Genomic DNA, 144179 nt, shown 5'->3' with positions numbered 1-144179 from the left:
CCACAAATCTGCCTTCCTCGTTGAAGACAGTTGTTTCTTGGAATTTTCTTTCGCATTCTGCATTGTCTGTAATCGTCTCATCGGCTTCATCAAAGCGATCCAGATCGTTTAGATTTATTGTTGTAGTGGCACTTATAATTTTTTGCTTTGCTGCTCGAGTTATATTTCCGGACACAATGCATCCAAATTTGGTTTTTTGTCCCAAGATTTCATTTACGGTTTTTATTTTCTCCATCATAATCAGGGGAAATAGATCCACACCTATCACCATGTCAATTCTGCTTGGCTCGTTGAATCGTGGATCTGCTATATCCACTCTTTGTTGATATCAATATCAAACTTTTTGCTGGGAAGGGCTCTATGGAGTGTTGGTAAAACCAATGCTTCCGTTGATGCTTTGAAGCTGCTTGGAATTTTTGGTTTGATCGTCAGGTGGACACTATTTTTTTATAATTGAGTAGTCTGGGAGATACCTTCGACCTCTATAGTACTTCTTACTCTGGGAATCCTTAATATTTGTGCTGCTTCCTCTGAAATCAGCGTCTTCTGGGATCCACCGTCAATAAGCGCCCTCAACTCGTTGTAACCTCCAGCTTTGTTTTTCACTAAAACAACAGCTGTAGCCAATAGTGTGTCTTGGCCTTGCTTAAGGCTATTGCTGTTGATACTGCGTTTTGTGTCTTCATGGAGAAGGCTGTTGTGTCTTTTGGAGCATCGTTTGCATGTAATTTCCTTTCTGCAGTCGATAGCATTATGCTTTCCAAAGCATCTAAAGCACATGCTGTTCTTTTGAACGAATTCTTTTCTTTTTTCGATTGATTGTGCTCTGAATTTGAGACACTTTCATATCGTGGCCATCCTTAGAGCAAAAGGCACACGATCTAACTTGCACTTCTCTTGTAGCAAGCTGAGCGGTATTTTTGGTAATGGCATTTACTGAGTTGTATTGTTGCTCAATAAACTCTAGTACATCTTGTAAGGACTGTATAGCTCTTGCCTTTTTTACATGCTGTTCATACAGCTGCAAGGCTTCTGGCGAAAATTTCCGCAGCAGAATTTCAGCTAAAATTACGTCAGCAGAGCTTCCTATCCAAAAACTTCCCTAAATTTTTCTCATCATGGGGCAGCAAGCAGTTCCATTAATTTGTTGAAGTGTTGGGAGAATATTTTTCTGCTATTCTCATAGCGTTTGCAGATAAGCTCCCACGCTGCTGCATAGCTAGCCGCTGATCCTGTTATCAAATGGCTAACCACCATTTGAGCTTCTCCTTTTAAGCAGGCTGTTAAATATCCCAGCTTCCTTGTGTTGCTGAGATCCTTCCTGCTGTCTATTAGTTCAGAGAACAGAAATGTTGGCCATTCCTTCGCATTTCCATTGAACGTTGGAAGGTCCACTTTTGGGAGTTCTGGCACGTCGTAGTTGGAACTTTTGAACTGTTCCAACTTCCTCTGAAGTACCATTTCTAGTGCGGCAACATCAGATTGCAGAATGTCTGCCTCAACTTGATCAAAGGCAGTTCTGTCATACTTGTTTTCAAGCAGTTTCAGTGTGTCCGTCACGTTGGACCAATGACTTTTCATCATTGCCAGCTGCTTGACTTGTTCAATCTCACTTGAACTATCCAGGGTTTCGTATATTAGGCTTATCTGTTGCCTCACCCTGTCCGCTCTTCTGTCCACCAGTTGAACCAGATTATCAACTGGACTGGAGCTCCGAGCTGATGCGGAATCAGATAATTTTGGTCCACTTGGTATATTTATCTCTTCAAGTGTTTCTACCTTTAATTGCGACTCTTTGTAGGCCTTGACAGCATCCATAGTTTTAATAAATATTTTATCATTAAAATATTGATGATCGCCAACTCCCAATTTTACCAGTGCATTGTTGTTAGTAGTAAATTGGTCTACCAATGCTTCTATTGCTGGTATAGATGCCTTGTCCTTGATGGCTTGCAGTATTTTGTTCTGCAGCACTCCTTGGTCTTGCATCAATTTCACAGATCTTTCCGACAACATCTTGGGAAAACAATTACTGTGACTTGTACTTTCTGCTTGTATTCTTTGGCGTGATCCGTTGGAGGATTTTTTGATTGGTCGCCCAGTTGACCTAGCTGTGCCTCGACTCACAGCTGATTGATCAACCAAGGAAAAGCAAGAACACAATGTTTCACCTTATAGTCCTAGTACTTTAAGGCGTGGTCTTTTATTCTTTGTTTCTTACCACTGGTGGGGGAAAACAACAGAATTTTTCGAAGGACCTTGCTCTTTTTACTTTGAAGCGCTGGTTTTTTCTTCTGTGTTTCTTACCACTGGTGGGGGAAAACAACAGAATTTCTCGAAGGACCAAAATGTTCACACTATAAACTAATGCGTACACTTAATGAGTTCAATTCGGATTCAATTTGAATCTAACTGACTCGCTACTGCGAGGGCATCGCCTTTTATTCATTCTTACATATGTAGGCTCTTATCATCTAATTATATAATGCAGCGCTTATAAGACGCTGCAGTCTGCGTTGGTCAATGCAGATAAGATTTATCTTAAATCTATGTTTGTGGCCTATGACCGCGCTAATCACCTCCACTGCAATCGTACTTAACTGTAGTTGCCACTTATGTTGTCCCGTGCCATGTTTATTGCAGCCCATAAGTAGAACATATTTATAGTTTGTCTACTTATCATGTCTAAACACATCTTTAGACACACGGGTTTTCGGAAGAGTCCGCCAGGCAAGACCAGGGAAACCAGGCAGACAGGAAACTCGTCATACCCGTCAATGTCCTCAAGCTCAAGCAGATTTACCCACCACATAAGACTAAAGCAATGCGAGCAACAGCGTCAAAGAAGAGGATACGCAGAACACAAAGACTTTATAAAAACAGAACCGAACACCGACGCGTTAGAGACAATGTCGACACGGTGATAAGCGTACAACATGACAAGCTAAGGTTAATGGAAAAGAAATACCAGCAGCATATAATCGACGTAACAAATAAAGATCTACCCATAAAACAACGTCATTATCCAATATTTCCAGCAAAACAAAAATAGGGAAACGCTGAGCTGGATCGCATACTAGGCCTTCGCGTGATCGAAGAAAGCAACAGCAACTGGAGTTTTACAGTAACGCTACTGCAGAACGGCACCAAGAAACGCCTTTGCCTACTACACGCCCGCAAGGTAATCGTTTAAACCATTAGTGATGTATACCCTTTGCCACACATTGACGGCCGACTACAGGAAACCTATTATATTTCGATTAATTTTTAAGAAGCATTATGGCAAATACCGTTAAAACCAAAAAGTAGAGACATTACGGCATTTACAGTTCCCGGCAGGCCACTCTAAAAAAGACCGTGTAAAGAAATTCGAGTTATCTAAAGGCGAGGTGAAGGTGAACAAAATAGCGACATTAATACGTGAAAACTCGTTCTACATAATCCCCCTAAGAAAAGGGAACATTAATGAAACAAAAGTTCAAACTCGCACCGAGGCTAGCCATCGTATCCTAACCAAATTCCTGGACGATGCAGGAAAAAACTTTTATATGTACATGCCAACTAAAAAGCGCAAGGGGCCTACAGGTTGTTCTCAAAGGGATTGAGGCAACTGTTTCGACCACTGAAATCATAGAAGCGCTCAAGGAAAAGAACTTTAATGCAAAAATGGTCATGAACATACTTAACAAAAATAAGGAACCACAACCAATGTTCAAAATCGAGTTGGAGCCAGAGAGCCAGGTACTAAAAAAAAATGAAGTTCATCCAATCTACAAGTTACAGCTCCTATTGCATCGGCGTATCACAGTAGAAGAGCCACACAAGCGCAACCGCCCAGTGCAGTGCACTAACTGCCAAGAATATGGCCACACTAAGGCTTACTGTACACTGAACTCTATCTGCGTAGTCTGTAGTGAAGCCTACAGCACAGCGAACTGTCATAAGAACAAGGAAGACAGCTCTGTTAAAATGTGCAGCAACTGCGGTGGAAGTCACACAGCGAATTGGCGGGGCTGTGTAGTATACAAGGAACTAAAGAACCGTCTTAACAAACACGGAGAATCAACACGAGCTCAGGCCACACACATCAGTAACACTCCGCCACAATCGGGCCCCTCTTACACGGCACCCCTTCCTACACATCGTACCAATCCTAGCGTTTCCTTCGCTACTGCCTTAAGATCGGGAATTAAAAGCGTGAATCCAATAACACAAAAGTCAACTACTACGCTAGAAGAACAGCAAATAACTACTTCGAACGATCAAACGCAGCATATATCAACTGGCATTGAAACGATGATGATCTCACTCCAGCAAACCCTAAAAGAATTTATGACAGTCATGCAAACCACAATGCAAGAGCTTATGCGAAACCAAAATATGCCGATACAGCTTCTCGTGTCATCAAAATCAACATAATGTCTCCACTTTAAATATCTATGTGGAACGCGAATGGCGTTTCACGGCATAAACTCGAACTTGCCCAGTTCCTATCCGAAAAAAATATTGACGTCATGCTCCTCTCCGAGACACATCTAACAGACAAGCACAACTTCCATGTTCCAGAATACCTATTCTACGCCACTAACCATCCGGACGGAAAAACCAATGGCGGCACTGGCATACTTATCAGAGGTCGCATCAAACACCACCTTCATAATAGAACTGAGACGGACTACCTGCAATCCACTTCCATAAGCATGCAATCTAGCATCGGCCCCGTCACTCTGGCCGCAGTCTACTGCCCACCTCGTTTTGCAGTTTCTGAGGACGAATTCTTGGAATTTTTCAACTCACTCGGTGAGCGATTTATAGCGGCTGGTGACTACAATGCCAAGCACACGCACTGGGGTTCACGCCTTTTAAACCCAAAGGGTAAACAACTTTACAACGCGCTCATTAAGCCTCGAAATAAGCTCGATTATGTCACTCCGGGTAGGCCTACATACTGGCCAGCAGATCCAAATAAGCTCCCGGATCTCATTGACTTCGCAATAATAAAAAAGATCCCTAGAAATAATATTACGGCTGAGTCACTTGCAGAACTATCATCAGATCACTCACCAGTTTTACTTGCTCTCAGGCATCGACCACATACAACTGAGCACACATACAGGCTGACAGGCAACAGGACCAACTGGGCAAGGTACACGAAATATGTTTGTACTCACATGGTACCAACTCAAACAGTGTCTACCCATGAGGATATTGACCGCCTGACCGAATCAATTGAGGAAAATCTTCTTGCTGCAGCCAAGGCCTCTACCCCTCCAGACACACACAAAATGACAAATCATACCAAGACAACTCGCGAAATCGAACAGCTAGTACTTGAAAAACAAAGACTAAGAAGAGAATGGCAGAATCACAGATCCCCAAAGGCTAAGGAACAGCTAAAAATAGCAACACGTAGACTAACCAGGGCACTTAAGCTTGAGGAAGTAAACGCCCAGCATCTATATATCGAACAACTATCGCCCACCAGCAAGAAGAACCCTTTGTGGAAAGCACACAAAAATATTCAGCCACCAGCAGAAACAGTCGTTCCACTGCGAGGCCCCTCAGGAAGCTGGATACGCAGCGAACAAGATAGAGCAAGTGCATTCGCCGATCACCTTCAAGGCGTATTCCAACCAAATACTGCTAGCAACTCATTTGTCCTACCTGTAGCAATTAAAATCCAGCCACCAATAAATCCAATAACATTTAGTCAACGTGAGATAGCATCTATAATAAAAGATCTTGAGTCCAAAAAATCACCTGGACACGACTTGGTGACACCAAAAATGATCATAGAACTCCCACCGTGTGCGGTTCTGACCTTATGCAATCTCTTTAACGCTATTACGAAACTTGGATACTATCCCCAAAGGTGGAAAAAGGCGGTCATAGTGATGATTCCCAAACCAGGCAAAGACAAAACGCAACCCTCATCCTACAGACCAATCAGTCTCCTATCGTGTCTCTCGAAACTGTTTGAAAAGGCATTCTTAAAACACCTAGCTCCCTACTTAAGAATGCGAAACACAATACCATCCCATCAATTTGGTTTTCGCAAAAATCATGGAACGATCGAACAGGTCAATCGCATCACAAACGAAATTCGTACTGCTTTTGAGCACCGGGAATACTGCTCAGCAATATTCTTAGATGTCGCACAAGCATTTGACCGAGTCTGGCTGGAAGGACTAATGTACTGTAACTAATGTAATGTAATGTCAAAAGAGTGTTCTCAATCAGGTGTAACAGTTCGACTTCACACGACCGCGTCATCAATGCTGGAGCTCCCCAAGGAAGTGTGCTGGGCCCCGTTCTTTACACTTTATATACAGCAGACATGCCTATAAACTATCAGCTCACAACCTCTACGTTTGCTGACGATACCGCAATACTCAGCCGATCCAAATGCCCATCTTAAAACAGTGGAGAGATGGTTTGCGGACTGGCTCATTAAGATAAACGAGACCAAAAGCAGACATGTAACATTCACACTGAATAGACAAACCTGCCCACCATGTACCCTAAACAATACACTCATACTCATCCCACAATCAGACGTAGTAACATATCTCGGGGTTCACCTAGATAGACGCTTCACCTGGCGGCGACATATAGAATCTAAAAGGACTCATATGAAGCTTAAAGCAGGCAATCTCCACTGGCTTATTAATTGCAACTCTCCGCTTAGTCTGGAATATAAAGTTCTTCTCTACAATACCGTGCTGAAACCCATTTGGACATACGGCTGTGAATTATGGGGAAACGCGTCCAAAACCAACATTGAAATTATACAGCGAGCTCAGTCAGCGATTCTGCGAACTATCACTGGGGTACCATGGTACCTACGCAGCGAAAGCATCCATAGAGACCTCAACATAAACCTCGTCAACGAGGAAATCCAGATGAGAAAGAGTAAACATCAAGCAAAACTCGCCGCACACGAAAATCCTCTCGCGAAGTCGCTCACGCGTGTATGTAGTCACAGCAGACTAAAGCGCAAAGATTCTCCAGCACAGCTAAGAAATCCTAGGGCCGTCTCTAACTAATACAACTATTTAATATTGTACTTAAACTAATTTATATAATAAGATTTGAATAATTATTGTTAGTCTCATAATAAGAGAAGATACAATAAATAACGCAATAAGTTCAAAAAAAAAAAAAAAATCTAAAGGCGGTCAGGCGTTTAGGACCCTGGAAAAAACATTGCAGCACCACCTTTGGTATGACGCAGGCGATAAACAAATATCCGCCAAACTAAACAAGACACACAGAAATTACATCATAACCGAAATGGAATACTACGCCAAATTTCTTAGCATCACAAAATTCCATGCTTATGTGAAAGGAATTCCTTTTAAAGTAATAATTAAAGGCCTTTGACTTCACCATTGAACACCGCCGAGGGCCCCTAAACGTTGATCCTGATGCACTGTCTAGAGTCCAAATGGCTAAAGTACAAAAAGTTAACACCACCGCGCCAGACATCCACATCGACCTAAATTCTACCTTCTTCCAACTCCCGGAATACCTTGCACTAATACAGGCTGTCGAATCCAACGCCGATAATTGCCTGGATATTCAGAAATTAGAAGGGTATGTTTATAAAGGAATGGGTTGACGCCATCAACACTAAACTATGATTAGAACTATCTTAAAGAGCACATCACGCGGGCACGGGGGTTTACACAAATCCATGGCAAAACTACGACAGTGTTACTATCGGCCCGGGATGTCGATGGATGTACAAAAGACAATTAAGGCATGTGAAATATGCAAGGTCAGCAAACCCACCAACAAGAATAATCGGGCACCCATTGGAGAAAAGCAAGTGACTGAACGAACCGGACAAAGCCGAGAATCAAAGGAGAAATACAATGAACATCGATATCATGACAGAGATCCAGGAGACTGCAAGGCAGTCCAAACAGGTCCGCCTGCAGCTCCAAGAAGAAGCCTCCCAAACGAACTCCACGCTTTCTGCGGAGCTTTACTTCCGACTCCTGAAATTGAAGATGACTGGCGCATCCCGGCAGATGACTCGCAACCTCCGTCCTGTACGCGCAGGGATACGCCAACAGAAGCGAATGACCAAGGAAGACCAGAAGCAGTTGTTCCGATTTCAGGAACTACTAAGTCAGACTCCGGCTGGTACTCGCCCTCAACTCGCTCTCAACCGCCGCTCGATGCGTGCGATACGTATTTGTAGGATCATAAGACTTTGAAGATTTACACATAAAACCAGCCAGACTCTTAATCAGGGCAAGGAGTACAACTATCTCGTTGGGACCCATAACCGAAGTAGTCCAGACAGAGCTCTCTGCCGGTAAGAAGCCCTCAGCCCCCGATAAAGCATTCGTTTAGGAGGAGACCAGCTTGGGAGGCGACTTTACCGACATACTAAAGGAGCCACCTACCGGGAAGAGACCTTCTCAAAAATTAAAGAAGTAAATTCCAGAGTCCTGGACAGGAAAAATAAGGGGCAGGCAAAAGGAAGGAAGATCCACTTTTTTAAACCAACAGACGGAAACCAACAGGGAAGTCTTGAGGGCGCCTTGTGAAGGAAGACTGACAATTCAAAGCAATATACAAGAAGTCTCAAGATGGGCGGTAAGGAGTTCAAACCAAGCCAATATAGCCAATAGGATCAGCGCCGTGGAAGTAATCAACCACAAAGGCGAGATTTTAGGCGTACAGAATACCGTTGACTTCATTGAGATTGGTGAAGACCAACAAGCGGTCAGTGCAATGGCGTCGTGACCATCACCATATATATATATATATATATATAGTGACATATACATAAGTCCCTAAGACTTAAGCACATGCCTACACACTAATACACATACAACATGTACACCCAAATACACCCACACACCCATACACCCAACACAACTCTGGATGTACCCAACAGATACCAGATACCTGATAAGTCACCCACTGGTAGACTAAACATCCGTTGCCTAATTTAAACTATCTATGCTTAAGCCCTCGCATCATCGTTGCGTTCCCACGTTCAAAGCTCGGACTCGCAATCCCGAAAACAGAAGTATTAGATTTCAATAAACAAAATTATAAGATTCTAAGAGCACTTGTATCCAAGAGCGAATGCACTTGAATCCAAGAGAAATGCGAAGACTATTAAAGTCAGCAACTCCAAAGCTTTCTCTCTTCATTTGATCAGAACCCTAAAGTCTAAAGTCCATATTAGAAAAGCTCGAAACCGAGGCTTGAACGTCAATCAAATCAGAGTAATTATCAGAGTTCAGTTTGAGACCTAATTATAATCGGTCGGTGTTCTTCTCAACTAAAAAATATTGTAATCATTCAGTAAAATAAAATTATATTTTTTTACATATGAGTATTGCGATTATTTAATTGGCGCAGTCGGTAGGATCTGTTAAATAAAGAGTCCTTTTAGTACGGTACTGATCCATTGAAGGATACGCTATACAACTAGCTATCCAGGATCGGCGAATTAAAACAGTGATTCTAAAATTATTTTGAGATCCGCAAAAGAATCTACGTGAAAGTAGTATTCAAGAAAAAATCCCGTGTGGTCAGTAACATCTGCAAAACAATTTAAAATCCCGTGTGGTCAGTAACATCTGCAAAACAATTTAAAAACCCGTGTGGTCAGTAACATCTGCAAGACAATTTAAAATCCCGTGCGGTCGGAAACAAAATTAATTAAAATTTTTAATTCCGTAACTTAAAACAAAGAATTTAAATAAACAACGTGTATCCAAATACTTATACAAATACACCATGGCAGTTCCGCAACTTTCGGAAACCCACCTAAATCAATTATTAAATCAAATGAAAGAACTGAACTACTACGATGGCACACCTGGCAAGCTGTCTGTGTTTGTTAACCAGGTCGAGCAGCTACTCAGCTTATACCCTACCCAAGATGCCAGACAAGCACACGTTATCTACGGAGCAGTGAAACGGTTACTAGTGGATGCAGCATTGGAGGTCGTGACCCAAGAAAGAGTAAACACATGGCTGGATACAAAGACGGTCCTGGCGATGGCATTCAAGGATCACAGGCCCTACATACAATTCAAAAGACAACTGGAGGATACATCATACCCCGGAAACATCTGTAAGTTCATCGAGAAGCTCGAATCACAATATTGGATTATGTTTGACAAGTTAGAATTAGAAAGCGACCCTGTAGATAAATCAAATTACACTGAAATGTTAAAAAGAACTGTTAAATCTGTAATAGATCGAAAACTGCCGGATAGAATTTATATGTCATTGGCACGCAAAGATATTGATACTATTTATAAATTAAAACAAGCTTCAATGGAGCTAGGCCTCTATGACGCCAGTCCGGAAAATCAGCGTTTTAATAGATCAGAAGGGAACAGACGCAGGAACAGGGGAAATCATAGTCAAAGCAATAATCAAAGATATTACAATAATAGAAATTACAATCACAGCAATTATTATCCTGGAACGAATCAAAATAACAATACGCAACATCAAAATTCTAATCAACCTACAATAAATCAAAATCAGTACTCCACTCGTCCCATACCGGTTAATCAAAGGGGAAATTATTACACGTTTAGAAGGGAGTTAACACAAGGCCAACAAAACAATCCTCTTAACAATTCCCTTAATTTCCAACCTTCAACTTCAAATAATACTAACGGTCAGATGCCGGTAAAAAGACAACGCGAAAGTCAAAGTGGCCAAAGCAGAATGGATGTAAATTTTCATCAAACTGCCTCGGACACTCAAGTGACACAGGAGGACGTACCAGTCCCCATGTAAAAATAGGTTATCATAACAAAATTTACAAGGGAATGATCGACACAGGTTCATCCATCAATATCATTAGGGAAAATTTTGAAAATTTAGAAGAAAAAGAAGAAGATCTAACAGTGTATACCATTAAAGGGGCAATAAAATTAAAGAAAAGCATAATAATGAAACCCACTTCAGTATGTCCGTCTGTTCAGAAATTCTATATCCACAAATTTTCCGACAATTATGATTTCCTGTTAGGTCGAAAGTATCTAGAAGATACGAAAGCTAAGATAGATTATGATAACGAGACGGTAACTTTAGGTTCAAGAACCTTTAAGTTTGTGTATGGAGAAAAGAAGGGCGAGACCGCATCTAAATGCCTCGACCCACAACAAAAGGATGATTCCACTCCAGTGGAGGAAATCAATCCAAAGATGCAAAAGGTTAAGACCGCACCTAAGTGCCTTAAACCAAAGCATCAACAACAGAAGAAGGAGACCGCATTACAAAAATGCCTCACTTCAAAAGTTGTTAGTGACACAGTGGACAATGATGTAACACATCTCGATCCCATGTCCGTTGACAACGATATAGTCAACTTCGCGATCAACAATGAGTTACGCGAATGTAACGAGTACAGACTCGAACATCTAAATGTAGAGGAAATGGAATGTTTAAAGAAAGTTCTATACGAATATAGAGACATTCAGTACAAGGAAGGCGAAAATTTGACCTTCACCAGTACTATTAAACATGTCATCCAGACTCAGCATGAGGATCCAGTATACCGTAAACCCTATAAATACCCCCAAAGTGTTGACCAAGAAGTCAACAAACAAATCAAAGAAATGATAGAGCAAGGGATCGTTCGCAAATCAAAGTCCCCTTATTGTTCTCCTATTTGGGTGGTCCCCAAGAAGGCAGACGCCTCTGGGAAACAAAAATTTAGGTTGGTAGTTGATTACAGGAATCTAAACGAGATAACTGTTAATGACAAATTCCCCATTCCTCGAATGGATGAGATATTGGATAAATTAGGTAGATGCCAATATTGATCTAGCTAAGGGTTTTCACCAAATCCAGATGGACGAAAATTCTATTGCAAAAACAGCTTTTTCAACTAAGCATGGGCATTACGAATATACACGTATGCCTTTTGGCCTAAAGAATGCTCCAGCTACATTTCAGAGATGTATGAATAATCTTTTGGAAGATTTGATTTACAAAGATTGTTTAGTTTATTTGGACGATATTATTGTTTACTCCACTTCATTGGAGGAACATATTTTATCTCTAAAGAAAGTCTTTGAGAAACTGAGAGACGCCAACTTGAAGTTGCAGCTAGACAAATGTGAATTCATGAAAAAAGAAACTGAATTCCTGGGACATATTGTCACAACAAATGGCATTAAACCAAACCCAAACAAAACCATTGCAATCACAAATTTTCCGTTACCTAAGACACCTAAACAGATAAAATCATTTTTGGGATTATGTGGGTTCTATCGCAAGTTCATTCCTAACTTTGCCAAGATAGTTAAACCCATGACCCTCAAACTTAAGAAAGGTGCTGTAATAGATATTAAATGTAAAGACTACATCGAATCATTTGAAAAACTAAAGATTTTGATAACTTCAGATCCGATATTCGAAGCCTTTTTCTCTAACAACTGACGCGAGTAATGTAGCTATTGGTGCAGTGCTCTCACAGAATCATAAGCCCGTTTGTTATGCCAGCAGAACGCTGAACGAACACGAAATCAACTATGCTACCATTGAAAAAGAATTGTTAGCTATAGTTTGGGCGACAAAATATTTCAGGTCATACTTATTCGGCAGGCCATTTGAAATAATGAGTGATCACAAGCCATTGGTATGGCTGAATAATATCAAAGAGCCAAACATGAAATTACAAAGGTGGAAAATCAAACTTAATGAATTCGATTATAAAATAAAATATCTTCCAGGCAAAGAAAACTATGTCGCGGATGCTCTTTCCCGCACAAAGATAGAAGAAGTCATGGTTGGCGAAGTCGCAAACAGCGCAGACGCAACTATACATAGTGCTAATGAAGATAATTTAAATTATATATCCATAACGGAGAGACCAATCAATTTCTTTTCTAGACAAATAGAGATAGAAAAAGGCGACAATGACACAACAAGTGTAATCCACTACTTTCAAAAACTAAAGATTAAAATAATCTATAAAGAAATGACACTTGAACTCGCCAAAACCCTCATTAAGGAATATGTGTGCACCAAGAAAAGCGCAATTTACTTCCCTAATGATGAGGATTTTCTGATCTTCCAGAGAGCATTTACCGAAATCATAAGCCCTAACAATTTCACAAAACTATTGAGATGTACCACGAAGCTAATTGATATACTAACTTATGCAGAATTTAAGGATTTAATCCTAAAAAGACATAAGGAAGTTTTACACCCAGGTATAGAAAAAACCATTAATTGGTTTAAAGAAAAATACTATTACCCAGATAGTCAAAAGCTAATTCAAAATATTATTAATGAATGTGAAATCTGTAATCTAGCAAAAACAGAACATCGAGACACTAAATTGACATTTGAAACAACACCAGAAATATTTAACACAAGAGAAAAATACGTGATAGATTTTATCTCACGGGTAACCAGATCTTCTTATCTTGTATTGATATTTATTCAAAATTTGCCTCCCTAGTTGAAGTAAAAAGTAGAGATTGGCTAGAAGCGAAAAGAGCCATTACTAAAATATTCAATGATATGGGAAAGCCACAAGAAATTAAAGCAGACAAAGATTCAGCTTTTATGTGCATAGCTTTGCAAAATTGGTTAAGATCCGAAGGCGTACAAATTTCTGTAACAACCAGCAAAAATGGTGTATCCGATATAGAAAGATTTCACAAGACCGTAAACGAAAAGCTAAGAATCATCGGTAGTGAACAAAATATCGAAGATAGGTTTACAAGGTTCGAAACAATCTTATACGTCTATAATCATAAAACTAAACATAATAGTACAAAACGATCTCCGGCAGACATTTTTCTATATGCAGGCAGCCCAGACTTTAACGTACAACAAAACAAAATTGATAAGATCGAATATCTTAATAAGAATAGGCATGATTTTGAAGTTGATATAAAATATAGACAGGCTCCACTCGTGAAGAGTAAAATCACCAATCCATTTAAAAAGACAGGAAGAATTGAACAAGTAGACAGTAAACATTTTGAGGAAACAAACCGCGGCAGGAAATCCGTTCATTATAAATCAAAATTCAAGAAACAAAAAAAGATTAATAAGAGCAAATACGATAATTCCAGACCAGCCAGAGAAGCGCAAAGTACGCAATATATTTCTAATAATGCTTAGTTGCATGTTATCACTTATCACTATGGTCAAATGCAGCAACATCGAAGTAAACCCAATAAGTGCGAAAAATGGATACCTTATATTCCAAACCGGAACGATGGAAATTCCAACCAGCTACGAATACCACTATTTAAGTATAAACATAACAAAGACAATGCTTATGTTCGAAAATCTAGTAACTGATGCAAATGACTATCCCAATGTACCTCAGATACAATATTTAGTCGATAAACTAAAACGGGAAATAAATGGATTAAGAATTATTAACAGAAGTAAAAGAGGTCTCTTGAACGTAGTAGGGAAGGCATATAAATACTTATTTGGTACATTAGATGAAGACGACAGGGAGGAGTTAGAGGAAAAAATTAATAACATGTCAGAAGACTCCGTTAAAACCCATGATCTAAACATGGTTATCGACATAATTAACAGCGGTATAGACATAATTAATAGGCTCAAGGTGGAAAAAGAACAGAACCAACAAATTGCGATACTGATATTCAACCTACAGCAGTTTACAGAATACATAGAAGACATCGAGTTAGGTATGCAATTAACCAGATTAGGGATCTTTAACCCAAAATTACTAAAACATGATTATTTGAAACACATAAATTCGGAGAAAATGCTAAAGATAAAAACATCAACTTGGCTCAAGACAGACACGAACGAAATTTTGATTATATCCCACGTTCCTAGCGAGGTCACTAAAGTTCCGATATTTCAAATAGTTCCGTACCCAGATGAACATAACTATATTCTAACCGAGCAAATATTCGATAAGTTTTATGTATTCAATAACCAAGTATTTCATAAAGATACAGATAAATTAATATTCGACAAATGTATTGTTGGACTTATTAAACAAGAGCAAACTCAATGCAAATACATTAAAACCCAAAGAAATTTCCAAATAAATTATATAGAACCAAATATACTTTTAACATGGAATATTCCTGAAACAGTTGTCAACCAAGATTGTACAAACAACAAAATATTAATATCAGGAAACAACATCATTAAAATTAAAAATTGTATCATGCAAATAGACGAATTCCTAATTTCTAATAATGTAGCAGATTTTACACAAACGATTTATATCACCAACAATGTTACACGCTTAGAACCGATAAATCACTTAGAAACAAAAGAAATGATAAAATTACATGTAAAACACTACAACTTTTTCCAAATTATATACATTACAACTTTTGTCATCATGATAATTAGTTTGACTCTGTATTTAGCATATAAGTTTAAAAATATACCTAAGAAAATTATTGTCAAATATTGTAAACAAAAAGAAGAACATCCGCACCTTGAAACTAATGTCAAGGAAAATATTCAACCAGAAAACAATGTTATGATATATCCAAATTTAACGACCTGAGGACAGGCCAAATTCAATGATTGGGGGAGTGACATATCCATAAGTCCCTAAGACTTAAGCACATGCCTACACACTAATACACATACAACATGTACACCCAAATACACCCACACACCCATACACCCAACACAACTCTGGATGTACCCAACAGATACCAGATACCTGATAAGTCACCCACTGGTAGACTAAACATCCGTTGCCTAATTTAAACAATCTATGCTTAAGCCCTCGCATCATCGTTGCGTTCCCACGTTCAAAGCTCGGACTCGCAATCCCGAAAACAGAAGTATTAGATTTCAATAAACAAAATTATAAGATTCTAAGAGCACTTGTATCCAAGAGCGAATGCACTTGAATCCAAGAGAAATGCGAAGACTATTAAAGTCAGCAACTCCAAAGCTTTCTCTCTTCATTTGATCAGAACCCTAAAGTCTAAAGTCCATATTAGAAAAGCTCGAAACCGAGGCTTGAACGTCAATCAAATCAGAGTAATTATCAGAGTTCAGTTTGAGACCTAATTATAATCGGTCGGTGTTCTTCTCAACTAAAAAATATTGTAATCATTCAGTAAAATAAAATTATATTTTTTTTACATATGAGTATTGCGATTATTTAATTATATGTATAATGCCATTCCATTAGCATGTCTACCAACACCCAGGATTCAACACGTCGAGTTCTCATCGCTTAGGATATTCTTTATACTTTCTTTTTTTTACGAGTGGGCGTTAGAGTGATTCAAATTGCTCCAAATCTCTTTTAGTTGCATCATGAGCTTAACAACATTTGGGTTGAACAGCTGTGGAAAACACCTAAACATGGGACGAAAGAAAGTTGAGTTTCCCGACTATTAGATACTCACCTAGTGGGAGTGTGAAAGTAAAAGTTATACATTCTTTTTCGCATATCGATAGAAATTGGCTAGAAAAATAGTTCAATGAAAAAAATCAAAACAAGAGAGAACGCTATAGTCGAGTTTCCCGACTATCTAATACCTGTTACTCAGCTAGTGGAAGTGCGAAGGAGAAATTTCAACACTGACAGTTTTTGGCGGTTTGTGGGCGTTAGAGTGGGCGTGGCAAAAAGTTTTTTGGCAAATCGAGAATTATTTACAAGACTAACAAAATTGTGAAAAAACATTTAAAAATATTAAAACATTTTTCAAAAGTGTGGTCGTGGGAGCTTTGGGCGGTTTGTGGGAGTTAGAGTGGGCATGGCAAACAATTTTTTTGCAAATCAATAAATTTTTAACAGACTAATAAAAAAATGAAAAAATATAAAAACATTTTTCAAAAGAGTGGGTGTGACAGTTTTGGGTGGTTTGTGGGCCTTAAGTGGGCATGGCAACATGGGCCAGCAAACTTGTCTATGTCTCTGGGGTCTGCATGCTTAATCTCAAGCTTTCTAGCTTTCGTAGTTCCTGAGATCTCGATGTTCATACGTACGGACAGCCGGACTCTACTCTACGAGTAACGGGTATAAAAATGTTCAATAGTGGGGCGTCGAAGTTTTGGGCGTGGAAAAAAGTGTTTTGGCGAATCGATATAGATTTACAAGACTAATGAAAAAGTATCAAAACCTTTTTCAAAAATGTGGTACGATTTGTCGGCGTTACGGTAGGCGTTGCCAACACTTTGTTTAGCATATCAATTGATATGTGGTTACACATTGCAAACATTACTGCCATGTTTAAAAAGAGGTCTTTGCATTTCCGTATTTGTTTTTTTTAATTACCATGTACTCAACCAATTTTAATTCTAAAAGCAAAAAAATATTAATTGGCACAGTTAGTAAGATTCATTGAAGGAACTCGATTGAAAATGGCCAAATTACTCAGATCGTAAGAAGTCCTTCATGAATTAAATGAAATATAATTTTGATATAAAATACAACTAAAACTTTACTGTATCAAATAGTATAGTGTGATAAATAAAAAGCATTACTTAGATGCGAAAGTAATGATTAAACTTATAAGACATTTAATTAGGAAGTCATAAATTCGAAAGTAATATAACGTGTTTGTGTATGGGAAATATAATCTATACAAGCAAGGAATAAGATTGCCTTAAATACAATATTAAAGGATGTGATTGGTGCTGACTGTAATACTTTCAATCGTATCTGCTAAACAATCTTGTACCACTTTCGCAATAGGAACAACTATTAAAGATACATAATATTGTTATAATTGTTATTTTCTTTAACCTGTCTGACGCAATTTCCAATTATGAAAAGCAAATTATTCATTGCAAATTCTGACAGTCTTTTTAAAAAGTTTGATATTTTTTAATGTTTTGTATGAACTAGATAAGTTAACCAACTAAAAAAAATGTCTGCTAAAAATGTTATAAACACGGACAAAGACGGACGGGTATTGAAAGGTCAATTATGTTTAGTCTAGTTAACTATGGTTCTGATTCGATGTATGTAAAGGTTCAAATATTTGATTTATTTAGCTTGATAAGCTGCCTTTAGCTTTTGATATTCCAGAATTCGAGCAATACCATATTCCTGAAAAATAAGTGATATTTTGAATATATAACTTTTTTAAAAACCAGTTTTAGATTTCCTCACCCAATAACCAAACTCAATCGCCGATGTGACATTAATTACGGACCAAAGGCTCCAGAATAGATGAGACAGCATTGTAAAGAACTGAATCTCACCGTCTACTTTTATCAGCTCCTGACCAGTGATATTATAGTTCTCGTCATCGTGATACTTCTTTAAATAGTTTACAATAAAGTCGCGGCGCTGCTGCACAGTTGCGCAGTTGGTTGAGTTATGGTAGAAGTAAGGGAACTGTGGATTGGTGTAGTCGAAAGTCCACTCAATAAAATGATTGGCAAGATCATAACCACGGTAGTTGTAGGCACAATATTCAAAGTCAATGATAATAAGATCCGGCTCATTATCGCCTATGAAGCTGGCATCCAGGGCTGAGTCATTCGTTGTGTCCAGCTCAGTACATGGTGAAGGCGACACGCTATGTGATTTGCTATACGACACGGAAAGTTTTAAGATTCAATTATAATTTGGAATACATTGCTTTGAACGAATGTCATGAATAACCTGTATTTAATTTTGCTTTGGCCAATAATACTATTGCATATGGCCAAAACATATTTTTATAACTCAAACCACGACCGCAGCAAATTTCGGCCATCTAAAATTGTAGGCATGAATATATAGGTCTGGCGAGCAGGAACTTACGACCAATGGGCCAATAACAAGTAGGTACTGGATAGCAACCCACAGCAAAATAACGGGTTATCAGAAGAGCTAAGTAAACGTTCCGCAACGATCGTGGTCTACTTACTTTGTCTCTGTGTCCGATATATTGCTATTTCCATCAAGGCTATCACCCAATGTTTCATCGAAGTTGGATCTGTAAAATAAATAAATGTGTTTATTAAAAAAATTGTTTATCCATTGTCATTTTATGCCAGAAGAAAGACTTTGTCAATTATTTTTTTGATAATGTTAAATTGGGACCTACAAAAAAAATGGTACAATGGCAAGATCATAAATACCTAATAAGTATTAGGAGCATTCGTTAAAGCAACACAAATAATTTTTAATTTACATATAATTCATGTAATTTAACACACCTCAGGCTACTTATAGATTCCCGGGGGGTCCCATCGTTTTGACCAGCTGTCGATTGTCTCATTAGAATGTTGCCTTCTTGCAGATCATTGTGACAGAACACAACTGGATATTCCCCTTCATCGATAATCGACCTAATCCAGGCGATTTCTTGAACGTAGTCAAAAGTCCGCATCAATTGCATTTGCTTCTTCACTACCGACGATTTTGGATTCGTTTGAACACTGCCGCTAACAATGCTCTCTAAACCGGAAACCCAACGCTGCATACAATTCCATATCCAATCGGGTTCTTTAGACATGGGTATATTGAGACTGTGGATCTCACCCATTTTCTCTGCAACTTTCATCAATATTCGTTGCTCTCCTAATTCTGCTGTGGTCAAAGCGCGTGCCTGAAGGAAATAAATCTAAATTTATCTAAATGCAGTTTTAGTTTATTTCAATTTATTGGAATTATATATTTATATATGTATATATTTTATATATATATATATATACTAAAGTATACTATACTATACTCTATATATAAATATATAATATAATATATATAGTCGTATGTAAGTACATTCAGACGTAAAATTTAAACGGTTTTAATATTAATATTTAAAGGAGCACTGAATGTAGTTTGTTTTTAAAATTCTTGTAAAGACACGAATAAAAAAATACAAAATAAATTAAGACTATTTTCAAAAGAGAAAATCTTTTTCAAAGCTATATTATTTTTAAGAATAATAAAACGCAGAAACACTTTTAAGCCCTTTACCCAACATACCGGAATATATTGCTCAATGCGTCCACCCGGAAAGATTCCGTGCAGTTTCGGGCCGAAGTTTCGTTCACTGAGAAGGGCGAATACTACGGACTCGGTAATCATGCTCTCCAGCGCGTGATCGCCATGGGTCTGACCATAAATTCGCAGTAGGACCTGTGGGGGTTTATCAAGGAAGAACTTGTGAAGAGGATTTCAGGTACAACTGTGGATGACCTACCTCACGGGGTTCCTGCTTGAGGGCGTGCAATCGTTTCGAAGAACTGGAGTCGCGACTATCACTATCGCACCGCTGACGTTTGTGTGCTTGTTTGGCGCTTGGTGCTGCTTCAGTGACGTCTTCGTTTTTTATTAATTTCGTCGCCACGAATGTTACACCAACCGCCTTGGCAGCCGAGTCATCGTCGTGAGTGAAAATCATGCTGCTATTGGTCATAGTTTCGGTGGCCGCTATGACATCTTCGCTGACTTTGACATTTGCCTGCTGCTGTTTTTGTTCCTCCAGTTCATCGTAGTCATTTAAATTGGGAAGGCTTACGTAATACAAAAAATTTGACAGACCGCCACTGGAAGAAAAAAGTATTTTTGAAATGTTGTGCTTCAGTAGAGTCTTTAAGTCTCTCCTAATTAATAAAGAGTCTTATTACAATACAATACAATCATTTTTTATGACAAGAAGGCTTACCTTATGCGCTTCACCACCAAATTCTGTGGAGTAACCACTTTCCAGGGTCCAGTTAGATAGTCTCGGCAAATACGCGCGGCCGCAATGCGAATTTCCTCAAGGGTCGCCTGTGTACGATAGAGTGGTGGGTTGTGTTTTTTTAAAACTTGAAAGAGAAAGCGGCCGCAAAGAGAATTCCAATAAAAGAAAAAGAGTGAGAGGCAGAGAAAAACAATTCACCCCGGTACTGGTGGTGTACTAAAAATAACAAAAACATTTCAAGAAAGAAAATGCAAATGCATTTAGAGGGCTAACCAAATTTATATTGATTAAATAGGCAATGACGATGGAAGGTAACACAATTGAAAGTTATTAGTAGTTGAATTTTCGACAAGGAAAATTATCTAATAAGATATATACTATAAAATTATATATATTATATTATTATATTATGGATATATTATTTATAAATGGCCTACATTGCTATTAAAATGCTTTTTACTCAAACAACACTTTTGATTATTATTGTCTGGCTGCTGGCGACGTTTGAGTGCTTTATTATTCCTACGATTTCGCTGTTTCATGCTACGCGTAGTATATAAAAATATTTATGTACTATATAATATAAATCGTATTATATAAATTTAAAACAAGTAGCGAAGGCACACTGGAAGTCTTTTCGTTTAGCTCAAAGCGATAAATAGTTCCCAGCTGGGCGTACGAAAACAAACTGACTCATCGTTACAAAACCCAGACCCAGAGGAAGCCGAAATAGAAATCCCGTACCGCTCCGCTCTCTCGGCAGCTGTAGACGTTTGTGCACTATGAACTAAGGACGCATCCCACACCCACCGTGTGGCCCGGTTTACCTTACTGACGGCTATGTAGAAACCAAACAAATATTGTTCCTACTTCGTTTTTTTACTGATGTTCACTGCGTACAACGGCGAGGAATCAGGGTAACAGGTAAAAATACTGGGAATAGTACTTACAATAACTTTCCTATAATTCTTAGCCATTAGAGAGATACTTAAACTTCTTTAAAGTAGTTGTTGTAATAAGCATTAATTTAATTTTTTTTAAATTATGCCTCTTCAATTGTCCAAAAATACTTTGTCATGCCCACAAACCACACTCACAATTTTGAAATATATTTTTATTAGTTTTGGTTTTATATTTCATAAAATTGATAATAAAACAAGAGAGAACGCTATAGTCGAGTTCCCAGACTATCTGATACCAGTTACTCAGCTAGTAGAAGTGCGAAGGAGAGTCTATGACACTGACAGTTTTTGGCGGTTTGTGGGCGTTAGAGTGGCCGTGGCAAAAAGTGTTTTGGCAAATCAATAGAAATTTACAGGACCAATACAAAAATGAAAAAATATCTAAACATTTTTCAAAAGGTTGGGCGTGGCAGTTTTGGGCGGTTTGTGGGCGTTAGAGTGGGCGTGGCAACATGAATCGACAAACTTGCGCTGCGTCTATGTCTCTGGAGTCTGTATGCCTAATTTAAACTTTCTAGCTTTTGTAGTTCCTGAGATCTCTTTATATGGTCGGAAACGCTTCCTTCTGCCTGTTACATACTTTTCAACGAATCTAGTATACCCTTTTACTCTACGAGTAACGGGTATAATGATATAGAATAAAGAGAATTTAAAGAAAATGTAAGCAATTCAAATTTTTGACGAACGCAGAGACTTAATTTATGGAAGTTTCCAAGCAATCATCGTGAGACGCATCGAACTTTTAAAAGAAAACTTCAACCTCCACCACACACACTCTTATCAAGCCCGTCCAGTTTTTATTGCCATGTTGCCTATTGCTGTTGTTTAGGTTTCTTCAGTTAAGAAACGGAAAGTAATTAAGCATAATAGACTAAGTCGAAAATTAAAAATCAAACAACTTTAGTAATTATTTAGTTACATATATTAGTAAAATTTTGGTAATAATCAGCAAACGACCAAATAACAACTAAATCGCAGTGTATCAAATTTAAATAAAGCTATAAGTATATTTAATATTCAGTGCTGTTATTTACGTTTTTTACATCGTATTAACCGTACTAATCTCATTCCTTATAAAATAGTTATCACGTTTATCAAATTTATTATTGGGCTTTGTGTTAATTGGCCACGCTCTTAACTTAAGTTGTGAGTAACCTGGTTTATTGATTTTATGAGCTTAGTCTCCCAAATCAGCTCAAAGAAGCTGGGTCCGCCAAAATCGAATTTTTGACATTTGAAAGGTGGAATCGTTTGACCATCGTTTGACCATGTTTGACCACCAATTACTTTTTTTTGACCACGTCCAGTTTTGAAGATATGGATTTTCGAAAATTTTCGAAAATTTTCGAACTTCAAAAATTTGACTTTTTTGAACTTTTTTTTTTTTAAATCGCAATAACTTCGTTTGACCACGTTTGACCACCCTTTAGAATTTTGAAAAAACTTTTAGTTTAGAAAATATAAGCACTTAAGCAATTAAGCATTTTTCATACCCCAAAACTAAATATTTTCAAACAAAATCGTTTGACCATCCTTTAAAAATGCTTTTTATCGTTTGACCACCCTTTAAAATTTTTTTATTTCGTTTGCTTACCCTTAAAAAAAAATATTTTCGTTTGCCCAACTCTTAAAACTAAATATTTTCAAAAAAAATCGTTTGACCATCCTTTAAAATTGCATTCTATCGTTTGACCACCCTTCAGAAATTATTTTTTTCGTTTGCTTACCCTTAAAAAAAAATAAAAACGATTTCCCACCTCTTAAAACTAAATATTTTCAAAAAAAAACTTTTGACCATCCTTTAAAATTGCATTCTATCGTTTGACCACCCTTCAAAAATTATTTTTTTCGTTTGCTTACCCTTAAAAAAAAATATTTTCAAACAAAATTCAAATAAATCTCACAATTTTGGCAAAATACTCTCTCTTTCTCTTTCTTACTCCCAAGAACGTAATTGTTTGTTTGTCTGGTTCATGTAAAATTTATTTCAGTAAGCTGTGGCACCAATTCACACGCACACTTGGTACTTGCCGGTACTTGACAATGCATACATACGTACATATTACAAAAACATTATTGTGTATTCTGCTTATTCTTCACTAGTTTCTTATGCTGAGCAACAACAATTTCATTTGCTTAACAGTTACTTCGCTGTCCGACTGAAAAGCTGCATAGCTAAAAATCAGTCGTACGTTTCGTTGCTAGCAAATTGGTTTACATACATACAACCCAGAAAAATTAATAACAATTGTGTTTGCTTTACCATATTGTTATCCAACATAATTTGGGGTTTTCATAAGCATTAAAAATAAGTATTTTCATTTTTTATTAAATTTGATTTTTTCAGTGCAGATAGCAGAACCGAAAACGTGTATGTGTGTTTTATTTATATGCATGTGTTGGTTCTATACAAATACACCTCCGGTCTTTAATCGTTTCTTGGGAGTAAGAAAGAGAAAGAGAGAGTATTTTGCCAAAATTGTGAGATTTATTTGAATTTTGTTTGAAAATATTTTTTTTTAAGGGTAAGCAAACGAAAAAAATAATTTTTGAAGGGTGGTCAAACGATAGAATGCAATTTTAAAGGATGGTCAAAAGTTTTTTTTTGAAAATATTTAGTTTTAAGAGGTGGGAAATCGTTTTTATTTTTTTTTAAGGGTAAGCAAACGAAAAAAATAATTTCTGAAGGGTGGTCAAACGATAGAATGCAATTTTAAAGGATGGTCAAAAGTTTTTTTTTGAAAATATTTAGTTTTAAGAGGTGGGAAATCGTTTTTATTTTTTTTTAAGGGTAAGCAAACGAAAAAAATAATTTCTGAAGGGTGGTCAAACGATAGAATGCAATTTTAAAGGATGGTCAAACGATTTTTTTTGAAAATATTTAGTTTTAAGAGTTGGGCAAACGAAAATATTTTTTTTTAAGGGTAAGCAAACGAAATAAAAAAATTTTAAAGGGTGGTCAAACGATAAAAAGCATTTTTAAAGGATGGTCAAACGATTTTGTTTGAAAATATTTAGTTTTGGGGTATGAAAAATGCTTAATTGCTTAAGTGCTTATATTTTCTAAACTAAAAGTTTTTTCAAAATTCTAAAGGGTGGTCAAACGTGGTCAAACGAAGTTATTGCGATTTAAAAAAAAAAAAGTTCAAAAAAGTCAAATTTTTGAAGTTCGAAAATTTTCGAAAATTTTCGAAAATCCATATCTTCAAAACTGGACGTGGTCAAAAAAAAGTAATTGGTGGTCAAACATGGTCAAACGATGGTCAAACGATTCCACCTTTCAAATTTCAAAAATTCGATTTTGGCGGACCCAGCTTCTTTGAGCTTCCCAAATCTCCTAAAATGTGTAATTATACCCGTTACGCGTAGAGTAAAAGGGTATACTAGATTCGCACTTTTGAAAAATGTTATGATATTTTTTCACATTTTTGTTAGTCTTGAAAATTTCTCTCGATTTGCCACAATCCGCCAAAAACCGTCAGTATTAAAATTTCGCCATCGCACTTATGTACACTAGCTGAGTAACGGGTATAAGATAGTCGGGGAACTCGAATATAGCATATACCCTACTACTTAACTCTATAATCGAGTGTCTCAATTAAATGAAGTGCAAGGGGGATACAGATTAAACTTGAAAAAGAGCTTTACTTCTCGGTAGTTATATTAATTACTTTTTGAAAAAAAAAAACAGATTTGAAACAAATATTTTTGGCAGTATGTACATATATGCATATATACTAAGTAGTGAAAAGCCGAATGCATAAATAATATATGTTTTCAACATAGATATAATCTATATATATTATTGAAAAATTGGCAAAATTTTTTTCCTATTTTGCAGCAAAATTAAAAAAAAAAAACATTTTCCAGTAACATCATAAAGTTGGCATATTTGAATAATTTATATTGGCATATTGGTTTTGACATAGGATTCTTTGGCTGCATCGAAACTTTGGAACTCTGAATGGCTTCTTACTGCCATTGAGAGGTTTACTATATAAAAGCAACAATGTAGTCAAACTATGTATGTATGTATGAATGAATGTATGTATGCATTTCTGAATGTCTGTACGTATGTATGTAATTCAATCTTACAATTTGTAGGCCAGAACAACTTCGAAATGAGCGCCGCACGCAATACAAAAATGGAATATAAAAAGTACTGATAAGTGCAATAAAGGAGAGTGGTAACGGCAATGAACGAAGAAGTGAGCGATCCACGAGGCGATAACAACCATTCTGTGAGATTACAAATCGACATGGAACCGCAAAAACAAAAAAGGAATGCGAAACATTTATTATTAAATAGATTTTGTTGAATTTAAGGCAGGTACTCAAAGACAATATACTTCCTACCTAGACGATGATTCAGTGATAACATGCCAATGAACCATACTTTCTTTAACAGAAGGTAACCAACATCACAACAAATCTTAAGAAACATTTACATATGGACATACATACAAAAATATGTAAGTACGTATTATTTATGTAAGTAGGTTTATCATCTGGCGAGACTAAAATTCATATTTATATTGTAATATATTCATTCATATATTGATAAAGACATTGTAAACATGTTCAAACATTCATATGAAATATGGTAAAAAGTTATCGTAAGTTATCGTAATCATAAAAATCTTTTAAAGAATTTAATCAGCGTTATATGTGTAAGTATAAATGTATGCACATAAGTGCAAGGGTAAAACCTTTCCGATATAAATATACAAACATATAGATGTACAAATGTGGCTACGATCTAAATACGTAAAGGCCTAAACACAACCGCGGCCATTGTACGAAAGTTAAGGGGTATGGGACAAAATTTGCAAAACACAAGCTCGTAAAACCCTAAGAGAAAATTGTTAGGCGATGCCATTGACATGAGCAACGAATTTTCTTTCTTACCTTTTGCAGGTTGGTAGACATTGTCCTTCGCTTTTTTATTTATTTATGGTAATTAACAGTTCCGGAACCAAGGCACCTACAACACACTTCAAAAACAGATGTTGGCCGTGGATTGGACGTCACGTGGTTTTTTATTATAATGCAATATATTAACATTAAGTACATACGCGGTTTCAGTCTCAGGTTTCAACGCGCCTACTCGCGAGAACGCTTCAGATTCGACTACTTAGAAGCACTCGCCCCCTTTGATCGGCGGCGCCATGGAAGAAGTCTCAGTATTGGTGGGAGCAGTAGCAGCGAGAGCAAATTCGAAATCAAACTCTCTTCTACTACTTTATCTGTTATTAAAAAGTACTGCAACACTTTTGATCTGCTCTCGAAATTTTATTTAAAATGTTAAAACAATAATGAATCGATCAGCCAAATAAATGTGAACGGAACTGAAATACTGTCTTTGCTAGGATCTGTTTCAATGTCTTTTCTTTTTTTATTTCTTTTTAACATTTCCCTAGTCTATCAGAACCATTCTTAAAAGTTTGCTCCTGTTAGAATGACTAAGTATTAATAATAATTAATAAATATTTCAATTAAAAAGTTTCAGTCTGGTTAAAGACACATATTTTTCCAATTTATACTTTGCCGCTTAGCAGGAAAGCAAAAATGGCAACTCTCAGGTCTGTTGGAGCCGAGCCAAACCTAGCCAGCCGTAAGTGTTTTCAACGGCCAGTAACATACTTTTCATTACCTGTCACCCTTTTACTCTACGAGTAAATGGTATAAAAACCTTGCTTAGATATGCCCGGATATGCTCGTTCCTCAGAGAAGGATTCTTGGACTTACGTTTGTGGTTTTTCTTCTTGGAACCTTCGGCTACAAAAATATGTATTCCATAAAATATTTTGATGTACAAAATCATAGATATGTGTATAGATATGTGTATATGTATATGTAGTATATACGAACTCAATAACACAACAGATATTAAAATAAAACAAGAGAGAACGTGATAGTCGAGTTCTCCGACTACCTGATACCCGTTACTCAGTTACTTAACATTGACAGTTTTTGACGGCTTGCGGGCGAGTGGACGTGGCAAACAATTTTTTAGCAAATAAATTCACAAGGCTAACAATAAAATGAAAAAATTTCAAAACATTTAAAAGTGTGGTCGTGGCAGTTTTGGGCGGTTTGTGAGCGTGGCAACATGGGTCAACAAACTTGCGCTGCGTCTGTCTCTGGCTTGTATACTATAATTCCTAAGATCTCCACGTTCATACGGACGGACAGGGCCAAATCGAATCACGAATACATACATATGTATACTTTATATGATCAGAAACGATTCCTTCCGCATGTTACTTTTCAACAAATCAAGTGTACTCTTTTTTTTTTATATATATTCTTAATCAGGATCAATAGCCGAGTCGTTCTGGCCATGTCCGTCTGTCCGTAGAAACTTCGAAGTCTTAGGAATTACATAAACTAGAAAGTTGAGATTCAGCATGCAGATACGCAGCGCACACAATTTTGAAAAATATTTTGATATTTTTTACATTTTTGTTTTTGAAAATTTTTCTTGATTTGCCAAAAATATTTTGCCATTAACGCCCACAAACAACCAAAAACTGAAAGATATATGTTGACTTGCACATTGCTGTATGTTTAAGAAAATAAAAAGAATTTTACAAATTTTAAAAACTGCTGACCGGAGCGAAATGCGAATAGTAGCTCTCTTTAATGTTCTGTTTAAAAATTTGTCAACAAAACTGTACTATCTCTAGGAAAGCTTTTATAGCTTTCTTTTTCTATTTCTCTAAAATTTCAAATAATTCAATTAACCCCCACAGGATTTCTAGCAAGAGCTGTTATTTTGGGCGAATACAAATATGCTGAAATTAATAAAAGTTACAGTACGTTTAATTTCTCATTTCATTTATTTTTTTGATAATCTGGAATTTTGTGTTTGCTAAATGTTGGATTGGCTGGCCATTACCTATCTTTGTCTGGATTCTTTTTTATCTATACCGTTATATCAACATTGTAAAGTAAAAAGAATTTCGTCGCAGACTATTTCGTTGGCTAAGACAATTAAATGAAAAGTAACTGGGAATGCAAATAAATAGGTACCTTGAATACAAATAAAAAAGTTACAGTTCGAAAACATTTTAAAAATGATAATTTTAAAAGTGACTTTGAATTAAATAGTTTTTCTTTTTTATTGTTTCTATGTTGTATTCCTTTTTTTTTAGCCGGTTGGCATACATTTCTGGGGTTTTGCTGGCAGTTTTTTGTATATTTTACTGAATTTGTAATTTTACTTGTTCGATATAAATATTAATACTCAAATACTCAAAATTGGGTACGGTTGTAAAATTAAAAATTCTAAAAGATTACGTAATTTATTTTGCCTTTAATGTTTTGATGTTTTCTTAATTAAAGATTTTGTTTGCAATTTGTTTCATTCGCTTCGTATTTTTTTACAATTAAATTTGACGCTTTTTGTTTACAACTTTTATTCTTAAAACATAGAGGGTCTCGCATCTTAATTTTGCTTAACTTGTTCTCTTAATCCTTCGCTTTATATATATATACTTTGCTTTAAAGTTATGATTTTAAGTAAGTTTTTATATGGTAATGGATTTTTTTGTTTTTTTCGTTTGTTGCCGTTATTGTTGGTTGGTAGGTTGTTTGTTAGTAGAGACAGAGAGAATCGGTACGCTATAAAACTACGGTCCCATTGCAGGATTGGAGAATTGCTCCCGCCACCCAAGCAGCCACCCACGTATCACCCGCTCACAAGAGCGGAGGATGGATACGGTGCGGGTTCCTGGCGGTAGAACCGTAATTTGTGTGATTTGCTTTTTTGTTGTGTTAGTAAGTATTTAATAAGTAGATTACTGAGTGTACTGCTCCGCTGGCGAATCCCTTAGGCGGCCACTTCGCTAGCCTCGGCCCCGTTCTGCACCTCATCTTTTGTGCTGGACTCGTCAAGCTTCGCCTTTTTCTCCGGCGTGGCGACAGACTCGTCGGCCTTGGCTGCAGCCTCATCCACCTTCCGCTTTACAGCCTCAATGGCGGGAGCGTCTGTAGGGCCAGAGTAAAAAAGGAATAATAAGAACGTACGTAAGCGTGGAAATTCGTCAGGCATTGATATCTACATACCTGTTGAGTCACCGTTAGTGACCTCCACGGAGCCATTCTCAACAGCAGGTAGAACTGCTTCGCTGCTCTCTTTCTTGGTCTCCTCCCCATCGGCTGCGGAATCCTCCTTTTTATCCTCTTTCTTCTCATCCTTATCGTCAGCGATAGAAGCAGTAGGCTCGGTCGCCTTTTCACCATCGACTACATCGGCGGCCTCGGTCGCGGTGCTGTCAGCGGCCCCGGCTCCGTTTTCCTTGGTTACGCTCTCCTCTTCGGCGGCACCGTTTTCTGTGGTGGTTGTCTTCTCAACTGCTACCTCCTCGGCGACCACTGCATCTTTCTTCACAGCATCGACTTCCTCAGCTGCGACCTTCTCGACGACAGGGGTCTCACTGATGGTTATAATTAAGATAAAAGTCAATATGCAGCTAAATTTTTTACGAAGGAGGGCGAAAATGTGCTTTGTTCTCTGAGTAGTTAATAAACCAAAAAATTATTTAAAAAATAAACTAAGGAATAAATGTATGCACTTATGTACATGCATACTTGGGTTACATATTTAGAATTCAACTAGAATTGCCAAAATTATTTTCTATACTGTCAGTGTTCTTGTATAAAAGAATATTATTTCAGCAGACTACAAAATGCTTGAACATTTCCACTGTAGCGTCGGTAATGTTTCTGTTTTCATCCCCCACTCGCTTTATAAGAGCCACAGGATAAAAATAAAGATCCATTGCTACATCTGCCGTCTCTATGCAAAATAGAAGCAACAACTCGGGCAAGCTGCGCCCCTTAATGAACACCAAAAAGTGCGATAAGCCTGGCGGCACGCTCTTTTTCATATAAATGGCATCAGTGTTCATGTGTTATTTTAGTGCTCTCTACAAAAAGATGAGAACAGGGTAGCATTAAAAAGATGCTTTCAGACGTGCAAAATGAAAAGCGAGACCCGTTTAAACTAAAACGAACAAAGAGAGAAAAAAACCAGTTTTTATGCGACTAATGTCCATATAGTCGTTTCTCTCGCACGCATCGGATACTAGCAATCTGAGGTAAATGGAGTTTGATAGGCGAAGCGTGGCCAAGTAACTAAGCTAAATGACAAAAATAACGGTCAAATCGAATTAAACAGTAACGGCATACAAATACGCACTGGTCTAAGTGCAACCATCTCCTTTCAAAGAAAGCCGGAACAGCCAAAGGATAGAGGCAAAGATTTACCGGTGTTTTTCTCTGTTTTTCTTCCAAGCAGCATCATAAAAAAATCACTAAGAAAAAATATACTAAATGAAATATTTTTCAAGGAGACAGCAAGAGAATATTTTTGCCGATGACAAACCACCAGCTATAAATGTACAAAATTGTACTTTTAATTCCAAGCATCGAGCTTTAAGCTATCAAACGCGTGTGAAGGTCTGGTGAGGAAATAATCCAATGCTAAGGCAACAGCAGAGGTAGCAAAGATAGTTGAAATTAAACAGCATAAAAAAAGAGCGGCAACTTGAACACACACGCGCATACACATACTTATACATTTTTGCGCATTTAACTTGCCGTCCGCACATACAGTCAACGCATTACTCCGACAGGCACACACAAATAATTCGTCGTTGCCGTTTGCCGGCCGGAGAATGAGCGAGAAGGCATCATGACGCCGCGCCAAATTAAACGGCGTCGGTTTTTGCGCGCACACCGCTGTGCCTTGTGCGGGAACGAGATAACTACATTAGTGCCAAAAGCGGTTTGCGTATATAGACACAGAATTCAAACGAAAATTTTTCCAAATCGTTGCGGCGAATAACATTTATATTTGCGAAATTCGGTACAAGACCATTGCTTTAACAAAATCCACAAGCACCCGAAATTAAGGCTAAGTACTCACTTTTTTTGATCAGCCACATCAGCCATTTTGAATTACTGTTGGATTTTACTTTTCGAAGGCGAAGCAAGGAAACAAGTTGTAATTGAGGGATTTGGTATCACCAAGCACGACTCGAATATCAGTAAAAAATGTAAAAGAACTGCTGAACTTTAAAATTTATTGCAAACGCAGTTTCCTCTTTAGTAGCTTTGTTGAGAAAGTCGCTGGGTTGCTGGAGTTTTTGCCGTACGAGTAAGAAAGTCCACACAGTCACAAAGAAAAACGCCGAATGAGAGAGCAAAGAGCGTCGGCCCGGCTTTTAAAGCGGCGCGCTCTAGTGTTGGTAGACGTCGGTACTCTGCTCGCGATAGTTCTGCCGCCGGCTACGTAGTTTCTCTAAAATTTCGAGTGGATAGGTATGACATCGATAGATTTGCATGAAACATTCAGCTGCTTTTGTTGTTGGTATTGCTTCACATTTCATTGTTGCCGCAGACTCTTTTTTATAAAAGCTTTCTGAGCTTTCGATGTGTGCTTTGGCGTTTGCCAACACCGCATGCACTGCGAGCGGATCGATATCAACTAGAGGTGAAAAATTTGATTGTGTCAGTATTATTTTATACGTTTACCACAACATAGATGTCATTTTATTCAATAAATATACACGAAATAGTTATTAGAAAACTATATTTTGCAATAATTTGCTCATAGAGTATTATCTATATACAAATAAATAAAAATAAAATATATTTTATTGTCACGGTCCAGCCCTTTAAAAGGTCTGCCACCTTTTAACTTTTATTTAGCGGCTTTACAAGTATAGTAGTTAAAATATTCAAAAAATTTGTTCCATCCTGTTTTACTCTATAACCTCAGTAATGATTCAACTATGTAAATATGCCCTTTCCAATTCAAGTCATTTATCAGAACCGTTATTCCTGATATGTCATTCGAACTGTTCTAGTTGCAATTACTGCTAAGATATTATATTTTTATTACTAATAAATTTCCTTGGCAATCGCACAGTCGAATGGAACTCAAAAAGTTTTTTGAATATATACATACATACATTGTACATGCACACATATAAAGGGCGGAAATAACAATTTCTCACCCCTCGCAAAAAATTTCCAGGTAGCTACATATACATACATACATATATAGACACATTCTGGATCGGTATACTACGAAAGAGAAATAGAGTGCACTGCTAGGCAGCTGGTAGATTTTTTGCTCTGCTGAAATTTTATAAACATTTATACTATTTTAGACTATTGGCAAGAAAAGAGCAGATGGTCTGATAGAGTTACACCACTGGCCAATAAACTAGGACATATGTAGATTTCGATTGCCGATAGGTACATACCTTGAATACAAATAAAAAATGTTATTTAAATATTATCATTTCAAGAGTGATTTTGAATTAATTCCTGTATAAATATTTTTTCTTACTTGTTTTGCCGGTCGGCAAACATATTTTCTGGGGATAAATAACTAGGACTGAAAAACAATTAACTAGGAGTGAGATAATTGTAAGAACAAGGAATACGTTTGGGACACGTACAAAATGCCATACAGAAGTGGTAGACATAATTTAACCAAGAAATTTTTCTTCATGCCTTTGTACAATTTGAAAAATTAAAGAATAACACATACACATCTGTAACATCTTAAACTGTTTGATCCAACGAATTTATTTTTGAGCATCACTCATGTGCTTGTAAGGGGTGCGTGACATAACAATTAGTGTCATAACGCACGCAGGCCCACGGATGCTACATCGCACTATGGAAAATTTTACCACTTTTTCTGGCCTACATTAATACCGCCAGAAGGAGAAGAGATATTAAGTTTGTGTTTTTTGTATTGGGTTACACTAGTCCATATCTTTAATGGTAACAAAATTTGTGGGCGTAGCGCCGCCTCCAGAACGAAGAAAGACATTTAGTTCATTTTTTGCATTAATTTTCATTAGACCATATCTATGCGTAAAACTGTGGGCGTGGCCTTATATTTATATTATTTATTTTCGTAAAATCTTTCTCTAATTTTGTATGCTTTTTTTAATCTTAGCAAAAACCCAGAGAGAACGCTAGAGTCAAGTTCCCCGACTGTCTGATACCCGTTACTCAGCTAGTGGAAGTGCGAAGGAGAGTCTTCAACACTGACAGTTTTTGACGGTTTGTGGGCGTTAAAGTAGGCGTGGCAAAAAGTTTTTTTTTTTGCAAATCGATAGAAATTTACAAGACCAATACAAAAATGAAAAAATATCAAAACATTTTGCAAAAGTGTGGGCGTGGCAGTTTTTGTCGGTTTGTGGGCGTTAGAGTGGGCGTGGCAACATGAATCGACAAACTGATTCTATGTCTCTGAATTCTGTATGCTTAATCTCAACTTTCTAGCTTTTGTAGTTCCTGAGATCTCGACGTTCAAACGAACGGACAGACAGACGGACATACGGACATGGCCAGATCGACTCGGCTATTGATCCTGATCAAGAATATATATACTTTATATGGTCGGAAACGCTTCCTTCTGCCTGTTACATACTTTGCAACGAATCTAGTATATATGTATACTCTACGAGTAACGGGTATAACAACTGATTTCGTGGTAGTGTTTGTATATTAAATTTTTTTTTCAGAAGTTAACAACAAATGAATGAACAATTCAGCAACCGCCTTGTTTAACTCCCGTTTAGCATGAGATTACTGAATTTGGAAAAGTAGGGTTAAGTCCTAAAAACTATAATTTCTCCCAAAATCGTAAACAGTGTAATTTTAAATTTCAATAATCTGAACAAGAATTAAATAAGCTACAACATGAGGTACATTTCATTGATGGACTCTGCTGGACTCACTTTAAATCTTTATTCAAAGTTAACGCTTTGGTTCCACAGATATTAGAACTTATTTAACGGCAGAAAAACTTAACGTAGCAGATAGTTGTTTTTTGTACACACAACAGCTGTTTTTTACAGCTGATTTCTTTGTTGTGGCGCCATCTATTTGAATTTGTATTATGCAGCACTAAAGATTGGTCAATTATGAATGCGTACACTTTAAATTATTTTAATATTCCGACTTTCAGAAAATGGGCTTTGGCCAGAAAAAGGAGTCAAATTTCCCAAAGTGTATCGCCTATAATATATTAATTACTCGTAGAATAAAACGGCATACTAGATTCGTTGAAATATGTAACAGTTAAAAGCAAACGATTTCGAGTACAGTGTGTGCATGCATATATACCGTGAGCATCGTCTCTGCCGGACTTATCAAAAAATTAGAATTACTTATATTGTAATATTTATACATACTACGGAATTGTTAAATTTACCTTCCTTCTACTAACGGTTTAAGAAGTTAACTATAATTAGAATGTACCACAGCATCGCGCCTACTCTACCAGTGCCTTTATGTGCAAAAAAATATTGTAACATTATTTATATAGTTGAAATGTAAAAAATTAAAATAATTTGCGCATTTTCTATATGCTATATATCCATTCATTAAAAATCATCAATTTCAAGTTCAAGACCTTTTATTTGAAAGAAAAATTTAAAAATACCAAATTTTACCAGAATTCTTAAATTGTAGTACTTAGAGAAAATATATAAATATATAATATAATATAATATAGAATATAAATAATATATAATATAAATATAATATATAAATATATAGCATTAAGCATTTTCATATATTCTGTATAAAATTCTTCGGTCATCAATCAAATCGTACATTTACTAATGTATAAGAAGTATAACGTATGTAAATATCTCTTACTCATGTTTGTATGCTATGTTCAGTGCAACAGCTGTCTTCCCCGGCACACTCTCAACCACCAGCTGCAACCATTTTAGGGCCAGCTGCATTCCTGGCGTTTTTTTTCAACCGTTGGTTGCTTATTGGCGAAAGACCTTTATTATTAACTTTATGATCTTCTCAGTAATATTCTGACTACGCTATTGTGCAAAGGGTCTCTTATCAAGCTATCCCAGCTGTACCGTTATCAATGGATTGCTCTGTTCGCATGCGCAGAGATGAGCTTTTAGGCGAAAAAGCTTGTTCTTACTCGACCTCTGAGCGGTTAAACACGAAATAACGGAGGTCCTTGCTGCTGAGGCTAAAATCGACATTCAGTCAAGTTTGTCGGGCGGCTTAGTCCAGTCGGAGGAAATTACTCGGTGTCTATGGTGTAAATTACACAGCAGGAAAACTGAACACAACGAAAAAGGAAATAATCATCGAAGAAAACGTATGTTAAAGAAGCAGTGTAGGCGGAAGAACTGCAGAATATCTAGGACTAAAAGACGGGACTTATATGTTAGTTAATAAAATTGACAATGAAAACCAAACGAGTGTTCGTTACATTAGGAAAGGGTACACATATTCACGCGCTTCTATACAAACAAACTCAAATAGTATTAAAAAAGCCTTGAGCAACTGAGCCTAACCCACACATGTATGCGCATACCTAGACATAAAACGGATTTTCCTCATGAAAAAGGAAGAGAGGTGTGTTACTTAGTTTGTCAGTGGAACATTCGGCAATGGGAAAATGAAAAGGTAGTCATACGAAGAGAAAGTGGCAGAGGGGAAGCGAGCAGCGAGAGAGCAGAAAAAATTCTCTTATATCGGTTACCGTAATGTCTACTCGGTTGTCGAATGCTGCAAACTAAACATTTTTATAAAAAGATCAATGTATAAATGGTCTTATGCCAAAACAATTTAAATTTGCTATTCAAATAGAAACCACAATTTTCTGTAATCGAAAAAAAATATATTTGTTACATTACTGAGGTGCAAAACGATTATTGGCAACACTTTTTATTTGTTATGTTTATGTTTTTTATTTTGTGAATAAACGGTTCCATTTTATCCAAGCGCAAAAAATGTATTCTTGAATATATTGGCCGATAAATAAACACTTACGTGCTGTTTCATTTGTACAAACACGTATGTATGTACATATGTAATATATTCACCGCTCCCGCTCAAGGACACTTCCGCTGTGCATTTTGCTTGTACACATTAATTTGAGTGGGCGGCAGAGGCGCGATTATGCACCGCTAAGTGTCAAGATTATTTGCTTATACTTTGTCCTTGTATTTGGGCAGTATTAGACTGGCAGTGCTTATATTTTTCTAACAGTTTTTAGGTCCTCGTCACATCATAAGCAAATAAGCCAAGGACATGGTTTCGCTTTATTAATAAAATACAAATACCAAAGACGGTCGCCGAACAACGAATAGCCTCCAAGGAGCTACACAGAAGAGATGGAAGCAAATTTGGAGAACGGTCCGATGACGACCGCCTCGACAAGCAAATCGCACTCCTTGCGTCAGACATCCCGTCGGCGGCAAAACGACAGTGAGGTGGCCGGAGGAGTGGGAATCACCGGTGGCGGAGTCGTCATATTGCCGCAGCACGTGCTCAACGAACTCTACCACAACTACTCCCTCAAACAACGCCGCAGTGGATTGAAGTGGTTTGTCTTTGCCGCCGTGTTGTTTAACATATGGACCATCGGGATTCCCTGGGATCAGGCGGCCCCTACGAGAGGTGAGCTTGGAATAGAGATAAATTGTTTTACGAAATTGTTTTACATTCGTATAGCTCATATCTTATAATATAAGTAAGACAAACTTTTAAAATGATCACAAACGTGTATTAATCAAATCGGCTAAAAAGGTAATTCTTAAAGTCGTAAAACAAGACGATCGCAGTTGGAATCAATTTAATTATTTCAATTATGTTTATACATATATGTACATATGTATATACAGTAGAATCCGGTTATAACGACTCCGCTTATAGCGTCAGAGCGGTTATTGCGACGGAAACTCAATGGCTTGGTTGGTCCCCATACAAAGTTATATGGAAGGACCTCCGGTTAGTACGTCTCTGCTTTTAGCGACAAACCGTTTATACCGACGAGATTTTTCTTAATTCAACCGTAAAATACAGCAAAATAATGCCAACAAATATAAGCATCAAACGACTCTGTTAGAAATGTATGTAAAATCCTGTGACCGACGTCACAAAAATGTTTACAGAGTGTGTGTGCAGTCCTTATGCCTATATTCCATCAGATGTCCCGTTATATTTCTAGTTTATTCTGCTTTTTTCTTATGAAAAACCATGTTATTTAATTAAAAAATTAATTTGTTTTATGTTAAAACATATTACAAACATGGCAACCATAGAATAAACAAAAAAACATTTTTGTTTTCCACCTTTCTATTAGTGCGTCTTCCCGGTATAACGACGTAAAATCGTCGGTCCCTTGAAAGTCGCTATTCTACTGTACATACATATACATATACACTTTGTTGTTATACCCCTTACTAGTAAAGTAATAAAAAGTATGTAACAAGAAAGAAGCGTTTCCGACCATATACCGCAAGTTTGTTTATTGATTTTGTCACGCCCACTCTAACGTCCACAAACAGCGCAAAACTGCCACGCCCACTATTTTAAAAACTTTTTATATTTTAAAAATTGTTTTTAGTCTTGTAAAATTCTATCAAAACGGTTTGCCACAAACCTTCTTTTTAATTTTTGTAAGTTGTGAATTTCTATCGATTTGCCAAAAATCTTTTTGTCATGCCCACAAACCGCCCAAAATTGCAACGCCCACACTTCTGAAATTTTTAAAAAATATTTTACACTTTTTATTAGTCTTGTAAATTTATATCGATGAAAGAAGAAATGTTCTGCCCACTCTAGCGCCCACAAACCGCTCAGAACTGCCACGCCTAAACTTTTAAAAAATGTTTTGATATTTTTTTTTGTAAATATCTTTAGATTTGCCCTAAAAAATTGTAGCCACGTCCAATCTAACGCCTACGAAACGACAAAATCTGTTATGCCTTTTCTGTTATACTATTATACTTTTGAAAAATGTTTTTTTTTTATTTTTCTATAGTCTTGTTACTTTTCTCGATTTACCAAAAATCTTTTTGCCACGCCCACTCAAAAACTCACAAACAGCTAAAAAATGTCAATGTAGAATTTTCTCTATTCTTTGAATAAAAAAAGTTATACCCGTTACCCAAGAAAGGAAAATTATGTTATATCATAGGTAATGAAAGATTCTGATACCCAAGAAAGAATATATGCAAGTTTATTTTTAAAACGGATTAATCCAGGCTATCTAGCCATCTCCATATCTATGGACTACGCATTAAAGATTGTTTTCAAAATAATTTCTTTCTCATATTATTTCCGTATTCTAGTGGTCAACTGTTGTATGCTGGTTGCTTACTTGGCATTGATATCGCTCCTTCAAATTGGACGACGTTCTGATCGACCGGCACTAAGGCGCTTCCACCACATACTCCTGATTATTGTACCACGGGCACTGTGGCTATTAAGCATTGTACATTTTACCGTCTATGTTATTCTGCAACCTAGTTTTTCTCCAAGGTGAGTTAGCTTGTTAAAATGTTTACTGGAGTAGTGTCCTTCATAAAGTATATTTTGTAATTCTTGAAAGACAATAAAGTGTTCATACTTTCAATTTCTTCAACGCTCATATTTAAGGGACCTTCTTGGCTGGGCCATCCTTTTAAACTTCTTGGTCTATGTGACGCTGCCATTACAGCTGATTTTCCTTGGTCTGTCGATTGGATGTATCACATATTTTATTTGTCTTAGTCTGCCTGTTGGTTATTCTCACTGGGACTCGCTGCTCTCGAACCAGTTAGCGGCTAATGCGGTTTTAATAGCCACGGCAGCGCTGATAGGCCTTTTGTACTACTTTATGGGTGAGGCGAAACAGAAACGAGCCTTCCTCGAAGCCAAAAAGAGCCTTGAAGTAAAAATGGTCATAGAGGAACAGTCGGCCGAGCAGGTTAGCATTCTGTTTTACTGACTTTGGTTACGCGATATAATGTTTTTAATTATTAGGAGCGCCTGCTTTTATCTGTGCTGCCCAAGCACGTGGCTATCAAGATGCGAGAAGATTTGGGATCATCCAGTTCCGAGGCTTTTAAAAAAATCTACATGAGTCGGCACGAGAATGTAAGGTACGCTTTATTTCGATTGAGTCTTTATGCTGTAAAATTTAAAAATCATTTTTTGATTTAATACAGAGTTTTCTTAATATATAATAAAAATAATCGCTAATATAAAAAAAAAATAAAATATTTTCCTAATACTCTTTTATCGAAAGTATTTCCTGCTCCCAATATTTACTTACATTATTTAGGCTCCTTTTTTATTTTAAGCAGCATATTTATATTACACTTCATCTGTGAATAAATTCCAAAATACTTTTCCTATTTTTTTGTACAAACAAGCATTCTATATGCGGATATTGTTGGTTTTACCGCCATCTCCTCCACGTATAGTGCCCAAGATTTGGTAAAAATGCTTAACGAGCTCTTTGCACGTTTCGATAGACTTGCCGAGGTAATTTTGTATCCTAAATTTCTCTTTCATTGAATTTTTTCTGTTTTTGTTTGTTTTATTTTACATGATCGTGGTCTTTAAGGTTTATTTCAAAGCCAGGGATTTGCATCAGAGTATCATATTTCAGTGCAAAGTTTTCTATTCTTAAATTGTATTATCAAAACACTTAAGGGATACATTTACATATGTCGCAGCTCACAACGAACGGTCTGTACATTAATTAACAAGAGAGAACTATCAGATTCTTTAAAATTCTCTTGGCAGAACTGGGCAAGTAAATTAGGAAACGGAAAAAAAAGATCACAACATATCTTCTCAGGTAGTTGTCTATACTCTACTACTACTACTTTGATTAAAAAATAAGGTAAATTTTAATTTTCCGCGTTAACCGACTCAGGAAAACTTTTTTTTCTTAAGTTGGTATTTTTTAGGTTTCTCTTGTCTTTTTCAAGTACAAAAAGTGCTTTCGGCGATTTGTGCGATGTCCAATTTTGTTGAGCAAAGAAGTGCTATTTAATTTTGCTTGCGGAAAGATGAATCGGTTTACGCGGGAAGTTTAAATTCAAAATACCTCCATCTCTTTACAGGAAGTTAGGGTAGCGGGAATATGAAATTCGAGGTATTCGACGATAGCATTCGCTCTTGTTCTATATTATACTTGTTATCTGGATTGCTCAAACTGTATAAGTTTGTTTTTAAGAAGTTTTATTTACATTGATGTACCAAAGATTTGTATTAAAATTTGCCCATTTTTGCAATATTGACTTTATTGAAAGTGTTGGTTGTAAATATCAGCTTGTACTAAACTAAATCACAATTACCTTACTCTAGAAATATCAACAATTGCGCATTAAGATTCTTGGTGATTGCTATTATTGCATTAGCGGTGCCCCTGATGAGCGTCCAGATCACGCCGTCATGTGCGTGCACATGGGACTCTCCATGGTGAAGGCCATTAAGTAAGTAGCGGTTGTAGATATTTCTCTGGGGAACAGCTTGAAAAGCGAAAGGTGCCGTCAAATCAACGTTTGTTCAATTATTAATAATGGCACTGAACCACGTACGTTCCGTTTTCTAGTTCCTCTTCCTAGACACACTTTCTGCGACCACTTATCACTCCCTGTGCTTGCAGGTATGTGCAGCAGAAGGCCAACTCACCTGTTGATATGCGAGTGGGCATTCACACTGGAGCCGTGCTTGCCGGCATTCTCGGCCAGCGGCAGTGGCAGTTTGACGTTTACTCAAAGGACGTAGAGTTGGCTAATAAAATGGAATCGAGCGGAAAGGCAGGGTAAGTCCTACATACTTGCAGGCATGTTACTTCCTCAGCTGCATAATTGATAACAGCCATTGATCCGGCTTTCAATCGCCTATTTATTTTTACTTCTTTTTTCTTTTACTTCTTAGTCGCGTTCACATTTCGGACAAAACGCTTGCATTTCTAAACGGCGAGTTCGAAGTAGAACCCGCCTTTGGGGAGAAACGGGAGGAGCTGTTGCGTATTGCTGGATTAAAGACGTATTTTATTACCAAAGTAGTAAGGGCGGTGAGTTTGAAAAATCATAAAATTTTTGAAAGAATTAGGGATTTATGCTGTTAAAAAATTACCACTTAGTCTGTCGTATTGATATTCTAAAGCTTTAAAAATGTTCCCCGTCGATCACAATTTTATAAGGCAAAATTAATTTTACACTCAAATTTAAAATTTCACTATATATACAATTTACCAAAAGTGTGGGGGTGGTCATTGCTGATTTCAAATGTGTGGGAGAGGCAACATCAGTTAACTATCTTGAGCTTCGTCTGTCTCTGGAATCTGCATGCCCAATCTTAACTTTTAAACTTTTATAGTTTATAGCTATAACTATAGTTATAGATCTTGATTATACGGACGGACAGACGGACATAGTCAGATCGGCTCGGCTATTTATCTCTCTAGTATACCCTTTGTTCATTTAAATAAAAAATAAATTTTTTTTTTTAGTTCATTATACCAGAGTCACTAATGAACTAATTATAAAAAATTATTCTTATGTTTTGACAAACCCTACAGATCTACGGAGCATTAGATGTTTGCTTATCAATAACTAAAACTTCCTATCATGTAATGGCTTGTGTCTTGGGAGAATTTTTACTCTGATGATTTTGGGGAGTAAAGCTTTTCAAAAGATGTCACTCCCCTTAATTTTACATTTAAGGTTGTCATCAAGCGATTATTTTTGGGTGCTACTTGATTTTTAATGTCTTCTATTTAATTGTTCTTCTTTTTTCTGATGACTTTCTTACATTCTTTAGGTTTTAGATAGGTTATTTTAATGTTATCAGTTGCTTTTTTACATTTTACTTAAAGGTAAAATTAAATAAAAGGAAAAATATATTCCTAAAGATTACAAAATTTTAATTATTTTGCATAATTATTTCTTTTATTTCTGTGTTAAAGTTGAACAAATAAACTTTTGTTCTTGTTAAATATTAGGTTTCTGTATTGTTAAATATTATTTGATATTGAAAACTCTTTCAACTGCTGTGCAATTCATTTTTATACCCGTTACTCGTAGAGTAAAAGGGTATACTAGATTCGTTGAAAAGTATGTAACAGGCAGAAGGAAACGCTTCCGACCATATAAAGTATATATATTCTTGATCAGGATCAATAGCCGAGTCGATTTGGCCATGTCCGTCTGTCCGTCCGTGTTGTGGCGCAATCTATTTTTAGTATGCAGCACTAAAGATTGGTCGATTATGAATGCGTACATTTAATATTATTCTAAAAATCCGACTTTCAGAAAACGGCTTTTCGCCAGAAAAATTGGGTAAGTTTCCCATAGTGCTTTTGTTTGAACGTAAAGATCTCAGGAACAATAAAATCCAAAACTGCCACGCCCACACTTTTAAAAAATGTTTTGATATTTATTCATTATATTTTTATTCTTTTTTTTGAATTTCTATCAATTTCCAAAAAAAAATGTTGCTACGCCCACTATAACGCCCCCTGGCTGTCCAAAACTGCCACGCCCACAATTTTAAAAATGTTTTTATATTTTTTCATTTTTGTATTAATCTTTTAAATTTCACAATTTTAAAAAAATGTAAATTTATATCGACTTGCAAAAAAAATGTTTGCCACGCTCAATTGTCTTCTACCACAAGCACGCTCACATACACACTATCTCATTTATTAATAAAACAATTGTTTTCGCTCACACAAGCAAGAAAATTGTATTTTTCGATTTTAACGCTCTCAACTTTACGCGAATCGAACGTGAGCAATTTAGGCCGTCACCAAAAAAGTGGCTGCATAGTGCAATACCAACGTGTATGCCCGTTACGCATCTTGTTATCGGATGTCTGTCTGTCCGCCTAAAACGGCCATGCCTCCTACACTTTTAAAAGGTTTTGATATTTGTTCACATTTTCTTATATTTCTTTCGATTTGCCAAATAACTTTTTGTACGCCCACTCCAACGCTCACTCGCACTTCTACTAGATTAGTAGTGGGTATACGATAGCTTGGGAACTCGACTTTAGCGTCCTCTCTTGTTATTTATTTATTGTTTTTCCCAATTTCTATAGATATGCCAGAACAAAGGTCTCGGAGAACTCGACTATATCGTTCATTCTCGTTATCTTTTCGAAAGAGATACAATATGAAGAATGTCCATGAAAATGTTTAATATTAAAGAAAAATAAAAATATAAAATATAATATACAAAAAACATGAGTATTGTTCGTACTTTACAATTTTTCAACAAAAATATAATATATATATAAAAAAAAAATAATATTCAAACTTGAGAAATTTATGTATATATGTAATTTATATTATGCCAATTTTATTCTCAGTACTCGTATTGTAAGAACAAATAAATATAAATAAATAGAGGTAATATTTTGGTCGTTGGTAAAACGGTTAACAGATTTGTTAAAAATTGTGTAACAGGTAGAAGAAAGTGTTTCCTTGATTGGGATTACTAACAGTAGTGCTAGGTGCTAGAAATGCTAGAATGTTGAGATTACCTATGCAGATTCTTGTGACACGTAGTTTGCATTGTACAATTGTTTTAGAACGTTGCCACGCTCACATACCGCCAAAAACTGTAATTTTTTTATTTGGCTTGTCAGTGCCTAATATATCGGCCACTCTAACGCCTACAAACCGCAAAGAAGCTGTTACAACCATAATTTTACGAAGTGTTTTGATTTTTTAAAATTGATTTAAATATCTTTCTAAATAACGGGTATCTGATAGGCGAGGAACTCGACTTTAGCGTTCTCTCTTGTTCTCTTTTCGAAATCCTGACTAATAAAAAATAACAGAGAAAGTTGCTGAGTCAGATTCCATTTGCCTACTATTGGCGTTCACAAAAGGTAAACAAAGGGTACATTTTTGTGAACGGATTGGAAATCTGTGATTAATTGTAGAATTCCATTCATGTTTTTTATGTAACAACGATTTATAAATCAATTGAAGTACTTTGAAATTTATAATAATTAAATGAGTCTCTTTCAGTTTGCATCTCCATGTGCCAAAAAAATAAATGAAACCCAGGATCAAATCTCACACCCCAGTACTAATGAATCGACAAACGATATTATATCAGATGAAGATGACAACGTTGCCACAATGGACCACGAAGAGCTCCTGGCGCAGAATTCTTTATCCAATGGACACCAAATAGTGACTACACTGACTGCAGATGAAGAGGAGCAGGTAAAATTGGAGAACTTTAAACAACGATTGAAAGATGAACTGGTAACTCGCGACGGACATGAGTAAGTAAATATAAAGCTTTGTAATATACTATATAGTTAAATAAATTAATTTGACTGTAATCTCTCAGTCGAAATATGTTTAAGAAACAAAGTATTATTTTTATGTACATCTTTAAAGAAACTAAAAAATTAATTTTTTTCTAGAAACCTAACCAAGGACACTAACATATTTTTGCGCTTTAAAAACCCGCAACTGGAGCAATCGTATGCCGTATATAGAGAACCGTATAGTTCACTTCCGCTTCTTGCCGCTCTTCTGGTGCAGTGCATTGATGTGTTATACTCATACTTGGTTCTGCCGAGATCTACTCTCCACTTTATCAACATAGCAGCGCCGTTGGTACCGATCGCCATGCTGGTAGTGATCAGCCTTGCAGAGAGCTTTAGCGGCATGCTGCCCAAGTTTTTTGTAGACGTGAGCAAGCGCTTCAATGACATAACCTTTGTTCGCGAGCTGGCCGCCATAATTATTGCACTCACAATTGGCTTCAGTAACGTTATCGACATGGTTAGTTTGTGTTTTTGTCAAAAATGATTTTGCATTCAAATATTGGAATGCAAATCCTTTAAAAGTGTCAATATAATTTTACAATACGTGTTACGCAATAAATAAGACGGTTCTAATGTACATATATATATATGTATATATCCTTGATCACCGTTGTCACCGGAGTAAAGTGTTCTGCTTTTCTTCTTTTTATCCACTTCTTTAATGTTTCGTGGTGTAGCACTTTCTTTTAATTGTAGAGTAAGATGGAAATTTTTAACTTGGACCACTATATCAAATTGCAGCCAGTCGAAAACAATATAAAATATCCCATTTATGTACATGGCTTGCAATCTCAAGAAAATTACATTTACTTTCAATACCTTTATAAAGCACCCGTTATGTTTTTGACGTATACGTTGTTACTTACGTATAAGTAAAATAAATTCAAATTTCCAACATAGCATTTTTTAAAAGTTTGGGGGTGACAGTTTTTTTCAGTTTGTGGGCGATAACGTGTCGAACTTGATCACTTGAATGCTTTTTGGGTACTAAAGTTTCTATAATAATGTCGGTAAAATTTGGGTACTTTAGTTGCTGAAATAATGTTGAAATAAACTGACGGACAGAAAAACAGATTGGCTCGTAATCCTAATCAAGAATATTACTCCCCGTATATTTCGTATTTTTATTTGATTTACATATTTGGTAAAATATTAAGAAAGTCCATGAAAATGTTTAACATCAAAGAGTTGTTGCTGGGGCGTGCTGTCGTTCATACATTGATTACCATTTCCTTGACAGTTCTTTTTCGTCACCTTCGTGCGTACCGAGCATATTGTGAGTGAAAGCGAGTTTAATGTAACGGCCAGCCAAGATAGAGATATAAACGTGGAGATGGAGGGGATTATCACAGCCGAGCACTTACTTCCTGCATCGTTTGTGGAACAAATGCGCGACGCTGTGCCCCCGGAACGAGTTCTATATCCGTCCTACTTAAGTAACTTTGGAGTACTTATATTAATTGCGATCGCCGTGATTGCCCAACTTACTCATCTTACAAAGATTTTGCTGCTATTGTCCATTGCAGGTAACTGTAATTAATTCACAGCACTGACGTCTTAATAAAGTACTCTTTTTTTTAAGCTTTGCATTGCTATTTCAATATATTCATCATGCAGGATCTTTATGCTCTAGAGGATGATTTCGAAAATCAACCGTAAGTTAAGTCACGTTTTGATAAAGATGCTTTGTTAAAAAGCTGATAAAAAAAATTTAGTTGTTTTTCTAATAAATTTTGTTCTCATATATTAAACATAATTAGTATTATATCTACGCGATATGCCGCTTCAGGACTTCTGCTAGTGGCTGCTCTGGCGTTAAGCACCTTGGCAAGACACGTAAGTGCAGTATAAAGTTAGGCGCCTGATATAAAAAATAATTGCAACTTATAGATGGACCATGAGGATAGGGTAATTTTCAAATGGAAAACCGAGGTCGCCGAGCAAAAGGAGACCGCAAACGACATGCGCCAGCGAAACGAGGCTTTGGTCTACAATGTCTTACCCGTCCATGTGGCAGAGCACTTCATGAAGAACACAAAACGCTCTCATGATGATCTTTATTCCCAGAGCTATGCTGAGGTGGGCGTATTATTCGCCAGCATGCCAAACTTTTCTGGTAATATTAAACCAATATACCATATATAAACAATTAAACTTCGTGAGTTGGTACCAGTGTACACACAATGCCTAAACTTTTGCACAGCATTTGAACTGAGGCATGTTGGTCGCAACGTAGTTGAGACATATTGTATTACATTAACTTTGTGACTATAAAATGTAATAAATTAAAGATCCTTGGACAAAAAAATATGTTTTGTCACAGGACAAACATTCATTTTCTTAATACATTAAATTTAAAGTCATAATCGGATTAGTTATATTTTCAAATGTTTATTCTACTAATCTCACTAGCTGAGTACCGGATATCTGATGGTCAAGAAAATCGACTACGGGATGCTTCTTGTTTTTGTTTGATTAAACAACTGCGATAACTGCATTTATTATATGAAGACACACTTATTTAAAAACGCATTGTCTGAATCTTATAGCAAATGCTGTGTACACAACCGGCTATTAATGACGAGGAAAATAACTATCGACGTTCATTTTTCAGATTTCTATTCCGAAGAAACAGTAAACAACCAGGGTTTGGAGTGTTTACGTTTTCTCAATGAGGTTATCTCAGATTTTGATGCTGTAAGTAAATGCTTTTATAATATTGCATATATTTATACCCTAGCATAGGGTATATAAGTATCTCTTGATCGGTATCAACAGCCTAGTCAATATAGTCCGTGTGTTTTTACTCAAACCAGTCAGCTTAAAGAAGCTGGGTTTAGAAAAATAGAATTTATAAAATTTTTAAGCTGATACCGTTTGTTCTTGTTTGCCCACCAATTATTTTTTTTGACACGTCCAGTTATAAAGATATAAAATTTTAAAAACTTTCGAAAATCACGAAGTTTACTTTTTTTGAATTTTATTTTAATAGCAATAACACTGTTTTTCCGTGTTTGCCCACCCTTTAGAATTTAGAACAAGAGAGAACGCTATAGTCGAGTTCCCCGACTATCTGATACCCGTTACTCAGCTAGTAGAAGTGCAGGTTTGTGGGCGTTAGAGTGGGCGTGGCAAAAAGTTTTTTGGCAAATCGATAGAAATTTAGACGACTAATACAAAAATGAAAAAATATCTAAACATTTTTCAAAAGTGTGGGCGTGGCAGCTTTGGGCGGTTTGTGGGCGTTAGAGTGGGCGTGGCAAAACGGTTTTTGGCAAATTGATAGAAATTTACAAGACCAATACAAAAATGAAAAAATATCAAAACATTTTTCAAAAGTGTGGGCGTGGCAGTATTGGGCGGTTTGTGGGCGTTACAGTGGGCGTGGCAACATGAATCGACAAACTTGCGCTGCGTCTATGTCTCTGGAGTCTGTATGCCCAATCTAAACTTTCTAGCTTTTGTAGTTCCTGAGATCTCAGCGTTCATACGGACGGACAGACAGACAGACGGACAGACGGACAGACGGACAGACGGACAGACGGACAGACAGACGGACGGACAGACGGACATGGCCAGATCGACTCGACTATTGATCCTGATCAAGAATATATATACTTTATATGGTCGGAAACGCTTCCTTCTGCCTGTTACATACTTTTCAACGAATCTAGTATACCCTTTTACTCTACGAGTAACGGGTATAAAAATGTTATAGTTGGAAAATATAACCTATTAAAGAAAATTCTTTTTCTTTCTTTTTTCCATTTCTATACCCGTTACTCGTAGAGTAAAAGGTATACCCTAGATTCATTGAAATGTATGTAACAGGCAGAAGGAAGCGTTTCCGACCATATATATATTCTATATATATATATATATTCTTGATCAGGATCAATAGCCGCGTCGATTTGGCCATGTCCGTCTGTCCGTCTGTCTGTCCGTATGAACGTCGAGATCTCAGGAACTACAAAAGCTAGAAAGTTGATATTAGGCATACAGACTCCAGGGACATAGACGCAGCGCAAGTTTGTCGAATCATGCTGCCACGCCCACTCTAACGCCCACAAACCGCCCAAAACTGCCACGCCCACACTTTTGAAAAATGTTTTAATATTTTTTCATTTTTGTATGGGTCTTGTAAATTTCTATCGATTTGTTAAAAATCTTTTTGCCACGCCCACTCTAACGCCCACAAACCGCCCAAAGCTGCCACGCCCACTCTTTTGAAAAATATTTTGATATTTTTTTATTTTTGTATTAGTCTTGTAAATTTCTATCGATTTGCCAAAAAACTTTTTGCCACGCCCACTCTAAAGCCCACAAACCGGCAAAAACTGTCAGTGTTGAAGGCTCTCTTTCGCACTTTCACTATCTGTGTAACGGGTATCAGATAGTCGAGGAACTCGACTATAGCGTTCTCTCTTGTTTATATTATATATTTTATTGAACACATTTTAAGAGGTAGACAAAGGAAATTTATAATTTCTTTTAATTTGATAATCATCGAACGACTATATCATATAGATGTACATGTCATAGGAACAATCGGAAAATTAATTTAGATAATAGGAAGGAAATCTTAGTTTCGTGGTTTTTATACCCGTTCCCCGTAGAGTAAAAGGGTATACTAGATTCGTTGAAAAGTATATAACAGGCAGAAGAAAGCGTTTCCGACCATATGAAGTACAGTAGAATCCGGTTATAGCGACTTTCATGGGACCGACGATTTTACGTCGTTAAACCCGGAAGAAGCACTAACGGAAAGGTGGAAAAATATTTATTTTTTGTTTATTTTATGGTTGCCATGTTCGTAATATCTTTTAAAAAACTAGAAATATAACGGGACAACTCATGGAATATAGGCATGAGGTCTGCACACACACGCTGTAAACATTTTTGTGAAGTCGGTAACTGATATTTACATACATTTCTAACAGAGTCGTTTGATGATTAAATTTGTTGGCATTATTTTGCTGTATTTTTTGTTTGGCACGTCGCAATATCCGGTTGAATTATGAAAAATCTCGTCGGTATAAGCGGTTTGTCGCTAAAACCGGAGTCGTACTAACCGGAGGTCCTTTTATATAAATTTGTCGCAATAACATGACTTACGCTATAAGCGGAGTCTTTATACCCGGATTCTACCGAATATACATATATTCTTGATCAGGATCAATAGCCGAGTCGATCTGGTCATGTCCGTCCGTATGAACGCTGAGATCTAAGGAACTACAGAAGCTAGAGAGTTTGTCGCAAGTTTGTCGATTCATGTTGCCACGTCCACTCTAACGCCCACAAACTGACCAAAATTGCCAAGCCCACACTTTTGAAAAATGTTTTGATATTTTTTAATTTTGTAAATTTTTTGTAATCTTGTAAATTTCTATCGATTTGCAAAAAACTTTTTGCCACGCCCACTCTAACGCCCACTTGGGAGTCTTTATGCTTAATCTCAACTTTCTAGCTTTTGTAGTTCCTGAGATCTCGACGTTCCTACGGACAGACAAACGGACGGACAGACGGACATGGCCAGATCGACTCGGCTATTGATCCTGATCAAGAATATATATACTTTATATGGTCGGAAACGCTTCCTTCTGCCTGTTACATACTTTTCAACGAATCTAGTATACCCTTTTACTCTACGAGTAACGGGTATAAAAATAATAGAAAATGTTATAAAGGAATAATAGTTTCGATGTATTTCATCATACCTAAATTGGGTTATTTGTTTTTGTACCCTTTTACTCTACAGTAAAAGTATGTAAAAGGCAGAAGGAAGCGTTTCCGACCATATAAAGTACATATATTCTGATCAGGATCAATAGCGGAGTCGATCTGGTCATGTCCGTCCGTCCTTATGAACGTCGAGATCTTATGAACTTAAAAATTGAGATCTGCAGATTGCAGATACGTAGACGCAGCGCAAGTTGGTGAACCCATGTTGCCATGTCCACTCTGCCACCCACAAACGGCCCAAAACTGCTACACTCACCCTTTTGAAAAATGTTTTGATATTTTTTCAGTTTTGTATTAGTCTTCTAAATTTCTATTTGCTTACCACGCCCAATCTAACACCCAGAAACCGCCCAAAACTACCACTTCCAAACTTTTAAAACATTTAAACATTTTTATTTAAGGTTGTTAATCCCTGTTTTATCAATATGCCTGGAAATTTTTAAAATTTCCCCCATTCGCACTTCCATTAGCTAAGTAACGGGTACTGAGTCGGGGAACTCGACTTTAGCATTCTCTCTTATTTCCAATATAATTGCTGAAAGGTTTTACAGGCATGCCCAAGCTTGCGTCCCTTTTTGTTAAATATTGAGTTATAACAAATGATATTAATATTAAGAAATCAAAAGACTTAGAAAAATTCTACTTAAAAAAATTCTTTTCTAGTTGTTAGAGCTGCCCCAATTCCAAGACATCATCAAAATAAAAACTATTGGTTCCACATATATGGCTGCAAGTGGGATAAATCAGCAGAGGACTCTCAGAAATGACGCCCCCATTACAGAAAGGTGGTCTCACCTAGCGATTTTGGTAGAGTTTGCATTGGAACTGAAACACGCCTTGCATGGCATCAACGAGCAGTCGTTCAATCACTTCGTTCTCAAGATGGGGATCAATCATGGACCGATCACGGCTGGCGTTATTGGCGCACGTAAACCTCATTACGACATCTGGGGTAATACAGTGAATGTGGCATCGCGAATGGAGAGCACAGGAAAGGCGGGCGCCATTCAGGTCACAGAGGATACCTGCAATATTTTACAGCCCTTTGGTTACAAATTCCTTCAGCGTGGTCTGGTAGCTGTCAAAGGAAAGGGACAGTTGATGACATTTTATCTGCAGGTAAGGGGGGTTATGTATTTTCTTAAAGCCAGATTCCTTAAAGATGGGTGTGGAAACATTGCATAAACTAATTTTCGAACCCAACTTCTATCTTTAACTCACAACTCCTTTTAACATTTTGCTGGTGGGCAATTGCTATTCCGTTATCGTATTAGATATTGATATGTTAGTGTCTCATGGAGGCTTGTCATGGAATACTAAATAAATTACTGCAAAAATATAAATCGATAACATAAAAGTCAAAAAGGCCGAGCTTGTCGGCATAAGTGACAGACATGAGTACCAACATAACGCCACAAAAAAACGAAATTCGATTATACCTAACCCGCAAAAGTTCAAAATTCCCGATACTTTTTGCACACACCGTAAATTATTTATCAATAGGATCAATAGCCAAGTCGAACTGGTCATGTCCGTCTGCCCAAATGAACGTCTCGATCTCAGGAACTATAAAAGCTAGAACGTTGACATTAAGCATGCAGCATCCAGAGCATTGCCACGCCCACAAACTACCCAATACTGCAAAGCCCACTCTTTTAAAAGGTTTGATATTTTTTCAGTATTAGTCTTGTAAATTTCTATAGATTAGAAACAAAAAATTTGTTCACGTCCACCAACTTCCCAAAACTGACACGCCCAATCATTTAGAAAACTTTTAATTTTATTTTTCCCCAATTTCTACTGATATTCCAGAAAATGTGGAAGTTTCTTGCTTGCACTTCCATTAGCTGAATATGGGGTAGCTAATAGTCGGGGAACTCGACTATAGCATTCTGTATTGTTTTAATGGACGCAATTTTATAAAATCCTAATTCATTATGTTCTATTCGTTTTAAAGGGTAAGTCCCAGACGAGTGCTGAACCGGTGCCCCCGGGCGCAGTTCAGCTTAATGGGCAAGATTCTTTTGCTCCAGAATCCACAAGTGAACTGGAAGTCTCAGACATTAAGATGCCCCTGCTGAAGATGAATGTGCCAGAGCAATCGGTGGGAGTCAACCAAGATCAGAGCTTCAGAAATGACAGTGATGGCCAAGAGAGGCTGGGGAAATTTCAGTCTTTGCTAGAATAATTAGCTTGTAATTTTAATGAACATGATTCTGTATAAACGTGTAACCAGAGTGATGTATGTATGGTCGTGTTAAACAACAAACGTTACCTATTTTAAAGAAATTATTTTTTCAATAAATTTGCTTCTGCCTCAGTATTTGTGTGATATTCCATACCAGATGATTAAAAAAATAATAAACAAAATTCGAAATTAGTTAAAATAATATATTTGCTTTCCAAAAACTGGTAAACTGTGTACCTAAGACAAGCAACAAATTTCTATCTGCTAAGTGTATTTCACTACGTCTAAGTATTTTAAGTTATTCTAAACCATTATTTTGTTAAAAAAAAGTGTAATTTTCAAATATCTGTTATATTTAAGTGATCCACTTTGCTTTGCAGCTAAGTGATGTGTAAATTTGCATCTCAATGTGTAAAATATAAATAACCGCATTATAGTTAATTCCTATATAAGCATCATTATATTTATAGAATATATTAGTTGAGTGTCCAATCCCACCACATACGACGAAAACACACGTGTCAGTCCAAATTGAGAACAAAATATAATATAATTAATTAGTTACATTAATTAAATATAAAGATGAAATGGAAATCAAACAAAAAAAATATTATCCTTAGAGTACGTTCTTGGGCAACATCAACTAACATTATACCTTCTTAAATATAGAAATATTTAAATTAAAACGAACTAATTAGCATTGCATGCTTGTTAAAACATTTCAACGAATTAGCAAAGCAACCACAAACGAACTTACTTAGTAAAAGTTACAAACCAAACAAGGATCTTGATCTAAAATCTTATGACTGCATTTCTCCATCATTTTGTACTCCATTATCTAAGTTATTCTTTGATAGCTTGAGGCAAGACAATCAAGATAAAATACCACCATAGAAATGATTGGGTTAGCTCGAAATTCCACTGGTTAAAAAACACTATTTTTGTACCCGTTTCAAAAACATACTATTTTATAGGTTTAGTATATTGTGGCGTTGCGTTGTGATGCTTTTTTCATCAAACTTTAAAATTAAATAGGGTTTTGTTTTATTAATGAATAATGAACTCCAATATTACCGAATTAAAACTTACCGAAACGAATAGCAAATTATAGCGAAATAAATAAAATTATTTAAGCCAAAGACTTATACTTTTCTGGATGCCTGTGCAATAACAAATTCAGGTATTTCGCAATATTCTTTCTTTTTTTTTGTTTTTTTTCTTGAGGTATACAACTTTATATTGCAATAAAACAACGATAGATTATTCCATTGACATGAATTTTATTTATCTGAAAGATAATAGTGTGGTATTACATTTTATATAATTTCTGGCATATGGCCTCTGATGTGGTCCAATCTGGACGTCCAATTTTCGATTACTTTTTCCAATATTTGTGACCGTGCAATAGCACGGTGAATGTCGACTTCCAAATAGTTAAGCCTTTGTGGCATATACGCATAGACCAATGACTTTACATAGTTCCACAGAAAGTAGTCTATCGGAGTAAAATCACAAGTTCTGGAAAGCAAATTCTTGTGCTCGATATCGGGTGGATTCATTCGGGTCTCCCTCAATGATACTCTCTACAGCAGCAATTGTTTCTTCTATACGCACCGTACAGCGTCTCTGGGGATGCGAGTTATCAATAACAGAAATGTGGTGCAATAATGATCCTGGTTAATCGAATTAACTGCTCTGGTAGAAGATTTAGTCGACGCTATCGCGGACGTAGTGCGCTATACGTATTCCGCACAGAACCATTATTCTCGAAAAAACATTGCACTATTTTCATCTAAGCCTTGAAAAAACACCATTAAGTATATATGTATCACGGAACGCGGCGGATAGGAGCAAAAATATAATATAAATTTGATATAATAATATAAAAAATTTGAAATAAATGTTTTATATGGCCAACCAGTTTCTATTGAATATATTTTATTATTATAAATTTTATTGAACATATTTTAAGAGGTAGACAAAGGAAATTTATTATTTCTAAACGCATCTTCGTTGTTTTGACCTTTTCGCTTTCAATTTGATAATCACCGATCTACTATATCATATAGATGTAGATGTCATAGGAACAATTATTTAGATAATAGAAAGGAAATCTTAGTTTCGTGGTTTTTATACCCGTTACTCGTAGAGTAAAAGGGTATACTAGATTCGTTGAAAAGTAGGTAACAGGCAGAAGGAAGCGTTTCCGACCATAAAATGTAAATCGATGAACAAATGATGTTAATGTGCTTAATAATAGCAATGGTATTAAAAGAAATCATTACCATTTCATTTATAGCTGACTGCAAAGCTCTTCGCTCTTCGACTCTTCGGCCGGAGCATATGCATCGTAAGAAACATTAAATTTGTGAAGTGCAAAGACTAATTGTGTGGATAAAAGGGACGAAGCAAAGCAAAAAGAACTAACAATAAGAGAACGATCGCAACTTTGTTTCGTAAGATACGATTTTACTTGAGGTCAAATCTCCAGGTGATTCTATTCGACCCTCTTAAAATTTTTTTTTATAGTTGGTAGTTTTAGTATTGCATGTGTTCAAGATAAAAGATGATGCAAAGACACATAGATTTGGAAAAAAAAAGGCTGATGCCAAAGAATTACTTTAATAGTGAATGATGCAAAATCTTGGCGCAATTGATTCTTTTTTAGCATTGAAGTATTTGATTAACGTGGCGCCTGATAGTCAACATTCCGGAATGCCGCTGATAATTCATGGGAATTCGTTGCAGGAGTGGTCTTCTTCGTGGCTGGATATTAACGTTGTCGTTGGCGGACTTGAAGAGTAGGGCATCGATCAAAACCTTCTTTTGTCATGGTCGCAGTTGTTATTAACGTTATCTGCATCGCGTCTTGAATAGTGTTCTAAAGATAAAAGATTTTTTTTTTATTGATTTAATCCATAGGTATCTTGCCTCAGAATATCGTGCCAATGCTTCAAAAGCTAATACTCCAATTTGTGTAAGAGTCTCGAAACCATATTTTTCACAATCTACGTCTAGCAATTATTTTAAAGAGCATAAAATATGGTTTTTATGGTTTGAAGTCGCCGGACCAAGGCCTATCCTTTAAAAATCACATGATATTGAATGACCTTAAACTGAAATTAAATGAAATAGCTGTACTATAAAAATATGAACTGAACTTTTACTTAATATTATTCATAAATTTTAGGGTAAAAGAAAGCTCTGTGCAAAATGGGTGCCACGAGCTTACTTTTGACCAAAAATGTGACAATGCACTTTGGGCCAAAAACTTGAAATTTTCGCAGAAAGTAATTTTTTTAATATTTTTAAATCACAAGATTTAATGTGTTTTTAAAATACGTTTTTTGGCAAATCGTTAAAGTGTAGGCGTGGTAGCTTTCGGTGGTTTGTGGGCGTTAGAGGGGGCGTGGCAACATGAATCGACAAATTTGCGCTGCTTCTATGTCTCTGGAGTTTGTATGCTTAATCTAAACTTTCTAGCTTTTGTAGTTCCTGAGATCCCGACGTTCATACGGACGGACAGACGGACATGGTCATATCGACTCGGCTATTGATCCTGATCAATAATATATATATACTTTATATGGTCGGAAACGCTTCCTTTTGCCTGTTACATACTTTTCAACGAATCTAGTATATCCTTTTACTCTACGAGTAACGGGTATATAAACAGAGATTTTTATAAAGTACTTAAAGAAATATTTGCCTAAATGTAACCGAATGATAACAAGGATTAAAATTAAAAACTCAAATTGGCTGTCAAATAAACTTGTTATATCCTTGCATGAAGACCTTTGTGAACCATCTCCTCATAAAAAGGGAAGACCAACGATAGGCTATGCTGATGCTGGTTCACTTCAAAAATATAAATTAGAGATCGATCTTGCATCCATGACCGGCGGTTTCCATACAAGGTTTGCTTGTCCAATCAAATCCATTCCCCACCCCGAATGAAACTGTGTCGCCGGCCCTGCTTGCAGCGGGTTAAGGCGACTTTGCGGCGAAATGAAATAGAAATTCGTGAAAATTACTGGTGAAAGAATATTGGGCCTGCGAAAAGAGGTTATATCTCAAATGTTTCGTGTCAAATGCTACGGATTTGTTGGATCTACTGGCCACAGCTTATATAAGCAAAATTTTGGATCAGAACCTGCCTCCCCAGCTCTATACCTTTTGGTCAGCACTCCAATACCTTTAAAATTAATAGATAAAAATCAGCAGATTATTTGGAATAACAGATCTCCACAATCTGTAAGGTTCTGCAGGCCTCTTAAAATTGAGTATGCAAAGGATACGATTTTTTGAGTTGAGTACTGAACGTATCCTATAGGCTTAAAATTCAAAAGTGGCGCATAGCACAAGCATACAAAATCGAAATAATGTTTCGGAAAAAGACATTAAAAAAATAAAGTGGACATAAATGGCAGTTCCAAGCAAAATGGAAGTGGGAATAATAATTACGGAAACACGGCTAGAAGAGCATTTCGGAATTACCAATTATTTTTATCAATCACAAACTTTGATCAAAACATTTTATACAGATTTAATATACATAGTTTTAATCACTAGTTTCTGTGAACATTGCGTTTATTTTGAGAAATTCAAGATATTTTGTAAGAAAACATTTTTGCTATATGTAAATACGTATCCTTGGTATCCGATGTCGCCGACGGTTCATAAAATATTAGTACGCGGTTGGATGTTTAGGTGAAAATGCTTCAGAAGCAAGGAACAAACACTATAAAAACGATAGGAAATAGCCATAAAATAGCTGATTAAACAATATGGCTGATTATTTTTATAGAGCTATGGATTCCTCTGATCCATACATATCAAGCTTAAGTTTAAATGAAAGGCAAAAAAAATTTAAAAAATAACTCTGCCGGCAGATGCAGGGGTGGCGACAAAGATTCATTTGGGGTGGGGAATGGATTTGCTTGGACAAACACTGGACAGTAAGCCTCCTGATCCAAGGTATGAATTACCTTCACGAACCACCTTGAGAAATGTTTTGATGGCAAATGCATACAATTAAAAGAAGTCCAATACCAGCAAACAAAAACTTCGTTTATGATATTACAAACGATAGTTTTGCTGACTTTAAGCGGAAAAAACGTCCGATTTCAGATTCAACAAGAGAAAACGCTACAGTCGAGTTCCCCGACTATCTGATACCCGTTACTTTTCAACACTGACAGTTTTGGGCGGTTTGTGGGCGTTAGAGTGGGCGTGGCAGCATGAAACTACAAACTAACGCTGCGTCTATGTCTCTGGAGTCTGTATGCTAAATATCAACTTCCTAGCTTTTGTAGTTCCTGAGATCTCAAAGTTCTTACGGCCGGACAGACGGACGGAAATACGAACATGATCCCGATCAAGAATATATATGCTTTATATGGTCAGAAACGCTTCCTTCTGCCTGTTACATACTTTTCAACGAATCTAGTATAACACTTTACTCTACGAGCAGCGGGTATAAAAACGATACTTATGTTAATAATCTGTCAGGGGTCTTATGGCAGCGAAGCTATCATTTTCGAAACCCGAAAAGTTGAGTTTGCGGACCTTTTACGATAACAAATGCGGGTCGATTCCCATATCATTCGCGATACTTTTTTAATATTATTTACGGGACGAATTTGGTATCTTTTGCGATACGTTTTTAATATTATTTACGGGACCTTTTTTTGTATCTTTTGCGATACTTTTTTATAATATTATTCACAAAACGGATTTGTATCATTTGCGATACTTTTGTAATATAAAAATACTACAAAATACTGAAAATGTTTTAAAAAATAGTATTTTGTTTATTATATTTACTAATATTAACAAATTTATAATTTATAGAATAGTTTTTATTTTTTTTATTTTTGGTTTTTGCCGCCCCAGCAAGTTCATTAATTCTGTAAAAATAAATTGTTAAATTTTAATTATTGCAAACAACGTGCATTATACCTTACCAGAATGTTTTTTATCCTCAGCTGACGGCTGTAGGGTTGCCAAATTTACAGAGGCTCAGGTTGCCATCGCAAGTGTTCTACTGAACACGCCCAAAGGGTAAATATCCATTTTGAAGGATTTGAAGGCAATACTTTCACCTTTTGAGCATCCAACGATACACACATCTTCGAGTACGTCTGTGACCGTGTCATCGATATTCCGGTTGTTAGTGGTATTCTACACTATCTCTCAGCCATGAAAACTACACTGCAGACTAAGGTAGGTCGAGATGTCAGGGGGTCAATAAAAGATTAGTAGCCTATGAAAATCGTACAGTGACACGAATGATCACATTTTTAGACCCTCCCTTTAAAGAGGAGGGAATCCATTGTTGGAATCCATTTATTTTTCCTCCTAAGGAGTTAAATCGCCAGAGGAGGCGATCAATGCTCAAACAAAATCTTCTACATCCTCAAGCCCGCCAACACCAGAATCCACAGCAGAGTCCATACAAACCCCTTTAGATTATTGGAGGGTACAAAAAATAACAATTTTGAAGGTAACCAACTTAATAATCTTAGTTCGTCTTTTAACACCACACCACATTCAAAACATGCATTATGAAATTCCTCTGCGTACCGGCCACCACTATTGGAAGTGAGAGGATGTTTAGCAAGGCATTACTTGTGAGCAAAAACGACAGGATACCTTAATTTTAGTATACAGCTTTATTCTTTTTTTTTTGTTTGAGAAAAAGTCGATGTTATTAACCCGTTACTCGTAGAGTAAAAGGGTATACTAGATTCGTTGAAAAGTATGTAACAGGCAGAAGGAAGCGTTTCCGACCATATAAAGTATATATATTCTTGATCAGGATCAATAGCCGAGTCGATCTGTCCGTCCGTCTGTCCGTCTGTCTGTCCGTATGAACGTCGAGATCTCAGGAACTACAAAAGCTAGAAAGTTGAGATTAAGCATACAGACTCCCAAGACATAGAAGCAGCGCAAGTTTGTCGATTCATGTTGCCACGCCCACTCTAACGCCCACAAACCGCTAAAAACTGCCACGCACACACTTTTGAAAAATGTTTTAATATTTTTTAATTTTTGTATTGGTCTTCTAAATTTCTATCGATTTGCCAGAAAACTTTTTGCCACGCCCACTCTAACGCCCACAAACCGCTAAAAACTGCCACGCACACACTTTTGAAAAATGTTTTAATATTTTTTACTTTTTATATTGGTCTTTTAAATTTCTATCGATTTGCAAAAAAACTTTTTGCCACGCCCACTCTAACGCCCACAAACCGCCCAAAGCTGCCACGCCCACACTTTTAAAAAATGTTTTGATATTTTTTCATTTTTGTATTAGTCTTGTAAATTTCTATCGATTTGCAAAAAAACTTTCTGCCACGCCCACTCTGACGCCTACAAACCGCCAAAAACTGTGTTTAAGACTCTCCTTCGCACTTCCACTAGCTTAGTAACGGGTATCAGATAGTCGGGGAACTCGACTATAGCGTTCTCTCTTGTTTTTATTTTCGCTTAAATGGAATTGTTATTTCATTAAAATTATTGTGTTGGACGAGAGATAGTTTTAAGTTTCATTTTGATTATCAAGAAATAAAAACAGTAAACTGTGGATCTCAAATAAAGCCTAATTTTTTTAAATTACTTGTAACTATTTTGATTTGTTTATGGAATAGATTTATAATATTAACCCTGCTTTGATAACCCTCCTAGGAAGTGCGTAAAAGATAACCATACGTCTACGTATCAATGTTTTCCATTATTTAAAAAGCATTTTGATCTATTTATTCACCAATTTGTACTTACATTGTTTCTTTATTTATTTCCTTAGAATTTAAAAACATTTATTTCAGAACTTAATTTTATTAAAAAACAAAAAATTAACAAATTCATTTTTCTTAAAAAATAAACAAAAATAACTAACTCTTTTTTCATAGGAACTATAGTTTTCTTAACAAATAAAATTACCACATTTTTCTTGCTGTTCTAGCTTATATATATATGAAATTTAAGAAATTTAAAAAAAGTTTGGAAATATTTTCGATTTAAGTACAAGTTTTGCACAAATCACTTTTGTGTTCGCCGCATATAGGCTTATTGCATTTAACGCACACCATTTTCGACATGCGCCTTATTTTAGAGGAACAATAAAAACAATATATCTTTTTTTTCGGTTCCGGCTCTTCTCTTTTTTCGTTATTGGCGTTTTCGAGCTTTTCAGGCAATGCGTTTTGAATATTGCGTTTCAATACGTTACTTAAACTAGGAGTCTGCAATCGTTTTTCCATCCAAGGTGATGTTAATAACTCAGACAAAGTTTTCATATACTGTCTTCGACATAGCGGCTTTTGGTTTTGATTCTGCATGTTGTGGCAATATATTACATATGAGTTTACGAAAGCTATGTATGTTAAGCATTCCATAAAACACTGCCATAGGCCACCTGTTCGTTTTCCGAGAGCACGACATTATCGAACACATTTGGTTGAGCGTGTCAACTCCACCTTTTGTCTGATTGTAAGAGTCAAGAGTCAATTTGTATGGTTCTTTGAGCAAGTTCTTGGCCAGTGGAACTGATGTAAACCAATTGTCACAAGTAATATTGCGAGAAGTACCATGTATTGGTTTTGACAATTATTTAACAAAATATTCGCCCAAAGGGATGCCGTGATTATTTGTTGATTTGCCTAGATATGGAATGGCATTAAACATATATTTTGTGGCACTGTCGCAAATCATTACTATTTTTATGCCATATTTATTTGGCTTATTAGGGATGTACATCTTAAATGGACATCGACCACGAAAACCCAACAGCTGTTCATCAATTGTTGTATGCGATCCTGGTGTATAACTGGTTTTGCATTGCTCAATGAACATATCCCAAACCTTCCGGACAGGCATAAATCGATCAGCAATTTGAAGAGAAGGGCGCAATGATTTGTCGTCCATTCGCAGGCACCGAATTAAAAAATTAAATCTATCGCGACTCATAGTCGAACAATACCTTGTACCACTGAAATTGCTGTTAAATATTTCGTCTGTTGTTAGGTGGTTGTCCTTTAGAGCAGCTGTCAAAACGAGTATTCCGATCAAAGCACGGATTTCATGTATATTTGTGTCTCCAAAAGTGGCTTTGGTCATATTGCTTTTCCGATTCAAGCCTATTTCCGTATTTGTCCATGTTACTAATTCAAGAATTATAGCATCGGTAAAGAACAAGTTAAAACATGAGAGCGGCTCTAATAGTAATTTGCATGCCCTAGTAGGACCTCTTGCCGTTTGAACAATATTTATAGCACTAACTTTGCCAGTATCTTTTCCTTTTGAAGTACTCCAGCAGTACTTATTTTTGGATCTTATCTTAGGCACAGAGAACGTTCGTATACGACTTTTCGAAGACACGTGACAATCAGTATATGTTGCTTGTTCGTCTTCACACAAATTTGAAATTTCACCGGATTGTTCAACTTCAACATCTTCTACGTCGCTCTGAACATCGTCTTCAAATACTTCATCTCCCGACTCACTGTTTATATCCGACAAATCTGAATCGTCTGTAAGCCCTTGCAAAAGTGCAGCAATTTGTGTATCATCTAAGCATTTCTTTCGATCCATTATACTTGAGTTAATTCAGGAAAAAACTAAACTAAAACTAAAAAAAAAAAATTTACGTGGAGTTTAGAAGTCACACAAAAGATAACCATACGGCTCAGAGACGTATGCAATAGTCAAAACTCCGAAAGCAAAGAACTTACCACAATTTGATGACCACCACCGACAAGCTGCAGAACACGACTGAGCAAAACTAAAAAATGAGCGTGCTCAAAAAACACTCTCTCTCGAGAGAGCGAAAAATGTAATGTAATGTAGGTTATCAGAGCAGGGTTAAATACAAAATTTCAATGTATCGATACATCGATGTTTTTGTCTGAAAATCATGAAATCATCGATGGTAAACATCGATGTTTTTCCAACTCTTTAAGAGGTAATCACCGAAACTGAGGTATATTTAAACAGAGAAATCGTACTAATTAAAATCCTATCGATATATTGATTTTTCAATTGACCTGTTAAGTACTTTAAAAGTTTGGTAAATTTCAGTTACCTTGGGCTTAAATGATATTTTCTTTGATTTCTTAGCCTTTCTTAACTTTTTTTTTTTTAATTTAACGTGTAAAGTTTTTGTTTTCCGCACATCTAGGCACTCAAAGGCTTGGACCTTTAAAAATCGATTCGCTCTAAATTATACCATTTTTCTAAATTAAGCCTTTACTTCTTAGAACCCAAAAATACTATATTCAAATAATCGTCAAGCAGATAATCGAATTTATAATCGGGTTTGAGCCAAAGTACTCACATACGTATAAGCAACCGATGAAAACGAAAATTAAAAAGATTTAATATGCTAATACAAAAAAGAATTAAAAATTTAAACTACATTATTAATATAGTTATATTAAAAATTAAAATATAACGTTTGCGCATTTACAGTTTTTTTAAGGGGAACGTTGAAAAGATGGCGTTATCCAGTTTTTAGAAAAGAAGGTCAAATGATTATCTTAGTTTCTCGACGTTGACGTTAACCTAATACTAAAATAAAAGATAACTGTTTGGCCAGTGGAGACACGACATTCTTCTTACATCGAATATTTATGTCGTGTTTAAATATCGATATATATATAAATTATTTTTTTTATCGATATCGTCTTCGTCTGACAACCCATTTCACGATACCAAAAAAAGTGCAAAAATAACTAAATTCTCGGCGTAATTATTTAGTAATAGCGTAGTTAAGCAGCAGGTGAGTAGACCGCGAGCACACGTCCTTTCACGTTTCATCAAGGGTAACTGGCCTGGTGTGCAATTGCTCGAGGGCAAGGCCATTTACCTAGTAGTCCACACTTAAAAACTAAGCGATTATGCCAAAAACCAAAGCAGAAGTGGGCTCTGCCGACGTATGAGGGTCGCTCGGTCGCCCGTTGTTGTAATCGCGAAAACGGAATGAGTTTGACGTTCTAATCAGCCTCCGTCCTGTCCCACCAGGAAACACTTCCAAATCCATCTCCAGACGGTCCAAGGATTAGGACTAAGACCCAGTTGTCATGTCGCTCAAGCCCAAAATAGTGGAGTTTGTCGATGTTTGGCCGCGCCTGCGCTGCATCGCCGAGTCCGTGATAACGCTCACCAAAGTGGAGCGCTCGGTGTGGAACACAAGCTTTAGGTACGTATTGGACTACCACGGCAACGGACGGAGTAATTAGATAGCCTGTGATAGGTTACTAGGGGCTACAAAGTCACTCAACACAGAACAAACACCATAAAGCATTGTCATAATAGTAATTCTAAAAACCTGCTTAATTCACATATTTGAAACAAAACAAACTTGCAAATTAATCTTAATGCGGCAATCCAACTTGAGAAATGGTTTCCACTACATTATTTTGCATTTTCTTCTGTTAACTTACGAATGTACTAGTACGCAACGGTTCAGTTGTTTATTGTATTAAAGAGGAGAATTAACAAATATAGCTGCTGGAGAGCTTCCAATGATTTGGTAAACTTCGTAGTGTTGAGTACCTTGATAAATATGAGTGCATTTTTTTTTTAACGTGTAGATAATAAATGCTTGTTTGATTTTAAATATATTAACCAAAACTTTACGGACCTGTGTAGTAAACTATACTCAATTAAATAAATTGATTAGATCGATGACTTCTCTTTTACATTGTTTTTAAAATTTTTGTTGTGACAAACGACAACTAATCAAAACGGTTTAACACAAGCTGATTTTATTCTGACCGCAATTGTTCGTGTGTAAAACGTGAATTGCCAAAATAAAATTTATAAAATAACGCGCACTAATACATCGGTCTATCAAAACACCTTCCTTAAACATATAGCGACGTTTACACACTGTGCGTGGCGCAGCCGGAACCGATGGCTGATCGCCTTTATGGCGAAACAAAACATTTTCTCGAGCAGCACGTCCAGGAGATGCTGTCCAAAAAGGTGCTGATCGAGGGCAAATGCTCGCATTCTAATGGTGGCCCAGACCTCCTCCAGCGCTACTATACCACCTGGATGGAATATAGCCAGGGCATCAAGTATCTGCACCAATTGTACATGTAAGAATACATCAGAATCTGTCATAACGCAATAATGGTTGGAATTTTTTTCCTTAAGCTACCTGAATCAACAACACATAAAGAAACAGAAGATTACCGACACGGAGTCGTTTTACGGTAATCTATCAAGCGATGCTGCGGAGCAGATGGAGATTGGCGAGCTAGGTCTAGACATTTGGCGTCTGTATATGATTGAGTACTTGTCCAGCGAATTGGTCCGTCACATACTCGAGGGCATTGCCGCAGACAGAGCTAGCAATGGCACCTTGGATCACCATCGCGTGCAAATTATTCATGGAGTAATACACAGCTTTGTGGAGGTGCAGGACTATAAGAAAACAGGCTCGCTTAAGCTCTACCAGGAACTCTTTGAAGGACCCATGCTGGAGGCCAGTGGCGCCTACTACACAAACGAGGCTAACAAGCTGCTTCATCGGTGCTCAGTGTCGGAGTATATGCAGGAGGTTATCCGGATACTGGAATATGAGAGCCGGAGAGCCCAGAAGTTTTTACATGTCAGTTCCCTGCCAAAGCTCCGTAAAGAGTGCGAGGAGAAGTTTATTAACGATCGTCTTGGCTTCATCTACTCGGAATGCCGCGAAATGGTCTCCGAGGAGCGGCGTCAAGACCTACGCAACATGTACATCGTACTAAAGCCCATACCCGACAATCTCAAGTCTGAGCTCATTACCACCTTCCTCGATCACATTAAAAGTGAAGGTTTACAGACCGTGTCTGCGCTTAAAGGCGAAAACATCCACATTGCGTTTGTAGAGAATATGTTGAAGGTGCATCACAAGTACCAAGAGCTGATAGCAGACGTTTTTGAAAACGATTCTCTATTCCTCAGCGCATTAGACAAGGCGTGCGCCAGTGTTATAAATCGCCGCCCCACCGAGCGGCAGCCTTGCCGTAGCGCCGAGTATGTGGCGAAATACTGTGATACGCTACTTAAAAAGTCTAAGACCTGCGAGGCAGAGATTGATCAAAAGCTTACTAACAACATAACCATCTTTAAATATATTGAGGACAAGGATGTGTATCAAAAGTTTTATAGCCGACTGTTAGCCAAGCGCCTAATCCACGAGCAGAGTCAGAGCATGGATGCGGAGGAGGGAATGATCAATCGGTTAAAGGTAAAAAATGTACTTCACAGTAAATAACTACAGTTATTTTATTTAATTAATGTCGCTAACCGTATAATTATGTTGATTTAATTTTTTAATTAACTTTTTACAAAAACTCTTAAAACGCTTAAATAAATCTTGTTTTTGCCTTAAATTCTTTATGAATATTTACAGCAAGCCTGCGGTTATGAATTTACCAATAAACTTCATCGCATGTTTACGGATATATCGGTATCTACTGACTTGAACAACAAGTTTAATAATCATCTTAAGGATAGCAATGTGGACTTAGGTGAGACTGGAGAAATATAATCATTAAAGCTAGTTTATTTTTATATTTATTTTTACGCAGGTATCAACCTTGCCATAAAGGTACTGCAGGCGGGCGCTTGGCCTTTGGGGTCTACTCAAGTTATACCATTTGCAGTACCACAGGAATTTGAAAAATCTATTAAAATGGTAAGTCTTTCGTAATCAAATATAGTTAACATAAACAGTAACATAAACAGTAAAGTAACATAGCTTTGACAAACAATGCAAATTTTTCGATTTAAAGCTTACAAAAGATGTTTTTACTGTTTTATTTAATCAATTATTTAAAGAGATGCCTTTAAACAATATTCAAAATAATATATAGGGTTTTAAAACCTAGAGAAATATATTAAGCAGCAAAATAAAAGCATTTCTAAAATACTTAAAAAAAACTATGCAAATACATAAAGAACTTCATCTATCTCTTAAAATGTGTGACTTTTAAAAAGTTCAAAGTATCCCCCCATTTGAGGAGGAAACTACCTTTAGAGGCTGGAAAAAAGGTATTTTTTACACTCGCTTTTGTGAGGAAATGAATACAGTTCATTTTAATCCATATAATATTTTTAAAGTGCCTGAGGAAAAAAAAATTACGAAAGTGAAAATTGTAATTTAACAAACTTTTCAAGGATTTTATATCGCCGCTGACATCGTTGATTGTGTAGGTGATGCAGGACACATTTTTAGTCTGAAATCAACAAAACAATAATTTTAATAAGTCCTTTAAGAAAAAAGGACACTCAAAAATTAACGGAAATGAATTTGAAGTCAAAATAAAAACAAAACATTTTTCAAAAGTGTGGTCGTGGCAGTTTTTGGCGGTTGTGCGCTGCTTCTATGTCTCTGGAGTCTGTATGCTTAATCTCTAGCTTTTGTAGTTCCTGAGATCTCGACGCTCATACGGACGGGCAGACGGACGGACAGACGGACATGGCCAAATCGACTCGGCTATTGATCCTGATCAAGAATATATATACTTTATATGGTCGGAAACGCTTCCTTCCGCCTGTTACATATAAAATTAACCCTGTCACAAAAAACGTCGTTGTATTTGCTGTCAAAAAAGGTTTTCTGTAAAAGGATAATCTAACATATACATATTTATTAAAACAATACACTTACACTTACAATTTTTGGCGGTTTGTGGGCGTTAGAGTGGGCGTGACAAATCGATAGACTTGCGCTGCGTCTATGTCTGTGGTGTCTAATCTCAGCACCCTAGAGATCTCGACGTTCATACGAACTGACAAACTGACATGGCCAGATCGACTCGGCTATTGATCCTGATCAGGAATATATATACTATATATTTCCGGAAACGCTTCCTTCTGCCTGTTACATACATTTTATCGAATCTAGTATACAATTTTACTCTACGAGTAACGGGTATAAATAGATATTTTGTAAGTATCTAAAAGAAGACACTCGCTCTTAAATAAAGGTTTATAGTATACCAAATCAAAAAGCAACTTCTTGCGGTCCTGATACATTTTAAAACGAGTGACTGTCGTAGATACTTTCGAAATTTTAAATTTGTTGTTTTAATCCTGTACCTTATGTTATTCATTTGCAGTTCGAGGATTATTATCATAAATTATTTAGCGGTCGGAAGTTGACATGGCTACATCATATGTGCCATGGGGAATTAAAGTTGAGCCATTTAAAAAAATCGTACATCGTGACTATGCAGACATACCAGATGGCGATCATTTTGCTGTTTGAGACTTGTGATAGTCTGAGTTGTCGGGAGATCCAGAACACCTTGCAGCTAAACAACGAAACGTTTCAAAAGCACATGCAGCCTATTATCGAGTCAAAGCTTTTAAATGCCAGCTCAGAGAATCTCGCCGGTGAGACTCGAATAGAACTAAATTTGGATTACACAAATAAGCGTACAAAGTTTAAAATAAGTTCGGCTTTGCAAAAGGAAACGCCACAGGAGGTAAGTCTTTTAGATTTCAACTGGACCCTGGTTTCCTAACAACATTTTTTATATAGGTGGAACACACCATTAACTCGGTGGATGAGGACCGAAAACTCTTTCTACAAGCCGCCATTGTTAGAATTATGAAAGCACGTAAAGTCTTAAAGCACAATGCGTTAATACAAGAGGTAATACCTAACACGCCTGACTGTGAATTTAAACTACATGCCATATTGTTTTCTGTAGGTTCTTTCTTTATCGAAGGTAAGCTTTACGCCTAACATAGCAATGATCAAGAAATGTGTGGAGTCATTAATTGACAAACAATATATCGAGCGAACTGCGAACTCGGGCGATGAATATAGCTACATGGCATAGACTGCGGTAGAAATCTTGTATTTTTAAACAAGATCCTTCCCGGACTACAACCGCCCATACCCACAACGAGGAATTGCTAACCAAGCAGTTTATTTTGTTTGAAAACAAACATCAATGTTAAAAAAAAATCAAAAGGTCAAGCAATTTTGTTTTGTTTTTGTTTCAAGCAATTTTTATGATCATAGCATATTGGTATGAAAGGTGTGTAAAGATCAAACGATGTTACTGATACTTTTAATTTAGCTTAGTTAGCTGCGCCATTTTGATTTAATGCGTGTGTCCTATTCAATTGTAGATATATATTATATTCCTTTTATGTATTGTACATTTATCTGGTTTTATTCACACGCACAAAGCAAAACAATTTGCTAGAAAATGTATAATAAATCCGAAAAAAAATGTTTAACTCAATGTCTTTCAAATGATTTATGTCTTGTGCGTCAACAGAAAATTCACAGTCGATATCGGGTAGACGGTGTACAGGAATATAAAACGCTTTGCGTACATGTCCCGGAGTCGTGAGCATTTGTATCCAATTTCGGATTATTTTTAATACCAATCTAATTTTATAGAAATGAATGCTATGCAACAAGCAGTGTTGCTATTTTAAATCTCCGGAGATCTGTACTTTTATTTGGTCGGCCCGGAAAAATTACTAGCGTTACTAGCTTTTTGTTGTAGTTTAATAATTATTTTATTGACCGTTGGTTTCAAATATTTAGTTCCCTTTGAATAATCTTAAAATATTGATTTTATTAATTTCGTTTATAGTATACAATACAATACCATTTAAGTTTCGCCTTTACCAAGAAATCCAATATATATAATATGTATATAAGCATATTTATATATGAAGTACACAAGGGCCGTGGATTATATTTGTTTTTAGTCATTTTTATTTCTTTTGTGCTACTTTTCTAAAAAATATACATTATAATATTAAATAAAGTAGTTTTACATATTTAGTTTAAATTAAATACCACTAGTTCATTGAACGAAATAATAAAAAAATGCTTCTATGTCGTTGATAACATTTCTTTTTTTAGTGAAGAACGTGAGAATGGAATTTAAAATTTGTATCACGATATAGATTTTTAGAAAGATTTGTAAAGTTTTACAAATATATTATTGGCTTTTATTTGTGATTTTGTCGTATATCTCAAGTCATGAATTTAAAAAAAAAGAACCATTATAATATAGTCGACACTTTTAAATTCATGGTCATACTCTGCCTTCAACGGATTATTAGCATTTTGGCTGTAATAGCTGTAACTAATGTAATACAAATTGTTAATAATACTGTTATCTTGTTTTTGGGAAACTCAGCTCCCGCTGATTAAATGATTCCAATATTTATATTCTTGGCATCTCACTGAGTGCTAATAAAAAATATGTTATCTTTCTTATACATTTTCTGTGGTTCATTTTGTATATTTATTGACTAGTAAACGTTTACATATTGCAATTTTTCTTTCCAACTACTCAAATTAATTTTGCTCAAAATTTTAGAAATCCCTTCTCTGGTAAAATCGCCTTGAGCATATATTATACTTTTAACGATTTTATGGATTACATTACTTTCGATCTCATTTTTATTATCAAACATTCGTTAAAATGTGGAGGGCTTAACTTCATTTTGTTTCAGTTTCTGGAAATTCAAAACGTACCATCAGTTTTGAGATTTTTGTTTGTCAATTCAACTTGATTTTTCTGGGTTGCACTCTGGAGCTTGGTAAAGAATCAGAAGTTCGATTAAAATACATAGGATACTTAAAAATTTCTTTATTGCTCATTTCCCGTCTCCAGCTCATTAAAATCTCTTGCCCAGAAGTAAGCAATTTAACATCATAATAATATAAGTATTGTTGCCTAAAATCCTAAACGGTTTAGTTATAGTCCAAACTATATATGTTTTTGTATATATATATCGCTCATACTTACATATGATTAAATTAATTCAGTGCTTTTAAATTTCTTGTTGAGCCAATGCTATGTGTATTCGGTTAGATTTTTGTTATTCGATCATTGGCCATATGACTACAGTAATAGTTTTAATAGTATTTTAAAAGTTCGGTGTTGACCATACAATTATTTTACACTGCATTTTCTTTAACTTGAAAGAGTGAAATTTTGTTTGTATTTTTTAGGTTCATTTTATTTACTTTCTCATTTTTTTAAATTTAATTAAATCTTTCTAAACGCTTTTTTCATTGTCAGTCTTTACGATTCACGGCTTTTGTGCATTTGAATTGTTCAATTGTCTCATTACTATATGACCAATTACGATACTTTTGTGTGTTTCAAGATAAACAAAGACAAGCGTTTTGCTGAGTTAATAAGCAGGTGAGTCGTCTGGCTTTTGACCCGAAAAAAGTTAATGTAAGTGCAGGGTTATAATACTATAAACATATGGTATATAAAGCAAGGGGCAGTGGTTGAGCTATCAAGGGTGGGTTTCACTTCTGATCTAAAGAGGCAGTTTTGGAGCGTTTCCAAAGAGATTTAAAAAGCCCCTTTTTTTTGGGTTTGTTATTGGTGGCCGCCCCTGAGATTCCATTGTCTTTACGATTGGTATCCTTTTGCGTGGTGGATCCTAAATAAAAGAGTTTCGTATCAAAATTCAAGTCTTTTACAGGTTTTTTCTAATTTATTTAAATGCTAACTTAAATATTTCAGTGGTCCAACTATCAAGAAGCTGCTAAGGAGAGAAATATAAAGACATGGGGATATTGCACACGAGTTTAACTTATCTGCTGATTATATGGTAGTACCTATGGGCCGGCAATAATTGGATTTAGATTTATATCAAATTTTTAATGAGCGTGGCAATATTTTGAAAAAAGAGTATATATATCTTAATTCATTACGCTCTAGCTCCTGGGATCTCGACGTTCCGACAAATATATGTACAGCACGACGCAGATGGCTTGGTCGACTTAACTACCGATTCAGGTCAAAAATTAAACAAAAGATTTATCGTCCTTTCACACAACCTTTAAATAATCTAGAATACTCTGCTCTCGTGTATTTAAAAAAATATCTTTACATTATTTTATGAATTGCTTTCGCTATTTTCTGTTTTGTTACTTTAATATAATGTATACTATTCATAAATGTGTTTTAAAACTTACCCGTTTCAAAATTATAGAACTGCTTGCTTTTGGAATCATCCATAAGCTCATCGCAGTATGCCTTCGGTTTTCGATCTTTGCTGTTTTCTGATGGGTACAAGAATATCGCTTTATTATTTATTCGGTTCACTTCAGACGAACTCACTTTTCTTGGTTATCAGCAAACTGGTCACTCGCCGCAGAGCCTCGCGGGGTGATTTATTCAAGAAGGAAGGTGTAAGATTTGGTGGCAGCGTTAATGGCTTACGAGATTGTCCGATGCCCGACATGCCAGTCGGATTATCCCATATCCGCATGGATGCCAGCCGATCTATGTTTTCGGTGGAGACTGGGCGCATACCCCGTTGCTTGGGATACCATCCTCGAGCCGGGGCCCCGGTCATACGAAGCATTTCATTGGAAGCCAAAGCATGATTTATTGAGCGCTGGCGGCAAATTTGAGATGTACCATAGTTACCTCCTACTGATAGGGAATAAAATAAATTAACACTGTGTAAAATGACAAATCCAGTAATGAATATGGTCTCTGAAGCTGTCGAAGACATTATTTTTTCCCAATCTTTCTGCGCCAATGGAAGGCAAAACGATTATTGGACGTTAAATAATAACCTTTGTTACATTATGTTATATTTAAGCTTTTAAAAGCTATTTCTGATTGGTTTGACGAATGAGGTGTTCATACCTAACGTTTACAAACATTCATATATTTGGACAGTCTTTAAGTTTAAAATCTATATAGTTTTATGTAGTACTATAAATTATATAGTATAGTAAAAAAAAAGCTGGTTGATTTACTCGAATATCAAGATAGTAACTTTAATAGGATTGCCGGGAAGAAATTTTAAAATTTTGTTGGAATAGCGATACAAATTGGCAAGAAAATCAAACCAAGAAATCAAAACATTTTTAAAATAATGCATGGGTTAAGTATTTAACAGTGAGAATGTGTAAATCATATCTATATCTATATCAATATCAATATCAATATCAATATCAATATCAATATCAATATCAATATCAATATCAATATCAATATCAATATCAATATCAATATCAATATCAATATCAATATCAATATCAATATCAATATCAATATCAATATCAATATCAATATCAATATCAATATCAATATCAATATCAATATCAATATCAATATCAATATCATATCAATATCAATATCAATATCAATATCAATATCAATATCAATATCAATATCAATATCAATATCAATATCAATATCAATATCAATATCAATATCAATATCAATATCAATATCAATATCAATATCAATATCAATATCAATATCAATATCATATCAATATCAATATCAATATCAATATCAATATCAATATCAATATCAATATCAATATCATATCAATATCAATATCAATATCAATATCAATATCAATATCAATATATCAATATCAATATCAATATCAATATCAATATCAATATCAATATCAATATCAATATCAATATCAATATCAATATCAATATCAATTCAATATCAATATCAATATCAATATCAATATCAATAATATCAATATCAATATCAATATCAATATCAATATCAATATCAATATCAATATCAATATCAATATCAATATCAATATCAATATCAATATCAATATCAATATCAATATCAATATCAATATCAATATCAATATCAATATCAATATCAATATCAATATCAATACACGTCTATTGATGTTTCTTTCGGTTGTGGTGTTTTAGGAAGGTCCAAATTGTTAATAGCAACGGCGGGTTGATTTTTGTTGGTAAAGAATAGTACCTATGACCGACCTCAATGAGATTAGATTTGTAAAAGAGCTTGCATACATAAAAAAGGAGTAGTACAGTGCCTCCCAACTGAATAGGATTGACTTTTTTCAATTTGTGAACGAGCTCAATAAAGAGAGCTCCAATTTAAGCGAAATAAATTGTTGTATAAAGAAAACAGTTCTTTTGTGAAATAGCAAATGTTTGGTTCTGATAGTTTTTTTTTATATTATTTTTATTATTTTTTCAAAAACATACAACAAAATCTCCATTGTTTTTGACTCAAATGGTTTGAGTACTAAAACTATTAAATAAAAGTATACATTAAATTTATACAGCAAAATTTAAAAAAACTGGTCATTTTATATAATATAGGACATTGTTTAGGCGTTATTTAATATTTCGTTTATTTATTTTGTTATTAATTATTTCATATATACGGTTTGGTAAAAAATCATAATATTTTGGTACCCGTTACTCGTAGGGTAAAAGGGTATACTAGATTCGTTGAAAATTATGTAACAGGCAGAAGGAAGAGTTTCCGACCATATAAAGTATATACATTCTTGTCCGTCCGTCCGTATGACCGACGAGATCTCAGAAACTATAAAAGCAAAAAGTTGAGATTCAGCATGCAGACTCCAGTGGCATAGACGCAGCACAAGTTTGTCGATTAATGTTGCCGCACAAACTCTAACGCCCACAAACCGCTCAAAACTGTCCACACTTTTGAAAATTGGTTGATATATTTTCATTTTTGAACAGGGTTTTTTTATTGCTTTAACTAGAGTACCAGGGTCACTAAACTGCATTCCTCCTTAGGCATACTTCTAGCTTCAAAGCGAACGGTCGTGTTTTTTTTCTGCGCTCCGAATTTATTTTTGTTTTGCTAAATCCAGCGGTGGAATTTAACAAATTCTTTAATAATTCAATTTCGTAATCCGTACTAGTTAAAGTTCCGTTCGCTTCGCGAGTGAATCTTTTGTGATAAGTGCATTATTTTAATAAATTAATTCAATCTGTTCTCTTTCTGTCTGCGTTTTGTTTACCCTCTTTCGTGCGTTGTCCGTAGTGCTGTTTGGTGTTGTTTTTGTACTTAACTGCACGGTGCACCCGCTCTCTCTCTCTCCCACACAAAATCCTAAATCGCAGACTGCGCTCTTGCGGTACATTTTCTGATTTTGTCTTTTGGTACAGTGGTCAAAACCCAATTAAACATGGAAACCAATGTTGTCTGCTTCCATAACAAATGCCGTCAGGTAATAAAGCCTGAGCAGTCAAAAATGACCTGTTGGCTATGTGATAGAATGGTGCACACTAATTGCGCTGGTTTTAACGGCCGAACAAGTGGTGACCTAGCTAAAGGCCCTAATCTAAAATTCCGTTGTGATACTTGCCTAGGAGTTGCAAATGAAATGCAGCTCTTTATGCGCTAAACTAAAGGTGGCTTGAAAGGACTGATCAGCAGTTTTGGCGTAGCTAGAGATAGTTTTCGTCGAGCTGATGATCTTCTTTCTGCGCTTGATTCACAATTTAATAGCCTCAAACTATTAGAAGAATCTCCGAAGCGCAAGAAAGCCGCTGGTGGTAGGCTGCCTAAGGGGAATGCCCCGCAACATTCGGCAAGTGATCAACAGGACTCCACAGCTGATCAGTTGACGATCGCAGCAAACCCTCAAATGTTGCTTAGATCGGCAGCTAAAAAAGATTCGGTGCAATCCGATCAATCGGTTGTGGAGGGAGTCCAGCCTGGGATTGCTACAGATTCCGTTTTGTCCGCACTGGTTTCTCAACCGGTGATTCCATCCGTCCCGAATTGTTTACCACCACAAAGAAATATTGAGTCCGGACTACCGGGTCAAGTTGGCACTTCAGAAATACAACCTGCAGTGCCAAAACCCCTCTCGGTGGTTCCACTAAAGAAACAAATTTTTGTTTCTCGGCTTTCCCCTGATCAAACATCATCTGATGTACTGTCTTATATACAAAACAAAACAACATAAAAGTGGAAAAATTTAACTTTTCTTATGCTAGGGACATCTCATCTTTCAAGATAACTGTCCCAAATGAGCTATTCTCAACCATATGTTCTGGTGATTTTTGGCCGGAAAGTATGATTGTGAAAGAGTTTGAAGCTAAGATTAAAAATAGAAAAAAAGGGCCCGTGGGAATTAAACCTCCCACAAGTGGCCAGATCACTGCCCCATCCTCCTCTACTACTTCTACTTCTTTATCTTCAAAAAACTAAAATCTAGTCTCACTATTTGTTATCAAAATGTAAGAGGCTTGTGTAGTAAGCTAACTAATTTGTATTCTAATAGCCTTTCCTTTGCATCCCATATTATTGTGTTTACAGAGACTTGGTTAAAACCGGAGATACTTAACTCCGAAGTTTTCCCAGGTATGTACACAATATACAGGCATGATCGTCCCTCCAGGCGGGGAGGGGGGGTCCTAATTGCTGTTAGGTCTACCCTCACGTCAGAGGAGGTACTTTTTGATGAGTTCCGTAACTTAGAATTCTTATGCGTAAAGCTGTCATTTTCTGATAGCTATGTTTATATTACGTGCTCGTACATTCCGCCGTCTTCTGAATTTCCTGAATATATTAACCATTTGTCCGCTATCCAATCCGTTTCAAACAGACTGTCCGATAGGGACCAACTAGTTGTTCTAGGTGACTTTAATATACCAGGCACTAAGTGGTCCACAGAAGAACAGTCGAATATTCTCCTGCCTATAGCACAACATGACTTTATTGACGGCTTGCTTGACATATCGTTGTCGCAAGTTAATTATATTCGAAATTCTCTTGGTCGTTTATTGGATCTATGTTTTGTTACAAGTCCTGAAAGTGTGTTTCTGACTAGAGTAGCACCTCTTAGTCAACCAGAAGGTCCATACCATCCAACTTTCGAGGTGACAATCGACACAGGTACCGTAATAAAAGAGAGGCCAGATAAGTCAACCAAACGAATTCATTGTTTTCGTAAGGCAAACTTTCGGAGGCTAAATCTTTTTATATCTGGCTTTAATTGGTCCGATCTATATTCTTGCAGCATGATGGCCGATGCCATAGATATTTTTTATACTGCAATTAAATCATTTTTCAACTCTTGTGTTCCGATGTACTATCCGTCTACCTCTAACAAACCTCCTTGGTTCAATAAAGAGTTGACACATCTAAGAAATGTTAAGTCCAGACTTTATATAAAATTTAAAAATACCGGTTCTAAAGCTATATTTTCTAAATATGTAAGTGCTCGGTTAAATTTTACCGTGCTTAACGCTCAGTGTTATAAGAATTATTTAAACCGTTGTAAGTTCCAGTTCGCACAGGATCCCAAACAGTTTTATAATTTCGTTAACACTAAGCGCAAAACAACTAGTTACCCTTCCTCGCTAGTTTTTGAAAATACTTCGGTAACATCGGATCAGGCAATAGCCGATCTATTTGCCAAGTTTTTTCAAACCATATATTCTACGTTACCTATTTCTGAACGGCCTTACTCTTTCGCGGTATCAAAGTCAAATTTAATATTCTGTCCCACTTTAAACGAAAGCTCACTGCTTTATGATCTTCAGCGAGTTAAGCCTGTCTATTCGCCAGGTCCTGACGGAATTCCTGGCTGTGTGCTTAGATTCTGTGTGGAAGCCTTGTGCAAGCCTCTACTAAAACTGTTTAACTTATCTCTGGAATCTACACAGTTCCCCCAAATATGGAAGGAGTCCTTTGTGATCCCTCTCCATAAAAAAGGCAGCAAATCGGATGCAACCAATTACAGAGGAATCTCCAAATTGTCTGCTATCCCTAAGCTTTTTGAAAACGTTATCACTCCTCATTTGCAGCACCTTTGTAGGTCAATTATATCACCATGTCAGCATGGGTTCATGAAACGCAGATCAACAACTACAAACCTTCTGGAGCTAACCTCCTTCGTAGTACAGGGCTTCAAAAATAATCTTCAAACTGATGTCATTTATACGGATTTTAGTAAAGCATTCGACTCTGTTAATCATTCACATTTAGGTCCGCTCCTTTTTACCTTATTTATTAACGACCTTCCCTTAATAATAAATCATTCGCGTGTACAATGTACGCTGATGATGTAAAATTATGCTTGCAATATAAGGACATTTCTCGCCATTTGGACTTACAATCCGATCTAGATGGCTTTCAAACCTGGTGCCGTGATAACGTATTAAACTTAAATGGCTCTAAGTGTAAAGTTATGACCTTTTATCGTGCCAACTCAATGCACGCAACTGCTCTTTGGACAGAATAACACATGTTGATGATCTTGGTGTTCTTCTGGACCCTAAACTTAAATTTTCAGACCATATTTCGTCTATTGTCAATAAGGCCAGAGGTGTGCTTGGTTTTATAAAACGGTGGTCAAAGGAATTTGATGATCCTTACATGACCGAAACCTTATTTATTTCTCTAGTCCGTCCGATCCTCGCGTATGGATCACCTGTTTGGAGTCCACAATATGAAGTTTACTCGGACCGCATCGAATCGGTTCAAAAGAACTTCTTACTTTTTGCCTTACGGCGCCTTAATTGGGATGCAAACCTTAGATTACCTCCTTATTCAAGTAGATTAATGTTAATTAACTTACCCTCCTTAGCTAACCGTAGAACGATGCTTGGAACAGTCTTTATTTTTAACCTTATTCGTGGTGAAGTGGATAGTCCCGACTTGGTTAGTCAGCTAAACTTCACTGTTCCAAGCAGATTTACTAGAAATTACGTACCTCTAATTTTAAATCATTGTAGATCTAATTATGAGTTGCATGATCCCTACAGAGTATTATGTTCTGACTATAATAGATTGTATCCTATTATCTCTAATTCTGACTCTCTGCCGTTTTTAAAGCGATCAATACTAACATACTTAACGAATTCTTAGATCTTACTTCTATATACATATATTTTCTCGTCCTTTACTGTCTTCTATATCGCGTCTATCTTCCCGCGATTCGAGCCGTACGATAAACGGCAGCGCCCCTCGGTCGGTTGGGCGGGAGGTGTGGCCGTGGGACTCGCGCAAAAAAATAAAAATAAAAAAAAAAATACCCTCCTTGACAAGAGTCCCCAAATGTTTTCGATAATATTAAGGCGGCCAGTCGAGCGTTGTCATGCTGGAACGTCCATGGAGTATGACCATAAATCTCAGAAATCGGTGGAAAAGCCTTTTGAAGTACAGTTTAGTACGCATTTGCGTACAAAGCGACAAAGTGAAACTCGCATGCTCCATAAAAAGATACGGCTTCACACAACACCAGGACCAACTGTGATGTCGACTTAAGAAAAGTGGATCCTTTCTCATATCGTGGAAATAGTAATTATAACCATCCGGTCCATCAAGGTTAAACTTCTATTCGTCGAAGAAGGCCACTGTCTCTTACTCCTTGTTCCACCTCATGGGTTCTCGGGAAAATCGATGTTGTAATTTTCTTCGAATAGTTCGTTTTACCGTAGAAACGCTAGCATTTACCCCGCATTCTTCCCAAATTTTACCAGCAGAATGGGTGGAATTTGAGGCAGATCGTAGTCTGCCTCGTTACAAAGAAAATGAAAATTTTGACTTCCAGCTATTTTCTTAACTATTTCATAGTGTTTTAATCAAGATTTCATATAGCCTTTTATTATACCTCAAAATCGGTTAAAGCTTTTCCACGGCCCATTTTCCAAAAAAACTGATAATGAATGCCTTAAATTATAGAATACATACATTAAACTCTTTTTAATCACACGGTCAAACACGAAGTGAAGCCAAAAGCGTAAAACATATTCAGTTGAGCCAAAAACAATGGAGACTTTTTGTTGGTTTTTGAAAAAATAATAATAATTTAAAAAAAAATAACAGAACCAAAACTTTGCTATTTCAAAAAGGACTTTTTTCTTTATACAACAAAATTTTAAATCGGAGTGTTCTTTATGGAGATAAAACGTTTCGAAAATTTAAAAAAAATCAAACTATTTCAGTTCAGATTATTATTTCGCGCGTAAAGCTTTGCATGTACTTGTGGGTTTTGGTATTTTTATTGATATACCTTTTTTAAAAAATCTTAATATTAATTGGAAATATAAGCTAAAATGCTTAAATGTGGCACATGCCTGGAGATTTAAAAATTTATCTTAAAAGAATTGCTTTGCCTGTTATTGGCGTTTAGTAATGGATGAAAACTTTAAATTGAAAAAAAATATTTTAAGGCTTATTTCGCGGAAACTTTGCTTCAGGGAACACTATTTTTTGGTCCCTACTATGTTATTTAATAAAGGTTTCATTTTGCATCTCAGTGTAATTCTGTAAATTAATAAATAATTTCGTAAACTAAACGATTGAAAAGGTTTACAAAAATATGTTTTAAAAATTAGCAAATTTCTTTATTTTTTTAAAGAGTTCTTTAATGTTGGCGTTTGTTAATAAACTGCCCATCTATGTGTATACTTCTAAAATATTCAATATTACTTGCCTCCTATTCCCAAAATTGAAGCGCCCATGTTAATGCTGGTCGATGTGCTCGATCTGGGCGCTGTGCGGGAACCACTGACCACAGGTAGGGGCTCATTTTGGCGTCGATATGGGGTTCGGGGTATGTCACAGCTACCGGTATATTGTTACTTTTCTAGGTCTTATGTAACTTGTATGTAATTACTCACCCTCTGGCGAAAATTGGCGTTTCAGGAAGACTACATGAGGTTTGCAGGCGATGCTCTTCACGCGGCGACTGCTTTAGGCTACGTTTGGTGCCATAGTTAATATAACGTCGATGGTAGGACCCAGATCCACCTGCCATTCCGTCGAAGTGCGGAGCGGGCAGTGGAGGCATCGGTCCCAGACCAGTAGGTGTGGTTATCCCACTGCCACCGCTGCTATAGTGACCAAAAAGCTTTGGTGATTTCTTGCGGTATTGCGAGTCAATACTCCAGGATTTCATTGTGTTGGCCGAATGACCTCCAGTGGCTCGATGTGGGGGGACAGTAGGCGGTCCGGCGTGGCCCTCTAAAAAACTGGCGGATTGGTGGGCAGGCGCTGGTGGCGGTGGTAGCTCGTCAGTAAAGTGACGCACAGAGGAGATATTGTCTCGACTGCGGCGAGTGTGGCTGTTGCTACTGTGCACCGCCGTACCGGAGGCGGTGGCATGTACCTCCACTACGGTAGTACCCCTATTCGCGGCAGGGGCCACTGCCGGGAGCTCTAGCTGCTTTCGCACTTCCACCGGCGACGGTGGAAGTGGGGCATCGTAGTCAAATAAATCCGGGTTAGAACTTGGCGGCGAGGGGGGCAGTGGGCCCAAATGGGGGATCTGTGAAAGCAGCATCTCTTTGGCGCTTTCAGACTTGTGAACGCCATGTCGAAATTCCAGTACTCGCTTTGCATGCAGCTCGGCAGCTGTCGTTGGGGCACCAGTAAGTCCACCACCATTGCATTCAGCCGGTTGGCCAACGACTGGAATGTCTCCACGCAACAAAGCACTGATGTTATGCTCTATTTGCATCAGTGGAGCACACCCATAGCTGAAATCGGAAAGTTCTTCGTCCTCCTCCAAAGTTGGAGCCAAATCTGTATGAGGAGTGGTGGCGTTTGAAGCTCGCTGATCTACATTGAAAAAAGTATAAAATGGTTAAGACTATATGTGCTATCTCTATATAATTTAATCCTGATAACATTTTAAGAAAAGAAAAAATGAATTGTTTTTTTTTACTCACCGTTACCGTTGTATCCATACAACTCGTAGCTGCTGGTTCCGTTGAGACGCGCCTCATCAAACTCTTCGCTGCTGGATGTGTTGTCCGGCATGGACTCGGCACTCAGGCGCTTTTCTGTTAGCATTGCCATCTTGCTCTTCACTGGCTTGCAATAGCCGAGTTGTTCTGCTGCCTCAATATCAAGAGATAAGACCGCTCGCTGTGCAGCGGCCATCTCCAATCCGCGGCGTGTATGCTCCGCATTAGCCTCACACTCCTTGTATACGAAGTTTGTCTCAGATGAAGCTGGTGGCAGTGGTAATGGTAGCGGAGTGGCATCGCTTTGCTCGCTATCGCTTGTGTAGAACTCATTACTGATCGCACCCGGGCCAACTTTGGGTTCGGGTTTGACTCTCTCGGCCAACGAGGAACGTAGCGGCTTCGGTATACGAAACACATCTGCGGCACGAGGCGGTTTTTTGGCAGTGGAGCGACGGATAATAAAAGTTCCATTGCCCAGCATGCTTTTATCGTTGGAAATAAAACTGCCATCTAAATGGTTGGTTATCTGTTGATGGAAATGTCAAAATTCTTAATTAATGAACAGTGTTGTACACGTAGTAGGAACTAGTATGTAAATCAAGATAGAACGTAATAGTCGAGATTCTCGACCCGCTACAGCACTCAAGGGAAAGTGGCGGAAATACGTATGCAAGTAGAAAACAAATATTTTTAATTTATCAGCCTTCGACGATTAGACAATAAGTGGGATTGATTCATCAGGTGACTGCAATAACGCCTGAAGGGGTCATTTAATCAAAAACATTTAACAACTTGTTTATAAAAGCACTAACTTTTGTTTTGCAATGTTCTCCGTTAGCATTTGAAATACTAATTGTAAAACTAGTGACGATGTATTGATGTTGTCCTGATATTACCTTTTGTAAAGGAAAAAGATTTTTTATTTACTAAGATGTATACTCTAAAGATCTTAAGTTTACTAATGCATTTTCTATTGAAGCGTGTGAATTAAGTAAGTTTTAGATTGTTAGTGCTAAAGGCGTAAAAAATTTAGTGATTTATAGTAGTTTTCCAGCTATACTAGTCCGTTTTTCCAAAAGATGTAAATCTAATGTTTTTCATATCTTTTGGGAATATATTTTGAATAAAGCGTCAGATTTTAACAAGATTTCTTCATATATTTTTTTTTGCTGATTTGGGAGGTACTAACACCCAGCCGCAATTTTAAAATTATCACCTTTACAATTTTACTGCCTTTTCTCCTTAATCATATAATTTGTTTTTTAGTAACGGTATGCAATCGCACTTTATTTTTTGCGTTACCTTCAGATTAGTGTATCACTCGCCCACTCTCTTGGTTCCTTTCGTAACTACTTTTTTAATAATCTCAATGAGCTTATGTTCTTTTTTTTTCAACTAAGGTATGTACATATGTATGGTTATGGCTTAGTGTGATCTGGCTATATAAAAAAAATTTGTTGTAAATCATACAGATATGTAGGTGCGCGCTGATGATGTAAAAAATTTTGAAATTCCTTTTAATAAATATTTTGTTGTAAATAGCTCTAACCGTTTTAGAATCAGAAGTATTTTTTAAGCCACTGGACATCTTCTTGTTGCTCCTAAAGTGAATTTCCCAGGCGATTCCGTTCTGTTTAACGGGTGTGAGGTCACTGGAGACGTTGGACTCCTCTAGCGAATCTTCCGAATAGTCCTCAGCCCTGGCAGCCGCTGTTGATGTCGCCACATTGACGTGAGACGCAGCAGGTGAAGCCTCCGCGGACGAAGAGTTTGAGCTGCTGGATAGTGGATTCAGAATGTGGCACACCTCCTTGTGCTTTTCGACGGAGCTGAGTAACCGCTTGCCACGAGCCCCTTCCCCTACGGCCGCCTTGGAAGAGGGTCCTGGGTAGATCGTCACCGGATGCTCGTTGACGAATGGCTCCGGCAGCTTTGCCAAATTACCACGGAGAACAGCGTTATGCACAGCGCTAATGTCGATGCCCAGGGCATTGCGACCACCGGTGCAGCTTGCCGGGTGTCGGATGGCCAACAATCCACTTGAGGAATTGGCAGCGGAAGCTCCACCCAAACTCGAACCTTTGGCACCACAGCACGGTAAACTGGAGTAATTTGAGCTTACGGCAGAAGTCGAGCTCGAACCCCGAGCCTTTGGCTGGAGGGATGGTAGAAAAATATGGGTTTGGGGTTAACTAATTGGTGTGCCATTAGCTGTGGGGCTGGCAGGCCTAAGCTCCCTAAACTCACCAGCGTTGTCTGAATGAGGGGCGATGTAGTTTCCCGTTCGTGTACAATCTCAGATAATTTAGTTATGTTCTCAGCAGTGTCATTCACTTCGTTGAAGCTTCTCTCGGGCACAGTATCTGTGCTGGGTGTTTGGGGTACCTCTTCGGAATCTTTTATGGACATGCTGACATGTAAAAAATAAGATAAATATTAAGGAATAAGATTAAAAAAAGAACAAAAATGGGTAAAGCACTATAGCAACCATAAAAATAATATTTAAAAAAAAAAACAAAAGAGAACGCTATAGTCGAGTTCCTCGACTATCTAATACCCGTTACTCAGCTAGTGGAAGTGCGAAGGAGAGTCTTCAACACTGACAGTTTTTGGCGGTTTGTGGGCGTTAGAGTGGGCGTGGCAAAAAGTTTTTTGGCAAATTAATAGAAATTTAGAAGACTAATACAAAAATGAAAAAAATATCAAAACATTTTTCAAAAGTGGGCGTGGAAGCTTTGGTCGGTTTGAGGGCGTTAGAGTGGGCGTGCCAAAAAGTTTTTTTGCAAATCGATAGAAATTTACAAGACCAATACAAAAATGAAAAAATATCAAAACATTTTTTAAAAGTGTGGGCGTGGCAGCATTGGGCAGTTTGTGGGCGTTAGAGTAGGCGTAGCAAAAAGTTTTTTGGCAAATCGATAGAAATTTACAAGACCCATAAAAAAATATCAAAATTTTCATCAAAAGTGTGGGTGTGGCATTTTTGGGCGGTTTGTGGGCGTTAGAGTGGGCGTGGCAACATGAATCGACAAACTTGCGCTGCTTCTATGTCTCTGGATTCTGTAAGCTAGTTCCTGAGATCTCGACGTTCATACGGACGGACAGACGGACGGACAGACGGACATGGCCAGATCGACTCGGCTATTGATCCTGATCAAAAATATATATACTTTATATGGTCGGAAACACTTCCTTCTGCCTGTTACATACTTTTCAACGAATCTAGTATACCCTTTTACTCTACGAGTAACGGGTATAAAAATATTTGGTGCCATAGACTAGCGATATTTGGCGTTAAAACAGGCACAGCATATTGGATTGACAAATTATATCTGGGTCAAAGCACAAAATCCGTTTGACATATCACAGCTCTGTATTTCTTATACATACTTAAATTCCAAGATCTAAGCCTAAATTCCAAGATAAGAGGCAGACTAGTAATGATTATTAGTCGTGCGATTCGATTTTCACTTCAGCACAGATGTAAGATTTAAAGGTAAATATTTCCGGAAACCGGTTGAAATATATGACAGCGTATGTTATTTTATGGTAATGTTATCCTTTTTTAAAGTATAAACCTATTCTAGAAAACCGAAATTTGACACTAATTACATAATTGATTTAATGCTGGCACTATTGAACTGATCTTTTACTTACTTTTTGCGACTTAGGCTCATGTAGCCATCGTCCTCAGACTGATTTTCGCCACCGTTACAGTTCAAGGCCACTGGTTTCGTTGCTGCCTCCTCAAATTCCGAAATAATCTCATCAAGGACTTTAATTGGCTCAGGTATATCATCCAAGAAAATGGGTTCCAACGACTGTAGTTGATTATTGCTGCATTAAGTAAGAATAGACAATGTTTCAAAACGCATGCTGTTTATGTGTCACTCTAATAGTACTATTAGTTCACGAGACCTCTCAGGTTCAAATATACAACATTTAGCTTAATTGCATTTCATTTGGCTTAAATAAATCACTCGAATTAATTCTTAAACTACTTAGCTCACTTCATAGATCATATTTTAAAATCATAATTACTCTTTAAACTGCGTTGGAAAGATAGCAATTTTTCACTAACAAGTTTAATTCGTTAAACAATGTTTTTTACTTACTTTTGTCCTTTATGGTCAGCTTCAACATCAGCAGCATCTAAATCTGGGGCTACCTTCATCTGGGCTTCCAAGGAATGGAATGCGCGATGAGATTCTGCCATTGTATCATAAGATTGCCCTGCATCCAGATAAAACGTCCGCTCGGTCTTGACGTTCGTCGAATCGCGTGCTTTAGACGATTTATGTGCCGCTGCCATTATGTGATACTCATAGCACCTTCGACGGTAGACCTACTCGGCAGTGGCTTCTTTGTTGATGTGGGATATCTCGATAACTAAAATGTCCCAGTCAGCGACGCTGCTGGCGTTGCTTTGTTGGCGGCAGCTTCAATGTTCATCTATGCAATGAGTGAAAGTGATTGGAGGTAGTTTGGCAATTTAAATGCGACCATGTAATGGTTAATTTGTAAAGCCACTCAGTAGCCATTAATTAATATACATACATATGAATGTTAAAGTTTCGCCTAAAATAAAAAAAAAATTCTCCTGAGACTGAACTAGTTTTCGGATTTAGTCGCCTCTGAATTGTACAACTATATATTTTTGTAATTTTAGCTAAAGCCCTCAGTTTTGAGACATTAAATGTGTTTTTGTGTTTTGTACCAGACGTAAAAATATATATGTATGTACATTGTATGCAATATTTTGTATGCCACACATTTAAATATTTTTCATATTATCACAAAAGTTTTGTTCATTATGTATGTACATATATGACATTAACACCGAAAAAAAAGTAAACACACACAATTCCGGGCAATTAAAACCTGTTCACCGAGAGATTTTTATGAATTGATTTTTCCACCACATTGCGAGAAACGGTTTGAAGAATGAGGTTCTGCGAGGAAAACGAGACAACAACCACCCGAGAGAGAAGAGTGTGGGAGCTCACTATTCGCACTCTGCCTCATCTTCATTCATATTTTCTATACACTGGGGTCCCACCGAGAAGAGTTTAAGTATGAGTCCCAGTCAGGCGCACTCACAAACCATTTTCGCCAACCTCCTCCCACACAGTTTGCTGGCTTTATGTATATGTACACACAAACATATGTACGTACATACATGTAAAAACACGTTTTTTCGCCTTTGATCAATTAAAAACCATTTTCAACTGAAACTGAGTTTGCCACAAAACTTGAACTCGACGTGCATATACAGGATGAGCTTAAATAAAATTTGGCGACAATAATGGAAAAAATTAATTCCTGGTGCTATCAGTCAATTTTCATGGATTACAGGAACCACAAAAACAAAAGCGCGGACCAATTTGCGTAGCTGTAAAATTTACTGCTGTCGGCTTTTTTCTTTTCAGTTACTGAATTAAGTTTTACAGAGTCTGGCATCGATTTTTTCGAATGCAGACACATGCACCCACTCACGGCGACGAAAGCAAACCGACTTTTTCGACTGCCTGGGGTTGTTCTGCTGTCGGCACCAAAAAGAGTCAAACAGAAGTTTTTCAAAGCAAAATGCTGCTAAGAATAGGTTACGCATAGCGGAGGGGCAGGGAGGCCACACATGGCATACGCCTCGGCTACACTTTAAGCAACGGGTACCAGCGACTTTTGACGGTTATGTTTAGGCCGAATATATTCGAATTTTGCAAAGACCTTTTGACTTCAGCACATATAAAAATGCTCATGCCAGAGACCAGAGAACCTACTTTTCTCCGACTTTTCTACAACACGAAATCGAACTTTTGTTTATGACAGAGCAACGTTCGCTCATCTAGGGATGTCAAAAATGTATCAAGATATTATATCGATATCTTTCGACCCGCGCAGCATTAATCGTTGACTGCTTTAAGAGAAGTGCTTTTTGCAACACCACGCCAATTGTGCATTGCTTTAGTTTAACAGTTATAGGAAAAATACATAGATGGATCATTGCAGAAAGAAACGTAAGACCTAAAATTGTATTACTTGACATTCCACGAAGCATATTATCGGATATCGATTTCAATTTCACTTTTTACATTTAGCTTGGCAAGGACTCAAACCCAAGCGGTAGGAACGTAGGACGTAAACGACGCCCGAATAAAAAAAATAATTTAAATTTTCACCAGAAGTTTTTTGTTTCGCCGTAACATTTGCAACCAAATCTACTTTCGTTTCAGTGGCGCTTTGGTTTCATGTAAACTGAAGCATTTAATCATTTACTTGATTTATTGTTTTTTTTTTTTACTGTTATACAATTAATAATCATCAAATTTTTGTTTATTGTTTAGTGTTTTTATTTATTATAAAACACTGTTGGCGGCCAAAGGCGATTTTTCAAGTGCCTTGCCGAATGAAAATGTTGAATTCGGTCGCTCCATTTTCTCCTATGTTTTTTCCCTCAGCCAGCTGCACATGGATGTTGTAGGGGATCGGATGGTGGTGCTTTACAACTTGTCCAAGTACTGGGATAGATCGGGCAGTCCTTCCTTAAGACCCTTGCGCTTACGAGTATCCTGAACGATGGCATAGGGCTTGCTTGAGGGCTCGCTCGGGTCGCCGGGCAACACCTGCCAATGATCGAAGACACACTGAGGGAAGGCCTGTCCACCGGTGTTAGAGCGCAGATCGGCGGTAAAGCCGAATGACTCGTTGACGGGCAGATATGCCTTCACCACGAACATGGGAGTGCCTACAACCTGGTTTTCCTCGAAGACGTGGCCACGTCGCCTGTTGAGCACTCCGTAGATTCCTCCCACAGCAACTTCGGGGCACTGGATCTCGCACAGGTAGACAGGCTCCATTAAGCGCGGCTTGGCGGTGATTGCGGCAGCGTACAGACAACGACGAGTGGTTGGAATGATCTGGCCACCACCCCGATGGATGGCATCAGCGTGAAGCGTCACATCGTAGATGTTAAAGCGGACTCCACGCAAGTTTTCGTCGGCTAAAATACCCTCCTTTGAGGCCCATTGGAATCCAGCAACAACCGAGTCCTTGATTTCGTTAAGGTACTGCACGGACTTGGTACAGTCGAGGATGAAGTTGGGTCCGGTTCCGTCGGGGCCGAAGCACCAGATCTTACGGGCTTCAGTTACATCATAGTCGTACTTCTCAGACAAATAACGGGCACGGGCCTTGAACTCATCCTTGGAACTCACATCGCCGTTGTCAATGTCCTCGGGAAGACCGTCGGGCATAGGAAGGGCTTTCATCAGCAGACGGTTGTGCTTGTTGGGCGACTTAGACAGACACATTTGGTCCGACTCCTCCGACACAGTTTCACGATAGGAGACGACGGGATCAGACTTCTTCAGTGGAATACAAGCATGGTCTTCCTCCAGATCCTTCAAACAAATCTCCAAATGCAGCTCACCGGCACCGGCAATGATATGCTCGCCAGACTCCTCGATGATGCACTGCACCATAGGATCGGACTTAGCCAGACGCTTCAAGCCCTCGACCAACTTAGGCAAATCGGCGGGATTTTTTGGCTCTACAGCCACTCGCACCACAGGGGACACGGAGAACTTCATGACCTAAAATTGACGCAAAAAATTTACATTTCAATTAGCATTATATGGTACCTTAAAAAAAAACGCTGCAAACCTTCATGTTGTGGGCGTCCTTGAAGGTGGTAATAGTACCGGTCTTAACCAAGAACTGATCGACACCGACCAGACCGCAAATGTTGCCAGAGGGCACATCCTCGATAGCCTCGACGTAACGACCCATCATGAGAATTGTACGCTGAATGGCCTTCTCATATAAGTCCTCCTTTTTGCCGGGGGTGTAATTGGGGCCCATGATGCGGCACTTTTGCCCGGTGGCAACCTTACCGGCAAACACACGTCCGAAAGCATAAAAGCGACCCTTGTCAGAGGTCGGCACCATCTTAGAAATGTACATCATTAAAGGACCTTCAGGATCGCAAGACTTAACGGCGAGAGCGGCCTCATCGTCATGGGGACCTTCGTACAGCATCTCCATGCGGTACTTTTGGGCAACCACCGGTGACGGCAGATGGATAGCAATCATCTGAAGTAGAGCCTCACCGGCTGGCAGCCAGGTGCGCATCACAGTCTTCAGCAGAGCTTTGCCATCCTTGTCCTTGTCTTCATGCTTCAGAGTCACACCGATTTTCTCTAGCAAGGTACCTATCTCCTCCTTCTTGTAATTCATGATGGCATCAAACACCTTGTAGATCGGGTCCAGGATGTACATGCAGAACGAGCGTTTGTTGTCAGCTTCCTTCTGCTTCTGCCATTTCTTGGTCTTGGCGTTAAAGAAGTTTTCACCCCACAATCTGTAAACAAGAAGTTGAACTATCAGTTGTGGGTTATTTTAAATTTCTTATTTAATATGACTAGTTCTAATCGCTTATAGTACGAAATGTACTATCTTACTTTCTAGAAAATTCCGTATAATACAAAACGCTTCGATTCATATTATTATATTGTACATTTTTTAATTGTTTGCACTTAAATTACAGTCTAACATCACCTAAAATGTCTTTTAAATATTTCGATACTTTATTTAATTTGTCGCTTTTAAACAATTTGAAGCCAACAACCATTATAGCTTAAAATGTACTGTTGGCACAAATAAATTTCAAATGAATTTGTATACAAGTAAAAAATTTTTTAGTGTATGGTAACTGCCTTAACATGACTCGTTAGAACATTAATAAAGCGGTTCCCAGTCAGCGTTTAAACAGTATCCGAAAGTTTGATCTCCTTCTATTTATGGTCCACTTGTGGCGCTTTCAGCACGAGCGACTTTAAAAAGACTGCCCCCCTTGGGGAGATGTCTTTCAAGAAGCCGCCCGCTCAGTGCCACACGTTTTGTGGTAGAAGTTTAAATAGATTTAAAACATTACCTATAAGACACGACTCACCTGTTCATTAGCTTGACAACATCGATCTTGAACTTCTCGGAGTACATCTCGGAGAACTGCTTGAGAGTGAATGCCCAGCCGTGCAGCCCAGAACCGAAGCCGACTGATCCCTTAGAGGGGTCCACGCGCACCTCACCCATCGGACCTCCGTCATCGTTATAGGTGGCAATAATAACGTTCACGTTTTCGACGATGCGCTGGAAGGTCTGGTAAAGCTCCTCGGCATCTAGTTGCAGCTCGAGCAGAGCGCGGTCCATTTTGTTCATGAATAGGATGGGCTTGATACGCTCGGCGATGGCCTGACGCAGCACGGTTTCGGTCTGCACACACACACCGGAGACGCAGTCAACCACAACGAGGGCACCGTCGGTTACACGAAGGGCGGCGGTCACCTCCGAAGAGAAGTCAACGTGACCGGGTGAGTCGATCAAGTTGATCAGGAAACCCTTGCACTCCTTCTCGCGCTGATCGGCGTGAGTGATGAACACCAGATCCTTTTCCTCCACCTCGAAGTACATGGAAATAGCACTGCAATAGGGTAAGATAGTAGAAAAAGGGGAAGGGGGCTAAAAAGTGACTGGTCTTACGTCGACTTGATGGTAATGCAGCGCTCCTGCTCATCCTTGCGGGTGTCGGTGAAACGAGTCTCACCCGCCTTGGCTCCGGCAATAATACCAGCCTTCGACACAAGGGAATCGGTCAGGGTGGACTTGCCGTGGTCTACGTGTGCAATCACAGACATGTTGCGGATGTTCCGCTTCTTGTCCATGAGGCCACGGATTTCGTCGACGGTGAAGTTGACCTAAAAACAAAGGCATCGTTATGTATTATAACAAGTTATTTTATTATTTTATTTTTTATTTTTTTACTAAATCTATGCACATGTGCTTATTAAAAATGGCGTCCATACACACACACACACAATTTTAACAGTCGTGCGAAGGTCTTTGAGGTTAGAAAAGAACAGAAAACCACATATCACTCACACCCGATCTTCATCATTGATATATATATATATATATAGTTAGATATGGCTGTTGCTCAGGTATTTCACAACATGCACCCAACTGCAAATTCTAGCCAAATTTATATAGCAAATTGCATACGTCATTCCTAGTCTTTGTCTTGCATTTCACCACCATACACACAGACGCACCCATACGTGAAAATACGTCGACACATAATTTCACCAAGTAATTGTGGGCACTTTTTATGCACTTTGCACTGGACATTAAATATATTAATGCAGGTCGGCTATAGGCTTTTACTGTAGCTTTAAGGCTATTATTTCGAACTTTGGCCACCTACCATTTTGGATGTTTGGAGATTTTCTCGCGAACCAAAAAACACTACGCCTTTCAACGGCGTTTCGACAGGAAAGAGCGAGGCGCAGCAGCGACCCTAGAGCTGGGACAATTTTCGATATTCTCGTTAGTCGGAACCAGTATTGTTCGATAGTAGTTCACGTAACAGATTTATTAGATAGATTTTTTGCATGCTTACTTTATAATCTTAAAATTTGTATTTTACAGAATGACATATTTTTATAATTAGCCTAATAAGATAATTCCCGATTATGATGAAAAGTTCGAGTTAATAATATACGTTGAACTCAGTTTTCCATTATCCTTTACGGTCTTGGAAGATATGGAAAACCAATTTTAATAACAGAGGATCGCGGGCAACGTGACGATCAGTATCGAGAGAATGGATAATAGGGGAATACCATATTCAGCCATATATTTGAAAAATGTATACCATTGATAGCTCTCTTAATTTACACACTTCCGCCGACCATCTAAAATATTTTCGAACGACACAAGGAGAGCTTGCGACTTGCCATTGTACTTACCCTGCAGTTCCATTAACCAATTTTCACCAGTGTATCACAACTCCATTTGTTTGCCCGTATAAAATTCGAGATCTCATTAACTATAAAAGCTAGAAAGTTGAGACTTAGCATGCAGACTCCAGAGACATAGACGCAGCGAAAGATTGTATCTTTTGTAAAATGTCTTGATATTTTTTCATTTTTTTATTAGTATCGTAAATTATGCATACGACTTAAGTGTAAGCAAGAATACATATAAAATATCTATAAAATTGCGGAGTCTTCAATTTACCTTAAAATATTAAATATTAGTATGATGCTTACGAAAATATCTTAAAACAATTTACCTTGATCACTTTTGTGAGTTGTATTTGTATTATCTGGCATACCGATAAAAATTGTAAAAACAATAATAATATACAACAAATTATAAAATGTTTAAAACTAAGGTCCTGGCAGTTTTAAGTCTGCGTTAGCAAATATATAAATAAAATCTATAGAGAAATCTTCATTTTCAATTCTTGTCTTTGGTGTAACTTCTGGTAAAGTGTTAATGTTCTTTCTTTATTTATATATATCTAATTTTGTTTGGACATTTTTGCCATACTCTTCTGTTGATCCTTCGACAATTCTGCTAAAACGTTTTCTTTGCCTTTTATAAATGTTATGTTAAAATCTAACTCGTTTAATTGCACTTTCCAAAGTTGTAGCTTTAGGGTTGGGCTTCTTTAGATTATTACGCCAAACTAGGGACCTATAGTTGATTTTAATAATATACTTTCTTCCATAAATATAATATTTAAGGAGTTTTTTTCTATTGTACAGTAATTAAGTTGATGAATTTTAAGTGAACGACTAGCATAAGAAATTCCTTTATTATCTTGCATGAGCACGGCGCCTTATGCATAGTTACTAGCGTCTGTAACTATAGTTAACTGTTTCTTAAAATCCGGATACACGACATTCGGATCGCTTGTTATTAGGATTTTCAGTATTTGAAAAGCTTCTATTTAGTCTTGATCATGTGTGTGTGTATTTTAGAAAAGCCTGTGATGCGTAGAGCAAGCAGAAGAAAAGCCTGTGATGCGTTGAACAAGATTAATTTGTGTTTGGTTTTTGAATAAATTTGTCTTACAAATTGGCTAAATTTTTTTCTGACTAGGCTTAAGACTTTCTGAATTAATGGTGGCAAACTCGCATTTGTCTGATTGGAGTTTTATATTTGCCTTAGATAGGCAACTGAAGATACAGCTTAGATGATTGACCCAATTTATCTATAGTTGATATCGAAAATCGATCTTCGCTGGTTTCTTATTATTAAGCCACTTTTGCTTATACGACTGGTCCGTTTTCTTTTGAACGTCCCACAAAGGACTATTGTATGGACTTTTTGAGTGTCTTATATTACCTTGAGATAACATGTCTGCTATTTGCCTGTTAGATACGTCTGTGTGAATTTCTGGGCATTTGTATGTTTGCGAATAAATTGAAAGATCATTCTTTGTAATAAGCCTGTGTTTGATTTAACTTGTGAAACTTGGGTAGTTGTCCTTCTTTATACAAAATATGTACAACATTTTGGTAAACCTTAATTAACAGATCTGCTCTGTAGACTAATTATGTTTATTGCAATTAAGTTATTTATGTTAAAATCTAAGTGATTTTCTTGAACGAAAAGATCTAAATAAAAATTATTGAGTTGAATCTTTTTGTTTGAATTATCAATGACTGCATATATGTCATTAAACATGTTAAATTATACTCTAGAAATTCACAAATATTACCCTCAGCTTCAAATTCTTAAAAACAAGGAAATTACAAATTTTCTATTTTAATTTTGTTTCTCATTGCTTTCACTTCTATGTCAATGTCTGTTTCTCCCTTCGGGTAACACAAATTCTTATTTATTATACTGAATTCTGCTCCAGTGTTATTAATAAATATTAATGGCCTATTTTTACCTTACCACTGCTATATGTGGTATTCATCTTGATCCTCCCTATATCTGAAACTTTACACTTAATTGATTAAGATCCATTGGCTCGAAAATACGCCTGCTTTGCTCAGTTTAAAACATTTCGACTATTTGTTAAAACTCAAGCAGAATAAGAAGTTTAGCTATTATTTGGTTGATTTTGATCCCATGCCATCTATTATTTATCCTAAACGTACCTTCTGTCCTTTATTTTCTTGTTGCATGACAATGTTTGATTGATCCCTATTTGCTTCATCAAAACTACTTTGTGAAACGAATGGTTCGTTTACGTTTCTATTAGCGTTATTGAAATTCGATATTAAGTTGAATTTATTGAACCTATTATTCCTTTGAATTGGTCCGTATAATGTGTAGCTTTAATGCCGAGCATCTTATATGATTTTATAGGCATCATCTATGGATTGTGGGTTTTCTTGCGAATATTAACGTTTTTGTAGGATTAGGAAAGATTTCTCTGAAAACGCGGAGTGCAATTCGGTTCACTTCTAGTGTGGTGTATGTTATGTCGTTATGGATTAGTATTCGGTTGTGTACCCTATTAGAAATTTAATCAATTTTATTATAATATTCTTCTATGGTTGATTCCACTCGGCACACTTTTAACATATCCATTAAGACATCACTTGTTTCTTTTTCACTAAAATTTTGGGAACCTACCTAAGAAGCAGGAAGGAAGCGCTTCCGACCCTATAAAGTATGTATATACATATATCAAGAATATAAGGATCAATAGCCGAGTCAAACTGGCCGTGTCCGTCTGCCGTCCATCTGTCAGTATTAACGCCTCGATCTCAGGAACTATAAAAGCTAGAATGTTGAGATTGAGCATGCGCTTTCACAGACATAGACGCAGTGCAAGTTCACACTCTTAACGCTCACAAAACGAACAGAACTACCACGCCTACACTTTTTGATATTTATTCATTTTTTGATTAGTTTTGTAAATTCCTATCAGAAACTTTTTGCCATGATAACAAAAGTTTTGATGTTTTAGTTTTATTATTAATCTTGTAAATTTCTATAGATTTGCAAAAAACTTTGTTTGCCACGCTCACTCGCCCACAGTTTTAATTTTTTTTCATTTTATTATTTTTTTCCCCAATTTTTACCATTATTCCAGAAAATATTAAAATTTCTCATTCGCATTTTTACATCCTGAGTAATGGTAACCAGAGCTTCACCTAACGACGGTTACATAACAACTTTTAAATAATTGGTCTGCCTGGAATTATTTTAGATTTGTAGATTGATATTGGTAGGCAAAACAAAATCCTATTACGCTTTTACTGAATGGTTGGGTGCCACACAGAATTGGTTGTGCTAAAATAATAAAAACATTTTGGCTTATCGATATCGATAGGCATCAAAAAGATACACCTATCTAAAATTGTACTGCCTTGCGCAAAATGTTGCACCATATATAAAAAATGTTTATATACAAGGTATTTTGTAAGTTTGGCAACTAATACCCCTCACGAACGGAACTTCCCCTTCTAGAACTCACCACTGCGAATTCACTCGAACCAAGTTGCTGTTCGACATCCCACTGGGCGCTGGATTTCGATCAAACCGACCAGCTCAAACCGACCACTTCTACTCGAACACGTTCTCATGTTGCGGAACATGATGCCGATGCGGGCGAACAGTTTTCAAGTGATTTTCGGAGCTCGCGGGCTGTGCTACCGGTAAAGGAAAATTCAGTGCTATGGATTTTTACAGAGCACAATTGCTTGGTGCGCGACGGTGCTTTGTTGTGGTGCGAAAGCAATAAATATCCAAAGGACGTAAGACAAATGATTAGGTTGAAGGATTATTCACTAAAAATGTTTTGCAAATAGTCTTATTAACAGACATAAAGTTTTAATTTACAAACGTACAAATTTCTCTTAAAAATGTAAAGTTATAACGTTTACCGAATATTTAAAAAAAACTTTAGTTTTTGTTCTGCGAAAAATCAAAAATGTACAATACTAAAAATATACATAACACATCAAATGATCTATACTACAAAAATATTATAATTCCAATGAAGATTAACATTTGCTGACAAAAAATAATTCATTCTATTTCTTTACTTTTCTCAGAACTTACATTTTAATGACTCTATAAAAAATAACATTGAAAGTAAAACCTAAACTAAAAAGTCAATCCTTTGTTACAAAAAAACGATTGACAAACCATTACTATAAAAATAAGTCATTGTAAGCTACAACGCATAGAAAAGGAGTAAAACGCCGAAAATTCTTTAAGGCCACCAAAGTATTCATTTTGGAAGAGTCTTTTTTATTCCCTTTTAGCACAGCGTTGTCGATTTGGTGATTTTTAGTGAAACACGCAAAGTTAAAACGATAGTTATTGTGTAATGTGTGGCAAGTGCGGCAATCTAAATATTTAGTTTGAGTGTATAACAATCAGTGGGAAAAGAGTGTAAAAATCCGAAAATTTTTAAAATGGATCTCGGAGATATATTAGATGAGCGTGTCAAATCATTTAATTTATAGTGGCCGTAAGTCTTACAATTTTAAATGTCTACATATAAAACTTCTTATTTAATTTCGTTTGTTTTTCAATTGCATGACTTGTGTAGCAAAAGTCGGGAAGCTTAGTTAACACAGATTCTATCTTGTTAAGATTTTACTTTCGGGAAAATCTTGCCGAACGAAATGCATTTAAAAGTTCAATGCATATGGAAAATTCAATATTTCTTTTAGTGACCTACAAACTGAAATTAAGAGATTTCCGCAGGAAGAATCGTAATGTTAGTTTGTACGTAATTATCCAAGCCCTTATTGGTAATAAAGAAGTTTTATACGGTTCAGGTGAGAAATTGATTATATTCAAGAAAATATATATTTTATTTTATAAGAAATTTTACATGTTTACCGCCGAAGATCAAATATTTTTATGCTCGGGTCGAAATTAAATTTCATGATAATAACGTAATGAAATGCAAGGACCCAATGTATCCTGGAACACAAAAGCTTAATCGGCATAATAATCCGAAGTGGACATGCTTGCACAAATCAATGTAAATGTGCATTCATGTCGGCAGTTCAGTTCTTTAATAAACGAAAAATGCATAAGATGGGTCTAGACGACCCACACAATAAGAAATACGCCAGATATGTTGTCGTACTTTCAAAGCAAATTGTAAAGCATCCAAAAATAATTTTGGTTGATCGAGGGCTGGTAAAACAAGTGTAAATAAAGTAAAGCGGCAAAAGTAAGCAAAAAGCCAACGACAGTTAAAAGCGGTGACCAGGCAGACTGCCGGTTGTGCGGTGGGGGTTAAGAGAAACTCCAAGGCATACATGAAAATTTAGGCAATGTGGAACATGTCGGCGTCTGTACATATGTACATACATATGTATGTTTTTTTCGCCACCAAGTCCTGGTCGTACCTGTACCCGTGTGGTAATCGTTTATTACTTCATCCAGAACTTTTTGTCTAACTTTCACAATTTTTTTAAGGGCTTTCCATTCATTTTACAAGATGGTCTGTACAAGATGGTATAGCAATTTATAATAATTTATATAAGTACTTGTAACTACAAGTACTATTCAACTCTAATCTACTACAACTAAAGTTGTAAATGTAAATGAATAATTACAAAATATTTATATTATATTTATTTGTCATCTATGTTGTACAAACTATTAACACGATATACATGTTCTCACAGATAATTAATACTTAAATTATATTATTATATTATAACTAGGATTGTACCTTTAAGATTATCTTTCAGACCAGCGTCACCCCAAGTAATACGAATATACTAATAAAGTCAAGTGCAAAGAGTTTGTATATAACTTTTGTATATTAAGAGTTCCTTGTTATAGCCGCTACTTGTAGAGTAAAAGGGTATACCAGATTCGTTGAAAAGTATGTAACAGGCAGAAGGAAGCGTTTCCGACCAAATATATATTCTTGATCACGATCAATAGCCGATCTGGACATGTCCGTCTGTCCGTCCGTCCGTCCGTCCGAGATCTCAGGAATTTTAAAAGCTAGAAAGTTGATACTCGGCATGCAGACTCCAGAGACATAGACGCAGCGCAAGTTTGTTGCCACTGCCACGACCCCTAAAACTGCATTCAGTTTTTATACCAGTTATTCGTAGAGTAGAAGAGTTACTAGATTCGTTGAAAAGTTAGTAACAGGTAGAAGGATCAATAGTCGAGTCGATCTGGTCATGTCCGTTTATCCGTCCGTTTAAAATCGAAGACGAAATCTCACTTTTATACCCGTTACTCGTAGAGTAAAAGGGTATACTAGATTCGTTGAAAAGGATGTAACAGGCAGAAGGAAGCGTTTCCGACCATATAAAGTATATATATTCTTGATCAGGATCAATAGCCGAGTATATCTGGCCATGTCCGTCTGTCCGTCCGTCTGTCCGCCTGTCTGTCCGCATGAACGTCGAGATCTCAGGAACTACAAAAGCTAGAAAGTTGAGATTAAGCATACAGACTCCCAAGACATAGAAGCAGCGCAAGTTTGTCGATTCATGTTGCCACGCCCACTCTAACGCCCACAAACCGCCCAAAACTGCCACGCCCACACTTTTGAAAACGGTTTTAATATTTTTTCATTTTTGTATTGGTCTTGTAAATTTCTATCGATTTGCAAAAAAACTTTTTGCCACGCCCACTCTAACGCCCACAAACCGCCCAAAGCTGCCACGCCCACACTTTTGAAAAATGTTTTGATATTTTTTCATTTTTGTATTAGTCTTGTAAATTTCTATCAATTTGCCAAAAAACTTTTTGCCCACTCTAACGCCCACAAACCGCCAAAAACTATCAGTGTTGAAATTTCTTCTTCGCACATCCACTAGCTAAGTAACTATAGCGTTCTCTCTTCCTTTTGTACTTAACTGCACGGTGTACCCGCTCTCTCGTTCTCCCACACAAAATCCTAAAGTTCTAATCGTGCAGACTGCGCTCTTGCGGTACATTTTTATACCCGTTACTCGTAGAGTAAAAGGGTATACTAGGTTCGTTGAAAAGTATGTAACAGGCAGAAGGAAGCGTTTCCGACCATATAAAGTATATATATTCTTGATCAGGATCAATAGCCGAGTCGATTTGGCCATGTCCGTCCGTATGAACGTCGAGATCTCAGGAACTACAAAAGCTAGAAAGTTGAGATTAAGCATACAGACTCCAGGGGCATAGACGCAGCGCAAGTTTGTCGAATCATGCTGCCACGCCCACTCTAACGCCCACAAACCGCACAAAACTGCCACGCCCACACTTTTGAAAAATGTTTAAATATTTTTTCATTTCTGTATTGGTCTTGTAAATTTCTATCGATTTGTTAAAAAACTTTTTGCCACGCCCACTCTAACGCCCACAAACCGCCCAAAGCTGCCACGCCCACAGTTTTGAAAAATGTTTTGATATTTTTTCATTTTTGTATCAGTCTTGTAAATTTCTATCGACTTGCAAGAAAACTTTTTGCCACGCCCACTCTAACGCCCACAAACCGCCAAAAACTGTCAGTGTTGAAGACTCTTCTTCGCACTTTCACTAGCTGAGTAACGGGTATCAGATAGTCGGGGAACTCGACTATAGCGTTCTCTATTGTTGATTTTGTGTTTTGGTAAAGTGGTTAGAATCCAATTAAATATGGAAACCAATGTTGTCTGCTTCCAAAACAAATGTCGAGTTCCCCGACTATCTGATACCCGGGCGTGGCAACCTGAATCGACAAACTTGCGCTGCGTCTATGTCCCTGGAGTCTGTATACTTATTCTCAACTTTCTAGCTCTTGTAGTTCCTGAGATCTCGACGTTCATACGGACAGACGGACAGACAGACGGACGGACAGACGGACATGGCCAGATCGACTCGGCTACTGATCCTGATCAAGAATATATATACTTTATATGGTCGGAAACGCTTCCTTCTGCCTGTTACATACTTTTCAACGAATCTAGTATACCCTTTTACTCTACGAGTAACGGGTATAATGACCTGTTGGCTATGTGATAGAATGGTGCACACTAAGTGCGCTGGTTTTTACGGCCGAACAAGTAGGTCATAACTAAAGGCCCAAATCTAACATACTGTTGTGATACTTGCCTAGGAGTTGCGAATGAAATGAAACTCTTTATGCGCCAAACTAAAGGTGGCTTGAAAGGACTGATCAGCAGTTTTGGCGTGGCTAGAGATAGTTTTCGTCGAGCTGATGATATTTTTTCCGCGCTAGATTCACAATTTAATAGCCTTAAGCTATTAGAGGAATCTCCAAAGCGCAAGAAAGCCGCTGGTGGTAGGCTGCCTAAGGGCAAGTGATCAACAGGACTCCACAGCTGATCAGTTGACGATCATAGCAAACTCTCAAATGTTGCTTAGATCGGCAGCTAAAAAAGAATCGGAGCCATCCGAACAATCCGTTGTGGAGGGAGTCCAGCTTGAGATTGCTACAGATTCCGTTTTTTCCGCACTGGTTTCTCAACCGGTGATTCCACCTGTCCCGAATAGTTTACCAACCCAAAGGAATATTGAGTCCGGACTACCGGCACAAGTTGGCACTTCAGAAATACAACCTGCAGTGCCAAAACCCCTCTCGGTGGTTCCACTAAAGAAAGAACATTTTCGTTTCTCGGCTTTCCCCTGATCAAACATCATCTGATGTATTGCCTTATATACAAGACAAGATAAAAGTGGAGAAATTTAACTTTTCTTACGCTAGAAACATTTAATCTTTCAACATAACTGCCCCTAATGAGCTATTTTTAAATTTTTTTGTATCATGTAAGTTTCTCTCAATTTGCCAAAAACGTTTTGCCACGCCGACTCTAACGCCCACAAACGGCCATTAAACTGTCAGTGTTGAGGTCCCTCGTTCGCACCTCTACTAGCTTAGTTTCTCTTGTTTTCTTCTGTACTTTAAATACACTATTACGTAAATGGCACTTACCTGCAGGTGAGCTGCATTTCGTTGCTGCTAGAGGCAGGACGTATTATCACCCAAGTAGTGTACATTCACAGGTTGTGGCCTGCCCAGCCAAAATAGGAAGGGCCTTGCTAATGCGTTTTTTTTTGCCGATTCTGATGAAGAAGACAATTGCTACTGTTGCACGCTGGTTCCATCAGCCGCTGTACATCGCGAAATAATCTGGCTGCTGAAGATAGCAGATAGTAGAAGAAGATAGTATTCTGGTCTTGAAACAAGGTGGATAAGAAGATATCGTCTGACTGTGACATAAGCCGAGCCTTGAATGTCGATCTAGCTTGTCTCTAGAAAATATGTTCATAATATATCCAAGTATAATTATATCAGTTACTCGTAGAGTAAAAGTAGAGAAAAGTATATTATATGTAAAAGGAAGCGTTTCCGACCACTCCCACACTTTTAAAAAGGTTTTGATATTTATACCCGTTTCTTGTAGAGTAAAAGTATATAACATGTAAAAGGATGCGGTAACGACCATATAAATAAAATAATAGTTTTTGCCATGCCCACTCTAACGCCTACAAACCGCCAAAAACTGGCAGTGTTCGCACTTCCAACAGCTGAGTAACGGGTATCAGATAGTCAGGGATCTCAATTATAGCGCTCCCTCATGTTTTGACTTTTATGAGCCCCTGTTGAAGCTTGTTTATTGAACTAATACTTACCGCCTCCCCTGATTGTTCGCTGAACGTACCCTCTGGAGGGACTGCAAACATTGCAATTATTGCGGCGAGCAGATATCTACACGGTTTACAATTAATCAACAACGGAAGCATATGACAAAAGCAATTACAGTTAAAAGGTTATTGAATAAGAGAATACCTTTAAAGATCGTTTTCTGGCTACCGAGCAAAGTCAAGCCATGTGTAAATATAAGTAAGAGTTGCATTACTGTTGTAACTATACCCTTTAGTCGTATACTAGAGTTGTTAAAAAGTATGTAACAGGTAGAAGAAAGGTTATTTCAAAACAGTTTATTTCTAATGCCCACAAGCTGCTCCAAACTGTAATGCGCAAATTTTTGAAACGGTGATTTTCTTGGCGTTGGAAACTCAAATCTTTAAAACTACCCTGCAGTACCACAATTCAGACGACAGTTCAGTCAAAATAGCCAACTTCGCGCGCGACCTCTCCTAAAAACTTAAACCGATAACCAAACGATGTTAATTTGCTTAATCATCGATGAAAATGGTGATGTTATATTTAAAACAAAATCATCCATATTTCATTTCTAGGGACAAGCGTATAGGCATTGTAAGAAACATTAAATTTGTGACATGCAAAGATAAATTGTGTGGGCAACAGGGACGGGGACGCGCAGAGAGAAATAGCAACAAGAGTACAAAATAGGTAAACGGATTCCTTATGTAAAAGGCACGCACCTTTTTCGTTACTTGTGATTTGATTTTTGTGAAAAGTAGACGTGATTTTTATTGAGTGCCAGTTTCTAAGAAAATGGTAAGTAAATAATTATAAATTACATTTTTAATCATATTCGAATTTAATTTCATAAGCTACCACAAATACAATTCACAAATGTGATCATCTAAGGTAAATTGTGTTAATACATTTTCGTATACACCATACAAATATTTTGTATATTACGGTAGGAGTCCGTAGGACTCTGGGATTTTATAATCAAAGGATTCATTAAATAGAAGGTCACATTTAAGCAATGTATATTAATATTTGATTAATTAAATAAGTTTAATGTATAATTGATGAAAGGTTAATAAAAATAGATATAGAAAAATCATTAAAGAATCTATGTAAAGGTGATGAAAACTTACTCTATACAACTTGGTGAAAGATTGATGAATCGAGCAATGTTTTGTTCTTTAAAATGCTCTTAAGAAACGCTCTTTTAGCAGTGTTTTTGTGATGTTATAAAAGTGGAAAAATTTAACTTTTATTACGCTAGGGCTATTTCTTAATTTATTTTTATCATGTAAGTTTATCTAGATTTGCCAAAAAACGTTTTGCCACGCCTAATCTTACGCCCACAAACTGCCATTAAACAGTCAGTGTTGAAGTCCCTCCATCGCACTTCCACTAGCTGAGTTCTCTTCTTTTCTTCTGTACTTTAAATCCACTATTACGTAAATGGCACATACCTGCATAAGTATGTTTTTTACATCGATGTTTTCCTAGGACATGCCAATGTTAAAATCATCGTTTGCTTTAATACAAATTGTTATCAAGCGCTCACAATTTTTATTGAGCGGTGATACACCGATTAAAAGTCGGTGAATGGAACTGCAGGGTAATACTTGCAATAAGCCACATGTCTACATTGTTGTAGCAAAATCAATGAATGGGAATAAAGAAGGGTAAGGGACAGAAACATATTTTTTGATTAATTGCACAGTCTTGTGCAAGTATATAAATAATTTTTTAAGCAAAATGTATTAAATTAAGAAAAGAAGTAGGAAATGTCATTTAATATATATTCAATATTACCTTATGCTTGATTTCGACCCGAATATTATTATATTGAATGTACAAACACTAGTATTTCTCCTTTGCGTGCCAGGCAGTCGCTGAGCCAGAAGCTTTTCGTGTTCATGCAAAAGAGACACACTCCTGTGAACACCTGGCCATATTTTATTCGCATTCTTGCTTGGCATTGTTGTCTGCCATTAGCTGTCGTTTTGCTTGATAATTATTTAAGGCTTTCTTTGAGGATGGGGCTCTTAGTTAACTGGTTTCCCCACATTAGCTTTACTTCTAACAGTGGTGCTACAATACTTTAGAAACTGGATGACACCAAGGAATCTGTAAACATTTGAAATCATTGTATTTATTTATTATTTTGCAGAAGAAAACATGATTACGAGAAAATGCAGACAAAAATGTCGGTGAACATTAACTGGATGTCTTCAAAAATATGGGCAGCTTTGTTTGTGGTAAGTACAATTTGTTGAATTAAGTTTAAAGCTTAGTGGTGTTATGTTATATACATAAGTATTCCGCTAGATTACAAATATATATTAGTGCAATATTTGTACATTTAAGGTCTTATTATACATGAATTAGGTTCTGAAATAAATCAGAAATCCATATTTGCAGTATTCAAAAAGTATTTGTCATATATGCTGTACAAAAAAAAAACACAATATTTTGTTGGGTTCTTAAGAGCAACATGTAACGGAGTTTACGAATCAAGTCAATGCGTTGCCATGGTCAGGTGCATAAAAATTATGAATATATACATGCTTGATCAGGATTAACACCATCGGCTATGTTTTGCCAAATTGTATCGTTGCCAAAAAATCATTATGGCACCGCGCACAATCCATTCAAAACTTCGAAGACCACATTTTTTAAAATTTGTTTGGTATTTATTTATGTTATTATTTGTCTTGCCATTTTGGCCATGCCCACAAACATCCTGCAACTCTGGAGTCTTTCATCGATATCTGCGTTTACGACATTTTTTGTTACGGCTTTCGTGTAATCAAAGCGTCAACCAATTGTGTGTCGTATATTTTAAATTTTTAAGGGTTTTATGTTAAACTATTATGCGCTTATGTAAAAGACAGTTTTGTATGTATCGGTCTACTTTATTAGGGATTCTGAATATTTGAATTTGTAGCTATACGGTCCTTACGGGCCGCCTCTGATAGGTCGAGTTTAGCTGTGCTATGTAAGAACTGCTCAGTAAGCTTTTACCAAGGAGCCAAAGCGGATCTGTTCGGCAAAATATAGAGGTTAATTATGGGTAAATACGTTAAATATGGGTAAAGTCCTGGCAAAGGAATTTTAATCAATTGAACTGAGACATTACTAACATTGCTACATATTTGCTTTACAAAGGGTCCATAAACATATGTAGATGGCATTCGAATGTTGTTAAATGGCAAAAAGGTTGCAAACAGTTTTGTTTTTTTAATAATGTTGGACCTTAAACGTTTGTTTTATCGATTTGGAAGCCTTTCATTGTTCAAAAAATATATTACATATAATAATATTTTCATTGCTTTTTTAAAGTAAAAAAAAAAGAGAATTGCGATTTCTCCGACTAAATAACTCAGCTAGAGGCAGTGCTAGGAAGATATTTATACCCGTTACTCGTAGAGTAAAAGGGTATACTAGATTCGTTGAAAAGTATGTAACAGGCAGAAGGAAGCGTTTCCGACCATATAAAGTATATATATCCTTGATCAGGATCAATAGCCGAGTCGATATGACCATGTCCGTCTGTCCGTCTGTCCGTCCGTCCGTCCGTCCGTCCGTCCGTCCGTCCGTCTGTCCGTCCGTCCGTCTGTCCGTCTGACTGTCCGTCCGTATGAACGCTGAGATCTCAGGAACTACAAAAGCTAGAAAGTTGAGATTAAGCATGCAGACTCCAGAGACATAGACGCAACGCATGTTTGTGGATTCATGTTGCCACGCCCACTCTAACGCGCACAAACCGCCCAAAACTGCCACGCCCACACTTTTGAAAAATGTTTTGATATTTTTTCATTTTTGTATTAGTCTTGTAAATTTCTATCGATTTGCAAAGAAACTTTTTGCCACGGCCACTCTAACGCCCACAAACCGCCCAAAGCTGCTACGCCCACACTTTTGAGAAATGTTTAGATATCTTTTCATTTTTGTATTAGTTTTGTAAATTTCTATCGATTTGCCAAAAACCTTTCTACCACGCCCACTCTAACGCCTACAAACTGCCAAAAACTGTCAGTGTTTAAGACTCTCCTCCTTTCCACTAGCTGAATAACGGGTATCAGATAGTCGGGGAATTCGACTATAGCGTTCTCTTGTTTTACATTGTGTTGGCATAGGGATAGAAATCGGCCAGACAAGACATAAAATGTATAACAAATAAAACATGTGTATGTGACAGTGTTGGGCGTTTTGTTAGCGGTGACAAACATTTATTTATCATATCGAATTGCGAAGACAAATGTACCAGATAAGGCATATATACATACTTAAAGAGTCGATAACGCTTACTTTTACCGCTTACTTCTCAAATACTCTTATATACCCTATTGCTCCACAAGTAATGGCTCTAAACAGTACAACACGAAGAACATTGTAGAAACTCATATGGGATTACATTCAAATGAGTAAAATAAAGTGTACTTAAAATGTAAAACGGTGGAGGAAAAATGCTCTAATAAGTGATTTCGAATTCTAAAATTGAAATCCTGCTTCTAGGTCTATTTCATTCAATTTTTATACCTGTTACTCGTAGATTAAAGGGTATACTAACTCGTTGAAAAGTATGTAACAGACGTTTCCGACCATATAAAGTATATATATTCTTGATCAGGATCAATAGACTAGTCGATCTGGCCATGTCCGTCCGTCTGTCTGTCCGTATGAACGTCGAGATCTCAGGAACTATAAGGAGCGAGAAAGTTGAAATTCAGCATGCCGACATAGACGCAGCGGAAGTTTGTCGATTCACGTGCCACGCCCACTCTAACGCCCACAAATCGCCCAAAACCGCCACGCGCACACTTTTGAAATATGTTTTTATATTTTTTCATTTTTGTAAATTTCTATCGATTTTCAAAAAATCTTTTTGCCTCGCCCACAAACCACCAAAAACTGTCAGTGTGGAAATTTCTCCTTTGTACTTCCACTAGCTGAGTAACGGGTATCAGATAGTCGGGGAACTCGACTATAGCATTCTCTCTTGTTTTTATAGTGTTTTCATTAAAATGGTATTTTAGGCATCCAATTATGACGCACAAAAACATCACTATTCAACATACGATGGCTTAAAAGCTTCAAGTTTGTCTTGTGTTGTAAAGGTATATAAAATCAGGTTATGGGATCACTCCATCGCACTTCTTCTGGTATGGTATCTACTTTTTAAATTATGCGTACTTGTATACTTTTTAGTGCCGAAGATAAAGGAAATTTTAGAAATCGCAGCTGGAATCGAAAATAGTAATCGGCCACTCGAAAAACACTTATTTTCTTGGTTCGTGATCCACATGTATTCGACCAATAGTTGCGTAATTAGTTAATCATTGCATACCAAAACACCATTCAGCAGCTCTTGCTTTCTGATCCTTGTTGGCTGTGCTGATGGAATTTGCAAAGACCCCATCTTTGAATCAGTCTCTCAAAGATGAATAAGGTTCTTCGATGGATGTGACTTGTTGAAAGAGCCTTATTGTTGTAATGGGGAAAGGGTGCAAACCTCACTCCCTTTTCAGCCGCCAATTCTTTGTGGTCCTTGTGCAAACTTTTCCAGTTGTTGTTCCGCCTTTTGAAGTGGAATTTTTTTACGGGTAATACCAAAGATATTAGAATAACTAGGTGCGTAACGCCATATAATGTTTTTGCACACAATCTTTTTGTGAGGACACCAGAGCAGGCTCCAGGATCTCTTGAATTTTTGCTCAATAGCCAGAGAGCGAGGACTCTAGAGCCTCTATTGTACACTTACTGCGACCGTATACCACTGCATGTGTGCACACGTATGCTCATGCATTGTAAATTTGACAAAATATGCCCTTTACTTTACAAATTTTTAGACTTCGAATCTATGTATATTATCTTTGCTAAATTGCCACCACGTAAGAACTTTAGTTTTTTCATTACCTTAACATAATAATTATTCAAATACATTACAATACATAAAAAATTTTAAAAATTATTTTAAATTGGAAAAATTGGTATTAGAGTATTCAGCTTGCGACGTGTGAAAAATATAAGAAGGCAATGATTATTGGGTGCACTCCGTGCCTCAAGAAATTAATTTTGCAATAAACAGTTTACCATATAAAGTATATATATTCTTGATCAGGATCGTACTATATATATATATCGAGGAACTATAAAAGCTAGAAAGTTGAGATTCAACATGCAGACTTAAGAGGACCCATGTTGCCACGTCCACCTTAACGCCCACAAACCGCAAACAATTGCCACGCCCACACTTTTGAAAAAAGTTTTGATTTTATCACATTTTGTAGTAGTTCATTTGTAACAATAAGGCGTAAGTAATAAAGTAATTAAAGAAGCTATAAAATAGTAATAATTCAAAAACAAAAACAAGCGGTATGTACTCAGTTGTGAACTAAGTTTTGTTTAAAACAAAACTATTAAGTAAACGCATTATTCATATGTTGTCCAGAGCCCCTTATTTTCTAAGACAGTTGCCATACGTTTTGGCATACTTTTAACTAATTTTTCGAATATTCCTTTCGGAATATTATTCCGTTCTGGTTTTACACGCCCCCAAAGATCGCCCAAGTTGGATGGGGGTGACTGAAACTGTCCGAGCCGTCGCTTTACGATTGACCATACGTCTTCAATCTGATTGAGTTCAGGACTTTGCGCTGGCCACTCCATCATCCTTAAATGTTGGTTTTCGAGACATTCTTTAACATTTTTCGCAGTGTGCTTGATATCCCCTCCTTGCTAAAAAGTCATTTCCTGCTCTTGGTACGCAAGCTGCTTTGCAAAATGTTCAAATAGTCTTCCTTTCGAATAATCCCGTCGTTTTCAGTCTTCTTGTGTTTTTTTTTTGTATTTTTTTGCGAATTTTAATATTTTTCTCCGATAAAACTGGTTTGTTTTATCCTACCAAGCGATCTTTTAGCTGTCCATCGAGTCACGTCTTTATTTATTTCTGTAGAAGCTTCTTTTGGCGTTGAAAGTATATTTTTTCTCATTTTAGACATCATATGTATGTCGAGCGTCCAGAGTCTGTAAGAAGGCGACGGCGACCATTCAACTTCTTTTCCGCACAAACATTTTGTCTTTTCTGGACCTTGACAAGCACTGACTTTTAACCATGACTTTAAGTCATGGAAATAATACTATTTTCCTCATCAGAAGACAGCTTCTTCATTTTTCAGTGAATAGTTAGAGACTAAGTTCCAAACTTAACAAATCAACTATAAACTTATGGAAGAAAATGATTTTTTGCATTCTGACAAAGAATAATATATGCAAAAATCACTTTATGGTAAATCTGCCGTTATAAGAAAGTAAGAAGAGCAAAAATTTAAGGGAATAACGGATGCTGCAAAACTGAGTACAAGCCGCTTGTTTTGGTTTTTGAATCATAACATTCCATTTCCCTTTTTTCTATTTTGCTATATACACCTAATTGTACAAAATAAACAGGGTGTTCAATAAAAAAAAGTTTTTGTCATATACATTAGTTGTATAATATTTATGTGAGCTCAAAGACACCGGTTTTAAACTATTTGTCTGAATGTCCCGGGTGATATTTGTTGGCCAGTTGTGTGCGTGTTTTTCTCTTTGTGTGCGAGACAGTGTTAATGGTCTAGGCGTAGCTGACAAGTTTTTGTGGTAAGTGTTCCCTAAGAGTACTTGAAGAAGTTGGAGAGTTGAAGCCTCAGTTGTACCATTTGCACAGATGATTAATAGCTTTGGCGAGTGGTCGCGTGGTAAGGGCTTTTATGTTGGGCAGGCTAAAACATGGATACATACATATATATAGGAGTTTTAATGATAGTGATGAGTTTTAGATAGCATAAAGGTACATTTTACAACTATCAGTTCGGCAAGGCTACCTTTTAAAGAATTCAGTTTTCGTAGTTTGACTTAAAAAAAGTAAACTTTTACATATGTACATGTACATTTCCACTCTAAATGATCATGTAGCAAGAAGTGGGAAATTTCCAAATGTTTCTTGGCAAATAGATTGAAATGTGAAGGGAAAACAATAATATCGAACTTAATCATAAATTTGGTAGTCATAAAATTTTTAAGACAAATAATAAAATTAAACAAGACAAAACGCTGTTGTGAAGTTTCTCGACTTTTAGATAATAATAGTATTAGTGGGCGTACAAACAAAAAATTCCATTTTTATCGAATTAAAAAAAAGGGAAAAACTGTTTGTGGACGTTAATACGCACGAACAGACGGACATACCAATAGTAATTGTCAAGACAAATAAAAATGAAAACAATTTTGTGTTATGTCTCTGGAATCTGCATGTTTATTTTCTAGTTACTTAGCTTATATTGTTCCTAAGATCTCTACTTGACTAGTGAATTTGTATACATTATTGGGTCGGAAACGCTTCCTTCTACCTGTTACATACTTTTCAACTAATATAGTGGAACAGGTTTGTTGGCGCTTGAAAGGGCGCATTCAAAAGGTATTTGGCATTGCGAAAAAAAATTTCAGACAAATAATAAACTGGAAAAAATAACAAGAAATGTCAGAATTGTGGAATTGTCAGTTCAATGTAGGATCCGTTAATCGCATTATCACAAGGGTAGATTTTTTGCATAACGCTTAAACTCCGTCTGCAGCGGCAAGCTTAATGTTGGAGGTCAAAGCGAAGCCATACGAATTCGTCCGCAGAGGCAGACTGCATATAAGGCCGGAAACAGTTAACAAAGGCTTAGTCCTTGGCCACTTACTGTCGTTAAACGGTATTAGAGAAACAGGCAGTCAGACAGACGCAATGCGTGAGTTTCGCTTCTTACCTAAGCTTGAAGTTTTTTAAGGGATGTGGACTATGACAATTTACCTTCGCTTCTCATGCGTTAGGCGTTGCCATCGAAAATGAATGGAAAAGTAACGTCAGTCAAATGGATTGACAATCCTAGACAATCGGACAGGCTAGACATGGCCCAAAGTCAAAACAGATCGCAGAGGCACAATGCCATAAAGAACCATCAATTTTAAGACCCAAAATCCCAGAACCCAGTTTATTCATCTATCCCTTGTCAAGTGGACGTTTTCAAAGCTGCTGGAACTGTGACTGCTGTGACTATAGCGACACCAGCTCGACATCGTGCTAGCCATTATATACGCCGAACAAACCTGAGGGGCGCGTACCCTTGGATCTTTCTCACCAGCCCTCGCAACTTCGCACACGAACGTTTTAGCTCATTGACGTTTTGCGCAGCCGGTCGCTGTCCCTTTAAATAAATAAATGGCGTGACGCTACATACACGCGTACTAGCGTCTCTCTCGCTCTCTCAGCGTTCATCTGAACAAGGCCCCCGACTCCATTCCCTGTCATCTTTGACAGACGGTTAGTCTGTTTGATTGTCCCTGTTCAACCCCGACCTTACTAACCATGACCAAGTTTTATTTAAAATTCGCCCGACTTCCACTTTCCTCTCCGTTATGTAGTTCCTATGATTGCTGTTGGAAATAGACAAGGCAGTCTGTTCTGGTTTGACAATTACCTGGCATGGTGAGTATTATAATAAACCGGAACCAGAAGCCACTCTATAATCAAGTGCCTCGACCATTTTGTTATTTTGCTGATAATATATATACATTTCACACAAAAACCAAATTTTTAATATAAGAATAAATATAAAATTAATTACAAATGGGTACAAAATTAATTACAAAACGGCCATGGGTAGGCAAAAACATAATCTGGAAAATGTATACCCGGTACTTGTAGATTACTGATTGTTAAATTTGTTTTCAAATATGGCTATTTTATTTTTCAAAACATAATATTTTAGCATATTAAAATTAACTTGCATTAAAGTATTCTCAATACTGAGGGCAAATTACTAATATTCCGTTTCCTTTATCTTCTCTTTTTTAGACCACTATATGCCTATTGAATATACAGGATACCTGGGCAAAAAAGCTAAATGCGAGTCAAGCTTTTGACGACACGTGGAACACAGCATCCGATTTAGAAAATGAACTGGAAGTAAGTAGTATTGACTTTTCATTTGGCACTGCACAGCAGAGTAATCCACTAATGCAACTGCTAATTTTCAGCAGCAAAAGCGATCGAAGGGCCAGAGTGCAGGAGGAGGAGGTGGTGGAGGCGGTGCACCTGGCCAGTGGTCTTCCTGGTCAGATTGGTCAACCTGTTCGCGCACCTGCGATGGAGGCATCATGCATCAAATGCGTAGGTGCGGCAGTCCTGGCAGTTGTCGCGGGGAAAGCACACGGTACCGCATTTGCAACATGCAGCCTTGTCCGGAGCAACAGGACTTCCGCTCCAGCCAATGCGCCGCCTACAACGATGTTCCCTACGACGGCACTCTGTACAAGTGGACTCCGCATTATGATTATGTCGAGCCCTGTGCGCTTACATGCAGGTTAGTGTACGTTGCTTATAAAAATAGTTCGCATGGTGTTCTAAATCAGTTCAGTGAGGCAACTAATTAAACGCTTTGCCAAATCAGGCTATGTCTCCACTGTTTCAAACAGAAACGGTATAAAATATTAAGATTCTATCTTATAATTATGACTCTATACTGGTATGTTAGGCATGGCTATACCGGTTACTCGTAGAGTAAAAGGTATACTAGATTCGTTGAGAGGTATGTAAAAGGTAGAAGGAAGCGTTTCCAATCATATAAAGCATATACATTTTTGATCAGGATCGATTCGATGGGCGAGTCGATTTGGCCTTCCAGTCTGTCTGTCATTTCGTCCGTATGAACTTTGAGATGTCAGGAACTATAAAAGCTAGAAAGTTGAGATTAACCATTCAAACTTCAGACATAGACGCAGCGCAAGTTTATCCATTGTAAATGTACATTTAAATTCTTCTCGATTTGCAAAAAAACCTTTTTGCCACGCCCACCCTAACGCCCACAAACCACTTAAAACTGCCACGCCCACTTCTACAAATTTTTTTGGTATTTTGTACCATTTTTGTTAATCTTGTAAATTTCTCTTGATTTGCGAAAACACTTTTTCCATGCCCACGCTAAAGCCCACAAAGTGCCAGAAACTGTCAGTGTTGAAGTCTCTTCTTTGCATTTTCACTAGCTGAATAGTGGGGGAACTCGACTAGATTCGTTGAAAAGTATGTAACAGGCAGAAGGAAGCGTTTCCGACCATATAAAGTATATATATTCTTGATTAGGATCAATAGCCGAGTCGATCTAGCCATGTCCGTCTGTCCGTCCGTCTGTCCGTCTGTCTGTCCGTATGAACGTCGAGATCTCAGGAACTACAAAAGCTAGAAAGTTGAGATTAAGCATACAGACTCCCAAGACATAGAAGCAGCGCAAGTTTGTCGATTCATGTTGCCACGCCCACTCTAACGCCCACAAACCGCCCAAAACTGCCACGCCCACACTTTTGAAAAATGTTTTAATATTTTTTAATTTTTGTATTGGTCTTCTAAATTTCTATCGATTTGCCAAAAAACTTTTTGCCACGCCCACTCTAACGCCCACAAACCGCCCAAAGCTGCCACGCCCACACTTTTGAAAAATGTTTAGATATTTTTTTATTTTTAAATTGTTCTTTTAAATTTCTATCGATTTGCCAAAAAACTTTTTGCCACGCCCACTCTAACGCCCACTAACCGCCCAAAGCTGCCACGCCCACACTTTTGAAAAATGTTTTGATATTTTTTCATTTTTGTATTAGTCTTGTAAATTTCTATCGATTTGCAAAAAAACTTTTTGCCCCGCAAACCCTAACGCCCACAAATTGCCAAAAACTGTCAGTGTCTAAGACTCTCCTTCGCACTTCCACCAGCTGAGTAACGGGTATCAGATAGTCGGGGAACTCGACTATAGCGTTCTCTCTTGTTTTTGTATTGGTCTTGTAAATTTCTATCGATTTGGCAAAAAACTTTTTGCCACTCCCACTCTAACGCCAACAAATCGCCAAAAACTGTCAGTGCTGAAGACTCTTCTTCGCACTTCCACTAGCTGAGTAACGGGTATCAGATAGTCGGGGAACTCGACTATAATGTTCTCTCTTGTTATGATTACTATTAGTCTGTCTTCTTCGTCGCCTGCATCTAGTGAGCCTAAGCGTAGCAAAATCCGCCATTTCCATCTAATTTGTAAATAAAAATTATACAAATATTTTCCATCCGCAGAGGACATCCGGCGCATCTCGTCGAAGACATTTCGCGGGAGACTGGAGGCGGGAACGCCGAGGAGGCAGAGCACTACGACGAGCAGAGCGTCATAGTGCAATTGTCGGCGAGGGTGCAGGATGGGACCCGTTGTCGTTCAGGCAGCCTGGATATGTGTATCATAGGAAAGTGTCAGGTGAGAAATATTTGGGCACAGTTCATTGTAAACAATATTCGGGCCGTCGAAGCCTCCACTTCAAATACCATTCGCGTAGCGATATGTGATAAATTAGGAACACAATGTTGGTGTTGGAGAAGGTGGTCCTGAAGGCTTGGGCATTGGCGAAACCCCGAAGTGGCTACTTACTCTTGGAGGCCAGTTGGGAAGGCCTATTGCGTATGTACATATGTACATGCACATTGCATAGCACAAGCACCTTTGTATACATAATTCATAACAAGGTAATTGAGAAGAGTTCGTAAGGTACTGCTTGTATTCCTCAGTTGCCAATGCTACTGCCTTCAAATTTTAACTATTGAAATTCCAATACATCGTTCCCCAGGACTACGCTGAGCGGAGCGGCAGCCAAAACTGTTCCCTAAGGTATGGAGTACTAAGATATGTTCGCATGGTGGGCAAGGGCTGCGCAAAGCATAACATATACACGTACATTTTTATACCCGTTACTCGTAGAGTAAAAGGGTATACTAGATTCGTTGAAAAGTATGTAACAGGCAGAAGGAAGCGTTTCCGACCATATAAAGTATATATATTCTTGATCAGGATCAGTAGCCGAGTCGATCTGGCCATGTCCGTCTGTCCGTCCGTCTGTCTGTCCGTCTGTCCGTCTGTCCGTCTGTCCGTCTGTCCGTCTGTCCGTATGAACGTCGAGATCTCAGGAACTACAAAAGCTAGAAAGTTGAGATTAAGTATACAGACTCCAGGGACATAGACGCAGCGCAAGTTTGTCGATTCATGTTGCCACGCCCACTCTAACGCCCACAAACCGCCCAAAACTGCCACGCCCACACTTTTGAAAAAGGTTTTGATATTTTTTCATTTTTGTATTAGTCTTGTAAATTTCTATCGGTGTGCCAAAAATGTTTTTGCCACGCCCACTCTAACGCCCACAAACCGCCCAAAGCTGCCACGCCCACAGTTTTGAAAAATGTTTTGATATTTTTTCATTTTTGTATCAGTTTTGTAAATTTCTATCGACTTGCAAGAAAACTTTTTGCCACGCCCATTCTAACGCCCACAAACCGCCAAAAACTGTCAGTGTTGAAGACTCTCCTTTGCACTTTCACTAGCTGAGTAACGGGTATCAGATAGTCGGGGAACTCGACTATAGCGTTCTTTCTTGTTAATAATGCAAAACAAAAGTATTGTGAATACATTTAAATCCATTATTTTTTAAAAGTTTCGGATTTAAAAACTTTGCATGGGCTATGACAACATTGACCGTAAATAAATACGTTTGAAATTAGTAAAAGCCAAGCGCCATCCTTATCTGAAGGAATATTTATCAATAATTGTTAAGCTACGTACCGGTATTACAATTTTGCATTGGCAAAGTAAGATTCCGTCTTTGTTTACTATTCGACTCTTAAATTACTAAAAAGGAGTCGTGGCAACCCAACCATCTCCAATTTGTCATGTTGCTTACGTCCTCTGCTATTCGTTGCCAAATTAGACAGCATTAGGAGGCATTCTATATGTGGATATATATAAATTTATATTTTTTATATATTTATATCATATATGGTTATACGAGGGTCGTTTGATAAGTCCGTGACTTTTTGAATAAAATATATTTTTTTCGTCAAAGAAGCGTTTTATTTCTCAACATAATCTCCTTTTAGCTCTATACATTTAGTCCAGCGTTTTTCCAATTTTTGTATTCCTTCCAAATAATAGGTTTTCTCAAGGCCCTCAAAATAGTCGTTTGTTTCTGTGATGACCTCTTCATTTGACCCGAATCTCTTACCGCCGAGCCATTTCTTCATGTTTGGAAACAAAAAATAGTCACAGGGGGCTAAATCTGGAGAATATGCTGGATGGGGTAGCAGTTCGTAGCCCAATTTATGAAATTTTGCCATGCTGACTACACACGTGTGCACCCGTGCATTGTCCTGATGGAACAGCACTTTTTTTTTCGCCAAATGCGGTCGTTTCTGCTTCAAATCAATATCGAATCTGTCCAAAAGCTCTGAATAATATTCGCCGGTGATCGTTTTACCCTTTTCAAGGTAATCGATGTGAATGATACCTTGTGCATCCCAAAAAACTGTGGCCATGACCTTGTTAGCCGACAGACCCGCCTTGGCCTTCTTTGGTGCACGTTCACCCGGAGAAACCCACTGTCTTGATTGTTCTTTGGTCTCTGGTGTGGTGTGGTGGATCCATGTTTCGTCTACGGTAACGAAACGGCGCAAAAATTCGTTTGGATTGCGGTTGAACATCGCCAAACACTCCTTTGAAATGGTCACACGGTTGCGCTTATGGTCGTGTGTGAGCAATCGCGGCACCCATCGCGCGGAAAGCTTTTTCATGTCCAAATATTCATGTAAAATGTGATGTACCCGTTCAGTTGAGATGCCTACAGCCTCAGCTACCTCACACACTTTCATTCTCCGATCATCCAATATCATTCCATGGATTTTGTCGACGATTTCTGGCATGACGACCTCTTTTGGGCGACCTGAACGTTCGGCATCACTTGTACTGGTACGACCACAACGGAACTCAGTAAACCATTTCTTAACCATTGAAATTGATGGTGCAGAGTCCCCATAATATTTATCAAGTCTTTCCTTGGTTTCGGTGATGGATTTTTTACGCAAAAAATAATGCTTAATTAGCACACGAAATTCACTTTTTTCCATTTTCGTTAAAATTCACGAGATCGTCTGCTTTCAATGCCTATAAAACGCAAACCAAAAAACGCAGCTTTCTCAAAATTTTACAGTCAGCTGTTAATCGATAACTGCTGACAGGAGCAGTGTTGTATTTAGAGCAGGTGCGCGGCAAATACAAAAAGTCACGGACTTATCAAACGACCCTCGTATTACTGTGAGTGGCAGTCCACGTAGTAACGAAGCGCACCACTATATATATACATGAAGAAAGGAAAATCGGTAGTAGTTCTCCGTTACGAGTTCATTATCAAGACTTAATAAAACAAAAAAAATGGTATAGTCGAGCCCCCGACTACCTGATACCCGTTACTCAGCTGGTGGAAGTCCGAAGGATACATTTCAACACTGACAGTTTTTTGCGGTTTTTAGCGATTTTGGGCAAATCGAGTAAATATTTACAAGACTAACAAAAATGTGAAAAAATATGAAATCATTTTTATACCTGTTACTCGTAGAGTAAAATGTAGAAATTCACAAGACCAATAGCAAAATACAAATATATAAACATTTTTTAAAAGTGTGGCGTTGCAGCTTGGGCGGTTTGTGGGTGTTAGAGATGGCGTGGCAACATGGGTTGACAAACTGCTGCTGCTCTCAGTCTCCTAGCTCTTATAGATCCTGAGATCTCGACGTTTATACGAACGGATAGATCGAATCGCCTATTGATCCTGAAAAATAATATATACTCGTATATGGCATTTTGGCAACGCCCTTTCTAACACCCACAAACCGCCAAAACTGCCAATCCAAACTTTTGAAAATTTGTTGGTTGTTTTCCTCTTCTTATTTGTCTTGCCTATTTCCATCGATTTGTCAAAAATATAAGTTCAAAATATAAGTTAAGCATTTCACCCAGCTGTGTAACGGATCGAGTTTCCCGACTATTGATCACTCTCTCTTGTTATACCCATCAAAAAAGTTAAAGGGTATACGAGATTCGTTGAAAAGAATGTAACAGGCAGAAGGAAGCGTTTCTAAACATATAATGAACATTCCTGATCAGGATCAATAACCGAGTGGAACTGGCCATGTCCGTCTCTCCGTCCGTATGAACGTGGAGATGTCAGGAACTATAAAAGCTAGAAAATTGAGATTAAGGATGCAGACTCAAAAGACATATACGCAGCGCAAGTTTGTTGGTCCATGTTGCCACGCCCACTATACCGACCACAAACTGCCGAAAGCTGCCACACCCACACTTCTCAAATATGTTTTGATATTTTTTCAAGTTTTGTATTTGTCTTGTAAATTTCTCTCGATTTTCCAAAAATTTTTTTGTCACGCCCACCTCCAAAAACTATCAGTGCTGAAATTTCTCCTTCGCACTTCCACTAGTTGAGTAACGGGTATCAGATAGTCGGAAAACTCAACTATATCGTTCGATCTTGTTTTTAAACTGGATTTAATTTTACTTTTCAATATGTATGACAATCATTAGGGCTTAAGGCCAATTTAGCAAGCTTAGTCGTGCACGTATATACATATGTACATAGTTAGTTATTTAAACGTGAATTCCAAAAGGGGCACGGAAAAAGTAGGCGATATTCGTTACAAGCGGTAGATTTCTATTTTTAAGTAAGAACTGCCGTAGATTTGGCGTGTTACGCTATTGTGTTACGTTATTGATGACGCTAAGCGTTGATTTACACTTTTTTGATATGTTGGGTTACCGTTTGAGTTTGTGCCTAACCTGTTTTAACGTCTGCTGTTTGTTATATCTTTTTAGCGTGTTGGCTGCGACTTGAAAATCGGATCTACAAAAAGAATAGACGGTTGCGGAGTGTGCGGCGGCGATGGAAACTCCTGCTCTCAACCGCTTTTTGACTGGGAGATGGCACCAATGTCGCCGTGTTCTGTCACCTGCGGTAGTGGTAGGTTTAGTGCTCATGCAATTAGACCATACCACGACGAAATCCTTATTTGAATATGAACTAAAAACAAAAGATAACGTTATAGTCGAGTTCCCCGACTATCTGATAGCCGTTTCTCAGCTCGTAGAAGTGTGAAATGGAAATTTCAACACTAATAGCACACTCTAACCTCCCACAAACCGCCCAAAACTGACCCGCATACACTTTTGAAAATTGTTTTGATATTTTGTCACATTTTTATTAGTCTTGTAAATTGTTTTAGATTTGTCAAAAATCATTTTGTTACGCCCACAAACCGCCAAACCGTCACAATTTCTGCCTCATAATTCCACTAGGTCAACAACTGGTATCAGATAGTCGGTAAACTCGACTATAGCGTTCTTTTTTGTTTTATTTCCAGTGTCGCTCCTAGTGACCTAATCAGTGTTGGTTCGTTCGGTGGTAGTTTTTTTCCTGCACCTAAATGTCAATTGCAGTTGAGTCTTTAGGGGATGTCCTGCGCTTGGGTGGAGTCAGGTTAAAATGCAGGAGTTCCTAGGGATATCGAAATGCATTACCTCATGTTTGGCGTTGTGTGCCCCTCTTGGGGAGTATAGATGTGCACATTTCATTAAACTAATTGTGATCAATTATCCATTTTTGTTTGGTAGTTTTGCCGATAGACAACTGCGGTTATTTTTTTTTGCGTTCATTGCATTTTTTACTGATCCTGCAACTCATCTCACTATTAACTCCAGCAAAGCAAGTGGGTTTTCCTTCTCGTTTTCAGAATCTTTTTTTTAAATTTGTACAAGCTCCAGACCTATTTTAAATTTCAAGTGCAAAGCGAAAATTGAAAAGTAAAGAATGCGAGATCCAAGTTTACCCTTCACTAACAATTTTTACTTTTTCTCTTCTCGTCGTTTCGTCTCCGATGTTTTTCGTTATTCTTCTGCCCCAGGTTACAAAATGTCCCGACCTATATGCAGGAATCGTCTAACCAACGTCGATGTCGATGATACGCTCTGCAGTCTCACTAATCGCCCGGAGGCGTCTGTGGAACAATGTAATACACACAGTTGTCCTCCCCGGTAAGTACTCGTACCTATGGAGCTTTTCTTTTAACCAGCAGGCTCAGCCCGCCATTATGGCCCATCCAGGCCGTCAAGTTACCGTAGCTACACTTGGTACATGTATTTCTTACAATGAACTACATATTGTAAAATATCTACTAAAAAAATACAATATTTGAAATGTACTTATAAAAATATTTCTTGCCAATTAAGTTGTATTTTGTCACCAAATTTGATTTCAAAAAATTTTTTTGTTTAAGGTGCTATTGACATTAGTTTTAGACGTTACCCGTATAGTAAAAGGGAATACTAAATTCGTTGAAGAGAATTTTGTCGCTATACAGTCTATGCAAAGACATTAGAATAACGCTCTCGATTTTAGGCTAGCGAAAAGAGAGCAATTTTGGTCGTCACCAAAAAAGTGGCTGCATAGTGCAAAACCAATGTATGGCCGTTACGCATCTTGTTATTATAATGTCTTTGGTCTATGTAATTATACCAGTTACACGTTGAGGAAAATGGTATACTAAATTCGTTGTGAAGTATGTTACAGGCAGGAGAAAGATTTTTCGACTATATGTATATATATTCTTGATCAGAATAAAAAGCCTATTAAATTTCTATCGATCAGCCAATCGTCCACCCTAACGCCCACAAACCGGCCAAAAGTGTCACGCCCACACTATCCCTAGTCTGTCTGTCTGTATGAAGCGAGCTATAAAAGCCAGAAAGTTGAGAAACGTAGACAGATGACCAATCAGGAATATATTATATGAAGTAGGTCTTAAGGACCAAATGTATAACTAAAATATTAATACCCCTCCAAGGCTAAGAAAAGACGATTTAGAAAAGTTTTGGGTTGTACGCTTTTATATAATTTTATTAAAAACCTAACACAATTATTTCTAGTCTTTAATGATCATGACCTTTATTCGAACGAACGACGGTTAACGGCTTTATGAGAGAGTGAAGGTGTATACTCACGACCTGAAATTCAGCCATAACCTCATGTCCTTCTGCATGATTGCTTGTGCACAGAGGCGGGTTCCTTCCCTCACGTCCTCCTTCACGGTTGCTAAAGATACTATAACGATATTCGAAATTCAAGATTAATTTTTCTGCTCGCATGAAATGCAACATTTTTTTTAATGCAATATGTATCAATTCCTTAATAACTTCTGGTCATGGCATTAAGGTATACTAATATCAACACTAATAAGTATAGTTTTTAAAACTTCTGCCATCTTCCTACCGTTAATAGGTTTTTGTGTTTAAATTTAAAGGCGGAATCCTTTTAAATGCCACTGTTAGCAGCCAATACAAGGAAACCCTCTTAGTCCCAACCCTTTATTTTCCACACCCTACCGCCAGCCACTGACGGCTTTTGGCAACTATTTATTTACTTTATGTGTTGTTAACTTCTCTAAATTCGCAGGTGGATAGCAGACGATTGGAGCACTTGCAGCCGCCTCTGTGGTCACGGCTACCGTGAGAGGATGGTTGTCTGTGCTGAGGAGTCGAACGCCATCAAGACAAGGGTGAGTATTAGGATTAGCCTTTATTATTAAAAGGTCACCGGTCTCGCCTCCGTAAAGCGGCGATGAGTTTGTATACGGCAATGGGGAACGCGTCAACACCTTATTGCCACGTTTTTTTACACGAGCCTCTGTCTCTTTCAACAGGTGGCTGATATCATGTGCCGCACACCCAAGCCACCAACACAAGAGACCTGCATTATCGAGGAGTGCCCGCACTGGGAGGTCGAGGACTGGACTGGTGTAAGTACTTTAGACAAGTTGTGTAACAGCAAAATTAGGTAATAGGAATATTCCTAGAGTATTTGTAATTCATGTAAGCTCTTACGTTCTCGATGTTTTGCACTAGATATTACTGTGTTTTGTGACTCGTAATAACCTGCTAGCCACTAGACGGAGACTGACACTGAGCTTGAAACTGTGGTAGTTACGTTGCTAACAGGTGTCTGCTTAAGCTTGTTCTGTCCAAATCCCATTCTCAATTCTGATTCCATAACCCTCTGCCAAATGTATGCGGACTTATGAGGACCGCTTGGTGGTGTCAAGGGTTTGCGTTGCTCAATTGATTTGTTTAAAGTTTTTGACTGAATGTTGCTTAACGCTTTGGTAAAGAATTTTTGCGGACATATAACTTGATGTTAGAAATTGTTAGCTACTATTAGAATTCTGCCTTTACATTTGGGACAACTTAAGTGCATTTCATATCCAAATATGTACAATTATAGATAAAACAAGAGAGAACGCTATAGTCGAGTTCCCCGACTATCTGATACCCGTTACTCAGCTAGTGAAAGTGCGAAGGGAGTCTTCAACTGACAGTTTTTGGAGGTTTGTGGGCGTGGCAAAAAGTTTTTTGGCAAATCGATAGAAATTTACAAGACTAATACAAAAATGAAAAAATATCAAAACATTTTTCAAGTGTGGGCGTGGCAGCTTTGGGCGGTTTGTGGGCGTTAGAGTGGGCGTGGCAAAAAGTTTTTTGACAAATCGATAGAAATTTACAACACCAATACAAAAATGAAAAAATATAAATACTAACAGTTTTTTGCGGCTTGTGGAAGTTTTTAGCAAATCGAGAGAAATTTACAAGACTAACAAAAATGTGAAAAAATATCAAAAGACTATATATATATATATATGTATATATAATATATATATATAAGTAAATATACTTTATATGGTCGGAAACGCTTCCTTCTGACTGTTACACACTTTTCAACGAATCTAGTATACCCTATTACTCTACGAGTAAAGGGTATAAAAATGAAGCTGGGGTTGCATAGTTACGCGTCGCCCCATGTCCCGACGCAACGCGGACAATATACAAATACAAATTTTCATTTGTATGCTGGTAGCGTGCACGTGGCACTGCGATAGGATATGTCTGTGTGTAAAAGGGGAATAGAAGAGTTTTGAGGACTTTTGTGGAATTCGCCTTGTTGTTTGTGAACCGCATCACTGGAAACGTTCACTTAGAAACAGCGCATTTTGTCATTTTGCGGCTTATCCATTATGCAAACAATACCTTTTTATAATGGCGGAAAGAGTCGTATTGAAATAATTTATAATGCTAACGAAAGCTATACTCCACTCTTTTAACCCACAGTGCTCGGTTTCCTGCGGACAAGGCATACAAATGCGAGGCGTTGAGTGCAAATCGACGGACGGCAGCCTAAGTGCCAAGTGTGATCCACTGACAAAGCCAGGCAGCATGCAGCAGTGCTCTACCGGAATTTATTGCGGCGGATCGGTAAACAAAGTTGGTGGCACCATTATTGTGGGCAGCAGCCGCTCGCTAAATGAAGTAAGTCCGTTAAAAAGCTTAGCGTCTCTCCCCTTCAATCGGATACTTAAACTTTGATTCTAGCGATCGGAACGACAGTTGGACAGCTCGGATGTTGATGACGACAACGAGGACGAGGAGGGCGAAGAAATCGAGGACGTGGAATCGGGACAGGATACGGATGATGGTGACGGATTATCCTACGCTGATCATCCATTGCGCTACGCTCATCGCACACAGAGTCGACTGAACCAGGAAACCCCAGATGAGCCGCGGACCATGCCTCTAATGAACGGAAATTCAAACAATAATTTCAATAGGGGAGGCGACGAGTCAGAGGGACGCTCACTAGATCCCACGTGAGTAGGGGGCGATTTATTATGTTAAGAAGGGAAGTTCTTTTTAAAACTTAAAACAGAGAAACGGTCGATTTCCTTGACTTTCAGATACCCGTTACTCAGCTAGTAGGAGTGCTCGGGAGCATTTTTAGCAGCATTTAGTAAAACCAAAACATTTAAAAACATTTTTCTAAAGAAGAGGAAATTGAAAAAATTTTGTTTCCTTGCCGAAGTTATATGGCTCATAGTGTATTAAGTGTCATTTCTCCAAATTAGTGTAGCTTGTCGTATACTTTTATAATTATTGTACATGCTTAACTGATGGCACGCCTTGGGACATGACACACTTCGCTCATTGGGGCTTTACATTTGAGCATTATATCTTGAAGGCAACACCCTCTCCCGTCTAATCCCCGCCCCACCTAGCACTTGACATATCTCAACTGTAACAAGTGCTTTGCAGTCCACGCGTCGTTCTCCCCCACCACCGCCACTTCGCTGCTACTCTACGTGGAGCAGTTGGCCAACAAAGCAGGAAACATTGACGTGTCCATGACGCATCAATATGTCCTTGAGCATTGTCGACCCCTAAAGTAAAGGCTGTGTCAGAAAACCACATGACTACATCCTTAGCCAAAAGTTATGACAGTGTTGACTTAGAATTGGAGTAGATTGTAAGTTCAGAGAGTGTGCTTGATGACAATTAGCCGCATTAATGTGCCATTTTCTTATTGGGAAGCGATTAAAATTCTGGCGATAAGCCTGGGCAGATATATCGAATTAAAGACTCGCCACAACAGTTTCTCTTTAGTATACGTATGTGTATACTTTATATTATGTAGCAAAGCAAAGGAAATCATTTGTATTAAATGTTTAAAGTCAAGGGCTTTTATCCGATGATTGCCGCTTGCAGAATACTTAGGGGAACTAATAAATTACAGTTCTTATTTTATATCCACCACTTTTTTACGTGCTATCGTGGTCTTGACCACTAGCTCGTTAAATGCTGAACTTCTTGGGCCGAAATCGTGGTGGGCTTAGTCGCATAGACCAACGATGGTCGGTTGGCTTCAGTTCCTAAAGCAGTTGAATTTTGTACGCCTTGAGACCCAAATCTTTGCGATCCACAATGTCGATGGGCAGAGGTGTAACTCCTGCGCACTCTGCAAAGTCTTGTCGGTGGCCGGAGGTTCAAAAAAGTGAATTGAGTGTGAAACTTCTCGATAGTACTGCTCACAGTCTGAACTGATGGCCGATTATAAGTACCATAAAATGGGCAAGGCAAAAGGTGCACTTTCACAAACGACCTCAAATTTTTGAAATAAAATTCAAAGATTTGCTATCGCTACTCAGCTGTTAACCTATTCATCATGATTTGCCAAACCAAACTGAACATAAAGCACTCGACAGATGCCAGCTGACATCAAAGATGGCCGAACTAAACTTTATTAAAAAACAAGAGTGAACGGACAGAAGTTGAAAAATGTTAATTATTTTATTTTTAATTGTATTGTAAATATCTCCCGATCTGCCGAAAATCTTTTTGCCACGCCAAACTGTTAGTATTAAAATTTATTATTCGCACTTCTACTAGCTGAGTAATGGGTATCATATAGTCGGGGAACTCCACTATAGCGTTCTCCTTTGTTTTTTATTAAGGAAATCAATTTCTTATATTTCGTCGATTAATTGACCTGATATAATAATCTTATTGTATTATATTACAACCAAATACGTTATACAAAAATAACGTAACCCAATAGACCGTTGACCAAAGAACAACGAAAATACTTAATACTTATAATTATCCCAAATTTCTTTGACGGCTTCTGGCTGCGATACCCGCTTGGCTAAAACTATTCGAGCCTGGCGTCGCCAAAAAGTCGCGACATTGAGCCGCCACCAAAACTATAGCCTTTGATGACGGCGTTGTAAAAAGGAAGGCCGTAAAAATATTGGAGATGGCAGCGCGCCAGTCAGCGAAGCAAAAGTAAGGATACAAGCAAACAATATCCTAGCCTACGCGACGCGACGATTATGAAATCAGAAGCACTGAGAAAAAAAAAAAATAAAGATCTTAAATTTAATGTAATGTTATGAAATCATTAATTTCATTAAATGGTTTTAACATAGTAATTATTTTAGATAAGCATAATGATGTCAAAAATATCGTAAATATAGCAGGCATTAGGAATTGAGTAACGGCGAGCTTTAGTCTAGGAAAAAAATAAAATAAATATATATGCTTTTTTGTACTTATGAAAATGCAATCATTAATAAGAACAAGAGAGAACGCTATAGTCGAGTGTATTGAGAATCAGATACCCTTAACTTAGCTAGTTTATTAGATTATTATTATTAGATTATTCATTAAAAAAAATCTAGTATACACTATTACTTTGAGTAACGGTAATAAAAATACCGACAATGACAATTTTTGGTATTAATTTTTGTCTGTGCAGCCTGACCTACTAAGAGCACCACGCTAAAATGCTTGCATTCAATTGGATCCAATTGCATCCGCATCCCCATCTACAATCCGCACCTAGTGATCAATGAGGTGTATAATGGATTCTGTCCAGCGAATTTGTTAGCCCCTTGTAGGGACCAAGGGCCTCAATTCCTTGGACAAGTGACTATTAAGCCCATAACAAGAAAGAACGAAAAGGTGTAGAACGATTACGACATTCGGGCGGTGGAGCCGTAACTGGGAATTCTTGGCACAGGCAATAATTAACAATTGTTAAAAAAAGTAAATGACAGGCAAAACTAGCCGTTTCTAATCCTATGAAGTACAGTTTTGAAATTTTTAAAATTTCTTGTTTCTCGGTTGCAGTCCCACAAACTGAGTGACAGATATCTAATAGTGGAGAAACTCAACTATATGTTCTTAATGTACTGACGGTACTCAGTAAGAATGCATATATACATAGATATGAATGCATGTGAATGTGCATCTATACCTGAGGACGTACATATGTATACATACAAATACATATATTTACGAATTCAGATCGAGCGTTTAATAAAACAAAGAACACAGTTGAACACAGAACACGTTTTCATTAATTCCAATAAAGGAAAAACTAGAGCCTTTGGATTATCACTAGGTTGGATAATGGATTTCGAAATTGAAGTTGGCTTGGCAGGACTATCGCAATTGATAGCTTACTCAGTACTGAACTAACTCATAAAGACATGTTTGCGTTTATATAGGCAGATTGGGATAGCTCAAGAGCAAAGTTTAAGAGAATTAAGTTATAAACATCTATTCTCCCCTAGAGAGAGGAGCTCCCGAAAAATAGGAGTAATTCGAGAATCCTAAGATGATTGCGTGGGCGAAAGTATTTGTTATATTATGCTCGCCAAGTGATCGAATGTTTAGGGAACATTGGCTCGCCACAGAGTCTAGACGTAGGAACATGACGCTGTGCGTAAATAACAACCAAGCTTAATCGAAGGGCTTTCGATCTTTGATTACATTTTGTACTTTGGCATTAATGTGTGTGAGTTTTTACAATAATGTGTGTGTGGTTGGGGAGTTGTGGGGTTAGAATGGATATGTAACTATATACATATATATTGTTATTTGTCAGACAAACAACGGGTATTTTATTTTTCTCAGTAGCAAAAATATCTAATATATTTATTTGGTTTCATAATACACAGCTACATCAAGGACAATGAGTGGTCTTCATGTAGCGTTACCTGTGGAGAAGGAATCCGCCGGCGCACCCACAACTGCAAGATTTTCCTCGAGTATTCTAGAACGGTGGCCACCGTTAATGATTCGTTGTGCGAGGGAAAAAAACCACATGACGAAGTAGAGCGATGTGTGGAAAATCCGTGCATGCTGCCTTCCCACGGCTTTGAAGACCAGTTCCCCCGTGATTCTATTAAAGTGGGTGTGTCAGAACCGGGTAAGACGTATGTCTGGCGGGAACAGGGATACACTTCCTGCAGTGCCTCCTGTCTTGGAGGTGTCGAGGAGCTGATCATCAACTGCGTTAGGGAAGATAATGGTAGGGTGGTGTCGCCCTTCCTCTGTTCCCCGGAAACTAAGCCGGAGGCCAGGGTTCGTACCTGCAACGACCGTCCCTGCCCTCCGAGATGGAACTACTCAGACTACTCGCCATGCTCCAAGAGTTGTGGCATTGGCATCAAGACCCGCGAGGTGCAGTGTATCCACGAGGTTACTCGTGGAGGTGACAACACAATGGTGGTGCCGAACAGTATGTGCCCACAGCCACCACCAGCTGATCGGCAGTACTGCAACGTTCTCGATTGCCCCGTACGTTGGGAAGTAGGTGAGTGGAGCAAGTGCTCCCATACCTGTGGCTATGGGTTTAAGGATCGTAAGGTGGAGTGCAAGCAGATAATGGCACAGGAGCACAAGATCGAACGACCCGAATCTATGTGCCCGAGTGTTAGGCCGGCGGACAAAAAGCCCTGCAATGTAAAGCCCTGCCCGCCGGAAGATCCAAAGCCAGTCATCCAGATCAACAACTCAACACACATTCAGCACGACCCCAAGAAGACCAAGATCACCCTTAAAGTGGGCGGCGCTGGAGTGGTTTTCTTTGGCACCCAGCTAAAGATCAAGTGTCCCGTGAAGCGGTACAATCGCACTAAAATCAAGTGGAGCAAGGATCACAAACCGCTGCAGCGTTCACGAAAGTACAAAGTGTCGAAGAAGGGCGCCCTACGTATACTTGACATTACGTTCCGCGATGCCGGGGTCTATTCCTGCCACGCCGGTCTCAGCTCCGCAGAAATAACCATCGATGTGAAGGCCAAGCCAGGACAGCAGGCTGAGGAGCCGGAACAACAGGAATCTGGTTGGTAATCTGTGCTGGGTCTAATCAGCTCTTTAGTTTATACCTTACCCCGCTTTTTTCAGAACGATTGGTGCGTGAGAAAAGTGGCACAGAGGCTCTCACGTCGGCGGATATGAAGACCGCTGGTGGAACAGGGACTTCCGCTGCTGCCGGCACTATTAGCCACGTTAATGGGTAAGCAATCGATCTGCCATGCCACAGTATGCAAAGCTTTTTTGAAAATGATACCCGTTACTCGTAGAGTAAAAGGTATACTAGATTCGTTGAGAAGTATGTAACAGGTAGAAGGAACCATATAAAGTATATATATATTCTTAATTATGATCAATAGTCAAGTCGATCTGGCCATGTCCGTCCGTCTGTCTGTTCCTCCGTATGAATGTCGCGATCTCGAAAGTTGAGATTAAGCATGCAGACAAGCCGCCAAATACTGTCAGTGTAGAAGTCTCTCCTTCGCACTTCCAATAGCTGAGGAACGGATAGCGACTATAGCGTTCTCTCTTGTTTTTTTTTTTTTGCGATTTCGTAATGCCGCTTTATTCCAAATTTTCCAGGACGCAGCAGCATGGCTCACGTCGCAGGCAGCAGCAGTCGGAGCGATTGCAAAACGGAAGAGAACGGAACCGGAGACCCAAGTCGGATGAAGTTCAGCATGCGGATAGCAGCATTATGGAAGATGATGTGAGTATCGGAAGCGTTGTGATTTTCCCACTCGATCAAAGTTTACGTTTTAAGTATGTTTCTAATTTCGTTGTATATGGGCTTTGCGGCTTTAGACCCTTTTTTTTGTAGCGTACCCACATCTATGTAATTTGATAGTTTTTCTCATATCATTGGAAATAATATCTGTGCCAGCTGTTGACAGATTTGTATCTGACTGTCTCTTGTTCCCTGCTCTTTTCTATCCGACAATGTAGACATAACGTATGCACAGCTAACACGAGACAGAGAATGCATAAACATATGTATGGCTAGAAAACAACAAAAGCTGAGCTATTGATTGACAAAACGTTCTTGCTGTGTTTCTGATTTGGGGAGTGAAGCAAAAAGTTTCCAAGTCTTTATTCGACTGATTTTGCCAACTCGTCCTGGTCAAATCTCTATATGTTAGCTGCGTTTGACTGCCATACTACTTCATATCTTGTTGTACAAATATTAAAGATATTTATACAGACTTATTTGTAAATATATGATACGATAATACATTTCTTTCCAAACTTAATGCATTCGCTTTCAGGTTGAACCGTTTTAACTGCTCCACAGAGTTCCCCTTTTCCCTTTCCCTTTTAACGAATCTGACTCGCTCAACACAATCTCTCATAATATATTACGCTCATATCCATATCCGCATATCCATAACTTTCAGTCGAAGCATATAGCTAATAAATATCGCCACAGTTAATAACTATTCTCGCCATATTTCTTTCTTAACCCAACCCAATCCCCGCCCAATAAATATGTATCTTCCTGTGAGGGCGTGAATATGCAGCTCTCGCAATTAGTGCAATCTGATGACAGAATACCACAGCCAGCGAGCGCCAATAGCGGCGGTAGTCGCACCAGGACTCTGCTGGCTATGCCATATTTCCAGGCTCTTCTAAGCAATCTCCAGGTGAGACGCATCTATTTTGCATCCCTAGATCCGCTCGATTTTATTATTCCATTTTAGTTTGACTTCGACCTCATATTTCGTTGCCATATTTTTAATCAGTTCATTTTAGTTTTATTGCTTTACTTGTATCAATTCTACGAAAGGAACACACTCATTATTGGTTTAAGGCGCTCCACAAACTCTGACTAAACTCTGAAAATTAAGAACTTATAACACATTAAATTGTAACACACCCCTTTATGCACAAAGTTTAACATTATTTAAACAAAAAGCAGTTAAATCCTTAAAATAGTTTTATTACTCTTAACCAAAATGTAATTTTGTAATTCTCTTAAATAATATATAAGAATACACAACAAAATAATAAAGTTAACATTTTTTAAGTCAAATTTTTTTTTAAACTAGATTTCTTTTTGAATCAATGTTTCGCCAGAAGTAACGACTAATTTAACAAAAAGTATTTTTTTATGCCTAACGCGATATAATTTTGTATGAATAAAAAATCACACGTTCAGCGAACAATCACAATTATAACAATAGTGCTTGCTAACGAAACAAAAAAATTTTTATTTTTGCGGGTATAAGAGTTATAACCCCCATATACGAGCAAAGTAAATTATTAATTATTTCATTATTATTATTATTATTTAACATTTGCATGTTTTCAAATTATTTTCATGATTTATTGTATGTTTTTTAGTGATGTTTGTATGTTTTCCACTCTCCACAATAACTTACCAACTTTGTTGTTCTATTTTAAAAATATGATCATAAATATGTATATTTCTTTACTGTTCGGTTTTTTCGGGCCCCTGTGAAAAATATAACACAACACATACAACATCTTAAAATAAATACGGAAACTATTTTCGAATATACCGTTAACATAACAAAACAAAACGTAGGTAAACTTTTCACAATTACCAATATATTGCTTAATCCCACTCGAAAAATAGCTTTTTACTCCACTTCCAGCGCGTAAACAGTTTATCTAAAACTCAAATATTTTCTCAGTCTTGAGGAATGAAATTGGTATCAAATCATTTTAATAACGGATTTCTAATAATTTCTAATGTCTGACATTTTCGCGAGAATTTTTTGCGCGCTTTCCATTTAAGACATGTCTAGCTTTTGTTTATATGCATTTTATACCATAAAAAATTGGGAAAACTAAAATACTTTTGAAAAAAGACAATTTTAAATTTATTGCGATTTAATTATCAAGTATATATTATATATTTATCTTTTTTTTATTACTTATAATTTATTCCAGTACTGCAGTTTAGTAATTCATGATTGTAAAATTTTTAAATAAAAAACACTTTATCAATTTGTGTAATTAGAGACAAAGAAAAAGTAAAAACATATGATTTATGGAAAATGCTTTTTTATACCCGTTACTCGTATAACAAAAGGTAAAGATTGTAAAGTATGTCACAGGTAGAGGTAACTGATACCGACTATATAAAGGATATATATTCTTAATCAGGATCACTAGCCGAGTCGATCTGGCCATGTCCGTCTGTCTTAAGGAACTATTAAAGCTAGAAAGTTGAGATTACAAACTCACAAACTCACCTTTGAAAAATTGTTTTCATATTTTTGTATTATTCTTGTATATTTCTATCGATTCGCCAAAAAACTTTCTGCCATGCCCATTCTAACGCCTACAAACCGCCAAAAACTGTCAGTCTTTAAGACTCTTCTTCTCCCTTCCACTAGCTGAGTAACGGGTATCCGATAGTCGGGAAACTGGACTATAGCGACCTCTCTTGTTGTTTTCATCCCTGCATGCGTATGTAAATGCATAATTCAACATAAATGTATTGACACTTTTATAATTTTCAAAAATAATTCTAAGAAACCTTATATTTATATCCAAGCTTATCGTTGGCTTGCTATGGTTTTATATGCTGCAAGGTGTATTAGTGTAATCGGCTACTTCCCGTAAATGTTTCTGAGCTGGGTGGAAATCATTTTTTTCTAGTAGTTTTCACTAGTAAACTAATTTTTTTGTTAGTAAAGCCCCTCAAGGTTTTTTATAACCTTTTCCACTACCAGATACCTTAAACAATACCAACAACGTTGTACGGGCTAGAATGCCAATGACTATATTCGTTGTGCTATATTGAAAGTAACGTTATATTTACCAATAGTGCAATTGAAATAATGGACTAGATAACTATCAATTTTACCAATTATTTTGACTAAATCACCAATAATACTACCGTTTGAAATATATTGTGTTATCCTTTTGATAAAATATTACGACACAAACCGACCGAAAGTTTACTAAATGTTCTAATACCACTATGCAGATCCGACAGACCAGCATTGATGCGGGTGCTAGTCAGTAGGAAAGGGGTTAATTCTAAGACCATTAAGATCATCAATTGCGCCATTACTAAAATGGCCTACATTTTTAGGCAATGCATGGACTTCAATTTAAGGTACCTGGTGGCCTTTAACAAAGTCTATTGTAGTCTAAAACAAGAGAGAACGCTATAGTCGAGTTCCCCGACTATCTGATACCCGTTACTCAGCTAGTGGAAGGGAGAAGGAGAGTCTTAAACACAATTTTTGGCGGTTTGTAGGCGTTAGTGGGCGTGGCAGAAAGTTTTTTGGCAAATCGATAGAAATTTACAAGACCAATATAAAAATGAAAAAATATCAAAACATTTTTCAAAAGTGTGGGCGTAGCAGCTTTGGGCGGTTTGAGGGCGTTAGAGTGGGCGTGGCAAAAAGTTTGTTGGTATATCGATAGAAAATTACAAGACTAATACAAAAATGAAAAAATTTCAAAACATTTTTCAAAAGTGTGGGCGTGGCAGTTTTGGGCGGTTTGTGGGCGTTAGAGTGGGCGTGGCAACATGAATCGACAAACTTGCGCTGCTTCTATGTCTCTGGAGTCTGTCTCAACTTTCTAGCTTTTATAGTTCCTGAGATCTCGACGTTCATACGGACGGACAGACGGACGGACAGACGGACATGGCCAGATCGACTCGGCTATTGATCCTGATCAAAAATATATATACTTTATATGGTCGGAAACGCTTCCTTCTGCCTGTTACATACTTTTCAACGAATCTAGTATACCCCTTTACTCTACGAGTAACGGGTATAAATATGGAATTCGGTAACTAAAAAAATCGTCCCTTCTGGACTAATTTATAATATAAGACCTAAGACCTTTATAGTAATAGTTTACCCTAATATGGGCGAACCGCACACCCTAAAAATCTACTTTAATTACTTGCTTCTATTTTACCAAAACCAAATAAAAAAATTAATGCATTTTAAACGTACAATTCATAAATTTATTTAAAGTTAGCTTAGCTTAACACACTTTATGACACATACTACTACTAACAATTTAGTTTATAGGGTGCAGCCTGCGAAGTATGTATGTACTTACGACGTACTTACTTACATGTAACAAAATTCACAGGAAAACTAATACTTATTTTGTGATTTTTGTACCGCAGAGAGAAATTTAAAACAAAATGCAGCTATATTTGCAAATTATTCAATCTAATATTGGATAACACCTTTTTATACCCGTTACACGTAGAGTAAAAGGGTATACTAGATTCGTTGAAAAGTATGTAACAGGCAGAAGGAAGCGTTTCCGACAGCTCAAAGAAGCTGGGTCCGCCAAAATCGAATTTTTGAAATTTGAAAGGTGGAATCGTTTGACCATCGTTTGACCATGTTTGACCACCAATTACTTTTTTTTGACCACGTCCAGTTTTGAAGATATAAAATTTCGAAAATTTTCTAACTTTAAAAATTAGACTTTTTTGAACTTTTTTTTTTTTAAATCGCAATAACTTCGTTTGACCACGTTTGACCACCCTTTAGAATTTTGAAAAAACTTTTAGTTTAGAGAATATAAGCACTTAAGCAATTAAGCATTTTTCATACCTCAAAACTAAATATTTTCAAACAAAATCGTTTGACCATCCTTTAAAAATGCTTTTTATCGTTTGACCACCCTTTAAAATTTTTTTTTTATTTGCTTACCCTTAAAAAAAAATATTTTCGGTTGCCCAACTCTTAAAACTAAATATTTTCAAAAAAAAACTTTTGACCATCCTTTAAAATTGCATTCTATCGTTTGACCACCCTTCAAAAATTATTTTTTTCGTTTGAAATTGAATAAAAAGTGAAAATACTTATTTTTAATGCTCATGAAAACCCCAAATTATGTTGGATAACAATATGGTAAAGCAAACACAATTGTTATTAATTTTTCTGGGTTGTATGTATGTTAACCAATTTGCTAGCAACGAAACGTACGACTGATTTTTAGCTATGTAGCTTTTCAGTCGGACAGCGAAGTAACTGTTAAGCAAATGAAATTGTTGTTGCTCAGCATAAGAAACTAGTGAAGAATAAGCAGAATACACAATAATGTTTTTGTAATATGTACGTATGTATGTATGCATTGTCAAGTACCGGCAAGTACCAAGTGTGCGTGTGAATTGGTGCCACAGCTTACTGAAATAAATTTTACATGAACCAGACAAACAAACAATTACGTTCTTGGGAGTAAGAAAAAGAAAGAGAGAGTATTTTGCCAAAATTGTGAGATTTATTTGAATTTTGTTTGAAAATATTTTTTTTTAAGGGTAAGCAAACGAAAAAAATAATTTTTATAGGGTTGTCAAACGATAGAATGCAATTTTAAAGGATGTTCAAAAGTTTTTTTTTGAAAATATTTAGTTTTAAGAGTTGGGCAAACGAAAATATTTTTTTTTAAGGGTAAGCAAATGAAAAAAAAAAATTTTAAAGGGTGGTCAAACGATAAAAAGCATTTTTAAAGGATGGTCAAACGATTTTGTTTGAAAATATTTAGTTTTTAGGTATGAAAAATGCTTAATTGCTTAAGTGCTTATATTTTCTAAACTAAAAGTTTTTTCAAAATTCTAAAGGGTGGTCAAACGTGGTCAAACGAAGTTATTGCGATTTAAAAAAAAAAAAGTTCAAAAAAGTCTAATTTTTAAAGTTCGAAAATTTTCGAAAATTTTCGAAATTTTATATCTTCAAAACTGGACGTGGTCAAAAAAAAGTAATTGGTGGTCAAACATGGTCAAACGATGGTCAAACGATTCCACCTTTCAAATTTCAAAAATTCGATTTTGGCGGACCCAGCTTCTTTGAGCTGTTTCCGACCATATAAAGTATATATATTCTTGATCAGGATCAATAGCCGAGTCGATTTGGCCATGTCCGTCTGTCCGTCCGTATGAACGTCGAGATCTCAGGAACTACAAAAGCTAGAGATTAAGCATACAGACTCCAGAGACATAGAAGCAGCGCAAGTTTGTCGATTCATGTTGCCACGCCCACTCTAACGCCCACAAACCGCCCAAAACTGCCACGCCCACACTTTTGAAAAATGTTTTGATATTTTTTCATTTTTGGATTGGTGTTGTAAATTTCTATCGATTTGTCAACAAATTTTTTGCCACGCCCACTCTAACGCCCACAAACCGCCCAAAGCTGCCACGCCCACACTTTTGAAAAATGTTTTGATATTTTTTCATTTTTGTATTAGTATTGTAAATTTCTATCGATTTGCCAAAAAACTTTTTGCCACGCCCACTCTAACGCCCACAAACCGCCAAAAACTGTCAGTGTTATAGACTCTCCTTCGCACTTCTACTAGCTGAGTAACGGGTATCAGATAGTCGGGGAACTCGACTATAGCGTTCTCTCTTGTTTTTTTTAGAACTTTCGCTTGCAGCGTATTAAACTGTTATAAAGCTAAGGAATATTATACTATTAAAGGGCTTTTCTTTGGGGGCGCTTGATCTTTGAAATGAACAAAAATTGGACTGCATTTGATCGATGGCGTGGCGTATGTTGACCTTGGGCGCATTGGGTGGTTTGCGACTTGTTGGCATAGACCTGCGACTAATGAAAACACCACAAGAAAAAGTCCAGCGGGGTCAAATCGGACGATCTCCGCCAGTTCACGTCGCATCAAGAGGGTACACAAAAAGTATATAATTTTAATTAGTGTGCCATTGCTTTGGTGGCAATGAGCGAAATATATGGCAAATAGTATTTGCAAACTGATGGCGCCATTAAAACCAATGCTGCCAGCATATTATATGCGGCTTTTTGCGGCGAACCACGAAGTAAACCACAAAAGATGTGCAGTGCTTGATTTTCAACAGATACGCACTCATTTTGCTACATATGCCAGGTTTTGGGTGACAATAAATCAATTAGGGGTCGAGAACTGGAGGCGTTTTGATTAAACGTAATATGTAATATTGATAAGATCCTAACAGCAGCAGCAGGAATAACAGTAAAATTTTCGGTTGCTGTAACAACAATAAAAGGCGTCGGCGGGGGCGTCATAGTCATGGTCCTTCTTCTCTGGGGCTGCAAATGGCGAAGTGGTGCAGAAAGTTAAAGCGCAGTAGATGCAGCCATAGGATAGGCTTACTCACTGCTCTCCCTTCCAACGATTTATGCACCTACGTACCTCGTGTATCGATGCATAGCGCTGCAGTAGATTTAGTAAACCGGAATCACGCTGGCTGTCGAGCACTGAAATTTAGCCTGGCATATAAAACAAACGAAATACGATTGGCTTGGGTCTGAAGACCAATGGCTAAACTAATAATATTCCGCCCACAGTTGCTATGGCCGCTACAGCGCTTCAAGGACTCTCAAGGCCAGCACTTACTCCTAGGCGAGGCGCTCAAGTACGGCCTCGATTTAACAGGCAACGACTATGACCAGGACGAGCCAGAACGTGTTACGGCCAAGCAGTTGCTCCCAGAATCGGTATCAGTGCGAACTCATTCGCCCTTAAACTCAGAGTACACTGTGCAGTCGAAAACTAGTGTGGAAACGGAGGACATTCCGTCACACATGCCGCATGCTCGATGGGAAACAACAGCTGCAGTTTCGACTACGGCGGTGCGAAGCATTGCGAGCGGCAGATTCTCCTACATATGGAGACTGGGCGAGTGGTCCCAGTGTTCACAGGAGTGTGGAGCGGACGACAGTGGCTTGCAGGTAAGTGAAGTGGTTGCAGTGGATGTCAGGACCGTTTATTGCCCTCGCAAGCAATATGCCTGTCTTATACACAGATATGCAGGTGGTGTTTTTACAGGTGGGTATATAAGTCAGAGCTGGTTAAAGGTAGAATCCACAAATAAAAGTAATAATCATCAGGAGAGAAAGCCAAGTCTATTTTACTGTCGTTAGGTTTTTTGAAGGAACCTTAGCAATCGGGATCAAAAAAAATCATTAAAAATAGCCCTAAAGTCTGATGTTTGGAAATTTTCCGATCGAACTGAGTAGTTTTCGTGGAAACAAAAGGACAGGCAACAGACGGGCGAACGGCAAATCAAATTATTTTTATACCCGTTACTCGTAGAGTAAAAGGGTATACTAGATTCGTTGAAAAGTATGTAACAGGCAGAAGGAAGCGTTTCCTTTCCATATAAAATAAATATATTCTTGATGGGTATTAAGAGCCGAGTCGATCTGGCCATGTCCGTCCGTCTGTCCGTATGAACGTCGATATCTCTAGAAAGTGAGATTTAACATACAGACTCTAGAGACATAGATGCATCGCACGTTATTGACCCATGTTTCCACGACCACTCTTTTGAAAAATGTTTTGATATTTTTTAATTTTTTTATTAGTATTGGAAATTTCTATCGAATTGCAGAAAAACTTTTTGCCACGCCCACTCTAACGCCCACAAACCGAGGTCAAACTGTCAGTGTTTAAGTCTCTCCTTCGCACTTCCAATAGCTGAGTAGCGGGTATCAGATAGTCGGGGAACTCGACTATGGCGTTCTCTCTTGTTAAAAATTGTGGGCGTGACATCTTTCGGTTTTTAGAGTTCGTCTGGGTGTGGCCAAAATATTTTTGTCTTGATATTGACTAGACAAACAATAAGGATGGCGAAGCCATTTCTTGAAATAAGCTGGTTGCATTGTCGTCTTTAGAATCTTTTATAGTTCCTGAGATCTTGTAAGTCACGTCCAGACAGCTCGATTCCGCTAGTAATCTTCAGTCAGAATATTTTCAGTGACCGGTTAAATTTACCTACGGGCGTGTTTGGTTTTCCTTTAAACTTCGTTTGCTCACGTACTTTGAGTATTACCACTGCACTATCATAAAAGGGGAATGCGATTCAAATCAGTAACGACGTTTAAGCACTAAATATCAAAGTGCACAGTACTCTATAAACCGCCTCCAATGGTCTTCTAATCTAAGAATTAGAATTAATGCAGCAATGATCAAAAGTCCTCTTTCCCGCCCTAAAGCCACTTACTTTATTGTTATTCTTCCTCTACTCCTTAAGCGGCGCACGGTGAGCTGCCAGAGAATAGCAAAGGCCACCAGCTCCGGCAGTACCAGCGACACCGAAAACAATGTCGTGGATAATTCAGAATGCTCCGCACACGGCTTGGAGCTGCCCGATTTTTTCCAGAGCTGCGGCAACGAGGCCTGCCCGCAATGGAGCAAGGCCGACTGGACGCCCTGCCAGCGATCCCCCTGCCACGGAAGGAATACAGCCATGCAGCGTCGCGAAGTGACTTGCCGCTACGCCAATGGGACGTCGGGAAACCTCTGCGACGAGTATGAGCGACCTGCGGCGAGGCAGGAATGCTACAATGAGCAATGCAAGGGAGTGTGGCGCGTGGAGTCTTGGTCCGAGGTTGGTCCTGGATCGCCTATTAGCCGTGTTAAATATTAATACCTCCTTTTCTCCCACCAGTGTAATGCGCCGTGCGGTCGTCAGGGCATCAAGTACCGCATCCTGCAGTGCGTCTGGTACGGAAGTCGCCGGCCAGCCGGCAATGTGTGCAAGCACCAGCCACGCCCGATGGTTATGAAGGTCTGCAAAAGTCCCGCCTGCCAGGCGCCGTGTGAGTTTTGACCTGATGGTCGTAATATTTCTAAGATAATTTAAGTTTTTACACCCGTTTCTTGTAGAGTATAAGCAACTGCGACTATGTCTCTAGAATCTGTATGCCCTAACTATCTATTATAGTTCGTGAGATCTCGTTATCAGGACAGTAAAGAATCTCAGTCTAAGGTCTTAGTACGGGTTTGGTGCAGTCTTGTTGCAAATGTATTCTGGAGGCAGTTATTTACATCCAGTCCAATACATGAGAAGAAATACGTATTGTACAAGGTGTAGGCTGTTATAGGATCGCTAGTCACCAAGAGAAATTACAGCCAAGCGCTAAAATTACATCACATTGTCCTATTTTACGGCACTTTCCATGTGTCCATAATCAGATCGCCGTAGAAAATGCCACACAAAGTGCTTAATAAATTAAAGATCGCCTATTCATGCGCGAGTAGTAGGAAAGTCGTCGTGAAGACGACTGAAGACAGGGGTGCTCCGTAGATCACTTTAAAAGCCGGACAAAATCAAGTTTAATAAAACTTTAAAGAATAAATATTCCCAAAATCTATTGACATGCCGAAAAAAACTGTCGCGCTGCGGGCATGAAAATACATAATACAAATTAGGTGGGGGTCGTGTCCAATCTAAAAAAAATTCTATCATTTTAGCACTCATATTAGCTGACGAACGCCTACCTAACACACAGCTTTTTTTTCATATCAAAGTGTTTAAAGAAAACCGTTTTCCATACAAGCAATACTACACTTTAAAATCAAAGATTTGAAAAGTATTTTTCGAATTAAGTATTTAATGGAAACACGGTGAACTTTAATGTGCGATGTAATGTGGTATTATAGGCCGCTTTTCTGTTAAAATTTTTCACGGTGTGTATATTTTAAAATTCCACTAACGCATATTTTTTTCTTCCGCAGTGTCGTCCTCCCAGTACTGTCGGGATTCCTCACGCTATTGCAGAAATGCCAGCTCCATGGGCCTGTGTCGACTTCATCGCTACAAGCAGAAGTGCTGCAGATCCTGCCAGCAGCAACATAATCAACATCTTATTCTCTAACTCCGCTGAGGTTTACTAAAATAGGTATCGTAGGTACCGTAATAAAACGTCTATAGCAATTAGTAAGTATAACTTATCCATGTGTATGCATCGCCAGAAAAATCAGCACTTACGTAAATTCACCTTAATATACATATGTGCTGTCAAACAAGAACATATTATTTATAAAACATCCAATGCGAAAACGTGACTTGACACTTGTGTCTGAAGTAAGCATTAACATTGCAAGATCTGCTTCAGAAATGATTTTTAAGGGCCATCAATTACACATTATGAACTATTATACGTGATCCTTTCATAATTATGAAGCACTGCAAGTTCTAGCAGCATTTGTACCAATGTTAAGGTCAATATAAACAACCACCCATTTCGTTAGTTTATGTATATCAAGCAATCATAAGAAATAATTAAATCGCGAAAGATATTCGTAACAAGGAAATTTACTAGTTTAGGGTAACTGAGCTATTATTACCTAGCTAATCAAGAATGATTATTAACTATGATTCGATTACTTGCTGACTTAAATGGCCTACAAAATATGTACGACCAGCAGCAATGTTAAATTAAACAGCTGAAATCATTAAAGGAACTTAATATTATTGTGTACATATAGAAAAGGCCTCCACTGTCGGTTTATAGCACTGAAATTACTTTCGATTTGCATTTATCAATTAACCACTAAAAAGTTGTAAATAAATCGGGTTTATCAGTTAAACCACAGTTCAATTAAGGCCAGCCGTGTATTGTAATGAAAGTCGAACTATTTTAAATAAATATATACGCCTAATTATAATTAGTTTTATATGGAAACATTGTTTTTATATATAGAAACTTAAAATGAAACACTAGATTTACTCTAAATAACACTGCAACATGTAAGTTGCTAACTATAGACGAATATATCGCAATTGTTAAAGCGTAACTAAATATATAAGCTGTTAAGTGAAAGTTATTATTAATAAGCCCAAGTATTAATGCTACAGTAAACAATATCAAATGCCTAAAGACGCAAGCAAAAATAAACACAATCGCAGCCCAAAATAAATCGCAAGCCACATCAAGGATATAACATAATTGCGATATATTGTACAAAAAATAAACAAATTTGGAATAAATATTAAATACGTATAAGCTAAACGTGTTTTTGTAGACGGTTGATTTGCCTTATACACAAATGGCTAAGATATTATTGTACCCATTGCTCGTAGAGTAAAAGGTATACTAGATTCGTTAAAAAAGTATGTAACAGGTAAAAGGAAGCGTTTCCTACTTTATGAAATATATATATTTTTGATGAGGATCAATAGCCGAGTCGATCTGGCCTAGTCCCTCTGTCCGTCCGTATGAACGTCGAGATTGCAGGAAGTATAAAAGCTAGAAAGATTCAGAATGCAGATTCCAGAGACATAGACGCAACGCATGTTTGTGGACCAATGTCGCCATCTCCACTATAAACTGCCACGTCCACATTTTTGAAAAATGTTTCGATATTTTTTTGATTTGTTCTTTAGTCTTTTAATTTTTTATCGATTTGCAAAAAGCTTTTAAACACCACCCCACCAAACCGCGAAAACCGCTGCCACGTTCACACTTTAAAACAAAATTTAAATTTTTTTTCTTTTTTTACCCGTTACTCGTAGAGTAAAAGGAGGGTATACTAGATTCGTTGAAAAGTATGTAACAGGCAAAAGAAAGCGTTTCCGCCCATATTAAGTATATATATTCTTGATCAGGAACAAAAGCCGAGTCGATCTGGCCTCTGTCCGTCTGTCCGTCCGTATGAACGTCGAGATCTCAGGATCTACAAAAGCTAAAAAGTTGAGTCTGTATGCGTACAGACTCCAGAGACGCAGTGCAAGTTTGTCAATTCATGTTGCCACGCTCACAATCCGCCCAAAACTGCCACGCCCACACTTTTGAAAAATGTTTTGATATTTTTTCATTTTTGTTTTGGTCTTGTAAATTTCTATCGATTTGCCAAAAAACTTTTTTCCACGCCCACTCTAACTCCCACAAACCGTCGAAAACTGTCAGTTTTGAAGACTCTCCTTCGCACTTCCACTAGCTGAGTAACGGGTATCAGATAGTCAGGGATCTCTCTTGCTGTACTTGTTTTCTACCGATTTCTACCGATATTCCAAAAAGTGTTGAAATTTCTCTTTCGCACTTCCACTAGCTGATATGTATATGGAATATGTTAGTCGGGGAACTTGACTATAGCATTCTGTTTGAATGGCAAATGGAAAGCAAACGGGAGGTAACCACTTCTAACTCAATATTGTGTATAAGGTAAAGTATATTAGGATATTAATATAAAGTATATTGGTATAATTTCTCGCTAATTTTCATAATTTCATAATTTGAAAACGATTTTCAGCTCTTTTCCCAAATATACATTTTTATGTTTTATTTAATGCCATGGCGTGAGGTAGCGAAAGAACTACAAAAGCGGCGGAATAAACAAAAAACGACAAATTTGAAAGCCCTGGGTCCAGCGACAAACGCTAAGAAAATTGCGACAAATAATACTTCGGTTATCCACCTGAAATAAGAGAAATGACTGAGCAGAAACGAAAATAGCGAAAAATGTGTCAAAAAACTCGTGCTCCACATCATAAAACACGCTTAGTCTGTATAACTGTTAAAAAAAAGCATATCTATGATATTTGAAAATCAAGGTAAAGGGTGTAATTGTGATAAAAAAAAAAACATGTAGGAGAGATATTTTCTAATTTTTTTATTTGAAAGGAATATGAGATCATTCAAATGACCGCCACGGCTTCGGTTAACGGCGCGCACACGAAAAATCCCACTTTCGATGACTCTGGCGCACAAATCGGGCTGTATTTGTTCGATGGCGTGGCGTATGTTGTCCAGATCCATATTCTCGGTTTTAGGCCAAAATAAGTTGGTTATCATCAACCGGTATGGCTCACCATTGACGGTGACGGTGACGGCCACACCAATATCGTTTTCCCAAAAATATGGACAAATCACGCCTCCGGCCCAAAATCCGAACCAAACCAATATTCATATATAAATATATGAATATATATATTTATATATATACAGCTGCGAAAAATAAAATAGCAGCACTTGCTCGGTAAAACTTTGAATAAGTCTCCTACCTACAAACCTACCTAACCTTTTTAGAAAGGTTATACCATTCACTTTTTAGGAAATGAAAAAAAAACTACAATTGTTTTATTTATTCTTATCTTAAATGAGAAAGAAGAAGAAGAGACTGTTAAGCAATTTAACGGCGAAGCGCTTGCTCAATAGCAAGAGCTGGGCTCCCTGAACTAAAAGTGAAGAAGTAGTAACGTTTAAGCCTTACAAAACTCCCGTATATGACTGAATAACAGGAGAGATCCTTAAAGAATTACCAAGCAAACCTTTACTTAAATTACTCTTTTTTATAAATTTCGCTCTTAGATTAGAATATGTACCAGGTGAATGAAAAGTCACCGAGGTCATAGTGGTACCAAATCTAGGAAAATCACCGACAGAGATAAATTCATTATAGGATATAGATTGCTCCTGCCGATCATTTCAAAACCGATTCTAGAAGACTAACGACTTTTGCCAGATCATGAAATTATAGCTAAACATTGTATTATAGTGCTAAATTGTGTAAATGATTGAACAAAGGTTTGGTTTCTGTAAGCTTTACCTATATGAAAATAAATTATATAAATGTGCTAATAAATGAAGTACAAATTTCATAAGCAAACGAGGCTAAATACCTCGGAATGACACTCGGTTCAAATGAAAAGCATACGTTAAGAAAAAACGTGGAGATTAAAAAAAATACAGGCTGTTGGGGAAGTACTCCAAGCTCCGTATAAATATCTGCTTTTATATAAGCAAGCATAAATAAGAACTTCTTGTTAAGTCACAAACAACTTATTAGTAATGTGAAAAAGGGAGGTGTTATTAGTAAGTGTAGTGCTTATAAAGATTTTACACCTACACATAAAAACAAGAGAGAACGCTATAGTCGAGTTCCCCGACTATCTGATACCCGTTACTCAGCTAGTGGAACTGCGAAGAATAAACTTTAGCAGTGACAGTATTTGGCGGTTTGTCCACGTTAGAGTGGACGGAGAGAAATGGAGAGAATTTTACAAGACTAACATAAATTTAAAAAAAATATCAAAAAATTGTTGGGTGTGACAGTCTTTGGCGGCTTGTGGGCGTGGCAACAAGTTATTTAGAAAATCGATAAAACTTTACAAGACTAATAAAAAATATCAAAAAATTGTTCAAAAGTGTGGGCGAAGCAGTGTTGCGCGGTTTGTGGGCGTTAGAGTAGGCGTGCCAACATGGGTCACATACCTGCGTCTATGTCTCTGGAGTCTGCATGCTTAAACTCAACTTTCTAGCATTTCATACGGACAGGGACAGAGCGACTCGACTAATACTCCAGATCAAGATTATTCTTTATTATCCTTCTACCTGTTACATACTTGTAAACGAATCTAGTATAAACTAAGAAGTGTTGCTTTATTTATTAATTTTGAACTTTAAACACTATTATTTTGGGTATATACATTTTGGGTATATGTAGAAAGAACTAAACACAAAGAGTCTTTTCAACCA

The 144179-nt window shown here is 37.4% G+C and overlaps 8 protein-coding genes and 1 long non-coding RNA gene across 24 annotated transcripts; 3 read left to right on the top strand and 6 right to left on the bottom strand.

The window, feature by feature from the left end:
- Nucleotides 1-16089: 16089 nt before the first annotated feature.
- LOC120445639 lies at nt 16090-16556 on the bottom strand. Its single transcript, XR_005615771.1, has 2 exons — nt 16389-16556; nt 16090-16338 (listed from the first exon to the last, which is right to left on the bottom strand). It is a non-coding gene; the product is annotated as an uncharacterized LOC120445639 (long non-coding RNA).
- A 686-nt stretch (nt 16557-17242) lies between these two features.
- Nucleotides 17243-26711, bottom strand: LOC120445637 (choline/ethanolamine kinase). 4 transcript variants are annotated; one of them, XM_039626178.2, is made up of 9 exons: nt 26650-26689; nt 26483-26568; nt 20592-20698; nt 20127-20529; nt 19910-20062; nt 19138-19529; nt 18846-18914; nt 18101-18524; nt 17243-18037 (listed from the first exon to the last, which is right to left on the bottom strand). In XM_039626178.2, the coding sequence occupies exons 2-9, from the start codon at nt 26501-26503 to the stop codon at nt 17975-17977; spliced, it is 1632 nt and encodes a 543-aa protein (XP_039482112.1). In that variant the 5' UTR covers nt 26504-26568; nt 26650-26689; the 3' UTR covers nt 17243-17974. The 4 variants fall into 4 exon arrangements, with proteins under 4 accessions (XP_039482112.1, XP_039482113.1, XP_039482110.1 ...); XM_039626179.2 differs by having other exon boundaries at nt 20127-20472; nt 26483-26711; XM_039626176.2 differs by lacking the exons at nt 26483-26568; nt 26650-26689 and adding an exon at nt 21050-21289.
- A 1962-nt stretch (nt 26712-28673) lies between these two features.
- Nucleotides 28674-31789, bottom strand: LOC120445877. The gene is made up of 3 exons (XM_039626522.2): nt 31509-31789; nt 29645-30015; nt 28674-29566 (listed from the first exon to the last, which is right to left on the bottom strand). Exons 1-3 carry the CDS (start codon nt 31532-31534, stop codon nt 29409-29411), a joined length of 555 nt encoding a protein of 184 aa, XP_039482456.1. The 5' UTR covers nt 31535-31789; the 3' UTR covers nt 28674-29408.
- A 3508-nt stretch (nt 31790-35297) lies between these two features.
- Nucleotides 35298-54514, top strand: LOC120445522 (adenylate cyclase type 3). 3 transcript variants are annotated; one of them, XM_039625981.2, is made up of 18 exons: nt 35298-35744; nt 36641-37051; nt 38728-38917; nt 39035-39344; nt 39401-39519; nt 39793-39904; nt 40736-40863; nt 41037-41195; nt 41312-41450; nt 44415-44677; nt 44822-45185; nt 45969-46254; nt 46311-46383; nt 46489-46564; nt 46619-46844; nt 47343-47425; nt 51134-51589; nt 52428-54514. In XM_039625981.2, exons 2-18 carry the CDS (start codon nt 36766-36768, stop codon nt 52656-52658), a joined length of 3501 nt encoding a protein of 1166 aa, XP_039481915.1. In that variant the 5' UTR covers nt 35298-35744; nt 36641-36765; the 3' UTR covers nt 52659-54514. The 3 variants fall into 3 exon arrangements, with proteins under 3 accessions (XP_039481915.1, XP_039481917.1, XP_039481918.1); XM_039625983.2 differs by lacking the exon at nt 36641-37051; XM_039625984.2 differs by lacking the exons at nt 35298-35744; nt 36641-37051; nt 38728-38917; ... (2 more) ...; nt 39793-39904; nt 40736-40863 and adding an exon at nt 40947-40964.
- A 6640-nt stretch (nt 54515-61154) lies between these two features.
- LOC120445556 (piggyBac transposable element-derived protein 4-like) lies at nt 61155-62479 on the bottom strand. The gene is made up of 2 exons (XM_039626028.1): nt 62393-62479; nt 61155-62289 (listed from the first exon to the last, which is right to left on the bottom strand). Exon 2 carries the CDS (start codon nt 62250-62252, stop codon nt 61269-61271), a length of 984 nt encoding a protein of 327 aa, XP_039481962.1. The 5' UTR covers nt 62253-62289; nt 62393-62479; the 3' UTR covers nt 61155-61268.
- An 837-nt stretch (nt 62480-63316) lies between these two features.
- Nucleotides 63317-68909, top strand: LOC120445555 (cullin-2). 2 transcript variants are annotated; one of them, XM_039626026.1, is made up of 9 exons: nt 63317-63438; nt 63681-63858; nt 64538-64762; nt 64821-65898; nt 66064-66181; nt 66242-66348; nt 67775-68143; nt 68200-68313; nt 68372-68909. In XM_039626026.1, exons 2-9 carry the CDS (start codon nt 63740-63742, stop codon nt 68501-68503), a joined length of 2262 nt encoding a protein of 753 aa, XP_039481960.1. In that variant the 5' UTR covers nt 63317-63438; nt 63681-63739; the 3' UTR covers nt 68504-68909. The 2 variants fall into 2 exon arrangements, with proteins under 2 accessions (XP_039481960.1, XP_039481961.1); XM_039626027.1 differs by lacking the exon at nt 63317-63438 and having other exon boundaries at nt 63661-63858.
- A 666-nt stretch (nt 68910-69575) lies between these two features.
- On the bottom strand, nt 69576-87071 carry LOC120444861. 4 transcript variants are annotated; one of them, XM_039624824.2, is made up of 11 exons: nt 86934-87071; nt 85269-85605; nt 84811-84990; nt 83401-83563; nt 82703-83308; nt 81133-81679; nt 80083-81022; nt 79896-80026; nt 71780-72097; nt 71635-71721; nt 69576-71096 (listed from the first exon to the last, which is right to left on the bottom strand). In XM_039624824.2, the coding sequence occupies exons 2-11, from the start codon at nt 85463-85465 to the stop codon at nt 70960-70962; spliced, it is 3306 nt and encodes a 1101-aa protein (XP_039480758.1). In that variant the 5' UTR covers nt 85466-85605; nt 86934-87071; the 3' UTR covers nt 69576-70959. The 4 variants fall into 4 exon arrangements, with proteins under 4 accessions (XP_039480758.1, XP_039480761.1, XP_039480759.1 ...); XM_039624827.2 differs by having other exon boundaries at nt 71780-72094; XM_039624825.2 differs by having other exon boundaries at nt 86881-87011.
- A 345-nt stretch (nt 87072-87416) lies between these two features.
- Nucleotides 87417-91558, bottom strand: LOC120444929 (eukaryotic translation elongation factor 2). Its single transcript, XM_039624930.2, has 5 exons — nt 91412-91558; nt 90691-90905; nt 90104-90631; nt 88816-89512; nt 87417-88745 (listed from the first exon to the last, which is right to left on the bottom strand). The coding sequence occupies exons 1-5, from the start codon at nt 91412-91414 to the stop codon at nt 87654-87656; spliced, it is 2535 nt and encodes an 844-aa protein (XP_039480864.1). The 5' UTR covers nt 91415-91558; the 3' UTR covers nt 87417-87653.
- A 4510-nt stretch (nt 91559-96068) lies between these two features.
- On the top strand, nt 96069-140708 carry LOC120444788 (protein madd-4). Of its 7 annotated transcripts, none has more exons than XM_039624732.2 (19): nt 96069-96436; nt 103716-103803; nt 111426-111536; nt 111608-111933; nt 113682-113856; nt 118306-118450; nt 119391-119520; nt 120938-121040; nt 121185-121280; nt 122644-122841; nt 122905-123179; nt 126828-127996; nt 128059-128170; nt 128551-128677; nt 129486-129608; nt 136263-136646; nt 137951-138307; nt 138368-138518; nt 139438-140708. In XM_039624732.2, exons 2-19 carry the CDS (start codon nt 103738-103740, stop codon nt 139575-139577), a joined length of 4188 nt encoding a protein of 1395 aa, XP_039480666.1. In that variant the 5' UTR covers nt 96069-96436; nt 103716-103737; the 3' UTR covers nt 139578-140708. The 7 variants fall into 7 exon arrangements, with proteins under 7 accessions (XP_039480666.1, XP_039480670.1, XP_039480671.1 ...); XM_039624733.2 differs by having other exon boundaries at nt 96075-96436; nt 111611-111933; XM_039624734.2 differs by having other exon boundaries at nt 96075-96436; nt 136281-136646.
- The last annotated feature ends 3471 nt before the right edge of the window (nt 140709-144179 follow it).

Source organism: Drosophila santomea, chromosome 2R (genome assembly GCF_016746245.2).
Source record: "Drosophila santomea strain STO CAGO 1482 chromosome 2R, Prin_Dsan_1.1, whole genome shotgun sequence".
Lineage (NCBI taxonomy): Eukaryota > Metazoa > Arthropoda > Insecta > Diptera > Drosophilidae > Drosophila > Drosophila santomea.
Note: the sequence above shows the minus strand (reverse complement) of the source record. Positions and strands in the feature narration are given on the sequence as shown.

What these genes read in the sequence shown, in the direction of transcription:
- LOC120444788 (XM_039624732.2), top strand. Translation starts at nt 103,738, where the DNA reads ATGCAGACAAAAATGTCGGTGAACATTAACTGGATGTCTTCAAAAATA. An exon ending in GTATCATAGGAAAGTGTCAG is followed by an intron (nt 113,857 to 118,305) that starts GTGAGAAATATT and finishes ATATCTTTTTAG; the next exon opens with CGTGTTGGCTGCGACTTGAA. An exon ending in TCCCGCCTGCCAGGCGCCGT is followed by an intron (nt 138,519 to 139,437) that starts GTGAGTTTTGAC and finishes TTTCTTCCGCAG; the next exon opens with TGTCGTCCTCCCAGTACTGT.
- LOC120445556 (XM_039626028.1), bottom strand. Translation starts at nt 62,252, where the DNA reads ATGGATCGAAAGAAATGCTTAGATGATACACAAATTGCTGCACTTTTG.
- LOC120445555 (XM_039626026.1), top strand. Translation starts at nt 63,740, where the DNA reads ATGTCGCTCAAGCCCAAAATAGTGGAGTTTGTCGATGTTTGGCCGCGC. An exon ending in TTGAAAAATCTATTAAAATG is followed by an intron (nt 66,349 to 67,774) that starts GTAAGTCTTTCG and finishes ATTCATTTGCAG; the next exon opens with TTCGAGGATTATTATCATAA. An exon ending in ACAATGCGTTAATACAAGAG is followed by an intron (nt 68,314 to 68,371) that starts GTAATACCTAAC and finishes TGTTTTCTGTAG; the next exon opens with GTTCTTTCTTTATCGAAGGT.
- LOC120445877 (XM_039626522.2), bottom strand. Translation starts at nt 31,534, where the DNA reads ATGGCTGATGTGGCTGATCAAAAAAA. An exon ending in GATGTGGCTGATCAAAAAAA is followed by an intron (nt 30,016 to 31,508) that starts GTGAGTACTTAG and finishes TATAACCATCAG; the next exon opens with TGAGACCCCTGTCGTCGAGA. An exon ending in CACTAACGGTGACTCAACAG is followed by an intron (nt 29,567 to 29,644) that starts GTATGTAGATAT and finishes CTGGCCCTACAG; the next exon opens with ACGCTCCCGCCATTGAGGCT.
- LOC120444861 (XM_039624824.2), bottom strand. Translation starts at nt 85,465, where the DNA reads ATGGCAGCGGCACATAAATCGTCTAAAGCACGCGATTCGACGAACGTC. An exon ending in TTCAATTTTGGGAATAGGAG is followed by an intron (nt 72,098 to 79,895) that starts GCAAGTAATATT and finishes ATTCCCTATCAG; the next exon opens with TAGGAGGTAACTATGGTACA. An exon ending in GTTCTATAATTTTGAAACGG is followed by an intron (nt 71,097 to 71,634) that starts GTAAGTTTTAAA and finishes TCTTTTATTTAG; the next exon opens with GATCCACCACGCAAAAGGAT.
- LOC120444929 (XM_039624930.2), bottom strand. An exon ending in GTTGTCAAGCTAATGAACAG is followed by an intron (nt 89,513 to 90,103) that starts GTGAGTCGTGTC and finishes TCTTGTTTACAG; the next exon opens with ATTGTGGGGTGAAAACTTCT. An exon ending in AGGACGCCCACAACATGAAG is followed by an intron (nt 88,746 to 88,815) that starts GTTTGCAGCGTT and finishes CGTCAATTTTAG; the next exon opens with GTCATGAAGTTCTCCGTGTC.
- LOC120445637 (XM_039626176.2), bottom strand. Translation starts at nt 21,154, where the DNA reads ATGAAACAGCGAAATCGTAGGAATAATAAAGCACTCAAACGTCGCCAG. An exon ending in AAAAGCATTTTAATAGCAAT is followed by an intron (nt 20,699 to 21,049) that starts GTAGGCCATTTA and finishes TATCGTACACAG; the next exon opens with GCGACCCTTGAGGAAATTCG. An exon ending in GCATTGAGCAATATATTCCG is followed by an intron (nt 19,530 to 19,909) that starts GTATGTTGGGTA and finishes TATTTCCTTCAG; the next exon opens with GCACGCGCTTTGACCACAGC.
- LOC120445522 (XM_039625981.2), top strand. Translation starts at nt 36,766, where the DNA reads ATGGAAGCAAATTTGGAGAACGGTCCGATGACGACCGCCTCGACAAGC. An exon ending in AGTCGGCACGAGAATGTAAG is followed by an intron (nt 39,520 to 39,792) that starts GTACGCTTTATT and finishes TGTACAAACAAG; the next exon opens with CATTCTATATGCGGATATTG. An exon ending in CAGCATGCCAAACTTTTCTG is followed by an intron (nt 46,845 to 47,342) that starts GTAATATTAAAC and finishes TTCATTTTTCAG; the next exon opens with ATTTCTATTCCGAAGAAACA.